This window comes from Heterodontus francisci, chromosome 9 (assembly GCF_036365525.1).
Source record: "Heterodontus francisci isolate sHetFra1 chromosome 9, sHetFra1.hap1, whole genome shotgun sequence".
Lineage (NCBI taxonomy): Eukaryota > Metazoa > Chordata > Chondrichthyes > Heterodontiformes > Heterodontidae > Heterodontus > Heterodontus francisci.
This window is the reverse complement of record NC_090379.1, coordinates 14,328,647-14,472,825: the sequence shown is the minus strand read 5'-3', so window position 1 is coordinate 14,472,825 and position 144,179 is coordinate 14,328,647. Positions and strand designations below refer to the sequence as shown.

Here is a 144,179-nt window from a genome sequence, read left to right as displayed (position 1 = left end):
TGGATACTGACTTGAAGAGAGGGGCAGGGAAAAAAAGCAAGAGTTACTTATGCAATGACTTATCTTTCACAAGTACCTACCTGCGACACTGCCTCCATTTGTTCATTGGTATAGCCTCTATATCGCCCCAGCATCCGATCAACATTTGTTAGGTCTCGACTGGTATCCTGAAATGCATTCAACTTCAATATTCAAAAAGTCCTGAACTCCTCAAACAGAAATGGAGCCAATACTAAGGTTGATTTTAATCGTTTAAAAAATTGACAAAACCTCAACTTAAAAATCACCATCTCTGTCGGTATATTGGAGAGTACTGCCTAAAACTGACAGAATTCCAATCTGTCACAGTGAATTCCTCACAATCCCAGTTGGGGTGTCTGAGACACTGAAATTGGTTAACTCAAATTCTTCACAAGATTTTAAACAAGGTAATCATGTAATAGTTGCTTATTACAGTGAAGTCGACAGTAAACAGAGACATTAAAAAGGAAATTATAAAACTATTAGCATAAATCAGTAATAGGATTCTTAATTACAGCCCAAGCTCTCAATAATACTGTGGAGGAGGAAAAAAGCTCTTGGGACAAATTTCACCACTCTCACCTTGCATTCAATTTCTCCCAGATCACTGATCAAAGGCTTTACTCTACAGACCTATTCGAACCATGTCGTGACATCGCTTAACATCCCTCCCCAGCAGTAACTCAATTTCTGAAACACAATCATCCTAATCAGTTTTTTTTTAAATTTCCATTAACTGTATTTAAATTAATATACACTCAATTTACATTTTTCACATTTTGAGAATCTCAGGCACAAAGGTCTTGCTGTAGTCACATTCGCCCGACCAGCTCATTGACTGATGCAGTAACATCTAAGGGTCATCATCACCGGACAGAGCTTTACATAACCATTTCCCTCATTTAATTTCATATAGCTAGATTTCCCCCCCCCACGAGTTCCTTTGCATTTTTAATTTTCTGGCAAGCATCGCAGAAAATATATGAAGTGCCAGGTATAATGAGTTGAGATAAAGAAATTTCTACATCTAACATGATACCTGTAAAGTGCTTGCTAATGTGTCGATTTTTTCAGTCACATCACCAGCATTGTGCATTCTGCTCCTTCCCTTAGTCGTTGCCTTCAGTGGTCCTCGCCGCCTGGGAAGATTGTGAAGGCACGTGTCTGAGTCACTCGATGAGTCCGCCATAAGTATGCTCCAGCCTGCAAAAGAAAATCTGAAGTTAGAAAATGGGTAACGTGACGTGTGAACTTTATCACCCTTTTGAACAAGGTACAAGAAAAGTTTGCATGCCCAGAAGAGGAAACTGTTGGAAAAAGTGGGGGAAAAAGGAAAATTTGAAAATCTGCTGTTACTATGTAGTAAGTTGGTGTATTTTGTTACGACCAAGACAGGAGGTGCACACTGTTCTTTCTAGTTCCACTTCTCCATAGGTCAGAACATATATTTGAATTTTTACCCAGTTACCGATGCAGTCAATCATAGACTGTTTTTATCCCAGAACAAAATACACCAACCAGGTTTCTTTAACAAACAACAAAACATAACCAGTAACGAAGCAAAGCATTAACACACAGATTAAAATATCAAAGTTCCCTTTTATCTTAGCCACACACACACCCCGAAAAAGAGAGAGAAAAAGAATACTTTGGCCAAATACTTGCTAATTCTTGAAGAAACAAAAAGATAGGGAAAGATGTCAGATGCCCCTTTTTTTTTTCCCCTGGCATCCGGGTATACAATGACGGATCACTGGGATCCTTTTCTGGAGCAATTCATTCAGGCAACGTCTAGGATTTATCTGGCAGGTCTTTCCAGCGTCTCAGGAGAAATGCAACAACAGGGGTTGCAAGCAGGCCTTTCAGGAGGAATGCAGCATTAATTTCTCTATTTCTTATACTCGCTTCTAAGAGCTTCTCAAAGAGATGGAACAGGCGGAGTTGGGGTTTTGTCCTTCAGGTTGATTTTTAAACTCTATATCCCAAATGACTGTCCAAAGCGAAACCAAAACAATATCTCAAGAGTCAAGCCTCCTGACCCCTATAAATCTTGGCCTCTCATTTCTCTGTAAACACCTTTCCAGGTCAACAAAGTCCCCACTGGACACTTATCTGAAGACAGGTGATTTCCAGTAAGGATTATTTACAAATCAAGTCCAAAAGATCTTCCGATGATCTCTTTTTAAAAAAAAACACAAAGTCCAGCATTTATAAAATCTTCACAATTTAAATACAAGCCCTCAAAAAAAAAACTTTAAAATATGGAAGCAGTGTCATAACAATTTTGACCTTTCATGGCGTCAAGGCCATGTGTGTCCTTTAGGTGAAGTGGAGATATAGACCAGGGGAGAATTAGGCTAGGGCATGAAGACATAATTCAGCCTCATCTTAAAGTCATACTTTCTCTCTTTGCTTTTGTATTTTTACTATAAATTTCCATATTCATGTTTATAATGCAAACTACCAATTCTGATATCCTGTAATTATACCCTCCCATCATCGATGGCATTGCAACATCTCCAATGGTGAAAGGATGTAATTATAGTATTTATGTAAACAGTTTCCATTATAAATAGCGACAGTTACTTAGAATGGGATAAGTAGGTAGGAAGTGCAGGAAGAAGCAAGGCTTTTGTATACTATAGATTAAAGAATTTAGTAGCTAATCTCCTGTTGCAATATTCATGAGCAGTCTGCGTCACAGTTGTAAAGTGCAACTGCTAACCTGACCCATACCCACAAGATGATGTAGTGTTCGCCATGCATGCTTTACCCATTTGCATCACACAGTGAGCAGTGAAAGCCTTCACTGGTCACCACTCATAAAAAGGACCAGAATTTTTAGGGAGAGTTTTTAAAGGAGCCAGGAGGAGCAAGAGCACTCCTAACTCCGCTAAAATTCTTGGGCCTGCATTTGAACACTACCCCACACCCCAATTCCTAGCCAGTTCAGCACAGAAGTATTTCTCACCCTCTCAAAACTAACAAGCGGCAGCAGCCCAACACTATTATTCTAAGAGACAAATTTCAAGATGCTGGGTGATCCTAGTCACTGCAACATATTTTAGGATATCTACAAGGTGTCATTTTGACCTGTACTTTACTAGTGCAGCAATTGAACTAATTACCGGTGAGCTGAGGTTACTACCATGAGTGCGCACAGTTGAAGACCCCCACTCCGCCCAAGACTGCAATTGGTAAATCATTGAGCTGCAAAAAACTTCCACTCTTACCCTAGAGCCTTGCGGTAAAAATCCTCGAAAAAGCTACACAATGTTCAATAAAATGCAACTGGGTTTTAATTATGTACCGAGTTCATAATTACCTTTAAACATCCTCACTGGCCCTGAAAGAGTAAACTAATTATTTTCAGTTCCTCATTCTTAAAAGTCCCTTGGTTCTCTAGTATTTCTGGGAGATTTTCTGTGTCTTCCTCCGTGAAGACAGACAGAGTAATTGTTAGTCTTTCCTGTCTCCATCATTTCCTCATTCTCCAACACAAACTCTCCTGCCCCACCTGCAATGGACCCACATTCGTCCTTGATAATCGCTTCCTTTCCATATACCTAAAGAAGCTTTTACAGTCCACCTTCATGTTTCTAGCTAGCTTACAGTTATAACCTCTTTTCCCTTTATCAGTTATTTGGTCCTCCTTTGTTGAACTCTAAATTGCTCCCAATTCTACTCACCACAGAATTCCCAGCCTCTCTGACCTGCTCTTGTAGCCACAGTATTTATGTGGTTGGTCCAGTTGAGTTTCTGGTCAGTGGTAACCCCCAGGATTTTGATAGTGGGAGATTCTGAATATATTATTTAAAACAAGTACTCTGATTTCAGAGTATAACATCAACACAGGGTTTAAATTCTTAAGATGGTTGTGGTTGTCTGAGGTCAATCATCTCAGCCCCAGGACATCACTGCAGGAGTCCATCAGGACAGTGTCCTCAACCCAACCATCTTCAGCTGCTAAATCAATGACCTTCTCTCCAACATAAGGCCAGAAGTCAGAATGATCATGAAAGGTCACTGACTTGAAACGTTAACTCCGTTTCTCCCTCCACAGATACTGTGTAACAAGGATTTTTTTTGTATTAAAACTTAGGATTATATGTTTTTAAAAACTGAAAGAGGATTTCAGTGGGCATTGAGCCACCTGCAAATAGTTGAACTTTACGAATGCTTTGAAAGGAAGTTCAACAAAAGCTGAACTGGTTGGTAAACAAGGACTGGAATGCAGGTAATTTCAAGGAAATCAGCAGGGGTCTGACCTCAGAGCTACCCTCTGTTATGAGGAGAGAGAATTTATGACTGGGCATGTGACTTCTTTATGGAAGGTTTTGGTTTCAGTTTTGAAATTTAAAACGTCAATGGTTTAGACAAAAAGCAGGCAATTTGAAATTTGATTTTGACCTGCCTGGAGATCAGAAGACAACCCAGAAAAAGTATTACCTCTCTGTAAAGAATCTTTGCATCAAGTGTTGTTCCTGTTGCTTCGTGGGTTTAAGAAATCCTGAATATTGGAAGAACCCTTTTACTGCTATACTGCTGCTCTGAGACCCAAGATCTGCACACCTGATGGAAGACCTTATGTGAAGCCTTCCACTGTTGAAGTTCTTTGAACACCTAGCCATCACAGACAGTTCATCAACTGCTCCTGGAAAGACTTAAAGTAGCATCCAACTATTCGAATTTAGGACACCTCACCAAACCAAAGAACTTCCTTCCAGATCATGACAGTTTAAGTTTTTTTTTATTCCTTTCATTCCTATGAAACAGTTGTAAACAGAAATCCTTCCCCACCCCCCCCCCCCCCCCCACCCAAGTTAACCAGTTTTTGGACGTATGTGCGTGTACATGGGGGCTAGGGAAAATAAGGAGCTTTAATATCTCAATTCATACATAGATTTACTTCAATATTGGTTAAGACTTGGTTTTATAATAAAGTTAATTTTTGTTGTTGATTAAAGAAACCTGGTTGGTCTGGGGACAAATAGTCTCTAATTGGCCGTTTCCATAAATGGGAAAATTTATTGATATGTTGTGACCTGTGAGAAGTGGGACTGAATTACCAGTGCACTCCTCCCACCTTGGTCATAACAACTGCCAGACCTGCTATGTGTTTCCATTACTTTCTGCTTTTGTACCACCAACTCCAAGTTCACCTCCAAGTCACACAAAACCCGAACTTGGAAACAGATCACTGTTCCTTCAGTGTCACTGGGTCAAAACCCTGCACCACCAACCTAAAAGGACTATGGGATTAGTTTCACCACACGGACTGTACCACCTTAACGGCAATTAGGGAAGGACAATAAATGCAGGTCTTACTAGTGACACCAACATCCCATGAAAGAATTTTTAAAATGTTTAAATCCTGACAAGATTAAATGTTTGTAGCCTTATGGTCATTTCCAACTATTACTCATGTATGCACACCCATCCAGACAGCAGTTCCAACTAATCCCATTTGGTTAACGCAATCCATTGCCATACAACTTGAACCATCCGATGCATCAGTAGCCTAACAGGAAGCAATATCTCTACTTCTAATTGCTGCAATTCTGAACACCACACTTTCAGGGGATGTCAAGGCCTTGAAAAGGCTGTATTTTTATTTTTTTTATCTATTTTTATTTTTTATTTTATAATCTCCTGTAGAGGAGATTTATTAGAATGGTACTAGGAATGAAGAACTTTAGTTACATGGAGAGATGAGAGAAGCTGGGATTGTTCTCCCAGAGTAGAGATGGTTGAAGGGAAATTTAATAGAGGTGTTCAAAATTATGAAATGTTTTGATAGCGTTAAAAGGGAGAAACTATTTCCATTGGCAGGAAGGTCAGTAACCAGAGGACATAGATTTAAGATAAGAACCAGAGGGAATGAAGAGAATTTTTCTATGCCATAAGTTATATTATAAGTCACAACCCTTCCATTTCATTCTTCATGCCATATACATTTTACAGCAAACGAAAATTTTCCCGATACAGTTCGAGGGGTTTTCCATGGATCCAGCCCCTCAGTTCAGCTTGGTGGGGGGACCTTACACAGCGGTCTTTCCCCATTGAGCCTTTGCTGCGGCTGCCCCAAGCTTTAGTGCGTCCCTCAGCACGTAGTCCTGGACCTTGGAATGTGCCAGTCTGCAACATTCGGTCGTGGACAACTCTTTGCGTTGGAAGACCAGCAAGTTTCAGGCAGACCAAAGGGCGTCTTTTACCGAATTGATAGTCCTCCAGCAGCAGTTGATGTTTATCTCGGTGGGCGTCCCTGGGAACAGCCCGTAGAGCACAGACTCCTGTGTTAGAGCTGCTTGGGATGAAACTCGACAAAAACCACTGCATCTCTTTCCACACCTGCTTTGCAAAGACACATTCCAGAAGGAGGTGGGGAACCGTCTCTTCCCCACCACAGCCACCACGAGGGCATTCTGCAGAGGGGGAAAGACTTCGGGTGTGCAGGAAGGATCTGACGGGGAGGGCTCTTCTCACCACCAGCCAAGCTACATCTTGGTGCTTGCTTGAAAGTTCTGGTGATGAGGCATTCCGCCAAATGACTTTGGCGGTCTGCTCTAGGAACCATCCGACAGGATCCACCATATCCTTTTCCCGTAGGGCCTGGAGGACATTCCGTGCAGACCACTGCCTGATGGATCGGTGGTCAAAGGTGTTTTTCCGCAGGAACTGTTCCACGAAGGATAGGTGGTATGGCACAGTCCAACTGGATGGAGCGTTCTGCAGCAATGTGACCAGGCCCATCCTCGCAACACCGGGGACAGATAGAACCTCAGCACATAGTGACACTTGGAGTTTGCATACTGGAAGTCTACACACAGCTTGATGCAGCCTCACACGAAGGTAGTCATCAGGACGAGGGCGATGTTGGGTACATTTCTCCCGCCCTTATCCAGAGGTTTGAACATCGTGTCCCTCCGGACCCGGTCCATTTTGGATCCCCAGATGAAGCGGAAAATGGCTCGGGTGACCGCCACAGCGCAGGAGTGGGGTATGGGCCAGACCTGCGCCACGTACAGCAACAATGTGAGCGCCTCGGACTGATGACCAGGTTCTTACCCATGGAGAGAGATCGCTGCTCCCACATGCTCAGCTTGTGTTGTACCTTGGCTACTCGCTCCTCCCAGGTTTTGGTGCATGCCCCAGCCCTTCCAAACCATATCCCCAGCACCTTAGGTAGTCTGACCTGACGGTGAAAGGATCGGTCAGCCCAGTTCCCAAAGAACATGGCCTCGCTTTTGCCGTAGTTAACTTTGGCTCGAGGCCAGTTCAAACTGGTCGCAGATGCTCAGTCTGCGTATAGACAGTGGGTCCGGGCAGAAGACGGCGACGTAATCCATGTATAGGGAGGTTTTAACCTTAGTACCTCCACTGCCTGGGATTGTCACCCCTCTAATATCATTTCTTTTATTCTACACCCTGAACTGCACATAATACTTCACAAATGAGAGCTGGTAAGTCATCAGGACTAACTAGTAAAACTACCTTTACCATTGTGGAGGTTTGCCATGCAGTGCTGCTACCTTCAGGGCTCACCACACACATGCTTCCTCTTCCCTCGTCACCACTCTTGAAAATGTTACAGACAAGAATATTTTATTTCCCAGTCCAACCTCAGATCAAGCCAAGCTTTGATCAAGGCTACAGCATATCCACTCCATGCTAATTAGCAACTGGTTGCCGATTTTGTTCTTAATGCTTTCTGCATTCACAAATAAGGCCTCAACTTTGACCCATTAACACTCCTCAGTAACCTTTATCCTTCATCATACTTCTTAAGCTCTTCCATCTCCCTTAAAGTACATCTCTTCATAAGCAGAGCTTTCCCCACTCCCGTCCTTTTTACAACTAATTTGTCCCAACAACTCCTTTACATATGCTCTACAAGTCTCTTCATCCGCCCTGACCTTATTAGTACATAAACTCAAACCCACAGCTCCACCTATTGTTAGTGCTAGGATATTCAGTCCAATTCCTTTCAGGTAACACCACATTCCATCCAACAACCCTTCATCAGTCCCACCAACGTTGTTAGTTCCCATATGGACTACAACCACTAACTGTTCACTCAATCCTCACAAAAGTCAAGCAGCATGTCTTACTCCCTAGTCCTAGAGAGAAACTAAGCACTGGATTTCAAGTTGTACCCAGGAAAATACCTGTCCATCCCTCTGTCGTCATCACTTATTTTCCCAGAGGCATCAGCCTCAGCTCAGTGGGTAGCACTCTGGCCTGAAGCAGAAGGCTGTGGAGCTTGAACACAAAATCTTGGTTGACATACCTAGTACATCACTGAGGGCGTTAAACCAAGGCCCCCATCTGCCCTCTCAGGTTGAAGAAAAGGAGAGTTCTCACCCATGTCCTAGTCAATATATGATCTGGAGATCATCACAGTGTTGTTTGTGGGAGCTTGCTATGAGCAAATTGACTGCTGGATTGCATTGCAAGTGACTGCACAAATAAAAGCGTTTCATTGGATGTAAAATAATTTCATACATCCTGAGGAGATGAAAGGCCTAATATAAAGGCAAATTCTTTCCATCCTTTTATTAAAGGTTTATTTAAATTTTATTTAGGAGCAGGTTTACAATAGCAGAGGTTCAAGGAGCACCCCCCCACACCGCCCAAGCGGGAACTGCTCAAGTTTAAAAAATGACTTGCATTTACATCGTGCTTTTGACAAGCACAGGATGTCTTCAAGTGTTTTACAGCCAATGAGGTACTTTTGGAAGTGTAGTCACTGTTTTCAGAATCACAGAATTGTTACAGTGTAGGCGGCCATTTGGCCCATCACGTCTATGCTGGATCTCTAAAAGAGCAATTCACCAACTGTCACTCCCCTTAGCAGTTGGCAGGAAAAAAGATAGAAGCGCAAGGGAGAACCAACTGTGTAAAAGCCCCAACAATCAATTTTATCTGCAGCACCTGTGGAAGAGTCTGTCACTCTAGAATTGACCTTTATAGCCACTCCAGGCGCTGCTTCACAAACCACTGACCACCTCCAGGCGCTTACCCATTGTCTCTCGAGACAAGGAGGCCAAAGAAGAAGAGGTACCCATAACTGGACAATACTCCAGTTGAAGCCGAACCAGTGCTCGATACAAGTTTAATCTAACTTCCTTGCTTTTGTACTCTACACCCCTATTAATGAAGCCCAGGATGCTGTATGCGCTACTAATCACTCTCTCAACCTGTCTTGCCATCTTCAATGATTTGTGCACATATACACCCAAGTTCCTCTGCTCCTGCACCCCCTTTATATTGTCTCTCCACCTTCTTCCTACTAAAATGCATCACTTCAAATTTCTCTGCTTTAAATGTCATCTGCCATTTGTCCACCTAAGTCCATTAACCTATGTCCTTTTGCTGTCCTACACTATCCTCCTCACAGTTCACAACGCTCCTATGTTTTGTATTATCTGGAAATTTTGAATTTATACCCTGCACACTAGGTCTTTAATATATATCAGGAGTACCGACCCTTGGGGAACTCTACAATAAACCTCCCTCCAATCCAGAAAACATCCACTAACCATTACCCGGTTTCCTGTCATTCAGCCAATTTCATATCCATATTGCTCCTGTCCCTTTTATTCCATGAGCTTTAACTTTGCTCACAAGTCTGTTATGCAGCACTTTATCAAATGCTTTTTGGAAGTCCATGTACACCACATCAGCTGCATTATCCTGATCAACCTTTGCTGTTACCTCATCAAAAAACTCCAGCAAGTTAGTCAAAATGGTTTGCCTTTCATAAATCCATGCTGGCTTTCCTTAACTAACCCGCATTTGCCAAATTGACTATTAATTTTGTCCTGAATTATCGTTCCCAGAAGCTTTCCCACCAATGAGGTTAAACTAAGGCCTTTAGTCTTTTTTGAAGAGTGTAACATTTGCCATTCTTCAGTCCTCTGGCACCACCCCTGAATCTAAGGAAGACTAGAAAATTATGGCCAGTGCCTCCACAATTTCCACTTCCCTCAGTATCCTTGGATGCATCTCATCCAGTCCTGGTGCCTTATCAACTTTAAGTAGAGCTAGCCTAATCCAATACCTCCTCCTCATCAATTTTAAACCCTTCAAGTGTCTGGATTACATCTTCTTTTACCATGTCCTGCACAGCAGCATCTTCCTTGGTAAAGACAGATGCAAAGTATTCATTTAATACCTCAGCCATGCCCCCACCTCCAGGTGCAAATCTCCTTTTTGGTCCCTAATCAACCCCACTCCTCCTTTTACCACACTTTTACTATTAATATGCCTATAGAAGACTTGTGGATTCCCTTTTATATTAGCTGCCAGTCTCTTTTCATATTCTCTCTATGCTTCTCTTATTTGCTTTTCACTTCCCCTCTGATCCTTCCAGATTATGCCTCGTTCTCACTTTTATTATCCATCTGACAACTGTCAGAAGCACACTTTTTCTTTTTCATCTTAATCTCTATCTCTTTCATCATCCAGGAAGTTCTGGAATTTTTTGTCCTACCTTTCCCCTTTGTGGGAATATACCTTGACCATGCCCAAACTATATCCTCTTTAAAGGCAGCCCATTGGTCAGTTACCATTTTGTCTGCCAATCTTTGATTCCAATTTATGTGGGTCAGATCCATTCTTACTCCATTGAAGTTGGCTTTCCCCCAGTTAGTTATTCTTACTCTGAATTGGTCCTTGTCCTTTTCCATCGCCAACCTAAACCTTACGACACAATGATCACTGTCCCCTAAACGTTCCCCTGTTAACACTTGATCCACTTGGCCCACCTCATTCCCAGGAACCAGGTCTAGCGGTGCCTCTTTTCTCATTGGACTGGAAACATACTGCTGTAGAAAATTCTCCTGAACACACTCTGGGAACTCTTTCCTCTCTCTGCCCTTTACGCTACTATCCCAGTCTATATTCAGATAATTAAAATGCCCATTATAACCCTGATGAAAGGTCACAGACCTAAAACATTAACTCTGCTTCTCGCTCCACAGATCCTGTCAGATCTGCTGAGTACCAGCACTTTCTGATTTTATTACTGGGGATAACTCCCCTGCTCTTCTTCAAAATTGTGCCATGGGATTTCTACATCCACTCAAGAGGCCTTGGTTTAATGTTTCATCCGAAAGACGGCACCTCGAGCAGTCCAGCAACCTGGATTTTTTGAGCTGAAGTCCTAGAGTGGAACGTGAACCCAGAGCTTTGTAACGCAGTGTTATTCACTGACTCATGGCTAAAAGAACCAGTGAATAGGTTAGAGCAGCACAGGTCAATTCCTAAACACATACATACATAGCGACCAGAGGCAGATGTGGTTTATTCCCTCTCTCCTTACTGCCCAGGCCTAACTCTGGCCTGACAAGGGATGGAGTGACTGAGAGCCACCCTTATATTAATATCTTCCTTAAATTAACTGTCGGCAGGGGTTAATTTGAGAAGCCATTACCTTTAACTCGCCGCAAAGAGCCATCCCGCTCGCACTCGCAGCCGCGGTCCGTCTTTAGCCATCAACAACTGCCCGCCGCCCTCAGACCGCAGGGACCGGGGAAGCAAGAAGAGCGTCTATGGCAACTTGAAATGTCCGCCTTAACCCGGCCTGGACCCGCCGCCGAGCCAGCTGGGAGATGTAGTCCTCGCGCTCTCTCCGCCAGCGCGTGGGAGCGAGGCAGGGACTACACATCCCAGAAGGCGCAGCGAGCCGTTTTGGAGCGCCGCCCTGTAGGTGTCCCACTTTAATGCCTGCTCGGAAATTGCGCCAAGCATCCCGCCTCCTCCCTGCCCCTCCCCCTCCCCACACAGAGAGGCGCCAGTGTGCAGCTCCAGAGCGCTAACTCTAACTCAACTGGCAACCTTCACACCTACCGAGATGTTTAGTTTGTTTTTCAATTAAACTTCCAGCCACATGTTTATTTTTATATATGCACGATATCCTAGTTTTAAACAACTTAAACTTTAAGCAATTAATTTAGTTTTTTTATATACAATGCACAAGTTTTAAACAACTTAAATTTTAAATGACGAATTTCGTTTTTTATGCACTATGCACATATTTAAACGAGTTAAACTTTGAGCAACAAATCTAGACTTTTATGTGCACAATGTTGAAATTTAATACAGAAAAGTGGGAAGTGATACATTTGGTAGGAAGAGCGAAGAGAGGCGATATAAACTAAAGTGTACAATTCTAAAGTGGGTGTAGGAACAGAGGGTCCTAGGGTATATGTGCACAAATCATTGAAGGTTGCAGAGCAGGTTGAGAAACTGGTTAATAAAGCATAGGGATTCCAGCCGTGAATGGTGGTGGACAATTAAACAACTAACAGGAGGAGGTGACTCCACAAATATGCCCACCCTCAACGACAGGGAAGCCCAGCACATCAGTGCAAAAGATAAGGCAACAATCTACAGTCAGAAGTGCCAAGTTGATGATCCATCTCGGCCTGTCCCCAGCATCACAGATGCCAGACTTCAGCCAATTTGATTCACTCCACGTGATATTAAGAAATGACTGAAGGAGCTGGATACTGCAAAAGCAATGAGCCCTGACAACATTACTGCAATAGTACTGAAGACCTGTGCTCCAGAACTTGCCGCGCCCCTAGCAAAGCTGTTCCAGTACAACTACAACACTGGCATCTACCCGGCAATGTGAAAAATTGCCCAGGTATGTCCTGTATACAAAAAGCAGTACAAGTCCAACCCGGCTAATTACTGACTCATCTGTCGACTCTCAATCATCAGTAAAGTGATGGAAGGTGTGTCGACAGTGCCATCAAGCGGCACTTGCTTAGCAATAACCTGCTCAGTGATGCTCAGTTTGGGTTCCGCCAGGGCCACTCAACTCCTGACCTCATTAAAGCCTTCGTTCAAACATGGACAAAAGAGCATCACAGATGCCAGTCTTCAGCCAATTCGATTTACTCCACATGATATCAAGAAACGACTGAAGGCACTGGATACTACAAAGGCTATGAGCCCTGACAACAAGAGATGAGGTGAGAGTGACTGCCCTTGCCATCAAGGTAGCATTTGACTGGGTATGGCATCAAGGAACCCTAGCAAAACTGGAGTCAATGGGAATCAAGGGGAATCTCTCTGCTGGTTGGAGTCGTACATAGCACACAGGTTGTGGTTGTTGGAGGTCAATCATCTCAGCTCCAAGACATCACTGCAGGAGTACCTCAGGGTAGTGTCCTAGGCCCAACTATCTTCAGCTTCTCCATCAATGACCTTCCTTCAATCATAAGGTCAGAAGTGGGGATGTTTGCTGATGATTGCACAATGTTCAGCACCATTTGCGACTCCTCAGATACTGAAACAGTCCATGTAGAAATGCACCAAGACCTGGACAATATCCAGGCTTGGGGTGATAAGTGGTAAGTAACATTCACATCACACAAGTGCCAAGCAATGACCATCTCCAACAAGAGAGAATCTAACCATCTCCCCTTGACATTCAATGGCATTATGATAGCTGAATCCCCCACTATCAACATCCTGGGGGGTTACCATTTCCATTGACCAGAAACTGAACTGGAGTAGCCATATAAAGCTCGTGGCTACAAGAGCGGGTCAGAGGCTAGGAATCCTGCGGTGAGTAACTCACCTCCTGACTCCCCAAAGCCTGTCCACCATCTACAAGGCACAAGCCAGGCGTGTGATGTAATATTCTCCACTTGCCTGGATGGGTGCAGCTCCAACAACACTCAAGAAGCTCAACAGCATCCAGGACAAAGCAGCCCACTTGATTGGCACCCTATCTACAAACATTCACTCCCTCCACCACCGACACACAGTGGCAGCAGTGTGTACCATCTACAAGATGCACTGCAGCAATGCACCGAGGCTCCTTAGACAGCACCTTCCGAACCCGCGACCTCTACCAACTGGAAGGCTATGGACAATAGTTGCATGGGAACACCACCACCTGCAAGTTCCCCTCCAAGCCACACATGATCCGGTCTTGGAACTATATTGCCGTTCCTTCACTGTTGCTGGGTTAAAATCCTGGAACTCCAATCCTAACAGCACTGTGGGTGTACCTACCTCATATGGACTGCAGCAGTTCAAGAAGGGCGGCACAGTGGCGCAGTGGTTAGCACCGCAGCCTCACAGCTCCAGGGACCCGGGTTCGATTCCGGGTACTGCCTGTGTGGAGTTTGCAAGTTCTCCCTGTGTCTGCATGGGTTTTCTCCGGGTGCTCCGGTTTCCTCCCACAAGCCAAAAGACTTGCAGGTTGATAGGTAAATTGGCCATTATAAATTGTCACTAGTATAGGTAGGTGGTAGGGAAATATAGGAACAGGTGGGGATGTTTGTTGGGAATATGGGATTAGCGTAGGATTAGTATAAAAAATGGGTGGTTGATGTTCGGCACAGACTCGGTGGGCCGAAGGGCCTGTTTCAGTGCTGTATATCTAATCTAATCTAAAGGCAGCTCACCACCACCTTCTCAAGGGCAATTAGGGATGGGCATTAAATGCTGGCCTAGCCAGCGACGCCCACGTCACATGAATGAATAAAAAATAGGGATTCTGTGACTAATAAATAGGGGAATAGAGTACAAGAACAAGGAAATTATGAAAATATGTAAAAAACACTGGTTCGGCTTCAACTGGAGTACTGTGTCCAGTTCTGGGCATCACTCTTTAGGAAGGATGTTAAGGGTACAGAAAAGATTCACGAGAATGGTTCGAGGGATGAGGAACTCCAGTTGCATTGCTAGGTTGGAGAAGCTGGGCCTGTTCCCGCTGGAGAAGAGAAGATTAAGAAGAGATTTAATAGAGGTGCTCAAAATCGTGAGGCCAGAGCAGAGAGAGAGAAACTGTTCCTATTGGCTGAGGGATCCAGAATCAGAGGGCACCGATTTCAGGTGATTCGCAAAAGAACCAGAGGTGACATGAGGAAAAACCTTTTTACACAGCGAGTGGTTAGGATCTGGAATGCACTGCTGGAGAGTGTGGTGGAGGCAGGTTCAATCATGGGCTTCAAAAGAGAATTGAGCAATTATATGGAGAAAAAAATTGCAGGCCTCTGGGGAAAAGGCCGGGGAGTGGGACTAGGTGAGTTACTCTTGCAGAGAGCTGACACAGACACTATGGGCTAAATGGCCTCCTTCTGTGCAGTAACCATTATGATCCTATTGCAGGTTTCAGAGGAGCATGGTGATCCAAAACACACAACAACAACTTACAGGAACATAGGAAGTAGGAGCAGGGGTAGGCCATTGGCCACTCGAGCCTGCTCCATCATTCTACTAGATCATGGCTGATTTTCTCCCTCAGTGCCATTTTCCCGCACTATCCCCGTATCCCTTGATATCTTTAATATCTAGAAATCTATCGATCTTTGTCGTGAACATACTTTTGACTGAGCCTCCACAGCCCTCTGGGGTAGAGAATTCCACAGATTCACCACCCTCAGAGTGAAGAAATTCCTCCTCATCTCAATCCTAAATGCCCTACCTCTTATTCTGAGGCTGTGTCCCCTGGTTCTAGACCCCCCCAGCCAGGGGAAACATCCTTCCTGCATCTACCCTTCGAGCCCCGTAAGAATTTTTTATGCTTCAATAAAATCACCTCTCATTCTTCTAAACTCAAGAGAATATAGGCCCAGTCTCTTCAATCTCTCCTTTGAGGAATATACTGCCATCCCAGGGATCAGTCTGCTGAACCTTCATCGCACTCCCTCTATGGCAAGTATATCCTTCCATAGGTAAGGAAACCAAAACTGTACACAATATTTATAGGTGCAGTCTCACCAAGATTCTATAGAATTGCAGCAAGACTTCTTTACTCCTGTATTCAAATCCTCTTGCAATAAAGGCCAACATACCATTTGCCTTCCTAATTGCTTGCTCACCTGCATATTAACTTTCAGTGACTTATGAACAAGGACACCCAGGTCCCTTTGGACATCAACATTTCCTAATCTCTCACCATTTAAGAAATACTCTGCATTTCTGTTTTTCCGACCAAAGTGGATAACTTCACATTTTTTCCACATTATATCCCATTTGCCATGTTGTTGCCCACTCACTTAGCCTGTCTAAATCCCGCTGAAGCCTCTTTGCATCCTCCTCATAACTTACATTCCCACCTAGTTTTGTGTCATCAGCAAACTTGGAAATATTACATTTGGTCCCCAAATCCAAATTATTGATATAGATTGCGAATAGCTGGAGCTCAACATTAATTCTTGTGGTACCCCACTAGTCACAGCCTGCCATCCTGAGAATGGCCCATTTATTCCTACTCTCTCTTTTCTGTCCGTTAACCAATTCTCAATCCATGCCAGTATATTTCCCCCAATTCCATGTGTTCTAATTTTGCTTATTAACTTCTGGTGTGGGACCTTATCGAAAGCCTTCTGACATTCCAAATGCACCACATCCACTGGTTCCCCCTTATCTATTCTGCTAAATACATCCTCAAAAACTTCAACAGCTTTGTCAAACATGATTTCCCTTTCATAAAGACATGTTGACTCCACCCAATCCTACCATTATTTTCTAAGTGTCCAGTTACAACATCCATTATAATATATCAGGCTAACAAATCTGTAGTTCCCCATTTTCTCTATTTATATAGTGTCTTTAATGTAATAAAATCAACATCCTGGGGGTTACAATTGACCAGAAACTGAACTGGACCAGCCACATAAATAACGTGGCTACAAGAGCAGGTCAGAGGCTGGAAATTCTGCGGCGGACAACTCACCTCCTGTCTCCTCAGTGCCTGTCCACCATCTACAAGGCACAAGTCAGGAGTCTGATGGAATACTCTGCACTTGCCTGGATGGGTGCAGCTCCAACAACACTCAAAAAACTCGACACCATCCAGGACAAAGCAGTCCGCTTCATTGTCACCCATGCACCATCTTCAACATTCACTCCCTTCACCACCAACGCCCAGTAGCAGCAGTGTGTCCCATCTACAAGATGCACTACAGTAACTCACCAAGGCTCCTTCGACAGCACCTTCCAAACCCACGGCCTCTACAACCTAGAAGGACAAGGTCAACAGATGTGTGAGAATACCACCACCTGCAAGTTCCGCTCCAAGCCACATCCCATCCTGATTTGGAACTACATTGCCGTTCCTTCACAGTTACTGGGTCAAAATCCTGGAACTCCCTTCTGAATAGAACTGTGAGTGTACCTATATCCCAAGGACTGCAGCAGTTCAAGAAGGCAGTTCACCACCACCTCCTCAAGGGCAATTAGGAATGGGCAATAAATGTTCCTAGACAGCAACGCCCACATCCCACGAACAAATAAAAATAATGTCCATGGCACTTCACAGGAGCATTATCAAACAAAATTTGACATGATGTGTCAGTGGGGGGGGGGCACTTTGGGACCAGTGACCATAACTCTATTAGCTTCAAGATAGTTATGGAAGAGGATAGGACTGGTCCTCAGATCGAAGTCCTAAATTGGGGGAAGGCTAATTTCGATGGCATCAGACAGGAACTCTCGAAAGTTGAATGGGAGAGGCTGTTTACAGGTAAAGGGAGGTCTGGTAAGTGGGAGGCTTTTAAAAGTGAGATAGGAAGAGTTCGGGGCTGGCATGTTCCTGTTAGATGGAAGGGCAAGGCTGGCAAGTTTAGGGAACCTTGGTTGACGAGGGATATTGAGGGTCTGGTCAGGACAAAGAAGGAGGCATATGTCAGGTATAGGGAGCTGGGATCGAGTGAGTCCCTCGAGGAGTATAGGGGATGCAGGACTACACTTAAGAAGGAAATTAGGAGGGCGAAAAGGAGCCATGAGATTTCCCTGGCAGATAAGATAAAGGAGAATCCTAAAAGATTCTATAAAGTATATTAAGAGTGAAAGGGTAGCAAGGGAGAGAGTAGGTCCCATAAAGGATCAGTGTGGCAATCTATGTGTGGAGCCACAGGAAATGGGCAAGGTCTTAAATGAATATTTCTCGTCCGTATTTACCATGGAGAAGGTCATGGAAACTAGTGAGTTCAAGGGAGGGAACACCGATATCCTGGAGCATATCAACATTACAAAGGAGGAGGTGTTGGAGGTTTTGAAGCGCATTAAGGTGGATAAATCCCCAGGGCCTGACCAGGTGTATCCTAGGATGCTCTGGGAAGCAAAGGAGGAGATTGCTGGGGCCCTGGCAGAGATTTTTGTATCATCGTTAGCCTCGGGTGAGGTACCGGAAGACTGGAGGATAGCTAATGTTGTGCCTTTATTTAAGAAGGGCAGCAGGGATAAACCAGGGAACTACAGGCCGGTGAGCCTTACATCAGTGGTGAGAAAGTTATTGGAAGGGATTCTGAGAGACAGGATATAAATGCATCTGGAAAGGCATAGTCTGATTCAGGATAGTCAGCATGGCTTTGTGCGTGGGAAATCATGTCTCACGAATTTGATTGAGTTTCTCGAGGAGGTGACCAAGAGGATTGACGAGGGCAGGGCGATGGATGTTGTCTACATGGACTTTAGCAAGGCCTTTGACAAGGTCCTGCATGGTAGGCTGGTCCAGAAGGTTTGAACACATGGGATCCAGGGTGAGCTAACAAATTGGATACAAAATTGGCTTGGTGATAAGAGGCAGAGGGTGGTAGTGAAGGGTTGTTTTTCAGATTGGAGGCTGGTGACCAGTGGTGTGCCGCAGGGATCGGTGCTGGGCCCTCTGTTGTTTGTCATATATATTAATGACTTAGATGTGAATGTAAGGGGCATGATTAGTAAGTTTGCAGATGACACCAAAATTGGTGATATAGTGGACAGTGAAGAAAGTTGTCTAAAGTTACAACAGGATATAGATCAACTAGGAAAGTGGGCAAGGGAGTGGCAAACGGAATTTAACGCAGACAAGTGTGACGTGATGCATTTTGGGAAATTAAACCAGGGCAGGACATATACAGTGAATGGCAGGGCCCTGGGGAGTGTTGTTGAGCAGAGAGACCTTGGGGTGCAAGTACATAGTTCCCTGAAAGTGGCAGCACAGGTAGACAGGGTGGTGAAGAAGGCATATGGCACGCTTGCCTTCATCGGCCGAGACATTGAGTACAAGAGTCAGGACGTCATGTTACAGTTGTACATAACGTTGGTTAGGCCGCATTTGGAGTACTGTGTGCAGTTCTGGTTGCCGCACTACAGGAAAGATGTGATTAAACTAGAGAGGGTGCAGAAAAGATTCACAAGCATGTTGCCTGGTTTGGAGGGCTTGAGTTATAAAGAGAGATTGGATAGGCTGGGTCTGTTTTCCCTGGAGCGAAGGAGGCTGAGGGGGGACATGATAGAGGTATATAAAATTATGAGAGGCATAGATAGGGTGGATAGCCAGAGTCTGTTTCCCATGGTAGGGGTGACTAAAACTAGAGGGCATAGATTTAAGGTGAGAGGGAGGAGGTTTAAAGGGGATCAAAGGGGTAAATTTTACACACAAAGAATAGTGGGTATCTGGAATGAGCTGCCAGAGGAGGTGGTGGAGGCAGGAACAGTAGCGACATTTAAGAGGCATCTGGACAGGTACTTGAATGAGCAAGGCATAGAGGGATATGGAATTAATGCAGGCAGATGGGATTAGTATAGATAGGCATTATGGTCGGCATGGGCGCAGTGGGCCAAAGGGCCTGTTTCTATGCTGTACGACTCTATGACTTTATATGTACATAAGAAGGTATTAGGCCAAATGAACAAAAGCTTAGTCAAAGAGGTAAGTTTTAAGGTGAGTCTTAAAGGAGGAAAGCGAGGTAGAGAGGTTTTATGGAGGGAATTCCAGAACTAGGGCGCCAACGGTGGAGTGATTAAAATTGAGGATGCTCAAAAGGCCAGAATTAGAGGAGCACAGATACCTTGGAGGGTTGTGGGGCTGGAAGAGATTACAGAGATAAGGAGGGGTGAGACCATGGAGGAACTTGAAAACAAGGATGGGAATTTTAAGATAGAGGCAAGGACACAGACAAAAGTACATTTTTGAATTAGTAAAAGTGTAAAACCAAAACAATAACACAGAAAACATGAACAAAGAAGTGTAATATAAATTTATAAATCTGCGTGAACCAGAACCAAATTCCACCATACTCTTCAAAATGGTTATCTATAATTTACCAATAATAACATTTGTAACGACTAAATATTGTTTTGGATCCTGCACAGTAATTACAATTATCTTCAGTCAATTTAATCAAATTGCTATGGAATTTGTTCTTTCATAAATTTATCTTAGGCAATGTAGGCCAGACCCTCCTGCAAAGATGGAACTGCACAGGGGAAGAGGGATAAATAGACAGGTTGCCCACTCTTCCCTGTTTTTTGACATGGGTTTTATTCCCTCCCTGCTATCAAAAATCGGAATTGCACGCTACTCCTGCCCAAATGGTCAGCATGAGGCTCCTCAACTGGGTCTGTATCAGTGTAATTATCCTAATCTGACCATCTCACCCCCAACCCAATTTTTTTATACATGCTGGGCACCCAAACTCCAATGCAATCCATTTTGCAATAGTCATCTAGTTTAAAATGTGAATCTAAGCGTCTTCTCTATAGCGTATCCTATTTACATGTGCGATATTATCTGGTTTTTACCCAAAACTCACTTTAATTTAGTGACTCATTTGTCACATAGTCTATCATTTTGAAGTCATAGAGGTGTTAAACTGGGTGATGGTGAAAATAAATCTTTGCAAGAAAACAGACATGACTTGCAGGGCAAACTTGCAATCAACACAGCAGGTGTAGGCAGTAAATTACCTCAAAGTTGCTTTTCAGTTTGAATTAGTCTTTGAAGAAAGCCGTTTATATCCTTTAAGAATACAAGCAATGACTAAATAAACTCAATCAACAGATTATTTAAGTATATGAAACCTTTCCAAAATAAGAACAGCACATCATGTTCGATGCTGGGCCTACATCCCTAATGTAATATAGTGGTGATTGAGCGCCATAACAAAGAGAGAGCTAAACTTGCACTGCCTGGGTTGCAGTTTCAGCTTCAGGGAAGGTACAGTAATCAAAGGAGGTTTACCAGGATGATACCAGGGATGAGGGACTTCAGTTATGAGAAGAGGTTAGAAAGGTTAGGACTGTTCTCCTTGGAACAGAGTAGTGGTGATTTAATAAAGGTTTGCAAGATGATGAGAAGTTTTGACAGAGAAGATGTTCCATCTAGCTAGTGGTTCAATAACTAGAGGTCTAAAGTTAAAATTATCACTTGGTAATATAGAGCTTGAATATTGCTGGAAAAAGAGACAAGATGTTGAAGCTTTTCGTCTTGCACTCATCAGGACAGATGCAAGAATGCTAAATTTCAAAGGAAGCAACAATTTATACTGCATAAGAAAAGAATGCTGATAGATTGGCAAGTTGACTAATAGGTCAAGGCATTGCCATGGAGAATGCACCAGGCAACTATTGTCCCCACGTTTTTGTCTAATTACAGTGGACAGGTTCCTGCGTATGAATATATGTAGCTTCTAGCAAGCGTAAGTGAGCCACATTGTGAGCCCGACTGATAATCTTAAATTGGTTGTTAGCATAATTCTTAGCACACTCGGGATTGTTCAGTAAGTGCTGTCCCATTGCGGAATCACACGTAAAGTTAGACATTGTGTTCTGAGTTTTGCAAGTACGGGCTGATTGACTACGGTCAGTACTCTGCCTATTGCGAATATCCGAATAAACATGCTGTTTAATATGATCCACCAGTCATTGGGACGTATGGCTAACGTACCTGGCATCGCACTGTCACTGGAATTCATATACCACATTACTCATATGTGTGTTAGGCAGAACACCTTTGCTACCCCAATCAGATCATTGCTTGTGTATTGTGCATACACACGAATGGGCCTAAGGCTGTCACCTTTGGACCTGAAAAGTGCCCAGTCTACCTCAAGTAACCCTGGAAGGGTAGGGTATCTCAAAAATTTGAGCATAGGTGAAGCTAGCCGTTTTACACTGCTACTATGCAGTAGCGACACAAGTGATATTTTCCACTAACAGAATGCTGCGCTACTCTTTCCCCATAACCCTGCAAATTAGTTCTCTTCAAATACATGCCAATTCTGTTTTAAAGGTTACTATGGAAACTGATTCCACCACTCTTTGAGATCCTGGATTCCAGATATTAACAACCCTATGTATAAAGAAATTTCTCCTTATTTACCCTCTCGTTCTTTTGCCAATTATTTTAAATCTATGACCTACTTCCCAGAGGAAACAGTTTCTCTCTACCTCTTCTATCAAACCCCTTCATTTTTTGAATGTCGCTGTTAGGTCTCCGTTATACCTTCTCTGTTCTAAAGAGAAGAATCCTAGGTGCTCCAATCTCTCCACATAACTAAAGTCCTTCATCCCTGGTATCATCATGGTAAACCTGCTCTGTACCCTCTCCAAGGCCTTGTGGTGGCCAGAATTGTACACAATACTCCAGATGAGGCCTACCCAGAGATATGTAATGGTTCAGCGTGACTTCCTTATTTTGTATTCAATGCCGCTATTTACAAAGCTAAATATCTCGTAAGCTTCCTTAATCACCTGTTATGACTGAGGCAGGAGGAGTGCACTGTATTTTCTAGTTCCACTTCTCCACAGGTCACAATATATATTTAAATGTTTATCCAGATACCGATGCAGTCAATCATATACTCTACTTTTTATCCCAGAATAAAACACACCAACCAGGTTTCTTTAATAAACAACAAAATTATCAGTTTATTATAAAACAAGACTTAACCAGTAACAAAGCAAAGCATTAACATACGGATTGAAATATGAAGCTCCCTTTTTACCATAGCACCCTCCCCATGCCCCTGCACCACGCCCCCACCTCCCCCCCCCACACACACACACACCAGTTAACTGAAAAATAAAGAGATTTTCTCTTTAGAGCTCTGTTACAAAAAAAAATGACAGGCCTTTCAGGAGAAATGCAGTGCCAATTTCTCTATTTCTTACACTAGCTTCTAAGAGGTTTTCAAAGAGATGGAAAAACGGGCAGGCTTTTCAAAGAGCTGGAAAAGGCTGAATTGGGGGTTTGTCCTTGACAGGTTGATTTTTTTAACTCCTTTTTAAAACACTGTCCGTACCCCAACTGACTGTCCAAAGCAAAACCAAAACAATATCCCAAGAGTCAAGCCTCCTGACCCCTATAAAACTTGACCCGTCACTTCTCCGTAAACATCTTTCCCAGGTCAAAGAATCCCCACTTATCTGAAGACAGGTGACTTCCAGTAAGGGTTGTTTACAAACTAAGTCCAAAAGATCTTCTGATGACCTCTTTTTAAAAAAAACACTAAGTCCAGCATTTATAAAATCTTCACAATTTAAATATAAGTCCTTAAAAATATAGAAGTGCCATCATAATACACCTCTGAACTTGCCCTGCCACTTTGAAAGATTCGTGAATGTGCGCCCAAGATCCCTCTGTTCTTGCACCCCCTCAAAATAATACCCTATAGATCACATTTCCTCACCATGCTTCTTCCAAAATGCAACACTTCACACTTATCTGCATTAAATTGCATCTGCTATGCGTCTGCCCATTTCACCAGTCTATCTATATCCTCCACGTCTGCTATGATCCTGCTCACTATTTACTACGTTGCCAAGTTTTGTAAGAAGCGATTCAGGATTTGGAATGGGAGAGAGGGACACAACGCATTCAATAAGACTTTGGGTTCGGTGCACGTCTGCCTCCTTTCTCCCACCCCACCCCATCTCAGCACCAATGAATATCCCCCTCTCCCCTGTGGTTCCACCTATGCCCATATATAAAATCAACGGCATTATCACAGTTTGAGCTTCAACTCAATGTCCTTCTCATGTTTACAGTTAAACTACAGCTTTCATAAGTGCTGAAGCGTCAGCCTAGATTAGGAGCTCAAGTTTTTTTTTATTTCCAAAATATACTTTATTCATAAAAATCTGTAAAAATTACATTGCCAAACAGTTTCCAAACAGCACCAAAAAATACAAACATTGCAAGGGAGATCAGTTTCCTTCAATACTGTCATGAGTTTCTTCACAACCCTTCCGTTTCACAATTGTCATGTCAATTACAGTTTTACATTTACAGCAATTGAGAATATTAACGATACAGTTCGAGGGGTTTCCCATGGATCCAGCCCCTCAGTCCAGCTTGGTGGGGGGACCTTACACTGTGGTCTTTCCCCATTGAGCCTTTGCTGCGGCTGCCCCAAGCTTTAGTGCGTCTCTCAGCACGTAGTCCTGGACCTTGGAATGTGCCAGTCTGCAACATTCGGCGGTGGACAACTCTTTGCGCTGGAAGACCAGCAAGTTTCGGGCAGACCAAAGGGCGTCTTTCACCGAATTGATAGTCCTCCAGCAGCAGTTGATGTTTGTCTCGGTGTGCGTCCCTGGGAACAGCCCGTAGAGGAGCTCAAGTCTGTCTCAAACTTAGAAAGGAGAGTCAGGGAGATGTATTGTGGAGGGGGGAACGGTAAACCCACATTTTACTTTTGATAGCAACAGTATGCTGATTTTTGTCACAGTATGTAATCGATCATATACTGATTATACCCACTTCCTATTTTTGGAAGCTAAGGGTACTGTCAATATCACTAAAAAGCAGATTATCTGATCATTATCACTTTGCTGTTTGTGGGATCATGTTATGCCATATTTACATGTTACAACAGTGACTATACTTCAAAAGTACTTCATTGGCTGTAAAGCACTTTGGGACGTCCTGAGGTTGTGAAAGGTGTTACATAAATGCAGTTCTATGTTTTTTCTTCTGCTGGGTCCAAGAGCACAGGAGGGCAAAACACTCAAGATCTGGGCATCTTCTGATAAAGCTTGTAAAGTTCTATGTCAGTTAATACAACAAGTGGCTATGTTTTCAGACTATAATATTACAGTGCTTCATTTTGAGATCAGAAATTACTGCTGACAATATTAGTGAACAAACATTTATTGCATTCATATAACATTGTCTGCAGCTTTAACTGAGGTGTTACCTGTTTAAAATAAATGTGTTCACACTGCTGGTAAAAGAGTGGATAGAGGAATGTAATACAATGTAATCTCAAACAGTAGCTACTAGGCTACAAAAAAGTAGGATGCATGAAACAAGTATATTATTTATTGATAGAGTACCACAATGTACATGCTTGTGTAAATAACATCCATTCTATAAATATTGCTTGGCATGTCAATGCAGGATTTGCCACAAACCTTTACATTTCATGAGTTATTTTCAAGTTTTATTAATAAAATGAAACTTTCTGAGTATCTTGTTGTTTGTGTGCCCTAGCAACCACTGCCATAACAACACAATAACAAACAAAGCCAAACGGGAGGTGGGTTCAGGAAGTAACTGTCACAAAGCTGGAGAGAAACAAAAAGCATTAATCCCATACTCAATATTGCAATCAAAAGCATAGCAACCAATGTTTCCCCAACCTGGGGAAATGCTTTATTCATTGGGTATATTTAGAGTGCGTAATGCATTAAAATAATTGGCCATCTTAAGGAATAGAGACAAAAATAAGAAATGCTGGATTCACTCAGCAGGTCTGGCAGCATCTGTGGAAAGAGAAGCAGAGTTAACGTTTCGGGTCAGTGACCCTTCTTCGGAACTGAGTTCCGAAGAAGGGTCACTGACCCGAAACGTTAACTCTGCTTCTCTTTCCACAGATGCTGCCAGACCTGCTGAGTGAATCCAGCATTTCTTGTTTTTGTTTCAGATTTCCAGCATCCGCAGTATTTTGCTTTTATTAAGGAATAGAGAGATGGATCTACTGGAAGAAGAGAGGTGGCTGATATTTGAAATGTTTATCTGTCTTTCTCTTTACAGTGTCTGTTTCTTACTGGGAACATTGCTTTTTTATATACTTCCATGTGGCTTGGAGGGGAACTTGCGGGTGGTGGTTTTCACATACAGCCAACAAAATCGGAACTCAGTGATGCCATTGATTCTCTGGCCAGCGGAAAAGCCCCTGGGAAGGACAGCATTACCCCTGAAATAATCAAGAGTGCCAAGCCTGCTATACTCTCAGCACTACATGAACTGCTATGCCTGTGCTGGGACGAGGGAGCAGTACCCCAGGACATGCGCGATGCCAATATCATCACCCTCTATAAAAACAAAGGTGACCGCGGTGACTGCAACAACTACCATGGAATCTCCCTGCTCAGCATAGTGGAGAAAGTCTTTGCTCGAGTCGCTCTAAACAAGCTCCAGATGCTGGCCGAGCGCATCTACCCTGAGGCACAGTGTGGCTTTCATGCAGAGAGATCGACCGTTGACATGCTGTTCTCCCTTCGTCAGATACAGGAGAAATGCCGTGAACAACAGATGCCCCTCTACATTGCTTTCATTGATCTCACCAAAGTCTTTGACCTCGTCAGCAGACGTGGTCTCTTCAGACTACTACAAAAGATTGGATGTCCACCAAAGCTACTAAGTATCATCACCTCATTCCATGACAATATGAAAGGCACAATTCAACATGGTGGCTCCTCATCAGACCCCTTTCCTATTCTGAGTGGCGTGAAACAGAGCTGTGTTCTCGCACCCACACTTTTTGGGATTTTCTTCTCCCTGCTGCTTTCACATGCGTTCAAGTCCTCTGAAGAAGGAATTTTCCTCCACACAAGATCAGGGGGCAGGTTGTTCGACCTTGCCCGTCTAAGAGCGAAGTCTAAAGTACGGAAAGTCCTCATCAGGGAACTCCTCTTTGCTGACGATGCTGCTCTAACATCTCACACTGAAGAGTGCCTGCAGAGTCTCATCGACAGGTTTGCGGCTGCCTGCAATGAATTTGGCCTAACCATCAGCCTCAAGAAAACAAACATCATGAGGCAGGACGTCAGAAATGCTCCAACCATCAATATTGGCGACCACGCTCTGGAAGTGGTTCAAGAGTTCACCTACCTAGGCTCAACTATCACCTGTCTCTAGATGCAGAAATCAACAAGCGCATGGGAAAGGCTTCCACTGCTATGTCCAGACTGGCCAAGAGAGTGTGGGAAAATGGCGCACTGACACGGAACACAAAAGTCCGAGTGTATCAAGCCTGTGTCCTCAGTACCTTGCTCTATTGCAGTGAGGCCTGGACAACGTATGTCAGCCAAGAGCGACGTCTCAATTCATTCCATCTTCACTGCCTCCGGAGAATACTTGACATCAGGTGGCAGGACCGTATCTCCAACACAGAAGTCCTCGAGGCGGCCAACACCCCCAGCTTATACACACTACTGAGTCAGCGGCGCTTGAGATGGCTTGGCCATGTGAGCCGCATGGAAGATGGCAGGATCCCCAAAGACACATTGTACAGCGAGCTCGCCACTGGTATCAGACCCACCGGCCGTCTATGTCTCCACTTTAAAGACGTCTGCAAACGCGACATGAAGTCCTGTGACATTTATCACAAGTCGTGGGAGTCAGTTGCCAGCGTTCGCCAGAGCTGGCGGGCAGCCATAAAGGCGGGGCTAAAGTGTGGCGAGTCGAAGAGACTTAGCAGTTGGCAGGAAAAAAGACAGAAGCGCAAGGGGAGAACCAACTGTGTAACAACCCCGACAAACAAATTTTTCTGCAGCACCTGTGGAAGAGCCTGTCACTCTAGAATTGGCCTTTATAGCCACTCCAGGCACTGCTTCACAAACCACTGACCACCTCCAGGCGCTTACCCATTGTCTCTCGAGATAAGGAGGCCAAAGAAAAAATGAAATGTTCTTTTAGGTGGTTGAGGTTACGGGTTTGGAAGGTGCTGTTGCAGGAGGCTTGGCGAGTTGCTGCAGTGCAACTTGTATATGGTATACACTGCTGCTGTTGTGTGTGGTGGGGGAGGAAGTGAATGTTTAAGTTGATGGATTGGGTGCTTTGTCCTGGATGGTGTTGAGCTTCTTGCGTGTTGTTCAAGCCAGACACATCGGGCTGGAGTTAGTGAGGCCGTTTAGAGCAGGAACAGAGGCGTGGCGGGGGTGGGGGGAGGGGGTGCTGGAGAATAGCGTCGGACGAGTCCGCCTGGAAATCCCAACATCTTGACGGGGTTCTGGATTTAGTCAGCGGCGGGAAAGAACCAAAGCGGTGGGAGTGTCATTTAAATTGCAGAACGGTAAGTTTTAATACATTTGCATGAAATTGTAAGTGATTCAATGGGGGGGGGGGGTTGAAATTAAGTGGATGACGGGCAGCCCTCACGTGGCTTTGGCTCCCCGGCCATTGAAAGCTGGTGGCACTGAGGCAAGGTCTCAGTGCTGCAACGGGTAGGCAACCATGATCAGCACTGGATAGAAGACGTCAGGGGAGCAGAAACCATTGTTGGACTGCAGTGCTGTACACTCTGCATGGGTTGACTGAGTCTTGGGTGCCACTACCTGGTGAGCAGGGTCTTAGGTGTTGTGCAAGGCGGTGCTGGGTGTCGGGTGGTCTGCAAGGGGGAGGTGGGGGTGTGCTTGGTTTTGGGTGACAGTACCTGGTGTCCGAAGTGTTGGGTGAGAGAGTCGGGTGCCCATACTGTTGGATGAGAGGGTCATTAGGGAGTCTGCCAGGAGAAGTAGCAAAGGGAAAGTTTCCAAGGCAAGTTTTTATCTGCAAAGACAGCAGTCTGGAGAACCACCTGGCATGGGTTTCATACATCCTCTCTTTGAGGACCCCCGTGGCATTAGGCAGCGCCTCCAATGCTCCAATGGAGGGAGGACCAGGAGGCAGCTTCACCTGCCCATGAAGCTCCACGACAAGAGCAGCAGCAGCTGGCCATGCCAAAAAGGGTCAAATTGTGACAGTGAATGTACTGGACTCGAGTCAACCACCTCTAAACGTCTGAGCAGCATTGTCAGCGAAGACTATGGCTCTCCAGGCAGGCTATCAGCAATTTATGCACCATGCTCACAGGATGAGTTATGACCTATGGGATCTGGTGGACAACCTATGCCCATGGCTTTGAAAATCACCACAGCCCTTAACTTTTACACATCTGCGTCATTCCAAGGATCCACCGGGAACATGTGTGGGGTCTCCCAGGCAGCAGCCAGTGCTGCATCAAGGAAGTGACCAATGCCCTGTTCAAGAGGGCTGGCAACCGTGTGTGCTACCAGACCGACCCTGACACTCAGGCCGAGAGGGCTATAAGATTCGAGGCCATCGCTGTATTCCCTCAGGTGCAAGGTGTAATAGATTGCACGCGTGTGGCTGTCAAGGCTCCAATGGATCAGCCAGCTACTTTCATCAACAGGAAAGGTTTCCATTCCGTCAACTTTCAACTGGTCTGTGACCACCAAAAGTGTTTCCTTCAGGCTTGTGCCCGCTTCCCAGGAAGCAGCCGTGACACCTACATACTTTGACAGTCCCAGGAGTCACAGCTTTTCAGGTTCCCCACTCACCTTCAGGGATGGATTCTCAGGCATAAAGGGCTACACACTGAAAACATGGCTACTCACAGCTGTGAGGAACCCTCACAATGCAGCGGAGGAGAGGTACAACACTTGCCACAGCTCCACCTGAGCGACCATCGAGCAGGCCATTGAAGATGAGATTCCGGTGCCTGGATCGATCCGGTGGAACCCTGCAGTATGCCCCAGTGAGGGTCTTGTGTATCATGGTGGTCTGCAGCACTCTGCACAATCTAGCACAGCAGAGGGGGGAGGCCTTGCATGACAAGGACATGATTGATCGTCACTCCTCCACTGACAAGGAGGACGTAGAGGAGGGCGATGATCGGGCAGCACTGAATGTTCAACTCCTTGCACTGGAGGCCAGGCACATTGACAGGCCAGAGAGACAAGAAATAATTTCATACTTACCCGCTTCCAGCCACCATGATGGCCTCTCAGAGTAAAATCAATAAAGACTCACCTCAATGCATGCAGTCTGTCGCCTCCTTTCTATTGGCCTTCCATGCCTAATACCCAGCAGAACCACACACTATGGCCCATGGGAAACGCTAATCAAATGACGTCTGTGCCTACTCTGGTCTCCACTAAGGGGGAAGGGTGAAACCAACTCATCATTAAGGCATAATAGAATACTCATTTTCCAGAAAGTAAGTTAATTTCAAAAACAAAGGAACTTTATAAGAGAAAACAAATGTCAAACACCAAATGTCTCCAGGTGGTTTTTTTTTAAATACATTTACGTGTGCTTCTACAAGGTGTAACCCCTGCGCTAGCAGCTATGCTGGAGGCAGGCTGCTGATCAGGTGGCCCCTTGGCGTGTGACGACTTCGATGGCTGTCCTCTGGCTGCCTGAGGCCTGGAAGGCCCCGGCTGCCTGAGGGTTTCCTGCACTGGTGCAGGACTCTCCTCAGGCATCACAGCTACTGGAGCTGGGCTCACTGGCAGAGTGCCCTGAGGGGAGCCTCCAGCTGTGGAGGCCAGCCTCTCCTCCTCCCTCTAAAGGCTGACTTGAACCTCCCTGCTGACCAGAGAAGGACGAGGACCTGAAGAAGACTCCAGGCGCCTTGGCCTTCTCTCGCCTTGCCACTGCTGCATTGAGCAAATCTGTAGGATCTGGCTCTCCATGAGGGTCAACAACATCTTGATGGAGGAAGCCATGTGTTCACCTGCCTGAAACATGGCAGCACTTGTGGCGTGGATGGACTCGTCTATCGTCCACTCATGGCTGTGCATTGCCTCTAGCATCTCTGACAGATGTTGCCTTACTTGTCCCTGCAACTCCAGCATGCCCTGTGCTGTCGACACCAGAGGCTTGTCATCAGCCTGGGGCTCAGCATGTCCGACTGTCAGTGCCTTGGGCTGTCTCAGCCGCAGCCAGATGCTTGGGCGCTTGTGGGGTGCTCTCACCAGCTTGTGACCCTGATTCTACAGCTGAGCGCAAACCCACCGAGGTGAAAGTACCTGCGCTGGTAGAAGGTGCAGGTGAGTCGTGGGATGGTGCATCCTCTGAGTGCTCCTCCTCCTCCAAGGTAGAATTATGTCCCCTTTCTACTGGAGTCTCCTGCAGACACCGGCCTGCATGAAAGAACACACATGTGTGGGTTAGGCAGTGCAAATCTCGTTTTGCCAAGGTGACTGCTGCATACCTCTCTTTTTTAGGGATTGCAGGAGGAAGTGGGATGTGGGGAGGGAGGCACCACAAAGGCACTGACAAAGGGGGTTAAGCATCACCTCATGCTGACAGATGCAAAGCTGCATCTTGGCCACAGGACACCTTCTTTCACAGCTCACCCCAATTAACTCTCCTGAGAGCTGACAGGAAGATGCGCTATATGTGATACCTCAGTAGGGACCAGGGCTGCCACTAGCACGACTGTCATGTTGATCTCTCTGTGAAGTGTGACTGTCTTCCTCTTTCCACTTGCAGGACAAGAGGGCCCATAACAGCATCTTATTAGGCAGCAGGGGCAGCAGAATGGGTCCTGGGGCAGCAGAGAACATTCAGGAAAGGCACTCTTTTGACTCAGGCTCGAGTGAATGCAGGGCTGGCAGGCCTTTAAATATGGCACAAGCACTTGCTCCAGAGTCATCTGACGCTGTATTAGGCTTCTAGGATCCCACCCTCTTCACATGCTTGGCTGGGCCCCACACCTCCATTATGATAATTGCCGTGTGTCACATGATTGCGGTCGCGTGACGAGCGGGGATGGTTTCCACTTCTGGATCCACCAACACGGGCTCACTAAATCCAGCCCATCCAGTGCAGTCCAGATCACAAAAAAAAATGTCCTCATGTCACATCTGGTCCTTTTGCCAATTATGTCTTTCAGTAACTGAAAAGAGGCTAATGTTTTGGATAAAGAATTTTTCCGTCAGAAGTGGCGCAGTGGTTAGCACCGCAGCCTCACAGCTCCAGGGACCCGGGTTCAATTCTGGGTACTGCCTGTGTGGAGTTTGCAAGTTCTCCCTGTGTCTGCGTGGGTTTCCTCCGGGTGCTCCGGTTTCCTCCCACAATCCAAAAGACTTGCAGGTTGGTAGGTAAATTGGCCATTATAAATTGCCCCTAGTATAGGAAGGTGGTAGGGAAATATAGGGACAGGTGGGGATGTGGTAGGAATATGGGATTAGCGTAGGATTAGTATAAATGGGTGGTTGATGGTCGGCACAGACTCGGTGGGCCGAAGGGCCTGTTTCAGTACTGTATCTCTAAACTAAACTAAAGTGATTCAAGTCATATCTGAAGCAACCCTTTGATTACGCTTTGACCATGTTTATTGCTAGGATTTACAGTTTTTCCTCCATCTAGAACTCTCTTCCATCTCTATGCTCTCTCTTCAATGCATCAAACTATTTTGAACTTCCTAACTATTAACTTGTGTCTATGGTAAAAATATTGCCTGGATCCACTTAGTCAATCCTCTTCATAATCTTGAACTACAAAGGAAAGTGACAATAACATCAATACCTTGCACCTTTAACATAGGAAAATTAATCCAAAGCTCCTCATGGCACTGCAATCAATGCAGAGAACTATTATGGGATAGATATTATGAGCTAGAAAAACTATAATTGTCACAGACGCAGTGGTTCAAGAAGGCAGCTCTCCAACAACTTTTCAGGAAAATTAGGGATGGCCAATTAATGCTGACTTTGGCATCTCATGGATACATTTTTAAAAAAGCGTTAAATGGCTTTGGTTTACGGCTGCTGCTCTCACAGCTTTAGTGTTCCCTTTGTCCTCACCTTCCAACCCAACAGCATTCACATTCAACAGATCATCCTCTGCCATTTCCGCCACCTCCAGCATGATGTCACCATCAAAATGTTACCCCTCCCCTCCCTTTTCATAATTCCGAAGGGTCTGTTCCCTCTGTAACACCCTGTTCCACTCCTCATTCATTCCCAACAATCCCACCCCTTCCCATAACATCTTCCTATACAATCGCAGGAGTGTAATACCTGCCCTTTCACCTTCTATTTCCTCACCGTCCAAGGTCCCAAACACTCCTTCCAGGTGAAGCAGTGATTTACTTGTACTTGTTTTCATTTAATATACTGTATTCGCTAAGTATGATGCACTCTTCTCTACATTGGGACGACCAAACGCAGATTGGGTAACTATTCTGTGGAACACCTTCGTTCAGTCAAGCGCGACCCCACGCTTCTGGTTGCCTGTCATTTTAATTCCCCTCTCCACCCGACTCTGACCTTTCTGTCCTTGGCCTCCTACGCTGTTCCAATGAAGCTCAGCATAAGCTCGAGGAACAGCATCTCAGCTTTCTTTCAATTAGGCACTTTACAGCCTTCCTCACTCAACATTGAGTTCAACAAATTTCAAAGTATAACCTCTGCTTCCTTATTTTGTCTTTTGTTGTGTTATTTTTGTTTTTGGATGGCAGCTTTTGATGATGGTTCTACCTTATCCATTTACACCTCCTCTAGACATCTTTTCTGTCCCATCACCATCCCCTTTTTTGCCTTGCATCATCATCCCTTTTGTCTTTTAATCTCTCCTGCCTTACACCCTATCACAGACCTTCCCTTTTAATCATTCTTCCCCTCCCTCTTTTTCCTGCCTCTATACTTGTTAAAAATCTATTACATCTCTATCGTTTCCCAGTTCTGATGAAAGATCATCAACCTGAAAAATTAGCTCTGTTTCTCTCTCCACAGATGCTGCCTGACTTGTTGAGTATTTCCAGCATTTTCTGTTTTGATTTCAGATTTCCAGCATCAGCAGTATTTTACTTTTGACCTAAAACAACCTGTTTGTGAGATCTTGCTGTGTGCAAATTGGCTGCTGTGTTTCCTACATTACGACAGTGAGTACACTTCAAAAGTAATTGATTGGCTGTAAAGTGCTTTTGGACCTCCTGAGGTTATGAAAGGCGCTATATAAATGCAAGTCTTTCTTTTCTTATAGAAACTCCTGATTACTCCTCAAGGAGCATATTTCCTGATTAATTATTAGATTATGATTAGATTAGATTAGAGATACAGCACTGAAACAGGCCCTTCGGCCCACCGAGTCTGTGCCGAACATCAACCACCCATTTATACTAATCCTACACTAATCCCATATTCCTACCAAACATCCCCACCTGTCCCTATTTCCCTACCACCTACCTATACTAGTGACAATTTATAATTGCCAATTTACCTATCAACCTGCAAGTCTTTTGGCTTGTGGGAGGAAACCGGAGCACCCGGAGAAAACCCACGCAGACACAGGGAGAACTTGCAAACTCCACACAGGCAGTACCCGGAATTAAACCCGGGTCCCTGGAGCTGTGAGGCTGCGGTGCTAACCACTGCGCCACTGTGCCGCCTATTAGTTTAGATGTGTTATTGAGTAAAAGAATATTCTGCAAAACCAAACAATTGCAAATGAAGTTAAAAATTTGTACAGTTTCAGTGGTCAGTGCTCGGCTGAGAAATAAACAGACCGATTTGAAACACATGTATCGCATCACATTCCACTTAAATTGCCCTGCGAAGGAATTTCTTGGAGTAAAACACTGATATGCCCCATTTCTTTGTTTATTGCTGAACATTACTGAATGGTGACAAAAAAGAGCTTCCTGTTGGGGTTAGCATGCATGGGAATGTAACTCGGTGAGGCATTTGTGGCAATAAAATAGCTTTGCAAATCAGACTCAAAACTTTTCCTAACAGCTGTTTTCAGTTCACTGAGACTGAGCAGCACAAGGTCCCAGCAGAATTGCTGAGTCCTTTTAGTTTGCATTCTCCTGCTAATCTTCTCAATGGTTAAGCTGCGTCTCATCAGCTTCGGTCTGAAACAGCTGCCAAAGCAATAGTTTGCCACAATATCCTGCAATAGGTTGCTGGAGATCTTGTTGTCAAAGGTAAGTAGATTGAAGCAAGGATAAGGTGGTTAGTGGATTATAGTGCAAAGGTCAGGTGTCAAGAAAAATGCCATATATCGTCATTTTGAAGACGTGCAGATGTCACAGAAGATGCAATTTGCACACCTCTGCAGTTAAGCTCTGGGGTTAACTTGCTGTAGAGAGACAGGATTTCAAGTACTGTGACCACCAGCAGTCTGCCCTCCGCATTATGTCTTCAGGTTGTACATCACCTTGGACATGAAAGTCAGGCAACAGACTGAGTTCAGTGCTTTAGACTGAGAGCAGGAGGAATGTTAACTCACTGATATACAGAGAACTATTGTACCAGCTATCCCCTATGTTCATGAATAGCCCACTCAATGGAATGAATGATGGATCATACTGTAAATATCCGTAAGGGTATTTGTTAATTGGTAGTAATTGTGCACTTTACTACTCCAGTAATGATATGGAGTTTAGTGCATTTACTGATACAAACTCTGCCACCAATGCAAAGTTAAGCTGTCCAATATTATATACAATAATGATTGGAAAACAGGAAAAAGGAACATAAGAAAGTATGGATTGCAAAAAAGCAATGCAGCTCATCAATCCCACCCCTTTCACAGCCATAACCTCTATCCTACCCATTTCATTTCTAAAGGGGAACATTCTGTCGATTTCCCCAATCCCCAAGCAGAACACCAGAATATCCATTAACTCCCACTTCTTCCTGTTTACAGATAACTGCTCTCCACAGCCAAAACTCTCCCCGCCCATCTACCCAGTCCAAATAGACAAATAATGACTGTCTTTATCTATACAACTACACGAGATACTCAACCTTTCTCATTAACTACTTTGTTTAGTATCCGCTGACGGACGAGCTCATTTTCAGAATTTAGGCATTTTGCTTTTCAATTAAAAACAAAGTTATGCTGAACCATTATAAATCACTGCTTCGACCTCTGCTAGAGTATTGTGCTCAGTTCTGGGCGCCACATTTCAGGAAGAATGTCAAGATTTTGGAGAGGGTGCAGAGGAGATTTACAGAATGGTACCAGAATTCAGTTATGAGTAGAGACTGGAGAGGCTGGATTGTCTTTTTTTAGAGCAGAGAAGGTTAAGGAAAGATTTAATTATGAAGGTTTTGATAGGGTAAATAAGGAGAAACTGTTTCCACTGGCAGGGGGGTCAGTCTCCAGAGGACACAGGTTTAAGATAATTGGCAAAAGAACCAGAGGATGAGGTAAATCAGGAGGTAGTATATAGGTGATGCTGATCTTGGGTTTTAAAAGTTTGTAGATTATTTAAGACTGACAGAGGTAAGGAGTTCCACAGCTTTGGGAGACTGAGAAAGAATGAGTTAGAGTCGGGGACTGTTTGATAGGTCTTGAATACAATACAGTGAGGATGCAGGGAGGAGAAAAATGTGCTGGGTGGTATCTTTGGAGCTACAAAGACAAGAACATAAAAAAGGAGCAGGAGTAGGCTATTCGGCCCCTCAGACCTGCTCCACCATTTAATAAGATCATAGCTGATCTAATCGTGGCCTTAACGCCATTTACCCGCCTGCCCCCCATAACCATTGTAAATCAAAAATCTGTCCAACTGAGCTTTGAATCTATTCAATGACCCAGCCTCCACTGCTCTCTGGGAAAGAGAATTCCAAAGATTAATGACCCTCTAAAAGAAGAAATTCCTCCTCATCTCTGTATTATTTTGAAACTGTGCCCCCTAATTCTAGATTTCCCCAGGAGGGAAAACATTTTCTCAGCATCTACCTTGCCAAGCCTCCTCAGAATCATATGTGTTTCAATAAGATCACCTCTCAGTCTTCTAAACTCCAATAAGTATAGGCCCAACCAGCTCAACCATTCCTCGTAAGACAACCACTTTATCCCAGGAATCAGCCTAGTGAACCTTCTCTGAACTGCTTCCAATGCCTTAAGTAAGGAAGCCAAAACTGTACGTGGTACTCCAGGCGCAGTCTCACCAATGCCCTGTACAGTTGTAGCAAGATTTCCCTACTTTTATCCTCCATCCCCCTTGCAATAAATGCCTACATTTCATTTGCTTCCTAATTACTTGCTGCACCTGCATGCTAACTTTTTGCGATTCATGTACAAGGACACCCAGATCCCTCTGTACCGCAGCATTCTGCAGACTCTCTCTATTTAAATAATATTCCACTTTTCTATTCTTCCTACAAAAGTGGACAATCTCGTATTTTCCCACAATATACTCCATCTGCCAAATTTTTGCCCACTCACTTTACCTACCTATATCTCTTTGCAGACCCTTAGGGCTAGATTTTACCAGAACCTTGACGTTTGGGGGCCGTGGTGGGGGAGCCCAGAAAATACCTCCAGGAGAGGCATGCCATGGGCCTCAACACCGGGCAGGGCCCACCCCATATTACTGGCAGAGGCGAGGCCTCATATCGGCCGCCCCCCCCACCCCCGCCGCTCGGCGACAGGGACCTAATTAAAATATATTAATCAAAGTAAATTAGATGAATAAACACTTACCTTTTCACGACGGCTATCCCACACCGATATTCCGGCTGGCCGCTGGAGATCCCGCACCTTTGGATCTCCGATCAGAGATCTGAGGCGGAACACTGCTGGGAGGGGGGAGGAGTGAAGTAATCAGGTCGGGGGGAGCGGGAGAAACTCTTCCTATTAGTTACGGGGATGGTGGGAAGGGGTTGAGGGTCAAAGGAAATAAAGTTTTTTTTCGAGACAGAGGACAATTTATATATAAATTATTCATTGGACGGGGTGGGAGAGGGGATTCTCAGTTCTATTAAAATTTTATTTTTATTTCCCGGAGACCGGGACCTTTAAAAATTTAAATCGAACTGGAGGGCTTGAAGCCCTTTAAAAATGATGCCGGCATCTGCGCCGTGACGCTGGACGCCACTGCCAGGGACGGAGTGCCCACCCCCTCTACATCACTAGGGCGGGTGGTCTGCCCCTCCATGTAAATGAGCTGCCACGCGAAGTATCACGGTGGCTCCACAGTGCACATCTCGCGCTTGCGCCGCACTGGTTTTGAAGCTCGCCGCCGATAATAATTCAGCCCTTAGTGTCCTCCTCACAACTTGCTTTCCTACCTATCTTTGTACTGTCCACAAAACTGGCTACAATATACTCGATCCCTTCATCCAAGTCATTAATATAGATTATAAATAGTTAAGATCCCAGGACATTTCCCTGTTACACACCACTAGTTACACTTTGCCAATCTGAAAATGGCCCATTTATCCCAACTCTCTGTTTCCTGTTAGTTAGCCAGTCCTCAACCCATGCCAAAATATTGCCCCCAACACCATGAGCTCTTATCTTTTATAATAACCTTTAATGTGACCCCTTATCGAATGCCTTTTGAAAATCTCAAAGAACTCTAATAAATTTATCAAACACGATTTCCCTTTCATAAAACCATGTTGCCTCTGCCTGATTGCATTACAATTTTCTAAATGTCTGCTACTACTTCCCTAATAATTTTCAAGCATTTTCCCAATGACAGATATTAGACTAACTGGCCTGCTTTCTATCATCCCACCCCCTGCCCTGGTCTTCCCCCTCCTTTCTTGAATAGAGGTGTTACTTTTGTAATTTTCCAATCCACTGGGACCTTTCCAGAAACTAGGGAATTTTAGAAGATTACAGCCAACGCATCCACTATCTCTGCAGCCACATCTTTTTACACTCTAGGATGCAGGCCATCAAGTCCAGGGCATTGTCAGCCTTTAGTTCCAATAGCTTTCCTAACACTTTTTCTCTAGTGATAGTGATTGTTTTAAGTTCCTCCCTCCCTTTTGCCTCTTGATTTTCTACTATTTTTGGGATGCTTTTTGTGCATTCTGCTATGAAGACATACGCAAAATACTTGTTCAAAGTTCTGCCGTTTTCTTGTTTCCCATTATTAATTCCCCAGTGTCATCTTCTACAGGATCAACACTTACTTTAGCTACTCTCTTCCTTTTTATATATTTGTAGAAGCTTTTACTGTCTTTTTCTTGCTAGTTTACTCTCATACTCTAATTTCTCCCTCTTTAGTACATTGTTGGTCATCCTCTGCTAGTTTCTAAAATTTTCCCAATCTTCTGGCTTACCACTAATCATTGCAGCATTGTACACCTTTTCTTTCAATTTGATACCATCCTTAACTTCCTTAGTTAGCCACGGATGGTGCATCCTTCTCAAAGAGTCTTTCTTTCTCAATGGAATAGATCCTTGTTGAGAATTATGAAATAGCTCCTTAAAAGTCTGCCACTGCTCCTGTACTTTCCTACCTTTTAGCTTAATTTCCCAGTCCACCTTAGCCAACTCTGTCTTTATGTCCTTGTAATTGCCTTTATTTAGGTTTAAGGCACTAGTTTCAGACCCAAAGCTCTCACCATCAAACTGAATGTGAATTTATATCATGTTATGATCACTCTTGCCTAGAGGTTCCTTTACTCTGAGGTAATTTATTAATCCTGTCTCATTATACATTACCAGGTCTAAAATAGCCTGCTCCCAGAACTTATTATAGAGTCATAGAGTTATACAGCACAGAAACAGCCCCTTCGGCCCATCGTGTCTGTGCCGGCCATACAGCACCCAACTATTCAAATCCCATATTCCTGCACTTGACCCGTAGCCCTGTATGCTATGGCGTTTCAAGTGGTCACCTAAATACTTCTTAAATGTTGTGAGGGTTCCTGCCTCCACCACCTCTTCAGGCAGTGCGTTCCAGATTCCAACCACCCTCTGGGTGAAAAAATGTTTCCTCAAATCTCCTCTAAACCACTTGCCCCTTACCCTAAATCTATGCCCCCTGGTTCTTGACCCCTCCGTTAAGGGAAAAAGTTTCCTCCTATCTAACCTATCAATGCCCCTCATAATCTTGTACACCTCAATCATGTCCCCCCTCAGCCTTCTCTGCTCTAAGGAAAACAACCCTAGCCTTTTCAGTCTCTCTTCATAACTGAAATGCTCCAGCCCAGGCAACATCCTGGTGAATCTCCTCTGCACCCTCTCCAGTACAATCACATCCTTCCTATAGTGTGGTGACCAGAACTGTACACAGTACTCCAGTTGTGGCCTAACTAGCGTTTTATACAGCTCCATCATAACCTCCCTGCTCTTATATTCTGTACCTTGGCTAATAAAGGCAAGTATCCCATATGCCTTTCTAACCACCTTATCTACCTGTGCTGCTGCCTTCAGTGATCTATGGACAAGGACACCGAGGTCCCTCTGACTTTCCATACTTCCTAGGGTCCTACCATCCATTGTGTATTCCCTTGCCTTGTTAGTCCTCCCAAAATGCATTACCTTACACTTTTCAGGATTAAATTCCATTTGCCACTGCTCTGCCCATCTTACCAGTCCATCCATATCTCCCTGTAATCTAAGGATTTCCTTCTTGCTATTTACAACACCACCAATTTTCGTGTCATCTGCGAACTTACTGATCATACCTCCTATATTCATGTCTAAATCATTAATGTACGCTACAAACAGCAAGGGTCCCAGCACCGATCCCTGTGGTAAACCACTGGTCACAGGCTTCCAATTGCAAAAGCAGCCCTTCACCATTGCCCTCTGCCTCCTGCCACAAAGCCAACTTTGGATCCAATTTGCCAAATTGCCCTGGATCCCATGGGCTCTTACCTTCTTAATCAATCTCCCATGCGGGACCTTATCAAAAGCCATACTGAAGTCCATGTAGACTACATCTACTGCTTTACCCTCATCTACACATTTAGTCACCTCCTCGAAAAATTCAATCAAGTTAGTTAGACATGATCTCCCCCTGACAAAGCCATGCTGACTCCCTGATTAATCCCTGCTTCTCCAAGTGGAGATTAATCCTGTCCCTCAGAATTTTTTCCAATATTTTCCCAACCACTGATGTTGGACTCACTGGCCTGTAATTACCTGGTTTATCCCTGCTGCCCTTCTTGAATAATGGTACCACATTCGCTGTCCTCCAGTCCTCTGGTACCTCCCCTGTGGCCAGAGAGGATTTGAAAATTTGTGTCAAAGCCCCTGCTATCTCCTCCCTTGCCTCACATAACAGTCTAGGATACATCTCATCTGGGCCTGAGGATTTATCCAATTTTAAGCCCGCTAAAACAGCTAATATTTCCTCCCTTTCAATGCTAATATGTTCAAGTATATCACAATCCCCCTCCCTGATCTCTACACCTACATCGTCCTTCTCCATAGTGAACACTGATGAAAAGTAATCATTTAAAATCTCTCCTATGTCCTCCGGCTCCACACAAAGATTGCCACGTTGGTCCCTAATGGGCCCTACCCTTTCCCTGGTTATCCTCGTTCCCTTAATATACTTATAAAACGCCTTGGGATTTTCCTTTATCTTGCCTGCCAGTGTTTTTTCATGCCCCCTCTTCACTCTCCAAATTACTTTTTTAAGTGCCACCCTACACTTTCTATACTCCTGTAGTGCCTCCTCTATTTTCAGCGCTTGGGATCTGATGTAAGCCTTCTTTTTTTTCTGATCCAATGCTCTATATCCCTTGTCATTCAGGGTTCTCTGGGCCTGTTAGTCCCACCCTACACCTTAACGAGTACATGTTGGCTCTGGACTCTCAATATCTCCTCTTTGAATGACTCCCACTGGTCTGATGGAGACCTTCCGACAAGTAGTTGCTCCCAGTCCACTTTGGCCAGATCCTGTTTTATCATATTGAAATCGGCCTTCCCCCAATTCAGTACCTTTATTTCTGGTCCATCTTTGTCCTTTTCCATAACTACCTTAAATCTTACAGAGTTATGGTCACTATCCCCGAAATGCTCCCCCACTGACACTTGTACCACTTGACCGACTTCATTCCCTAGGATTAGATCCAGTACTGCCCCTTCCCTTGTAGGACTTTCTATATACTGGCTCAAAAAGCTCTCCTATATGCATTTTAAGAATTCTGCCCCTTTTAAGCCTTTTACATTAAGACTATCCCAGTTAATATTGGGGAAGTTGAAATCCCCTACTATTATTACCCTATTATTTTCACACCTCTCAGAGATTTGCCTACATATCTGCTCCTCTATCTCTTCCTGACTGTTTGGAGGCCTGTAGTACACACCCAGCCAAGTGATTGCCCCCTTTTTGTTTTTAAGTTCTAAACAAATGGCCTCATTTGAGGAACCTTCGAAGATATCATCCCTCCTTACTGCAGTAATTGACTCCTTGATCAACAGTGCAATGCCACCTCCTCTTTTATCCCCTCCCCTGTCGTGCCTGAAGATTCTATACCCTGGAATATTGAGCTGCCAGTCCTGTCCCTCCCTCAACCATATCTCTGTGATAGCAATATTATCATATTCCCATGTGCTAATCAACTTCCTCACTTCATCTGCCTTACTAGTAAGACTCCTTGCATTGAAATAGATGCAATCTAACCTTGCATTTTTCCCTTGTGCCTCACCAGGCATACTCACTTTCTGTTCTTTATTACCCCCTACTGTACCTCCACTCTGTATCCCATCCCCCTGCCAAATTAATTTAAACCCCCACCCCAACAGAACTAGCAAATCTCCCAGCAAGGATGCTTGTCCCATTCCGGTTCAGGTGCAACCCGTCCAACTTGTACAGGTTCCACCTTTGCCAGAAACAGACCCGGTGATCCAGGAAACTAAAGCCCTCCCTCCTGCACCATCTCCTCAGCCATGTGTTCATCTGCTCTATCCTCCTATTCCTATACTCACCAGCATGTGGCACTGGTAGTAATCCAGAGATTACATCCTTAGAGGTCCTGCTTTTTAATCTGCTACCTAGCTCCCTAAATTCTTGTTGCAGGACCTCATTCCTTTTTGTACCAATGTGTACCATGACCTGTGGCTGCTCACCCTCCCCCTTCAGAATGTCCTGCAGCTGCTCCGTGACATCCTTGACCCTAGCACCAGGAAGGCAACATACCATCCTGGAGTCACGTTTGTGGCCACAGAAACGCCCATCTGTACCCCTTACGATAGAATTCCCTATCACTATAGCTCTCCCACTCCTTTTTCCCCCCTAAGAAACTGTTCCTAATACACTCTATGAGTTCATCCTCCAGGCTACCTTTGCCAATTTGATTAGTTCAATATATAGGAAGATTAAAATCGCCCACGATTATTGCATACTCGCTGCACTATTTCTTAATTTATAATCTGTCCTACAATGTAGCTACCATTAGAGGGTTCGAGAGAGGGAAGTTCAGAGAAGCTCTGCATTAGGGTGGTGAAGTCAATGGGGCTTGACTTGGCCTGATCCAGACAACCTCTGCTGGAAAGTGTACTTGTCTGGATAGGACGTCTGGTGAGGATGGGAATGGGTTTGGTTTTAAGCCCCTCAGTTTCACTTAGTCATTGTCGAGGGTCATATTTGACAACCTGGGTGAGGTGCAAAAGCGACAGTTGCCATCACCTGAGGGGATCCATTGACCTACGCAACTGGAGAAGGGAAAAAATTGCTGAGCAAAAAAAACTAGTCTTTGATTCGAACAAATTTTGCAAGACAATCTTCATTATACCTCACTGTTGTGCTAAAATTCTACTGCAGTACTGAAATATACTTCCAAGTTATTTTAGATCACACATGGTTCACAATCTGAAAAATACCCCCAAGAGGAACAGAATGAAATAAAAGTGACCAAGACTTTAATATTTCAGTAGCCATCATCCTGGCTCTAGAGAATTTATTGTGACAAAGTGCACCAAAAGAATTCTCGAGGAATTACAATACACGAATGGTGATGAGGAAACAATTTATTGGAGAGGAAAATAATAACCCCAGAGTAATATTCAATGCTTTCTTCAGAGTAATTAATAGCTAAGGGACTCACATGAACTGTGTTCATTGGTACAGTTTTACATTGAATATTAGCCTTGCTCTCAGCAGATTATTGAACGCTGCAGAAAAAGATCAAACTTGTGCAAGGAATGTTGGAATCAACCTGTTGTCTTACATCTCTGATCAAGTTAATTTTCTAGATCAGTTACCCCGATCAATGTATGTGTGTGGTGATAGGGCCAATGTTTATATCCCACAACCAGCATTGGTAAAATACAACGAATGGATTACTTATCTCATTGCTGTTTGTGGGAGCTTGCTGTGCGCAAATCAGCTGCCATGTATCTTACATTGCAATTGTGACCATGCTGCGACAGTATTTCATCGGCTGCAAAGAGCTTTGTGACGTCCTGACGTCATGAAAGGTGCTATAGAAATGCAAATCTGTCTTTCTTCTTTAAGGATAACAGGTAATGCAGTCTTCAAGAGGCAGCAGTTGAGAACTCCAGGATGTAACCCCCTGGCTAAGCTGATTTCAGCTCACACACTTTGACAATGACCAGTTCCAAAGCATTGGAGTTGTAATGCTATTAGATGTCAGGACGTTATAATACTGTAATATATGATGTAAAGAAAGAAGTTGCATTTACGTTATTAGAAGGACATGCTAATAGGATTAGATGAAGGCCAGAGGAGGCTCGTGTGTAGGAGAAATACTGGTATGGACTAATTGGGCTGAAGGCCTGTTCCTGTGCTGCAAATTCTATATAGTTTGTTACAATCAGGTGAGGAGGGGTCGAAGGGCTCCCCTCTTTTCCTTCTTCTTGCTTGACCACAACAAATTTATTTCCTTTTTAAGTGGATATATTGTCAATTCAGTGAGTGCTTACTTGTTTATATGCCATGGTCATAAAAGAGCCAATTGGACAGGCTTTCTTGAGTTTAACAAAGAAAGAGGTTAACTTTATTGTAGTAAAAACGATCTAAGTAAAAATAATAAAATACGCTCTAACTTTCTCACACGCACGCACACACATACATACACACACACACACAAATAGCATATAGAATGGGGGAGGGTAGATTGGTCGAATTAGAGTCCAGAGAAATAAAAGGGATATACAGTCTGTGAAGGTTGGTGACTCAGCTGGCTTCAGGCTGAATTTGGTGGTCCTGAGGCTTCTGGTTTGAAGATATGGATGCTGATTCAGTGGCTTTCCGGGACAGCAATGAGGCTGAGTACCTTTGAGAGAGATTTCTGTTCTTTCCAGAAAGTTTACTGCCCACTAGCTCCCCTCAGGCTTAAGTCATTAATCAACGTGAGTATCGATTGGTGAACAGACTAACACAATCAAACACAGATTAACTAAACCACTGAACACTACAGTCTGCAGCAGGGAATATGCCTCGATGTTTACGGTCAGCAGATGAGAGCTTGAAGCTTGCAAGGTTTGAGTGGTTTGTCTCCAGTATAATATTCAGGTTTCTAGCTGGTAGATTAAAAAAAAAATGTTGTGACAAGTTCCTTATATATCCTTAGGACATCCATAAATGCTTCTTTGGTAATGAATTACTTCTTGAAGCATAGCCAGTATTGTAATAAAGGGAAACACAGCAGACACTTTGCAATGTAGGATACTGCATTTGCCTGTAAACTGAATAAGTCCCAGCCTCTGTTGAATGGGCCCACCCCAAGCATTAACCTCCCTTTCTCTCACAGATCCTGACTGACCTGCTGTGCCTTTCCAGCACTTTCTGTTTGATTTTATTTACATACTGTGAAAATCTCTCGCATCCTGCTACCTCAGTACCTGTGCGGTATGGGTTTAACTAATCTCCGTACAATATCTGCTTTAGTTTAACCCATTGCAAGCTTATGGCACAACACCCTAGCAGAACTGGTTGTCAGATTTTTTGCAAGAAACAAAACTGTTTTAAATTTATTTCTGGGGTCTGAGTTAGCCTTTTCCAAGGAGGGCAGGGAGTTCTCCCCAGTGTCCTGGCCAATATTAATCCCTCAACCAACAAAGAAAAAAATTATCTGCTCAAAATCATAATGCTGTTTGTGGGAGCTTGCTGTGTGCAAATTGGCTGCCCGGTTTCTTATATTACAACAGCGACCACACTTCAGAAGTACTCCATGGGCTACAAAGCGCTTCGGGGCATCCTGAGGTAGTGAAAGGCGCTATATAAATGCAAGTTCTTCCTTTTTTCAAAAAAAGTGCTTGTTCATAAATTCAGTTCTGTGCTTTTTAAATGGTCAACAGACATTTTAAAAATTGCATTTTGAAAGTTGCCTTAATCCTCACCAATTGTAATTAGTTGAATGGTGCTGATGGGCACATTATCTGTCAATCAATCGCCAGCAGCTTGAAGGCTGTGGTGTCAGAGCTGACATGAGGAACTTTGTAAACCTGTATGAGGGCTCCTGGTGGCAAGAACGGGATAAAATCACATTCAATTCGATCGTCTGGGGAAATGGTTCGCAGCAATTTTGTTTGAAAAGGAGAAACATTAACGAACGAGAAGAAAAAGGAAGCAAGAGAAAAGATTGCATGTTTTTAAGTGGTTTGGTCAGGAAGGAGTGAATTGGAACCTGTTGGAAGATGATCCTGCTCATCTTGTATGTGCTGACATTGACAACTGTCTCCCTTGGATTGAGCCGGGTTGGAGTGGATCAGTGCCCGAGTGTGTGTGAGTGTTCAGAGTGGAACATCTTGCAGATAACCTGTAAATCCATCGATCACATCCCGATCTTCCCCCAGAGCACCGAGAAAATGTGAGTACCCCATACTGAACCCTCCCTGGAGGGGGGAAAGACAACATCTTCGCTTTGTCTTCAATCCGCACTGGGAAGTTGAGTCCTGTCAGGTTCCCTGTGTGTTCTGGCTCCCCCTTTAAACCAGTGCCACAAGTCCCAGCAAACACAAGCTACCTGCAGACTGACATTCACTCCCTGAGCCCGGGCAGAAACATGAGCGAGAAACCCTTTTTTTTTATTGTGTTTGCAATCTGGAATAGCGTTGGTGAAACTCATCGGATGCACTTGTATTGCAAACCCAGTTTTTAGAACGAAGCTTTTAACTCCATCTCTCACCCTGCATTAATATTTGTCTGAAACGGTTTCTGCACTGCTAACGTGAGAGTATAACTCCGGTTTGGTCCCCACCTGATCTCAGAGTGGAGGGATGAGGGACCCCTGGGGAAAGGCAGTTTCGCATTGTACGGGGTGGACACTGCAGGGGCGATAGGAACACCTGAGCAATTTATAACCGCTATTTTAACACCAATGTGTGCAGCTCCAGTATAATGCCAGCACCTGGGGGAAAGGATGGTGGAGATGGAGTGGTTGTAACATACTCAGGGATCCTTTACTTTTAACTAAGGACTAAGTTAAATGGACACTCTCGGCCATGCCCTCAAAACACTTAGAATTGCAATGCCTGGGAGTGGAGCTCGGTGTGTGTGTGGAGTGGAGCTGTGTGTGTGGAGTGGAGCTGTGTGTGTGTGTAATGTAGCTCAGGGTGTGGAGTGGAGCTCAGTGTGTGTGGAATGGAGCTCAGTGTGTGTGGAATGGAGCTCAGTGTGTGGAGTGGAGCTGTGTGTGTGTGGAATGGAGCTCTGTGTGTGTGGAATGCTGCTCTGGGTGTGTGGAATGGAGCTGTGTGTGTGGAGTGGAGCTCAGTGTGTGGAGTGGAACTCAGTGTGTGTGGAATGGAGCTCTGTGTGTGTGGAATGCTGCTCTGGGTGTGTGGAGTGGAGCTCTGTGTGTGTGGAATGCTGCTCTGGGTATGTGGAGTGGAGCTGTGTGTGTGTGGAGTGGAGCTCTGTGTGTGTGGAATGGAGCTCAGTGTGTGGAGTGGAGCTGTGTGTGTGTGGCATGGAGCTCAGTGTGTGTGTGGAGTGGAGCTCTGTGTGTGTGGAATGGAGCTCAGTGTGTGTGTGGAATGGAGCTCAGTGTGTGGAATGGAGCTCAGTGTGTGGAGTGGAGCTGTGTGTGTGTGGCATGGAGCTCAGTGTGTGTGTGGAGTGGAGCTCTGTGTGTGTGGAATGGAGCTCAGTGTGTGTGTGGAATGGAGCTCAGTGTGTGGAGTGGAGCTGTGTGTGTGTGGAATGGTGCTCAGTGTGTGGAGTGGAGCTCTGTGTGTGTGGAATGGTGCTGTGTGTGTATGGAATGGAGCTCAGTGTGTGTGTGGAGTGGAGCTGTGTGTGTGTGGAATGGAGCTCAGTGTGTGTGTGGAGTGGAGCTCAGTGTGTGTGGAATGCTGCTCTGGGTATGTGGAGTGGAGCTCTGTGTGTGTGTGGAGTGGAGCTCTGTGTGTGTGGAATGGAGCTCAGTGTGTGTGGAATGGAGCTCAGTGTGTGGAGTGGAGCTCAGTGTGTGTGGAATGGAGCTCAGTGTGTGGAGTGGAGCTCTGTGTGTGTGTGGAGTGGAGCTCAGTGTGTGTGGAATGGAGCTCAGTGTGTGGAGTGGAGCTCTGTGTGTGTGTGGAGTGGAGCTCTGTGTGTGTGTGGAGTGGAGCTCAGTTGTGTGGAATGGAGCTCAGTGTGTGTGGAATGGAGCTCAGTGTGTGTGGAATGGAGCTCAGTGTGTGGAGTGGAGCTCTGTGTGTGTGGAGTGGAGCTCAGTGTGTGGAGTGGAGCTCTGTGTGTGTGTGGAGTGGAGCTCAGTGTGTGGAATGGAGCTCAGTGTGTGGAGTGGAGCTCTGTGTGTGTGTGGAGTGGAGCTCAGTGTGTGGAGTGGAGCTCAGTGTGTGGATTGGAGCTCTGTGTGTGTGTGGAGTGGAGCTCAGTGTGTGGAGTGGAGCTGTGTCTGTGTGTGGAGTGGAGCTCAGTGTGTGGAATGGAGCTCTGTATGTGGAGTGGAGCTCTGTGTGTGTGTGGAGTGGAGCTCAGTGTGTGGAATGGAGCTCAGTGTGTGTGGAGTGGAGCTCAGTGTGTGGAGTGGAGCTCAGTGTGTGGATTGGAGCTCTGTGTGTGTGTGGAGTGGAGCTCAGTGTGTGGAGTGGAGCTGTGTGTGTGTGTGGAGTGGAGCTCAGTGTGTGGAATGGAGCTCAGTGTGTGGAGTGGAGCTCTGTGTGTGTGTGGAGTGGAGCTCAGTGTGTGGAATGGAGCTCAGTGTGTGTGGAATGGAGCTCAGTGTGTGGAGTGGAGCTCTGTGTGTGTGGAATGGTGCTCAGTGTGTGTGGAATGGAGCTCAGTGTGTGGAGTGGAGCTCTGTGTGTGTGGAATGGAGCTCAGTGTGTGGAGTGGAGCTGTGTGTGTGTGGAATGGAGCTCAGTGTGTGGAGTGGAGCTCTGTGTGTGTGGAATGGAGCTCAGTGTGTGGAGTGGAGCTCTGTGTGTGTGTGGAATGGTGCTCAGTGTGTGTGGAATGGAGCACTGTGTGTGTGTGGAGTGGAGCTCTGTGTGTGTGGAATGGAGCTCAGTGTGTGGTGTGGAGCACTGTGTGTGTGTGGAGTGGAGCTCAGTGTGTGTGGAATGGAGCTCAGTGTGTGGAGTGGAGCTCTGTGTGTGTGGAATGGAGCTCAGTGTGTGGAGTGGAGCTCTGTGTGTGTGGAATGGAGCTCAGTGTGTGGAGTGGAGCTGTGTGTGTGTGGAATGGAGCTCAGTGTGTGGAGTGGAGCACTGTGTGTGTGTGGAGTGGAGCTCTGTGTGTGTGGAATGGAGCTCAGTGTGTGGAGTGGAGCACTGTGTGTGTGTGGAGTGGAGCTCTGTGTGTGTGGAGTGGAGCTCTGTGTGTGTGGAATGGAGCTCAGTGTGTGGAGTGGAGCACTGTGTGTGTGTGGAGTGGAGCTCTGTGTGTGTGGAATGGTGCTCAGTGTGTGGAGTGGAGCTCAGTGTGTGTGGAATGGAGCTCAGTGTGTGGAGTGGAGCTGTGTGTGTGTGGAATGGAGCTCAGTGTGTGTGGAATGGAGCTCAGTGTGTGGGGTGGAGCTGTGTGTGTGTGGAATGGAGCTCAGTGTGTGGGGTGGAGCTCTGTGTGTGTGGAATGGAGCTCAGTGTGTGGAGTGGAGCTCAGTGTGTGTGGAATGGAGCTCAGTGTGTGGAGTGGAGCTGTGTGTGTGTGGAATGGAGCTCAGTGTGTGGAGTGGAGCTGTGTGTGTGGAATGGAGCTCAGGTTGTGGAGTGGAGCTGTGTGTGTGTGGAATGGAGCTCAGTGTGTGGGGTGGAGCTCTGTGTGTGTGGAATGGAGCTCAGTGTGTGTGGAATGGAGCTCAGTGTGTGGAGTGGAGCTCTGTGTGTGTGTGGAGTGGAGCTCAGTGTGTGGAGTGGAGCTCTGTGTGTGTGTGGAGTGGAGCTCAGTGTGTGGAGTGGAGCTCAGTGTGTGGAGTGGAGCTCTGTGTGTCTGTGGAGTGGAGCTCAGTGTGTGGAGTGGAGCTCAGTGTGTGGATTGGAGCTCTGTGTGTGTGTGGAGTGGAGCTCAGTGTGTGGAGTGGAGCTGTGTCTGTATGTGGAGTGGAGCTCAGTGTGTGGAATATAGCTCAGTGTGTGGAGTGGAGCTCTGTGTGTGTGTGGAGTGGAGCTCAGTGTGTGGAATGGAGCTCAGTGTGTGTGGAATGGGGCTCAGTGTGTGGAGTGGAGCTCTGTGTGTGTGGAATGGTGCTCAGTGTGTGTGGAGTGGAGCTCAGTGTGTGGAGTGGAGCTCTGTGTGTCTGTGGAGTGGAGCTCAGTGTGTGGAGTGGAGCTCAGTGTGTGGATTGGAGCTCTGTGTGTGTGTGGAGTGGAGCTCAGTGTGTGGAGTGGAGCTGTGTCTGTGTGTGGAGTGGAGCTCAGTGTGTGGAATATAGCTCAGTGTGTGGAGTGGAGCTCTGTGTGTGTGTGGAGTGGAGCTCAGTGTGTGGAATGGAGCTCAGTGTGTGTGGAATGGGGCTCAGTGTGTGGAGTGGAGCTCTGTGTGTGTGGAATGGTGCTCAGTGTGTGTGGAATGGAGCTCAGTGTGTGGAGTGGAGCTCTGTGTGTGTGGAATGGAGCTCAGTGTGTGGAGTGGAGCTGTGTGTGTGTGGAATGGAGCTCAGTGTGTGGAGTGGAGCTCTGTGTGTGTGGAATGGTGCTCAGTGTGTGTGGAATGGAGCTCAGTGTGTGGAGTGGAGCTCTGTGTGTGTGGAATGGAGCTCAGTGTGTGGAGTGGAGCTGTGTGTGTGTGGAATGGAGCTCAGTGTATGGAGTGGAGCACTGTGTGTGTATGGAGTGGAGCACTGTGTGTGTGTGGAGTGGAGCACTGTGTGTGTGTGGAGTGGAGCTCTGTGTGTGTGGAATGGAGCTCAGTGTGTGGGTGGTGGAGCTCTGTGTGTGTGGAGTGGAGCTCTGTGTGTGTGGAATGGAGCTCAGTGTGTGGAGTGGAGCACTGTGTGTGTGTGGAGTGGAGCTCTGTGTGTGTGGAATGGTGCTCAGTGTGTGGAGTGGAGCTCAGTGTGTGTGGAATGGAGCTCAGTGTGTGGAGTGGAGCTCTGTGTGTGTGGAATGGAGCTCAGTGTGTGGAGTGGAGCTGTGTGTGTGTGGAATGGAGCTCAGTGTGTGGGGAATGGAGCTCAGTGTGTGGGGTGGAGCTGTGTGTGTGTGGAATGGAGCTCAGTGTGTGGGGTGGAGCTCTGTGTGTGTGGAATGGAGCTCAGTGTGTGGAGTGGAGCTCAGTGTGTGTGGAATGGAGCTCAGTGTGTGGAGTGGAGCTCTGTGTCTGTGGAATGGAGCTCAGTGTGTGGAGTGGAGCTGTGTGTGTGTGGAATGGAGCTCAGTGTGTGGAGTGGAGCTCTGTGTGCGTGGAATGGAGCTCAGTGTGTGGGGTGGAGCTCTGTGTGTGGGGTGGAGCTCTGTGTGTGTGGAATGGAGCTCAGTGTGTGTGGAATGGAGCTCAGTGTGTGGGGTGGAGCTCTGTATGTGTGGAATGGAGCTCAGTGTGTGGGGTGGAGCTCTGTGTGTGTGGAATGGAGCTCAGTGTGTGTGGAATGGAGCTCAGTGTGTGGGGTGGAGTTCTGTGTGTGTGGAATGGAGCTCAGTGTGTGGAGTGGAGCTCAGTGTGTGTGGAATGGAGCTCAGTGTGTGGAGTGGAGCTCAGTGTGTGTGGGGTAGTGGAGCTGTGTGTAGAAGTGTAATCAGAGCAAGATAGGAGCCAGGGATGCACAAAGGCTGGACTTTGTAATGTAGCCATCATTCTCCGACCAGCAGCTTCAGGGTAAGTCCACTCAAACTATATTTAAAAGAAAGACTTGCATTTATATAGTGCTTTTCACAATGTCAAGATGTACCAAAGCAATGTACAGCCAATGAAGTACTTTTGAAGTCATAGAATCATTATGGCATAGAAGGAGGCCATTCGGCCATCGAGTCGATGCTAGCTCTCTGTAGAGCAATCCAGTCAATCCCATTCCCCTGCTCTATCCTTGTAGTCCTGGAAGTTTATTTCCCTCAAGTGGCCCTGCAATTTCATTTCAAAATCATTCATCATCTTCGCTTCTACCATCCTTGTAGGCAGCGAGTTCCAGGTCATTACGACTCACTGCATAAAAAAGTTCTTCAACACATCCCCACTGTATCTCTTGCCCAAAACCTTTGCTCTGAGTCCCCTAATTCTTGTACCATCAGCTAATGGGAACAGCTCTTCTTTGTCTACCCTATCCAAACCTGTCATAATTTTGTACACCTCTATGAAATCTCCCCTATCTCCCCTCAATCTCCTTTGCTCCAAGGACAACAACTCCAGTTTCTCTAACCTAACCTTGTAGCTAAATTCCCTCATCCCTGGGACCACTTAACAGTGTAAAGAGCATGCGATAGACAGAGCAAACCAATCCCATAACCAACGGATCAGATCTAAGCTCTGCAGTCCTGCCACACCCAGTCTTGAATAGTGGTGGACAATTAAACAACTAACTGGAGGAGGAGGCTCCACAAATATCCCCATCCTCAATGATGGGGGAGCCCAGCACATCAGTGCTAAGGATAAGGCTGAAGCGTTTGCAACAATCTTCAGCCAGAAGTGCCAAGTTGATGATCCATCTCTGCCTCCTCCTGAAGTCCCCAGCATCACAGATGCCAGTCTTCAGCCAATTCGATTCACTCCACATGATATCAAGAAATAACTGAAGGCACTGGATACTGCAAAGGCTATGGGCCCTGACAATATTCCGGCAATAATACTGAAGACCTGTGCTCCAGAACTAGCCGCACCCCTAGCCAAGCTGTTCCAGTACAGCTACAACACTGGCATCTACCAAGCAATGTGGAAAATTGCCCAGGTATGTACTATACACAAAAAGCAGGACAAATCCAACCCGGCCAATTACCGCCCCATCAGTCTACTCTCGATCATCAGTAAAGTGATGGATGGGGTTGTCGACAGTGCTATCAAGCGGCATTTGCTTAGCAATAACCTGCTCAGTGACATTCAGTTTGGGTGCTGCCAGGGCCACCCAGCTCCTGACCTCATTACAACCTTGGTTCAAACATGGACAAAAGAGCTGAACTCGAGGTGAGGTGAGAGTGACTGCCCTTGACATCAAGGCAGCATTTGACCGAGTCTGCCATCAAGGCGCCTGAGCAAAACTGAGGTCAATGGGAATCAGGGGGGAAAACTCTCCGCTGGTTGGAGTCGTACCTAGCACAAAGGAAGATGGTTTTGGTTGTTGAAGGTCAATCATCTCAGCTCCAGGACATCACTGCAGGAGTTCCTCAGGGTAGTGTCCTAGGCCCAACAATCTTCAGCTGCTTCATCAGTGATCTTCCCTCCATCATCAGGTCAGAAGTGGGGATGTTTGCTGATGATCGCACAATGTTCAGCACCATTTGTGACTCCTCAGATACTGAAGCAGTCCGTGTAGAAATGCAGCAAGACCTGGACAACATCCAGGCTTGGGGTGATAAGTGGCAAGTAACATTTGTGCCACCCAAGTGCCAGGCAATGACTATCCCAAACAAGAGAGAATCTAACCATCTCCCCGTGACATTCAACGGCATTAAAATCGCTGAATCCCCCACTATCAACATCCTAGGGGGGTTACCATTGACCAGAAACTGAACTGGAGTAGCCATACAGAACCATAGAACTATAGAAAAATTACAGCACAGAAGGAGGCCATCCATCCCATCGTGTCTGCGCAAGCCATAAAAACTTGCCGCCCAATCTAATTCCGCCTTCCAGCACCTGGTCCATAGCCTTGCAGGTTACAGAACTTCAGGTGCATGTCTAGGTACTTTTTAACTGAGTTGAGGGTCTCTGCCTCCATCGCCATTCCTGGCAGTGGATTCCAGACACCCACCACCCTCTGGGTGAAAAAGCTTTTCCTCATGTCCCCTCTAATCCTTCTACCAATCACCTTACATCTATGCCCCATGGTAATTGACCTCTCCGCTAGGGGAAACAGATCCTTCCTGTCTACTCTATCTAGGCTCCTCATAATTTTGTACACCTCAATTAAGTCACCCCTCAGCCTCCTCTGTTCTAAGGAAAACAACCCTAGCCGATCCAATCTTTCCTCATAACTGCAACTTTCAAGCCCTGGCAACATTCTTGTAAATCTCCTCTGTACTCTCTCCAGAGCAATTATGTCCTTCCTGTAATGTGGTGACCAGAGCTGTACGCAATACTCCAGCTGTGGCCTAACCAGCGTTTTATACAGTTCCAGTATCGCATCCCTGCTTTTGTATTCTATACCTCAGCTAATAAAGGAAAGCATTCCATATGCCTTCTTCACCACTCTATCAACCTGTCCTTCCACCTTCCGGGACCTGTGGACATGCACTCCAAGGTCTTTCACTTCTTCTATCCCTCTCAATATATTCCATTTATTGTATATTCCTTTGCTGTGTTTGCCCTCCCCAAATGCATTACCTCACACTTCTCTGGATTGAATTCCATTTGCCACTTTTCCACCAACTCAACCAAACCATTGATATCATTCTGGAGTCTATGTTTATCCTCTTCGCTATCAACTACACGGCCAATTTTTGTGTTATCAGCAAATTTCCAAATCATACCTCCCACATTTAAGTAATAGTTGTTAATATATACCACAACCAGCAAGGGACCCAACACTGAGCCCTGTGGAACGCCACTGGAAACCACTTTCCATTCGCAAAAACATCCATCGACTACTACCCTTTGTTCTGTCAGAGCCAATATTGGATCCAACCTGCCACATGGGCTTTCATTTTACTGACCAGTCTGTCATGTGGGACCCTGTCAAATACCTTACTAAAATCCATGTAAACCACATCCATTGCACTACCCTCATCAATCATCCTTGTTACTTCCTCAAAAAACTCAATCAAGTTAGTAAGAAATGACCTTCCTTTAATAATTCCATCCTGAGTAATCCATGCCTTTCTAACTGGCACTTTATCCTGTCTCTCAGAATTGATTCTAATAATTTACCCACCACCGAGGTCACCCTGACCAACCCAACATTATTTGGCCAATTTCTCGCACCCTTTTTAAACAATTGTATAATATGCTCAGACCTCCAATCCTCTGACACCTCGCCCGTATCCAGTGAGGATTTGAAGATGATCCTCAGAGCATCCGCTATTTCCTCCCTGGCGTCCTTTAACAACCTGGGATGCAATCCATCTGGCCCTGGCGGTTTATCCACTTTCAAGGTTGTCAGACCCTCTAGTACTTCCTCTCTCATTATGCTTATCGTATCTAATATTTCACACTCCTCCTCTTTAACTACAGTGTCTGCATTATCCCTCTCCTTTGTGAAGACAGAGACAAAAAACTCATTAAGAACCCTGCCCACATCTTCCTCATGCACACATAAGTTACCTTGTACATCTCTGATAGGCCCTACCCTTTCCTTAGTTATCCTCTTGCTCTTAATGTACTGATAAAATATTTTGGGGTTTTCCTTGATTTTACCTGCCAATAATTTTTCACATCCTCTCTTTGCTTTTCTAATTTCCTTTTTTACTTCATCCCTGCGCTTTCTATACTCCTCTAGGCTTTCTAAAGTATTAAGTTTTTTTGTGATTGTCATAAGCTTTCTTTTTATGCTTTAACTAACCCTGTAAGCTTCTAGATAGCCAGGGGGCTCTAGATTTGGCTGTACCACCCTTTATCTTTATGGGGACATGCCTACACTGTGCCTGTAGAATCTTGCTTTTGAATGCCTCCCACTGGTTTGCCATTGATTTTCCTTCAAGTAGCTGTATCCAGTCCACTTTCACCAGGTCACCTCTCAGGTTCATAAAATGTGCCTTCCCCAATTTAGAACTTTTACTCCTGGTTTATCTTTGTCCTTTTCCATGATTATGCTAAAACCAACTGCATTATGGTCACTATCTCCAAAATGGTCACTCACTGCTACTTCTTCCACTTGCCCAGCTTTATTATCGAAGTCTAAATCTAGAACTGTGCCCTGTCTTGTTGGGCTTGGTTATGTGCTGGCTAAAAACGTTCTCTTGAAAGCAGTTCAAGAATTTTGTGCCCTTCACACTGTATCCCAGTTAGAACATAGAACATAGAACATTACAGCGCAGTACAGGCCCTTCAGCCCTCGATGTTGCACTGACCTGTGAAACCATCTGACCTACACTATTCCATTTTCATCCATATGTCTATCCAATGACCACTTAAATGCCCTTAAAGTTGGCGAGTCTACTACTGTTGCAGGCAGGGCGTTCCACGCCCCTACTACTCTCTGAGTAAAGAAACTACCTCTGACATCTGTCCTATATCTATCACCCCTCAACTTAAAGCTATGTCCCCTCGTGTTTGCCATCACCATCCGAGGAAAAAGACTCTCACTATCCACCCTATCTAACCCTCTGATTATCTTATGTGTCTCTATTAAGTCACCTCTCCTCCTCCTTCTCTCTAACGAAAACAACCTCAAGTCCCTCAGCCTTTCCTCGTAAGACCTTCCCTCCATACCAGGCAACATCCTAGTAAATCTCCTCTGCACCCTTTCCAAAGCTTCCACATCCTTCCTATAATGCGGTGACCAGAACTGCACGCAATACTCCAGGTGCGGCCTCACCAGAGTTTTGTGCAGCTGCAGCATGACCTCGTGGCTCTGAAACTCGATCCCCCTACTAATAAAAGCTAACACACCATATGCCTTCTTAACAGCCCTATTAACCTGGGTGGCAACTTTCAGGGTTCTAAAAAGGGTAGTTGAAATCCCCAACCATTATTTCTCTATAGTTTTGGCTCTCAGATATTTGTCTACATATTTGTTCTTCGGTGTCCCTCTCACTATTTGGGGGTCTATAGTACACTCCTGGTAGTGTGGCTGCTACTTTTTTATTTCTGAGCTCCACCCATATGGCCTCATTTGATGATTCATTCAGCATATCATCCCTCCTCACAGCTGTTATTGATTCCTTAACCTATAATGCTATACCCCCTCCTTTTTTATCCCCTCTCTATCCCGCCTGAAAACTCTATATCCTGGGATGTTGAGCTGCCATTCTTGCCCCTCTTTAAGCCAAGTTTCCGTTATAGCTATGATATCATGTTGCCATGTATCTATCTGTGCCCTCAGCTCATTGACTTTATTTACTATACTTCTGGCATTTAAATAAATACCTTTTAACACTGCCAAATTCCTGTGCTGCACACTTTTTAATCTTTGCTTCTTCTGTCTTTCAGAGTCACTCGCTAATTTTCTGCTTCCCATTCCCTGCCCTGAAATTGTCCTATCTGAAACTGCCCTCAGGTTCCCATCCCCCTGCCAAACTAGTTTAAACCATCCCCAACAGCACTAGCAAACCTTCCTGCAAGGATGTTCATCCCAACCCTGTTCAGGTGCAGACCATCTGGCTTGTACAGGTCCCACCTTTTCCAGAACCGGTCCCAATGCCCCAGAAATCTGAAGCCCTCCCTCCTGCACCATTTCTCAAGCCATGCATTCATCTGGTGTATTCTCCTATTTCTATACTCACTAGCACATTGACTTGGGAGTAATCCGGAGATTACTACCTTTGAGGTCCTGCTTGTTAATCTCTTTCCTAACTCCCTAAACTCAGCCTGCAGGACCTCATCCCCATTTCTTCTTATATCGTTGATATCAATGTGGACCACGACCTCTGGCTGTGCACCCTTGCCCTCCAGAATGCTCTGTAGCTGCTCGGTGATCCTGGAATCATGTCTGTGATCACAGAAATGCCTATTTGTTCCCCTAACTATAGAATCCCCGACCACTATTGCTCTCTTGTCTTTTCTCCTCCTTCCCTGCACAGCTGAGCCACCCACAGTGCTCTGGTCATGACTCTCACTGCACTCTCCAGAGGAACCCTCTCTCCCAACGGTAATCAGAACTGAAGACCGGTTAGACAGTGGGATGCCCTCCAGGGACTCCTGCACTGCCTGCCTTGACCTTCTTGTCTGTCTGGCAGTCACCCAGTCCCTCTCTGCCTGTGCTCTCTTATGCTCCGGGGTGACTACCTCCTGAAATATGCTATCCACGTGGTTCTTTGCCTCGCGGATGCTCCACAGTGACTCCAGCCGCTGCTCGAGTTCCAAAACCCAGAGCTCAAGCTTCTGCAGCAGGTGACACTTCCTGCAGATGTGTTTGTCAAGGACACATGGTGCGTCCACAACTTCCCACATACCACAGGAGGCACATTCTACTTGGCCGAGCTGCCCTGCCATTACTTAGCTTTGCAAACTAATTATTGCTGGTGTAATAAGTAGAATAACTTCCCAGTTACTTGCCAATCGGCTTTTTCTCCTGTACCGTGGAGGCTGAAAAGGCAGAAAAGAAAAGAAAGACAGCAAAGTGCACCTCCTTCCCCAAGTCAGTGAAATCCCTCACACACCAACTCACAGTCTTATACTCTGTCCAAACAGCACTATTCTAATTGATAATTATGAAGAATTACACCAACTAAAATCTTAGTACTACCAACCGTACCACTTAGAAGGTAGCTTTTTGAGGGTTTTTAAAAAAAGAACTTTTTTTTTCTCTGATTTTTTAAGCTATTTACAGGCAATAACAGCTGTTACTTACAACCAATCAGCTTACGGATTTCCCGTAATGTCACTGTCAGTTTTTTTTCCACTTTTCAACCCAGCGCGCGGGGACACAGACACAGCCACAGCCTGCCACTCCAGTCCTGGTAGGTCAGCTGACTGCCACTCCAGTCCTGGTAGGTCAGCTGACTGCCACTCCGGTCTTCCAGGTAAATATAGGCCTTGAGACCTGCTCTTTATTTACATCTCCCACTCCGGTCCCAGGTCCTTCTAGGCCTGCCAGATATAAATACTGTGGCTACAAGAGCAGGTCAGAGGCTAGGAATCCTACGGCGAGTAACTCACCTCCTGACTCCCCAAAGCCTGTCCACCATCTACAAGGCACAAGTCAGGAGTGTGATGGAATACTCTCCACTTGCCTGGATGGGTGCAGCTCTAACAACACTCAAGAAGCTCGACACCATCCAGGACAAAGCAGCCAGCTTGATTGGCACCCCATCTACAAACATTCACTCCCTCCGCCACTGACGCACAGTGGCAGCAGTGTGTACCATCTACAAGATGCACTGCAGCAACACACCAAGGCTCCTTAGACAGCACCTTCCTAACCTGCGACCTCGACCACCTGGAAGTACAAGGGCAGCAGTTGCATGGGAACGCCATCACCTGCAAGTTCCCCTCCAAGCCACACACCATCCTGACTTGGAACTATATCGCCGTTCCTTCACTGTGACTGGGTCAAAATCCTGGAACTCCCTTCGAAACAGCACTGTGGGTATACCTACCTCACATGGACTGCAGTGGTTCAAGAAGGCAGCTCACCGCCACCTTCTCAAGGGCAATTAGGGATGGGCAATAAATACTGTCCTAGCCAGTGATGCCCACATCCCATGAATGAATAAATAAAGAAATAAATTCTGGTAAATCTCCTCTGCATCCTCTCAAGGACCCTCACATCCTTCCTAAAGTGTGGTGACCAGAACTGGACACAATACTCCAGTTGTGGCCTAACCAGAGCTTTATAAAGGTTCAGCATAACTTCCCTGCTTTTGTACTCAATGCCTCTATTTATGAAGTCCACGATCCCATATATTTTGCTAACCACTCTCTCAATATGTCCTGTGACCTTCAAAGATCGACGCACCTGAACTGCACCCCCCCGCCCGCCCCCCCCCCCCCACCCCCAGGTCCGTCTGTTCCTGTTGTTAATTGTATATCAATCGTGTTCAATTATATGCAGATGGAGGGCATTAATTAGGGTCTTACATATAAAGACACACTTACTGAGACTGTGTGGAGAGTGAGAGTTCGGAGCTATATCTTTGTAAGCTTTCACTCTAAATAAATGTAAGACTGAGTAAAGATTGGCTAGAGTATTGTCCTTCAATAACTGGCTTCTGGAGTTTAATATGGTAGAAGAGGATGGTTGCCTAAAGGTGAAGGTTGGAAACTGAAAACAAAATTCAGACAGAAGACTACAATCCTAGTAGTTATTGTGAGAAATGGCAGAAAGCAAGTGTAAATTGTTGGGTATGAAAGCCCTCTGATATTCTTGGAATCTGAACGATATGACCGGTGAAAGAATTAAGTGAATATGTGGACATGGGTTATTTCGCTACCAAAGAGGTTACAAGGTATGGCCTTGGTGTTGTCACTTCCAACCAGAAGTAAAATCAGATGTGAAGTATTGTGTGAGCTGGATGCTTGTCAGTTGGATGATGATGGAGTTCTTGGATGAAAGCTACAAGTAAGATGATCTATTAAATGATGATGAGGCATGGTCAGGCTTTGACAAATTTTGGAAAACGGATGATTATTCAATGGAGGAATATATCATGGACTTTCACAGACTGTATAAAAGATTGAGAAAATTTAATTTAGAGATCAGTGCTAGCATTTAAATTGCTGGATTGTACTAAGATGTAGCACATGAACAGGCTTCTGGTTCTAACTGAGGTTCGGTTCTCTGAGAGAGACACACTGTTGGATCAGATGTCTGCTGCCTTAAAAAAATTTCTGGGGAAGCAGTCATTTCCTGCAACCTTGGCGGAACAAATGGGATATTCCGCAGTGACACAAAGGATAGAGGACTCAATGATTGCCAGATTTTGAAATGGTCCAGATACTGGACTCAGGCACCAGTACAATGGAAGAGGTACAGACAGGTGTAATGAGGATGAAAACACCTTTAGCAGAGCTGGCAATTACAGCAGAAGACAGAATTGGAACAGTGAATGAATCCCAGGAATACCCAAAGAGCAGTTAATAGGTGTTTCAGGTGTGATGTACCTTTATGCAATGAACTGTCCAAAATGGAGAGACAGGGTCCTCGAAATGACACAGAACGCAGAGAATTCTGAGGCAGAAGAGGAAAATACTGATGAATCTGAATGAATTGTACTAGTCACAAGGAGTTTTAGTCCTGTGATGAATGTGTTAGTTGCGAACTCGTTCAACTGTGCTATGCTAGCTGCTCTTGTACATCGACAGCATGTGAAACAGATTGGTTAAAATGTTATCTGGAATCACTCAGTAGTGAGGATTGATGCAAGATTAAGCATTAGCTTTGGTGATGACAACACATTGCAGTCACTAAAGAATGTTATAATTCCATGTAAAATAGCTGGAGTAAGCCACTTTTTCAGTACTGATGTAGTCTCTGGTGAGATACTTTTACTGTTAAGTAAACCTATGAAAGGCACAAATGAAACTTGACATGGAGCATGATAAGGCAATTTGTTTTGCAAAGTGGATTTCTAGTTTACCCAGTCAGGGTATTATTGTATCCCCTTAACAAAATCTGATGTTTCTAGTCAGAATGTTAGAGAAGTATTAATGGCATCAGGTGATAACAATAAGATAGGGGGAAAAAAGCAAATTTGTCTTAAAGTTACACAGACAATTTGCTCACCCTTCTTGTCAAAGTGTAAAAACTTTGCTAAAGAATGCAGGTGTGGTTGATGAAGAGTATATGAGACTAATAGAAGAGATTAGTGAGAAGCGTGAAATATATAAACAGTATTGGAGGACACCGTCACGTCCAATTGTAAGCCTTCCATTGACATGTGACTTTAATGAGGTAGTTGCCATGGATCTAAATGTATGGCACAAAGACAAATATTTTCATTCTACATTTTATAGATCTGACAACCAGATTTAGCCTTTCTACAATAATACATAGCAAGGACAAAAGGATGATTATAGACAAAATCATGGAGAAATGAATAGGGATTGGACGTGGGGCACCAGCTAAGTTTCTGACTGATAATGGAGGGGAATTTGCCAATGACTAATTCAGCGACATGTATGAAAACATGAACATTATGGTCATGAATGCCGCAGCTGCAAGTCCTTTCAGCAATGGGCTCTGTGAAAGGAATCATGCAGCGATTGATGAAATGCTGCATAAAATCTTAGCTGACCAATCAAGCTGCAAGTTGACATCTGCCCTGCATGGGCAGTTCTTGCAAAGAAGTCACTTCAGATGGTTGGAGGGTATAGTCTCTATCAATTGATCTATGGGTGGAATCCCAAATTGCCTTTTGTGCTGTGTGATAGTCCTCCTGCTCTCGAAGGTATTGCAATTAGTGTTAATCTGTTAATTGTGTATCAATTATTTAATTATATACTAGAACACTTACAAGCAGACACTTATTGAGACTGGTGGAGGTTTTTGAGTGAGGAGCTACATGTTTGTAATCCTTTTACTCTGTACAATAAATGTGAAACTGAGTAAAGATAGGCTCCAGCATCATCCTTCCACAATAAGCTTTCTAGAATTTAACAATTAGTTCAATTTTTTTGGAACATTTGAATGCTTTACATGCAGGGAGATGGGCTTTCATCAAGGCTGAGGTCTCGGAGAAAATTCGGAGAGCTCTGAGGCATTGTATAAGATTATCTGAGATAGAATTTAATTCAGGAGATTTGGTGTATTATAAAAGAGAGGGTCATAGGGAATGGAAAGGAGATAGGTCTTGATGGTAAGACAGTAGTTGTCAAACATGGCAATCAAACTGTCATTCCTCACAATTTATTGGGATTAATTGCAAAATCGCAGAATCTGAGTAGCTGATAGAAGGAAACCAGGCACCTTGTACGTCAAATGCTCATGTGTTTTGTGATGAAGGTCCTGAGAAACAGAAGATGGTTGGATAGTGGTAATGTGTGATCACAATATGCAGGACACGGCTATCACATCCAAAGGCCGATTGCCCAGAGTGGGTACTCGGGTGATATATATTCCAGAGGGGTCTAATGAATGGAGAGATGCAACAATTGTGGAACGTGCAGGAAAATCTACTGGCAAGTTTAAATATTGGCTGAATGTTCAGGATGATAGCCAAGAAGCAAGGTCCATGGACTGGCAGAATGGGGTGAGAGAGTGGAGGGTAAGAAAGTGCGGTGCAAGTTCTAATATTGGGTCTGGAAGTGACTCTTGTGTCAGGAAATGATCACGTTCTGGAGAAAGAGCCTCTGATAGAGTGAGAGGGAGATCTTACAGTAGTAGTCCCAAAAGACATCAAAGTGCTAGTAGAGGCCGTAGCTCGAACACATTAGACAATGAAATAAATGCCACAGAACAGTGTCATTACAGAACTAGAAGCAGAAGCCCTCATGACCATGATATTTTGGTGGCTTGAGGATAAACTAATAAAAGTGGCAAAACAAAAGGAATTGATAGCTGGTCAGAGTTTGGTATTTATTCTGAGGTGCCAGATAAGGGGGAGCCAGCTTTGAACCATTGATGGATTTTTACTGAAAGTCCTTGCAGATGGGACTTACAAAACTAAAGAGAGGCTAGTTGTGAGGGGTTTTGAAGAGTGACTGGGTGATACAGATGTTAGAGTGGACTCTCCCACAACTGGAAAAGTAATCTTAAAAATCTTCTTAGCTGTTTTGGCCTCATATTCATGGGACTGTAGATCAATCGACATAAAAGCCACATTTCTGCAGGTTGATACTTTTCAAAGAGAAGTGTTTGTGGAACCAGCGAATGAGGCAGCAGATGCAGAAGAAAACTATGGAAACTGAACAAATGTGTCTATAGTCTGAATAATGCTTCCAGTTGTTGTATTTTTTGATGAGATCTGTTTTGCTGAAAAAAGGTTGTGTTCAACTAAAGGCAGATCCTACCTACAATGTTGTGTTGCTGTCATAAAGAAAAACTTTCAAGCATCTTCATGATGCACTTTGATGATTTCTTCTGGTGTGGTGTGGTACTGTGCAATTTGAGGAATGGGTTATTAATAAGATTAGAATAGAATTTAAGATTGGGAGTCAGAATTGTGGGGCTTATAAATATATTGGTTTAAATATTAAGCAGTGTAGGTCTGGAATAACTTTAAATCAACAATCCTATTTAGAGAGTGTTAAAAGTCCTCTTTAGAGAGTGTTCCCGTTAATAATACTCAGCCATCATGGAAAAGTAATGTTATATCTAAAGCAAAGACAGAGCAATTGCAAAGCTTGATTGGTCAATTGAACTGGTTGAGACTGGACCAGATGCTAAATTTGATGTGTTGGAGTTATGTACTACAATGAAACACCCAAAAGTTGAGAATGTTTTAAAGAGAAATAAAACATTTAAAAAATTAAATATGGAGAAATGCATACTTCAGTTCCCATCCTTAGCTGCTCCAAAAGTTATAAAACTAGTCATTTTTAGTGGTTATTCACATGCTAATCTACCTGATGGATATTCAAATTCATAATATTTCTGATGGATGAAAATTGGAACTGTTGTCCTGTAGCATGGGAAGTTAAGAAAATAAAAAGGGCTGTTCAAAGTACTTTAGCTGCAGAAACACTGGTTCTTGTGGCAGTAGTGGATATGAGGTTCTATTTGTCACGTATTTTAGGTGAGATTTTGTACAAGGGGTATACTGAAGATAGAATACTCATTGAATCTTATGTAGATAATAGTTCCTTGTGGGATAATGTACACTCTACAAAATGTGTGTGTGAGAAAAGATTACAGAGTGACCTTGCTGGTTTGAAACAGAGAGAAAGAAAACATCCAAAATTAAATGGGTAGACGCAAGTCATCAACTCTCTGATTGTTTTGCAAAAACAAATGATTGTACATAGAAATTGTTAGGAGTCCTAGAGGAGGGGCATCTCGCGATGTAATGCTTTGTACAGAATGTGGAATTTATTTTGTCATGTTATTTGTGTATATTAAACTCTAAGTTTTATTTAAAGAGAAAAAAGGGTATCAGTTAATTGTATATCAATTGTGTTTAATTATATGCTGATGGAGGGCATTAATTGGGATCTTATTTGAGCACATATAAGGAGACACTTACTGAGAGTGAGTGTGGACCTTATATGTTTGTAATCTTTCACTCTGTAAATAAATGTAAGACTGAGTAAAGATTGGCTCCAGTATCATCCTTCAACAACTGGCTTTCCAGAAAAAAATACCTGCACACTCTTGAGAACTGCGCCATGAAGCATTTATTGCCTCTCTCCTTCCTGCTGAAATGCATCACCCCACACTTATCTGTATTAAATTCCATCTGCCACTTGTCTTTCCATTCCGCTAGCCCATCTATGTCCTGTTGCAATCGATTGGTATCGTCCTCATTCTTTGCCACACCTCCAAGTTTGGTATCATTGGCAAATTTTGAAATTTTACTCTGTATTCCAATATTCAAGTTATTTATATACATCAGAAAAAGCTGTCTACCATCCTCCAGTCTGAAAAAAATCCATTTACCACGATTGGCTGTTTTCAGTCTTTACGCCAAGTTTAACCCAATCTGACACTGACCCTCCTATTCCATGAGCCTCAGTTTTGTTAACCAGCTTTTTATGTTGTACTTTGTCAGACAATTTCTTAATGTATAGACAACATCCATTGCATCCCCTTCAACAAACCTTCTCTGTTACTTCATCAAAAACCTTTATAAAGCTCTGGCTAGGCCACAACTAGAATATCCAGTTCTGGTCACCACACTTTAGGAAGGATGTGAGGGTCCTTGAGAGGGTACAGAGGAGATTTACCAGAATGGTTCCAGGGATGATTTTGGCTACAAGGTTAGGAACATAGGAACATAGGAGGATAGGAACAGGAGTAGGCCATTCAGCCCCTCGAGCCTGTGGCGCCATTCAATGAGATCATAGGTGATCTGCGGCCTAACTTCATATACCTTTATATCTTTGCTTAACAAAAATGGGTGGTTGATGGTCGGCACAGACTCGGTGGGCCGAAGGGCCTGTTTCAGTGCTGTATCTCTAAATAAATAAAAAATAAATAAAAATCTATCTATCTCAGATTTAAAATTAACAACTGTTCTAGCTTCAACTGCTGTTTGTGGGAGAGAGTTCTAAACCTCTACCACCCTTTGCGTGAAAAGGTGCTTCCTAACATCTCTCCTGAACGGTCTGGTCCTAATTTTTAGACTATGCCCCCTAGTTTTAGAATCTCCAACCAGTGGAAATAATTTATCTTTATTTAGCCTGTCTTTTCCTGTTAATATCTTGAAGACTTCAATCAAATCACCCTTTAACCTTCTAAATTCTAGCGAAAACAGGTCTAATTTGTGTAATCTCTCCTCGTAACTTAACCCCTGTAGTCCAGGTATCATTCTTGTAAACCTACATTACACTCCCTCCAAGGCCAATATATCCTTCCTAAGGTGTGGTGCCCAGAACTGCTCACAGTACTCCAAGTGGGATCTAACCAGGGTTTTGTACAGCTGCAGCATAACCTCTGTGTCTTTATACTCCAATCGTCTAGATATAAAGGCTAGCATTCCATTAGCCTTTTTGATTATTTTCTGCACTTGCTCGTGGCATTTTAAAGATCTATGCACCTGAACCCCCAATTCTCTTTGGACATCCACTGTACTTAACCTCTTCCCATTTACAAAATACCCTGCTCTATCCTTTTTTGGTCCAAAATGGATAATCTCACACTTGCCCACATTGAAATCCATCTGCCACAGTTTTGCCCACTCATCTAGTCTGTCAATATCTCTTTGCAATTTTATGCTACCATCCAGACTGTATACAACGCCGCCTAACTTTGTATCATCAGCAAATTTGGATATATGACTTACTGTGCCATCATCCAAGTCGTTAATGAATAATGTGAATAATTGAGGCCCCAACACAGATCCCTGTGGGACACCACTAGTTACATCCTGCCAATCGGAGTACTTACCCATTATCCCCACTCTCTGTCACCTACCACTCAACCAACTTTCTAACCATGTCAATAATTTGCCCTCAACTCCATGGGCTTCTACCTTAGTTAACAGTCTCTTATGTGAGACCTTATCAAATGCCTTCTGGAAGTCCATATAAATAACATTTGTTAGGTTGGAGAAGCTGAGGTTGTTTTCCTTGGAGCAAAGGAGATTGACGGGAAATTTGATGGAGGTGTACAAGATTATGACAGATTTGGATAGGGAAAACAAAGTAAAGCTGTTCCCATTAGCTGATGATACAAGGACTCGGGAACATAAATTGAAGATTTTGGGCAAGTGATATGGGGGGAAGTGAGGAAGAACTTTTTTACGCAGCGAGTGGTAATGAGCTGGAACTCGCTGCCAACAAGGGATGATGGAAGTGGAGATAATGGATGATTTCAAAAGAAATCAGGTGGGAATTTGAGGGAAATAAACTTACTGGGCTATGGGGATACAGCTAGGGAATGGGACTGATTGGATTGCTCTACAGAGAGCTGGCATGGACTCTATGGGCTTCCTTGCTCTTCTCCATTAGTAATATAAACCTTATGATATGGTGATCACTTGCCCAAGTCTCTCCCACAGGCACTTGGTCCCCTTGGCCCACTTCATTACCCAGCACCAGATCCAGCAATGCTTCCTTCTGTGCAGTTATGACTTTGACTAAAAATTTCAATTAGATTAGTCAAACATGATCTGCCTTTTAGAAATCTGCACTCTCTCCTTAATTAACTCAAACTTCTCCAAGTGCCTGTTAATTTTTTTTCTTGATTATTGTTTCTAAAACTTTACCCACCACTGAGGTTAAACTGACAGGCCTGTAGTTACTAGGACTGTCCTTATACCCGTTCTTGAATATGGGTGTCACATTTGCCTTTCTAATCCTCTGGGATCTCCCCAGTATCTAAGGAAGATAGGAAATATATGGCAAGCCGTTCCACTATCTCCATTCCCATTTCCCTTAGCAACCTGGGATGCAAGCCATCCAGACCAGGCGACTTATCCACTCTAAGCAAAGCCAATCCATCCTGTCTCTCAATTTTCACCCCATCCATTACCTCTACCATCTCCACTTCTAGCAATATTTCGTCAGCACCCTATTTCTTAGTAAACACCAATATAGAGTACTCATTAAGTATCCTAGCCTTGCCCTGCGCCTCTAAGCATATCATCCTCTTTGTCCCTAATAGGCCCCACTCCACCTCTTACTACCCGCTTACTATTTACATGCTGGTAGAAGATTTTTGGATTCCCTTTTATGCTAACTGTCATTCTATTCTCCTATTCTTTCGTTGCCAGTCTTATTTTCCTCTTCGCTTCTCCTCTCAACTTATTGTATTGTCCTTGTTCTCGCTTGAAGAATTTGCCTGATGTACACCCTCTTTTTTCTTTCATCATATTTTCCATCTCCTCATCATCCAAGAAGCCCTGGCTTTGAATCCCCTGACTTTTCCTTTTGTTGGAATGCACCTAGCCTGAATCTGAAGCATCTCTTCCTTAAAGGTCACCTATTATTCCGTTACCATTTTTCCTGTCAATCTTTGGTTCCATTTTATCCTGGCTAGATCCCCTCTCATCCCATTGAAGTTAGCCCTCTTCCAATTTAGAAGTTCTAATTTATATTGTTCCTTACTCTTCTCCATTAGTAATATAAACCTTGGTCCACTTGGCACTTCATTTCCCAGCACCGGATCCAGCAATGCCTCCTTCCTAGTTGAACAGAGAAAATACTGATCAAGGAAGTTATCCTGAACGCATTTCAGAAATTCCTCCTCCTCCTTATCCTTTACTCCAACATTACCCAATTGATATAAAGTCCCCCAAAATCACCATTCTATTGTTCTTGCACATCTCAGTGATTCCCTTGCAGATTTGCTCTTCTATCTCTCTCTGTCTATTTGGAGGCCAATAGAATACCCCCAGTAGTGTGATCATATCCTTTTTGTTCTCAACTCTAACCAAATGGATTCTGCCTTTACCCCTTCAAGGACATCCTCTCTTTCCAACACTACAATGTCTTCCCTAATCAGTACTGCCACCCCACCTCCCATTTCTCTTTCCCTATCCTTTCTGAACACTTTGTATCCATGAATATTAAGTGCCCAGTCCTCATCATTTTTAAGCCATGTTTCTGTTATTGCCATTATGTATTATTCCCACAAGGCTATTTGTGCTTGTAGCTCACCGATCTTATTCAACACACTCTGTGCATTTATACACATACATTCTAAATCCGTCTTTGTATTCCTTCTAGTCTTTCTTAGTCTGCTCCTATCTAATATGCTACCACTTTCTTCTCTAGTACTATCCAACACTCTTACCATTTTATGCATCTCATTCCTTTTTTCTACTTCTATATGCTGGAGGACACCACCCTGCCAATTTAGTTTAAACCCTCCCCAACCACACTAGTGAACCTCCCCATGAGAACATTAGTCCCAGTCCTGTTGAGGTGCAACCCGTCTCTTTTGAATAGGTGCCTCCTGCTCCAGAACTGATCCTAATGTCCCAAGAATATGAAGCCCTCCCTTCTGCACCATGTCTCAAGCAATGCATTGATCCTCCCTATCTTCCTATTTCTATTATCACTGGTGTGTGGCACTGGGAGTAATCCAGAGATTACTACCTTCGAGGTGCTTCTTTTTAACTTCCTTCCTAGATCCTGAAAATCTGACCATGTAGTCACTGTTATCTAGGAAGCATGGCAGCCAATTTGTGCACAGCAAGCTCCCACAAATAAAAATCTGATCATGACCAGATCATCTGTTTTAGTAACATTGGTTGAAGGCTAAATATTGGCCAGGACACCAGGGACATTTTACGACCGTCTGAAAGGGCTTATCTGAAAAATTACACTCCTGACAGTGCGGCACTCCTTTAGTACTGCACTGGAGCGTCAGCCTAGATTATGTACTTGTTTCTCTGGAATGGGAGTAAGAATCCACAACCATCTGAGCCACAACTGGCACCTTAACATAATGTTGTATCAGTTATGGCGAGCTGGTCAGTCAAATAAGAACATTTATTCATCACTCTGTTTTATCTGTACTGGTGCTCCCTTAGACAGAGCATCCACTAGTTAAGCTGCCTCTGCAAATACTGGGGGATGATCACTGGGGGGTGCCACTGACCCATGTTTCAAGGGAAGATTTATGATACTTGCACTTAGCAACAATTTTTTAACATCCCAAAGCACTTTAGAGCCCAAAGAATTATTTTTGAAGTGTAGTCACTGTTGTAATTTAAGCAAACAAGGCAGCCAATTTTCGATCAGTAAGGTCCCCAAACAATGGATCAATGACCAGATCATTTGTCTGATGTTTATATCCCAAAGAGGGAATCTAAAGCCATTACATTCAACTCACTCACTCACCTTAGCTGCTGTTATACCTCAACCACATATCAGCAAATCAACACTTAAAACACATGCCAAAGTGGAAAATGCAATTTGAATCAATTCTGGAAAAAAAGCACTTTTCAGCCAATGAAGGACTTTTGAAGTGTAGTAGCTGTAATTGTAATATTACTTGTTCCTTTGGTGTGTGAACTTCTGTAAGACTCACAGGACTCCAAGTAATATCCAAAGAAAATGTGGATTTTTATTATAACTCAACTAGAAAACAGTTACTGCAGGAGCCACACCAATACGCATCTCATTCTGTCAGGCTACATCCACAACTCCCTGGTCATGTGTGATGTCACATCACTTCCTCTGGTGATCTTCATTTACAGCTTCTTAAGGTAGTCCTCTTAAGGCCATCCCACAACATCTCCCTTTTTCCAACGATAAAAACATATATGCAATAAACAATGATGTTGTGGTTCAGACTAACTATACATGATAAAAACAAAACGTTATTTACAAGTAAGAAAATTAAGAGGAGGTTTGCTTATTCATCCCAATCTTGTTATCGTGAACATCTTCCCAGAGCTGAGCTCATCTTGATGACTTCTCTGAGACTTTGGTGACTCAGGACGCTGGTTAGCATGTTCTTCCTCTGTGCTCGTAGCCCCTGTACGTTTGTCTTCAGACTTTGTCTTTGAACGTGTCCGCTATGCCACAGGGCTGTCACATGTAGTGTTGTTAGATAGCTCTCTGAGTTGACTTTGGTTACATCTGAGAATCGTACCACTGGGTGTCTGGACCTCGTACGATCAGGGCTGGTTGCAAATCTTCGCAACCTCTGCAGGATACCAAGTTCCCGATGCATGAATAAGGACTCTGATCTTCCGTCCTACTCACAATTGATCTAATTCTGGTTCTGCTTGCCTGTCATATGATGCCTTCATCTTCCCTTGTTTAAAAAGCTTTGAAAAATGATAACTGGTGTTATGAAAGTTCTTCTAGTTTTTAATATTTTTTGAGGACTCATGTTTTAGAATTGCGAAGATGGATTCATTGGAGGACTGATGCTATTCCGTAGAAGCTAGACTTTTTTTTTAAATGGTCAGTGCAAGGACTCGGTTTAAAAACATTTATTGGATGTCACATGTCTTCAGCTAAGTAAACAACAGGTGCCTTCTGACTAGAGGAGTTGTTTGCAAGAGAAGTAACATATCAAGATTTATGGCACTCAAGAGTGGGTTTCATTTTTGAATAGGGTTTTGAGTCAGTTGGGTTTGTATCCTGCTGAATGAAACACCCAGCTCATTTTTTCTCCACCTCTCTGAGAAACCCTGCAAAAAAATCCAGTGTGTGAAAGCTGTAACGCCTGATGCCACATTTCTCCTGAGAAGCTTCTGGAAGATTTCCTCTCGACATCTCCTGAACGAGAGTGACCCGTCTATGTGTACTCAGACACCAGACTGTATGCCATCTGAAACATAATATATCTAATCCTTTTTCTTCAAGAATTAACAAGTACTTTGGTCAAAGCATTTTTCCTTCAACTGGTATGTGTGTGTGTGTGTTTTGGGTACTTAGAAGGGTATATATTTTTATATATATATTTTATGTATATATATATAGATATATATGTGTGTGTTTATTGTCGTATTTCAAACTGTGTGTTAAAGCTTTGCAGCTTTATTGACCAAGTCTTGTTTTATAATAAATTAATACTTTTGTTGTTTATTAAAGAAATCTGGTTGCTGGATTTTATTCTGAAACTAAAATAGATAGAGTATGCCGCATTGGTAACCGCATTTAAATATATGTTGTGACCTGTGGAAAAGTAGAACTAGAGAAAGACAGTGCACTCCTTCCACCTTGGTCGTAACACTGGCAACGTCACCAATCACTGGCAATCCCTCTGCTGTCCGGGTACTTGCTGCAATGAACTGAAGCCCAAAGAGAGACTCCCAGTCTTATCGCTTCTTCATGTCAAGATTTCCAGCCTTTGTGTCGTCCTTTACATGGACTGACCCGATACTCTTGACCTGGATATTTTCTACCATCTCCGATGTGTTACTGACCTCATATATTGTGACAATGCATGGACCTTGGCATACTAGAAGTCCTGCGACAGATGGTCCAGATGTGTGTACAAAATAAAACATCTGTGGTAGCTATTCATAACTCACATAGCTGCACTGCAAGGTTATCGTTCCAATGCACTTGAATGGAGAATCATTGTAGGCAATCAGCCTAGCTGTGTTGGGTTGTACCATAGATTTCCATTTCTTTAAGTACATGTCCTTCAGTATACAGATAGGCAAGATACTTGCACCGGTGTCGAATTTTACTGTGAGCTATGCTTGTCACTCTTCTGGGGAAGTACATTCCCGACCATGGTGAATGTCTCAGATTGTGTAATAACTGACACGTTGATGCAAGTTGACTATGTGAAATGCTTTGTCGCTGTTCTCACGAGTGCATTCTTCATCCGTGTCCTCCTGACAATCTGTCTCTCTGCTGACCTGATGTACCTGCTTGGGCTTTTGTTGTGTGTTGGCATACCTCTTGTTGCGTTTGTATTCCTGTCTTGCAGACGTTCTCTCTGCATGTGATCTGTGACCATTCCTGTGTGCAGTATTTGAGCTCAGCCTTCTGCACTGTCTTGCCCAATGCCCTCGCATGCCACAAGCTTTGCAATCATCCTGGTACGCCGTAAAATTTGGAATTAGGTGAGTCAGGCCACATTTGCCACAAGGCTTAGCAGACTACTGAGCCTTGGTTACCATACCAATTGTTGTTGCCGCCCCCAACACTTGTAACTGTTGATACCCAGCCATAATGGCTTCAAATTTCCTTCCATCATTGAGTAGCGCATCTATGGTGTGCCCTTTCTTCTTTTCTAGCAGGTCTTTTTTGAAAGGCCTCTATTGGGGTAATCACGATTACTGGTCCTGTAACCCGTTCCGACAATTCAATATGTGCAAAGTCGCATTCTTGAACTTTGTCTTGGCACCTTGCAACAGACCAGTCAATGGACTCAGCTTTGGACTGTTCATTGCAGGGAGACGGTGGCATAGTGGTACTGTCACTGGACTAGTAATCCAGTGGCCCAGGCTACTGCCCTGGGAACACATGTTTGAATCCCACCACGGCAGCTGATAGAATTCAATTAATTAATTTTAAAAATCTGAAATTGAAAGCTAGTCTACAGTAATAGTGCCATGAAACTATTATTGATTATTGTAAAAACCCATCTGGTCCACTAATGCCCTTCAGGGAAGGAAATCTGCTGTCCTTACCTGGTCTGGCCTACATGTGACTCCAGACCCACAGCAATGTGGTTGACTCTTAACTGCCCTCTGAAATGGCCTAGCAAGCCACACAGTTCAAGGGCAATTCGGGATGGGCAAGAAATGCTGGCCTGGCCAGCGACACCCACATCCCATGAAAGAATATTTTTAAAAATCTTGCCTTTGCCGGTAGGTCATAAACTGAAGCCTATGTACTGGGAAATTGACCTTCACCCTGAGTTGCTCTTCCAGGAATGTTCAGATCTTGCTGGGAACCTTCTGACAATCAGTTGACGATCTTGATGCGTTGATCGGTTGCAGGCCCTTGTTGCCCAGTGCGATCTTGATTTTGATGCTTGTTTCTCTGGTTTGCTCACTTCTTGATCTAGGAAACAGTTCCATCCATTGTCGAAACAATTTAAATTCAGACCCTATGTCCAACACCTCCCAGCACATAACTCAATACCTGAAAGCCAATTTCTGGATGATCCTACTGTTTTATAAATATAGGACTTTTTACAGGCGCAGCTTTCTGTTTCCTTTTTTTAGCCAGGTTGGTTTTTGCAGGCCTGCCCCTTTTAAGAGTGAGCCAACAGCAGCTTCTGTTTACACAGCTTGTTTATTTTAAACCAAGAGAACAGTTTTCCTTGTTTACACAGTTCAGTTTTTTAAACTGAGAGCAGTTTTATTTTACACTGACTCATGACAACACAAAGCACGCGCAGAGCAATCGCGACGTCATCAGTGTGTGCGATCATTTGCCAGCTTGCCTGTATGAATGTGCGCACGCACGCGCTGACGTCACCAGGCAATGGCGTCCTCACCCCTCAATATCCACGATCGCTGCCTCCATTCCCCTGAACAGTACCCCGCTCCCCTCCGCCATCCTCGCTTCAATCGCCGCTTTCAGTTTCCCAATGCCTTCCCTCAGCCACTCACTCCCGCCTTCACCGCTGCCTTCCCTCATCCACTCGCTCCCACCCTCGCCGCCTCTCCCCCTCGGCCGATCGCTCCCGGCCTCACCGCTGCCTTCCCTCAACCGCTCACTTCCCATCCTCGCCGCTTCACCCCTCGGCCAATCGCTCCCTGCCGGGGGGAGTTGGGGCAGGGAATGATCCGCCAAAGCGATAAGGTGGGGAGCAAGTAGCCGAGAGGGGGGGACGCGACAAGGGCTGGAAGGAGCAACTGGTGGGGGTGGGGAGCAAGAGGCTGAAGCAGCAAGGCAGGGAGCAAGCGGCCGAGGTGGGGAAGCGACGAGGGCGGGAGCGAGTGGCTGAGGGGAGCCAGCAGTGAGGCGAAGAGCACGTGGCAAGCAGACAGGCACATGAGGGAGCAGCGAAGAGAAACGCCATGGCAAGAAGGAGCAGGGTACTGTTGGGGATGGGATGGAGGCAGCAATTACAGCAATTGAGGGGATTTGGGTTTAATTTTTTTGTGATGAATTGAGCAGCGCCATCCTTATTACTGGCAGCTGCCTGAGACATCGCAGACAGTAACGTTTCAGTGGATGAGGCTACATTTGCACATGTGGCAGTACTGCACCACCTGGTGGTTGCATTGTCAGCAAACGTAGCCATGTTTTTAAGAGGGCTGTAGCTTGCAATACTGGCAGCTGCCACTACAAGCCTTTTATTTTTATGCTGGGCCTCCAGTGACACTGTTGAGCTCTTTCTGCTCGTTTTGGCTGAGGCCCCACCCACAAAACAAAAAATTGAAAGACTAAAACAGTTATGGTTGTACTATTTCTTTACATATTTTTGACCCACTGCCAGATTGGTTGAAAACTCCTTCTTCTTTGGCCTCCTTGTCGCGAGAGACAATGGGTATGCGCCTAGAGGTGGTCAGTGGTTTGTGGAGCAGCGCCTGGAGTGGCTATAAAGGCCAATTCTAGAGTGACAAACTCTTCTACAGGAGCTGCAGATAAAACTGGTTGTCGGGGCTGTTACACAGTTGGCTCTCTCCTTGCACTTCTGTCTTTTTTCCTGCTATGTCTCTTCGACTTGCCACTCTTTAGCCCCACCTTTATGGCTGTCCGCCAGCTCTGGTGATCACTGGCAACTGACTCCCACGACTTGTGGTCAATGTCACAGGACTTCATGTCGCATTTGCAGACATCTTTAAAGCGGAGACATGGACGGCCGGTGGGTCTGATACCAGTGACGAGCTCGCTGTACAATGCATCCTTGGGGATCCTGCCATCTTCCATGCGGCTCACATGGCCAAGCCATCTCAAGCGCTGCTGGTTCAGTAGGGTGTATATGCTGAGGATGTCGGCCGTCTCAAGGACTTCTGCGTTGGAGATACCGTCCTGCCACCTGATGCCAAGGATTCTCCGGAAGCAGCGAAGAGGGAATAAGTTGAGACGTCGCTCTTGGCTAACATACGTTGTCCAGGCCTTGCTGCCGTAGAGCAAGGTACTGAGGACACAGGCTTAATGCACTCGGACTTTTGTTTTCCGTGTCAGTGCGCCATTTTCCCACACTCTCTTGGCCAGTCTGGACATAGCAGCAGACACCTTTCCCATGCACTTGTTGATTTCTGCATCGAGAGACAGATTACTGGTGATAGTTGAGCCTAGGTGAACTCTTGAACCACTTCCAGAGTGTGGTCACCAATATTGATGAATGGAGCATTTCTGACGTCCTGTCCCATGATGTTCGTTTTCTTGAGGCTGATGGTTAGGCCAAATTTGTTGCAGGCAGCCACAATCCTGTCAATGAGTCTCTGCAGACACTCTTCTGTGTGAGATGTTAATGCAGCATCGTCAGCAAAGAGGTGTTCCCTGATGAAGACTTTCCGTACTTTGGTCTTCGCTCTAAATCGGGCAAGGTTGAACAACCTGCCATCTGATCTTGTGTGGAAGAAAATTCCTTCTTCTGAAGGCTTGAACGCATGTGAGAGCAGCAGGGAGAAGATCCCAAACATTGTAGGCGCGAGAAGACAGCCCTGTTTCACGCCACTCAGGATAGGAAAGGGATCTGATGAGGCACCGCTATGCTAAATTGTGCCTTTCATATAGTCATGGAATGAGGTGATGATACTTAGTAGCTTTGGTGGACATCCGATCTTTGCTAGTAGTCTGAAGAGACCACGTCTGCTGACGAGGTCAAATGCTTTGGTGAAAGTTCCAATCTCCTGCAAATTGCCTAATGTACTAGCAGAGTTTTAACACCTCCCCGGGTCCTGTCTGCAGTCCTAGCTCGCTGCTCTGTTGTGGGGTCTGCTGGCAACTACTCTCTGCCTGAATCCTCAGCTACTCTAGGTAGGTTGTTCTTTGTTTTGCTCTTGGCATATTACACAGGGAAGCTGCTTAGAACTTACTGGTAGGTGTGCTCACTTTTTGTCCCTTTTCTCCTATGCCCACTCCCCCCTTCCCAACCAAAATCCTCATATGAGACCTTTCAAGTGTTTGTACAAGTGCATAGTGGCCCTCCTGCTTTACAAGTCACAGATGAAAAGTATTTATTAAAACCTCAGCGATGCCCCCTGCCTCCATGTGTAAATCCCTTTTTTGGACCCTAATTCGCCACACTCCTCCTTTCACCACACTTTTACTATTAATATGCCAAAAGAAGACTTTTGGATTCCCTTTTATATTAGCTGCCAGTCTCTTTTCATAGTCTCTCTTTGCTTCCCTTATTTGCGTTTTCACGTCCACACTGAACCTTCTATATTCCGCCTGGTTCTCAGTTGTATTATCAATTATTATCTATTTATATATTATCTACTAGAATAGGTGGTAAAGGGTTTCACTTGCACTACAGGGAGGAGGGTGACATGATTTTAATAACAATGAGATCGTGGGAGGTTTCACTGTAATTTGGAAGTCAATCTTCAAATCACTTGGATTCTGTCATCAGCAGCAAAGGTAATTGTGTCGGAACTGATGCTACACGTGTTCAAGATTCCAATTTGGGTCTGGGCTCAGTTTCCTGAACTCACGCAGGGAAGCATAGCAATGACAGCCGCAGCCTTCCTGGGCTAAGATATACAAAAGGATTTCCTGTGCTGTTTGATTGCTGTTCCTGGCACCCGCCTTGCTGGAAAGCCTGAACTGGGCTGTGACCTTCCCCACATGGAGTATCTGTTCTTATCAGTTTAATATTTGATACGTCCCTTATCTGGGGACCATATATTAAATTGATTTTTGGAGCAGGGAGATGGAATAGGGGCTTGCTTCGTCCACTCCACGCATCGACCTGGTATTGCAGTATCTCTGGGAACGGTGCACCTCCCTTTCAGGGAATAAAAAAAAAATAATAATATGGTGAGACAGCCTGACCACCCGGACGCAAGTATGAAGAAGCCACCTTCAAGGCAGCTGCAACTATCCCTCAGAAAGAGTCAGCACGCTTGGAAGAGAAAGAAAGAACAAAATGGTGGACAAAAGAAAACAAAGTGGAAAAGGATTCTTTTTGGTAAAGCGTTCTTTAATAAACATCCCATTAATGATCTCAGATGTGTGGAATTCACAGTGCCCCGCCAGTTGATAACTAGGTGCAGCTTTTACACACACGTTGCAGGTGCCTAAATAACAGTTTATAATCACGCGCTAATTGGCCAGGGAGAAACTAGAATTCCCGCTGGTGTACATTTTCTTTTTAACCTTTGAATTCCGACGAACAATTATGCCATCAGATTTGCAGCTACCTATAAGGGTGTTCTTTATTGCAATGTTTTTGTAGCTTGTACTTCACTGCTGACTCTACTTTATCATTGACATATTCCAAACAAACTGTTCTCTCATTTGTGTTAGCAACAAAATAAAGTAAGTTGAGGGGAATTTCTTTTTACCGTGAGTTGTTTTGATCTGGAATGCACTGCCTGAAAGGGCGGTAGATGTAGATTCAATAGTAACTTACAAAAGGGAACTGGATAAATAATTGAAAAGGAAAAAAAATTACAAGCAGAGGAGTAGGACTAATTGGATAGCTCTTTCAAAGAGCTAGCACAGGCATGATAGACCGAATGGCCACTTTCTGTGCTGTATCATTCTATGACTGAGCATTTAAAAGAATTATAGCTGCTGGTCCTGGTCCAATTATCCCCTGCCCTTTAACCCCACTTCACCTGAAGGCAACACTTGGTTTTCATTTCCCATGGGTTAAGCCAAGGAAGAGCGATCAATGCTTCCTTTTTTAAATTGCTGTGTCCACATTTGCAATGAAAACTTGCTATGTAAACTTGTCACACCTTCCCACCAGAGTTGGCACAGCAGCTGAGGAAATCACATTCTCAGAAATTGTACATTTCCAATTCGTGCTCCTGGGTTGCTAATTATACAGAAAAGCATTTTCATGTTTTCCCATTAAAAGGGGATTTTTCTACATGCAGATTGAGGACGTCAAGTGACTTGTGACAGCGCAGCTTCCTGTGTTACAAACCGTTGTTTGTTTAAAAGGTGCTGGTAGCAGATGCTAGTTTTTTTTTTATTTCCAAAATATACTTTATTCATAAAAATCTGTAAAAATTACATTGCCAAACAGTTTCCAAACAGCACCAAAAAATACAAACATTGCAAGGGAGATCAGTTTCCTTCAATACTGTCATGAGTTTCTTCCCAACCCTTCCATTTCACAATTGTCATGTCAATTACAGTTTTACATTTACAGCAATTGAGAATATTAACGATACAGTTCGAGGGGTTTCCTATGGATCCAGCCCCTCAGTCCAGCTTGGTGGGGGAACCTTACACTGTGGTCTTTCCCCATTGAGCCTTTGCTGCGGCTGCCCCAAGCTTTAGTGCGTCCCTCAGCACGTAGTCCTGGACCTTGGAATGTGCCAGTCTGCAACATTCGGCGGTGGACAACTCTTTGCGCTGGAAGACCAGCAGGTTTCGGGCAGACCAAAGGGCGTCTTTCACCGAATTGATAGTCCTCCAGCAGCAGTTGATGTTTGTCTCGGTGTGCGTCCCTGGGAACAGCCCGTAGAGCACAGACTCCTGTGTTACAGAGCTGCTTGGGATGAACCTTGACAAAAACCACTGCATTTCTTTCCACACCTGCTTTGCAAAGGCACATTCCAGGAGGAGGTGGGCGACCGTTTCTTCCCCACCACAGCCAACGCGGGGGCACTGTGCGGAGACGGCGAGACTTCGGGTGTGCATGAAGGATCTGACGGGGAGGGCCCTTCTCATCACCAGCCAAGCTACGTCTTGGTGCTTGTTTGAAAGTTCTGGTGATGAGGCATTCCGCCAAATGACTTTGACGGTCTGCTCGGGGAACCATCCGACAGGATCCACTGTTTCCTTTTCCCGTAGGGCCTTGAGGATATTCCGTGCAGACCACTGCCTGATGGACCGGTGGTCAAAGGTGTTTTCCCGCAGAAACTGCTCCACGAAGGATAGGTGGTACGGCACTGCCCAACTGCATGGAGCGTTCCGCGGCAATGTGACCAGGCCCATCCTTCGCAACACCGGGGACAGATAGAACCTCAGCACGAAGTGACACTTGGAGTTTGCGTACTGGGGATCTACACACAGCTTGATGCAGCCGCACACGAAGGTGGTCATCAGGATGAGGGCCACGTTGGGTACATTTTTCCCGCCCTTGTCCAGAGATTTGAACATTGTGTCCCTCCGGACACGGTCCATTTTAGATCCCCAGACGAAGCGGAAAATGGCTCGGGTGACTGCCACGGCGCAGGAGTGGGGTATGGGCCAGACCTGCGCCACGTAGAGCAACAACGTGAGCGCCTCGCACCTGATGACCAGGTTCTTACCCACAATGGAGAGAGATCGCTGCCCCCACATGCCCAACTTTTGTCGTACCTTGGCTACTCGCTCCTCCCATGTTTTGGTGCATGCTCCGGCCCTTCCGAACCATATCCCCAGCACCTTCAGGTAATCTGACCTGACGGTAAAGGGGACAAAGGATCGGTCAGCCCAGTTGCCAAAGAACATGGCCTCGCTCTTGCCGTGGTTAACTTTGGCTCCCGAGGCCAGTTCGAACTGGTCGCAGATGCTCATCAGTCTGCGCACGGACAGCGGATCCGAGCAGAAAACGGCGACGTCATCCATGTACAGGGAGGTTTTGACCTGAGTGCCTCCGCTGCCTGGGATTGTCACCCCTCTTATGCTCGCATCCTTCCTAATAGACTCAGCAAAGGGTTCAATACAGCAAACAAACAAGACCGGGGACAGAGGACAGCCCTGTCTGACTCCAGATTTGATCGGGAAACTTTCCGATTCCCACCCGTTGATTGACACTGCGCTACTGATGTTTGTGTAGAGCAGTTGGATCCAATTGCAGATTCCCTCCCCAAACCCCATTTTGGAAAGCACATCCATCATGTAGGTGTGCGATATCCTGTCAAAAGCCTTCTCCTGGTCCAGGCTGATGAGGCAGGTGTCCACCCTCCTGTCCCGTACGTAGGCGAATGTATCCCTGAGTAGCGCGAGACTATCAGAGATCTTCCTGCCGGGTACAGTACAGGTCTGATCAGGGTGGATCACTGACTCCAGTACAGACTTGACTCGACTGGCTATGACTTTGGACAGAATCTTGTAATCAACATTAAGCAGTGAGATGGGCCGCCAATTTCTGATTTCTGCCCTCTCCCCCTTCTGCTTGTAAATGAGGGTGATGATGCCTTTTCTCATGGATTCTGACATGCTGCCGGCCAGGAGCATACTCTCGTATACTTCCAGCACGTCCGGGTTGACCCAGTCCCACAGGGCCGAGTACAACTCGACCGGTAAGCCGTCGCTTCCGGGAGTTTTACTCGTCTCGAAAGACTCGACGGCCTTTGTCAGCTCGTCCAGAGTTAGCGGCTTGTCCAGTCTCTCCCTCCTGCTGTCATCTAAGACCTCTGTGATAGATGACAGGAAGGACTGGGAGGCTCTGCTGTCTGTGGGCTTCGCGTCATACAGCCCAGCATAAAAGGATTTGCTGATCCTTAGTATGTCGGACTGCGAAGACGTTACCGAGCCATCTTCTTCCTTCAGGCTGCTGATAACAGAGCTCTCTCTGTGTACCTTTTGGAAGAAGTAACGCGAGCACGTCTCATCCTGCTCGATGGAGCGGACTCTGGACCGGAAGATGATCTTGGAGGCCTCCTTGGCAAAGAGCGAGGCCTGCTGGCTCTTCACCTCTTGGAGGTCCTCCCTGACCTCGACCCCCATTGACTGCAACCGGAGTAGATTTTGCATACTTTTCTGGAGTCGGGACATTTCCCTCTGTCTCTCTCTCGCCTTCTGAACACCTTTGTGGATGAAGAACCTCTTGATGTTCTCCTTAATCGCTTCCCACCAGTGAACTGGAGACTCAAAGAGGGGTTTCACGGTCCTCCAACCTTTGTAATCCCTTTTGAGTTCCTCAACGTTCTCTGGGGTCAGCAGTGTCGCATTGAGTGTCCACGTCCCTCTGCCAACCCGCTGGTCGTCCTGTAAGTGACAGTCGGCCAGTAAGAGGCAGTGGTCGGAGAAGAACACCGGCTTGACGTCGGTGGATCCGACCGTGACAGCAGGGGACACAAACAGGAAGTCAATCCTGGAACGGGCAGACCCGTCCGATCTTGACCATGTGTATCTGCGCTGCGCTCCGTCTGCAGGTTTGCTGAAGACGTCGTGCAGTTTGGCATCCTTAACTGTTTCTATTAGGAATCTGGATGTAGCGTCCAGTTTGCTGTTGTCACTGCCGGATCGTCCAGCCGCATCGATGATGCAGTTGAAGTCACCGCCTAGGATGACCGGCCTGGACGTCGCCAGCAGCAGTGGGAGCTGCTGGAAGACGGTCAGCCGCTCGCTGCGTTGTACCGGGGCGTACACGTTGATCAACCGGAGCGGAGCGTTGTTGTACATCACGTCTGCTACGAGGAGGCGGCCGCCCACCACCTCCTTAACTTCGGAGATGGTGAAGTTACCTACCCGCAGCAGAATACCCAGGCCGGAGGAACGGCAATCATTACCCCCCGACCAGATCGATGGCCCGTGGGACCACCATCGCGACCACTGCCTGTAGGTGCTGAGGTGTGGTATTCCACACTCCTGCAGAAACAGTAGGTCAGCTTTGACCTTGGCAAGGTAATCCAAGGTTGAAACACATCGCGTAGTAGATTTAATGCTACGCACATTAATGGAAGCAATTCTTACACCCATTTTTTACTAAAAATTAGTTGTTGCTTCCCATACCATTTGTCCTCGCTAGTCCCAGTCCTTCGGGATGTTCCTGCATACCCATCGTGTGCGCAAGCAGTTTCACATTGGTTGGGCTCAGAAACCCCTCCTGATTTTTCATGCAGGGTTTGTTCCGCTCGGGTGACATCAGGGGGGTCTTGTAGGCAGAGGGGATTGGGTTGTCCTCAGCTGCTTCCATCTGTTCCTCCTTGAAAACATCACAGCTCCCGGTCTCCCGGAGCCCAGGTGCGCCAGACGTGTCTTTGCTCCCGGTGTCCCGGAGCTGAGATGCGTTGGCCACGTCGTTACGTGTGGGGCATTGGGGTTGGGGCACGCCGGGCCCATCACAGCTTCCAGTGCCCGGGGGCTGGGATGCTTTATCATCCATCTCGGAGTTCTGCCGCCTCTTTTGAAGGGGCTGTCGTTCCAGCATTTCCCCGTCCAGCGAAGAGGAGTTGTTGCAGTCTGATTCAGAAGAGAGCCTCCTCTTGCCACTGGTTTGGGTGGTGGCTTTGGGATGTTTTTTCTTTGTGGTTTTCCTCTGGACCACTTGCCACTGACCTGTTTGTCCATCTGCTGCCTCCTCCTCCATTGATTCTGTCTGTGGAGGAGGGGTTTCCGGGCGCTGGGTAGGTGCTGGGTCGTTGGCTTCAGCCGCCTCCCCTTCCTTCTCAGGTTGAAGTTCCTCACTGCGGAGAAGGTTGCTGGTCTCCTTTCGAACAGCGGACGCCTTCGTCGAACCTTCTCCCGGCCTTTCCTTGGACCTTGCCGCTTGAGCATAGCTGAGGCAACGTTTGGGGCAGGTCTTATAGAGATGGCCTGCCGCACCGCACAAGTTGCAACACTTAGTCTGCTTACAGTCCTTGGTCTGATGGCCTTCCTCCTTGCAGTTCTTGCAAACAACCGTGCTGCAGTTGGCTGCCATGTGACCAGATTTGCCACAGGTGCAGCAAACTCTGGGCTGCCCAGCGTAGACCAAGAAGCCTCGACTTCCCCCGATAGTGAAGCTGGAGGGAGGGTGGATGATGGCTCCACTGGGATCTACCTTCAAGGTTACCTTGACCTGCCGCTTGCTGGTCCAGATCCCAAAGGGGTCCTTGACATCAGTGCTGCTGCCGGCCACCTCGACGTACCTGGCGAGAAAGGTGAGTACATCCACCACCGGAACATGGGGGTTGTAGAGGTGAATCGTCACCACCCGGTCCCGTTGTGACGGAAGCGTGAAGAGCGGCTCCGCTGTGAGGATCGACAGTGGCGCCCGGTCCCCTTTCTCCTTGAACGCCTTCAGGAACTTGATGCATCCCGCCACGTTCCGGAACGTCACGTCGAAGTAACCACTGCTGGGGAAATCCTGCAGGCAGAAGATGTCCGTCGCTTGAAATCCGCAGCAATCGAAGAGAATTTTCTTGATGAAGAAGGTGCGATCGACCTGTGCATCTCCTTCCTTGTCCTTCACGACCACCCGAACGGTGTTGCGCACTCCCTGGCCCGAAGCTCGAAAATTGGTTATAGCCATTTTACTCAAAGCTTCCCCAGGATCAAAAGGCAATGATCATGGTCTCTTCTCAATCAAATAAGCACTGATAAGAACAGATACTACACTTGATCTTAGCCAAAAGGCCAAGAAGCGATAGTTGGAGAGCGAGGACACCATCAGTCTGCTCAACACCAACCACCCACACTCTCAGTATGAACCGTTGCACACCCAGCGTGAATCACTGCACACTCAGTGTGACCTCAGTGTGAACTGTTAAACACTCAGCGCACACCATCTATACACTGAGCGTGGGCCATCCTCACGCTTGTCATGAAACGCCAACATGCTTAGCATCAGGGACAGAGTGGGTACAGCGAGCAGGAACGTGGAGCAAAGCTGAGATGAAAAGCTCAGGTGGACAGCGAACAGGAGCAGGATGGGAGATGGACACAGTGAGACCCATCCTGAGGGAAACTGGACCGTGCAACACCACTTCCAGCAGTTTTTATTCAGCGACAATTTATTCACCCAAACATGGGTGGGCATGGAGGCAGGAACTTTACACTGAGCATACTCCTCCTTACCTTGATTATCTGTACACCATCCCTCCACCCCAAGTCCTGCCTTTTAAGTTTAATTATTTTGATTGCTTCAGTTCTTTTCAAAGAATCCTCAGTAAGAGAGAGAGTTCATATCAAAGATCCCAGCCCTAGGTGAAGAAAGACTGTGTGCCAATGTACATTCTGACCAGCTCACATGGAACTCCCAGGAATTTCTCCAGCCCAACTGCCCCATTCTCTCAGGGCTTGGTTAGTATTACACTCAGCCAGTAGGCAGATGTTTGATGAATCTTGACCATTCTGCAGTGCTCTCCGTGTTTTCCAGAGACTGACAGATGCACAAGCCTGCGACATTTGAGAGCAGTCAGCAACTCTCTGGCTGATAGGTTCCATTGTAACATTGTCAAAAACCCAACACTGGACTTGTCGCTTGACAACCAAATCAGTTAACCCTGCCCGTGGAGTCAGCTCTGTAACCCAAAGGCACTTCTTAGAGAAATTCTCATCAAAAACCAGGAGAAACATTGTGTAGACACATGTCGACTCTGCTGCACCTAGTTCCAACATCATTTCCTGGGCACCTCAGATTGCGTGAAGTGAGCAGCTAACAGTGTCAGCTATAGCTTAGTGGGTAGGGGTTTTTTTGACTCACCATCAGAAAGTTACAGGTTCAAATCCCAATCCAGAGACTTGAGTGTACAATCTAGGTTGACACTCCAGCACAGTCCTGAGGGAGTGCTGACTGTCACAGGTGCTGTCTTTCAGATGAGACATACATCTGCCCTCTCAGGTTGCCTTAAAAGATCCCGTGGCACCAATCTAAGAAGAGCAGGGGGCGTTCTCCTAGTGTCCTGGCCAATATTTGTCCCTCAACCAATATCACAGAAAAAGGATTGTCTGGTCATTATCACCTTACTGTTGGTGGGAGCTTGCTGCATGAAAATTGGCATTTTCTACATTACAACAGTGAGTACACTTCAAAAGTACTTCATTGGCGACAAAGTGCCTTGGATGTAAAAATTGCTGCTAAACATAATTATCACAAATTTTACCTTGAAACAAGTTCCTAATTGGCTGTAAAACACTTTGGGACATTCTATGGTCATGAAAGGATCTGCATTCGAATCATAGAATGATACAAAACAGAAAGAGGCCATTCAGTCCACCTGTGCTGGCTCTTTGAAAGAGCTATCCAATTAACCCCATTTTCCTTTCTTTTAATTGCACCTCACCTCACTTATTTTGTGAACCTTTCTTAAGCTTCAGGTAAATTTGGCATCTACAGGATGCAGCCACGATGATGGGAGCACAGATTAGAGATTAGACAATGGAACAGTGGCTCTAATTCCCTGACCTGTGCTCACATCAAGTTTGGCTCCCCTCTGGGAATGAGGGATCACCGAAGTTACCCTTTTGTCCGTAAACATAAAAACAACAACTTACATTTATATAGCACATTTAAGATAGTGAAATGTCCCAAGACACTTCACAGGAGTGATTACACCAAACCGCATAGTGAAATATTAGAATGATGATCAAAACCTTGGCCAAAGTAGTAAGTTTTAAGGAGCTCCCTAAAGAAAGAGGGAGAGGTGGAGAGGCACAGGGAGATAATTCCAAAGCTTAGGGCCTCAGGAACTGAAAGCACAACCACCAATGGTGAGGCAAGGGAAATCGGGATGCTCGAGAGGCCAGAATTAGAGGAGCGCATATAACTCCGAGGGTTGTAGGGCTGGAGGAGATTAGAGACAGGGAGGGGCAAGAACGTGGAGGGTGAAAATGTTAAAATTGAGGACTGGGAGCCTCAAGTCAGTGAGCACAATGGGTGATGTGTGAATGGGATTTGGTTGGCGTTGGGATGTAGGCAGCAAAATTTTGGATGAGTTCAAGTTTATGGAGGGTGGAGGTCGTCCAGGAGAGCGTTGGAATAGGATTTGTTTTTTGTTTCCAGAGAGAGAAGAGCCAGAAATACAGACCAAAGGGAGAATTTTCCATGTGCTGCCACGCCTGGTCAGTCATCCACTACACTGAATATTCCATGACGTGGTTGAATGGAGCATAGTTTCTGCACAATCCTCTGCACACGTAAAGCACACCTTTTAACTAGCAGCTTATAGCTAGAGAGTTTGAAGTTCAATCAAGTATAAAAACCCACAGTGTGGAAAACAGCCGCAAATTGTTGGTCTTTGAAATTGATTGGGCCCCAGGTGGAGGACAGTGTCCTATTCTGTCATTTTACGACACTGAGGGGCAGCAGAGGAAAGCAATAATCTGGAGACGAGGGAGGGACGGGAGGTGAGTCATAATCTGAAGATGGTGGGAGAGGACAGCGAAGCAGTAACTTCTTCCCACTGAGCTCCAGGTAACTTTGCAATCAGTGCTCTTGTGGGTCGTGTATAGAAGAACATAGGTGTGGTTTTACATTTTTTCAATACAGAACAAAGTCAGAACAGTTTATGTAACATTTAAACGACATGAGTAAGTCAGAATTGGTCTGATCTGTGCCCTGGAGGATTATATTTTTTTAATCACAGTGACACCCCAAGAAAGCACATGGTTGCTAAAGGATGAAATCTTAGACAGCTAAGGAGGATATTGACTGGGATATTATCCAGGACATGAGGCCTTTTTTCATTGTATGTTCAATAACCTAAGGAACATAGGAACAGGACGTGGCCATTTAACACCCCACCCCCCACCACCACCCCACCCAGCCTGTTCCACCATTCAGTGAGATCATGGCTAATCTGTGACCTAACCCTGTATAGCCAGCTTTGCCTCATATCCCTTAATACCTTTCTATAACAAAAATCTATCAACCTCAGATTTAAAATTAACAATTGATCTAGCGTCAATTGGTGTTTGCTGAAGACAGTTGCAAACTTCTACCACCCTTAATTTCACTCCTGAAAGATCGTAGAGTCATTTACGGCACAAAAGGAGGCCATTTGGCCCATCGAGTCCATGCCAGCTCTCCTCGGAGCTATCCAGTCAGTCTCACGCCCCCGTTCGATCCCTGTAACCCTGCAAGTTTATTTTCTTCAACTGCCCATCCAATTTCCTTTTGAAGTCATTGATTGTCTCCGCTTCCACCACCCTCGTGGGCAGCAAGTTCCAGGTCATTACCGCCCACTGCATGAAAACGTTTTTCCTCATATTCCTCCTGCATCTCTTGCCCAAAACCTTCAATCTGTGTCCCCCTAATCCTTGTACCATCAGTTAATGGGAACAGGTTTTCCTTAATTTAAAAAGTTAACCTCAGCAAGAATTAGACAATGAAAGCTTGTTTTTAAAATAGTACAAAGAATAGATCGGGAGAAAAATTCATTTGGAACTTTAGATACCACCAAGGAGAGTGACTGTGGATGGCTTAGGATAAGCATTGCTTCCCAAGGAGTTCATTATACGTGAGTTTCTAGACTTAGGCTTGCTTATACTGTCCTGTAGTAGCACTAAAATTATTGTTTTGGAACAATAATAAAGTTAATTGTTCGACATATTAAATCCTCTGATAGTTCTGGCAAGCTGTGCATTAAACTCTAGTATTATCCCTGTGTATACTTGGAGCCCCAACACCTCAGCTCCTCCAGCCTGTTGCTGAGCTGTCTGGATTGGGCTAAGTCCATTCGGTCCCTTTGGAGAGAGTGTGTGTTCTGTACCGAGCAAACAGAAACCCCATTTGTTCGGTACAGAATTTTCAATTGCCTGAATAGAGGCCCCTCAAAATGGTGATGGGTTTCTGTGTGTGTGTTTGTATGTGTGCATGTGCGTGAGCATGTGTGTACATGGGCATCCAGGTACCCAGCTTAAAGGCCTGCTCAAGTCACCAAAAAAAAACCCGACCCGAACCCAACGGAACCACACGGGACCCAAGCCCGACCCAGCCTGAGACCCTCCATTTTCCCCTCAAGCCCAATCCGACCCCAGCCTGACCTGCCCTGACCCGACCCGATCCGAGCCCGACCACCGGATTGTTCCCTTCACTTACCTTCCGACTCCCAATCTGCCGGAAGCTGCAGCATGAGCGTGATGACATCATAGAGATGCTCACTGCGCAGACTCAGTTTCCCTGCTGAATGTCCCGGACTCCCAGCTCAGGTAAAGTATTTAACTTTTAACACTTACCTTGCTGTGTGTGTCCGACCCGAGCCCGAAAGCCGGACACGGAAGAGCGGCCCGGCCCAACCCGAACCTGACACATGTCGTCGGGTCCCGTCGGGTTTGGGTCGGGTAGCAGGCCTTTAACCCAGCTAACCAAAATTCATCTTGGTTGTACCACACTTGGTTGTACTGTGAACAGTTCTGATCTCCATATTGTGAAAGGGATGTAAAGGCACTGGAGAAGGTGCAAAAAAAGATTTACAAGGAAGATACCAGAATTGAGACATTATACCCATCAGGAAAGGCTGGGGTTCTTTCAGAAGAAGAGAGAAGACTGAGGGGTGACCTGATAGCGGTCCTTCAGATTATGAAAGGGTTTGATATGGTAGACACATAGAAGATGTTTCCACTTAAGGACAAGAACAGATCATGGGCCATCAATATAAGATAATCACTAATAAATCCAATAGGGAATTCAGGAGAAATTTCTATACCCAGAAAATGGTGAGAATGTGGAGGTGAATAGTATAGATGCATTTAAGGAGAAGCTAGATAAACACATGGAGGAGAAAGAAATGGAAGGATATATGTTGATGGGGTTAGATGGAGAGGAGTGGGAAGTAGCTCGTACGGAGCAGAAACATCAGCATGGACTTGTTTCTGTGTTGTGAATACTTTGTAAAAATGTAGTCTTTGAGGCTCCAAGATCCTCAGCTAAACTGCCCCCAAAGACACTGAGCTTGGCTATTCCCATAGTCAACTTTCCAGTGGCATGGGCAAGGTAATTTGTCTATCTAATGTCACATTCCTCATTGAGATGTACAATATGCCTTATGACTTCTTACATAATTTGTGCGCTCCTCTGTGAATCCGAGAACACTAGTCATGGATATCCATCATAGCTTATTTATTTCTGCATTTTCTGTCTTATTCTCCCGAAACATTTTCTCTGCTGTTTTTTTAAAAAAAAACTTCCCATTTTGCCCCAAACGTCTGGTTTGTTTGATTGAGTGGCTCGTATAACACCTTGAAATGCAAGGGGCATAGGCATAAATGTGTAAATCATTTCATGTGATACAAAATAGGAAATCATTCAATGATTGTTCGAGAATTGTTTTATGACTTGACAGTCGGATCTGGGAATGTTCCATTAATAAAGTCTTATTAATTATATTGTTTCAATTGTTCAATTGTTCAAAATCATGAAGGGTTTCGATAGAGTAAATGAGGAGAAACTGTTTCACTGACTAGAGTGATGATAACGAGAGGACCCAGATGTAAGATAATTGGTAAAAGAACCTGGGGGAGATGAGAAGTTTTTACACAGCCAGTTATGATGTTCTAGAATGCACTGCCTGAAAGGGTGATGGAAGCATTCAATAGTGACTTTCAAAGGGAGTTGGATAAATACTTGAAGGGGAAATTTACAGGGTTATGGGGGAGTGGGACTAATTGGATAGCTCTTTCAAAGAGCTGGCACAGTCATGATGGGCCGATTTTTAAATTTTATTCATTCATGGAATGTGGGCATCGCTGGCTAAGCCAGCATTTGTTGCCCATACCTAATTCCCCTTAAGAAGGTGGTGGTGAGTTGCCTTCTTAAACCGTTGCAGTCCTTGGGGTGTAGGTACACTCACAGTGCTATTAGGAAGGGAGTTCCAGGATTTTGACCCAGCAACAGTGAAGGAACAGTGATATAGTTCCAAGTCAGGATGGTGTGTGACTTGGAGGGGAACTTGCAGGTGGTGGTGTTCCCATGCATCTGCTTCCCATGTCCTTCTAGGTGGTAGAGGTCGTGGGTTTGGAAGGTGCTGTTTAAGGAGGTGTGGTGAGTTGCTGCAGTGCATCTTGTAGATGGTACACACTGTGAGTCGGTGGTGAAGGGAGTGAATGTTGAAGGTGGTGGATGGGATGCTTTATCCTGGATGGTGTCAAGCTTCTTGAGTGTCATTGGGGCTGCAGTCATCCAGGCAAGTGGAGAGTATTCCGTCACACTCCTGACTTGTGCCCTGTAGATGGTGGACAGGCTTTGGGAAGTCAGGAGGTGAGTTACTCACCACAAGATTCCCAGCCTCTGACCAGTTATTGTCACCACAGTATTTATGTGACTGGTCCAGTTCAGTTTCTGGTCAATGGGAACTCCCAGGATGTTGATAGTGGGATATTCAGTGACGTTAATAGCATTGAACATCAAGGAGGGATGGTTAGATTCTCTCTTGTTGGAGATGGTCATTGCCTGGCACTTGTGTGGCACGAATGTTACTTGCCACTTTATCAGCCCAAGCCTGGATATTGTCCAGGTCTTGCTGCATCTGGACACGGGCTGCTTCAGTATCAGAGGAGTTGCGAATGGTGCTGAACATTGTGCAATCATCAGCAAACATCCCCTCTTCTGACCTTATGATAGAGGGAAGCTCTTTGATGAAGCAGCTGAAGATGGTTGGGCCTACGTCGGGTAGCAGGCCTTTACTTGGGCCTAGCGCACTACCCTGAGGAACTCCTGCTGTGATGTCCTGGGACTGAGATGATTGACCTCCAACAACCACAACCATCTTCCTTTGCACTAGGTATGACTCCAATCAGCAGAGAGTTTTCCCCCCGATTCCCATTGAATCAGTTTTGTTAGGGCTCCTTGATGCCACACTCAGTCAAATGCTGCCTTGATGTCAAGAGCAGTCACTCTAACCTCACCTCTGACGTTCAGCTCTTTTGTCCATGTTTGAACCAAGGCTATAATGAGATCAGGAGCTGAGTGGCCCTGGCAGACTGAGCGTCACTGAGCAGGTTATTGCTGAGCAAGTGCCGCTTGAAAGCATTGTCAACAGTCCCTTCCATCACTTTGCTAATGATTGAGAGTAGACTGATAGGTAATTGGCCAGGTTGGTTTTGTCCTGCATTTTGTGTACAGGACATACCTGGGCAATTTTCCACATTGCAGGGTAGATGCCAGTGTTGTAGCTGTACTGGAACAGCTTGGTTAGGGGTGCGGCTAGTTCTGGAGCGCAGGTCTTCAGTACTATTGCTGGAATGTTGTCCGGGCCCATAACCTTTGCAGTGTCCAGTGCCTTCAGTCATTTCTTGATATCACATGGAGTGAATTGGATTGGCTGAAGACTGGCATCTGTGATGTTGGGGACCTCAGAAGGAGGCCATGTTGGATCATCCACTCAGCACTTCCGGCTGAAGATGGATGTAAATTCTTCAGATTTTGCACTGATATGCTGGGCTCCCCCATCATTGAGGATGGGGATATTTGTGGAGCCTCCTCCTCCTGTTAGTTGTTTAATTGTCCACCACCACTCACGACTGGATGTGGCAGGACTGCAGAGCTTAGATCTGATCCGTTGGTTATGAGATCACTTAGCCCTGTCTATTGCACGCTGCTTCCAATGTTTGGCGTGCAAGTAGTTCTGTGTTGTAGCTTCACCAGGCTGACACCTCATTTTTAGGTATGCCTGGTGCTGCTCCTGGCTTGTCCTCCTGCACTTTTCATTGAAAAGGGTTGATTCCCCCGGCTTGATGTTAATGGTAGTGGGGGATATGCCGGGCCATGAGGTTATAGATTGTGGTTGAATACAATTGTGCTGCTGATGATGGCCCACAGCGCCTCATGGATGCCCAGTTTTGAGTTGCTAAATCTGTTCGAAATCTATCCCATTTAGCATGGTGGTAGTGCCATGCAACACGATGGTGGGTATCCTCAATGTGAAGATGGACTGTACGGTGGTCACTCCTACCAATACTGTCATGAACAGATGCCTCTGCAACAGGTAGATTGGTGAGGACAAGGTCAAGTAGGTTTTTCCCTTCTTGTTGGTTCCTTCACCACCTGCTGCAGACTCAGTTTAGCAGCTATATCCTTTAGGACTCGGCCAGTACTGGTGCTACCGAGCCACTCTTGGTGATGGACATTGAAGTCCCCCCTACCCAGAGTATATTCTGTGCTCTTGCTGCCCTCATTAGGGCATCAGCCAAGGGATTTCGGTAGGTGGTAATCAGCAGGAGGTTTCCTTGCCCATGTTTGGCCTGATGCCATGAACTTCATGGGGTCCGGAATTATTGTTGAGGACTCCCAGGGCAACTCCGTCCTGACTTTACCACTGTGCCGCCACCTCTGGTTGATCAGGATGGTGATGGTGCTGTCAGGGACATTGTAAGATATGATTCAGCGAGTATGACTATGCCAGGCTGTTGCTTGTCTATTCTGTGGGACAGCTCTCCCAATTTCGGCACAAGCCCCCAGATGTTTGTAAGGAGGACTTTGCAGGGTCGACAGGGCTGGGTTTTCCTTTTGTTGTTTCCAGTGCCGAGTTCGATGCCGGGTAGTCTGTCTGGTTTTATTCCTTTTCTTACACTTTGTAGCGGTTTGATACAACTGAGTAGCTTGCAAGGCCATTTAAGTGTCAACCACATTGCTGTGGGTCTGGAGTCACATGTAGGCCAGACCAGGTAAGGACAGCAGATTTCCTTCCCTAAAGGACATTAGTGAACCAGATGGGTTTTTACAACAATCGACAATGGTTTCATGGTCACCATTAGACTAGCTTATAATGAAATTCCAGGTTTATTAATTGAGTTCAAATTTCACCATCTGCATTAGCCTAGTCCAGTGAGATTACCAGTATGCCACTGCCTCCCCTTGGCCTCCTTTTATGTTAGGCAGGAAAGTGGAGCTGAGGTAGCAGATCTGCCATGATTTTGTTGACTGGTGGACCAGGCACAAAAGGCCAAATGGCCTACCTCTTATGTTGTTATGTATGTATGATTCTATGATTGAGGATCCAAATATTTAATTTTAAATAAAAACTAAAACAACACACTTCGAGCTGTCTGTAACTGGTTCACCTGTCCTTTCTGGAGATCATAGTGGCCACTATTGAAAGGGTGGGAGAAAGAGTCCACGATTGTTGTCTTTGCTTTGAGGGGAGGCCATTCTCTCAGGCTAAAATACAACTGATTACAGAAGGTGGTAACTCCAGACAGATGGGTGTGGGGGGTGTTTGGGATGGAGGAGAACAGGGTGGTTCAGACAAGGAAGCTAGTGTACAGTACTCACTTAGAACAGACTAGCACTGTTCAATGACTCATTAGTTAAAAGGCTCGAAACAGTCTGGCAATTCATGAAAGTGCTTGTGTTTTACTAAGATCAGTCAGGGTGGGGTTGGGAGAAGAGCTTCTCACAGATCGTGTCTGATTGGCATGACTGAGTTTCGGTTAAGGTGCTATATTTACACTTTCTTTTAAAGTAGCCTCCGCCCCCTGGAATTTTATTACCAATTATTTCTATTCGATACGAATCTGTTCAGAACAAAATGCATGTGAGTGACTGTAGACCATAATGACTGGGTGGATAGAACCTGCATTTACATAGCAACCTCAGAAAGCCCAGCTGCCATTTTCCCTTTGGAGCTAATTTCTCTGTACCTGGTGGCATCTCAGTATACTTGGAAATGCTGACCCTTCCATTACCTTATCTGGTAAGTTATTCCAAATGTCTATTGTCCTTGAACAAATAGGATTTTCTCGATAGCTGTTCTGAGTTTATTTTCATTCATCACCAAAAGTTGCGACACAGCTTAATAAGGCCATAAAAAAAAGCAAACCAAGCACTAGGGTTTATTTCTAGAGGGATAGAATTGAAAAGTAGACAGTTACGCTAAACTTGAATCAAACATTGGTTACACTACACTTAAAGTACTGTGTGCTGTCCTGCTCGCCATATTATAAAAAGGATATCGAGGCACTGGAGAAGCTGCAAAGATTTACAATGATGATACTAAGAACTGTCAGGCTGTCCACAGGCTGGGTCTCCTCTCTCGAAATGAGAAGGCTGAAGGGTGACCTAATAGAGGCCTTTAAAATTATGAAAGGCTTTGTTAGAGTAGACACAGAGAGATTGTTTCCACTTGTGGCAAAGAGCAAAACTCGAGGCCATCAATGTAAGATAGTCACCACGAAACCAGTATAAAATTCAGAGAAACTTCATTCCCCAGTGACTGATGAGAATTTGAAACTCAATACCACAAGGAATAGTTGAGGCGAGTAATATAGATACATTTAAGGGGAAGCTAGATAATCATATGAGGGAGAAAGGAATAGAGGGTTATACTGATCTAGTAAGATGGGGAAGGATGAGAGGAGGTATAAATACCAACATGGACTGTTTGGGCTAAATGATCTGTTTCCATGCAGTATATTCTACGTAATTCTTTCACATTACACTTTGTTGGCTTATTATTAAGTAATAATTTCTATTAGATTATATAATTCGACAAGGTCTCCCCTTTAACCATTTCTTTCTATACTTGGAAATGTAAGCGACTCGAACTTTTCCACTCTGATCATCCTCTTCACAACGACAATTTGCATTTACGTACAAAGAACAAAGAACAGTACAACACAGGAACAGGCCATTCGGCCCTCCAAGCCTGCGCCGATCATGATGCATGCCGAAACTAACACCTTCTGCACTTCCGGGGCCCATATCCCTCTATTCCCTTCCTATTCATATATTTGTCAAGATGTCTCTTAAACGTCGCTATCGTATTTGCTTCCACCACCTCCCCTGGCAACAAGTTCCAGGCACTCACCACCCTCTGTGTAAAACACTTGCCTCGCACATCCCCTCTAAACTTTGCCCCTCGCACCTTAAACCTATGTCCCCTAGTAACTGACTCTACGACCCTGGGAAAAAGCTTCTGACTATCCACTCTGTCCATGCCGCTCATAACTTTGTAAACCTCTATCATGTCGCCCCTCCACCTCCGTCGTTCCAGTGAAAACAATCCGAGTTTTTCCAACCTCTCCTCATAGCTAATGCCCTCCAGACCAGGCAACATCCTGGTAAACCTCCTCTGTACCCTCTCCAAAGCCTCCACGTCCTTCTGGTAGTGTGGCGACCAGAATTGCACGCAATATTCTAAGTGTGGCCTAACTAAGGTTCTGTACAGCTGCAACATGACTTGCCAATTTGTATACTCTATGCCCCGACCAATGAAGGCAAGCATGCCGTATGCCTTCTTGACTACCTTATCCACCTGCGTTGCCACTTTCAGTGACCTGTGGACCTGTACGCCCAGATCTCTCTGCCTGTCAATACTCCGAAGGGTTCTGCCATTTACTGTATACTTCCCACCTGTATTAGACCTTCCAAAATGCATTACCTCACATTTTAGTTTAGTTTAGTTTAGAGATACAGCACTGAAACAGGCCCTTCGGGCCCACTGAGTCTGTGCCAACCATCAACCACCCATTTATACTAATCCTACACTAATTCCATATTCCAATCACATCCCCACCTGTCCCTATATTTCCCTACCGCCTACTTATACTAGGGGCAATTTATAATGGTCAATTAACCTATCAACCTGAAAGTCTTTGGCATGTGGGAGGAAACCGGAGCACCCGGATTAAACTCCATCTGCCATTTCTCCGCCCAAGCCTCCAACCGATCTATATCCTGCTGTATCCTCTGACAATCCTCATCATTATCCGTAACTCCACCAACCTTTGTGTCGTCCGCAAACTTACTAATCAGACCAGCTACATTTTCCTCCAAATCATTTATATATACTACAAACAGCAAAGGTCCCAGCACTGATCCCTGCAGAACACCACTAGTCACATCCCTCCATTCAGAAAAACACCCATCCACTGTTACCCTCTGTCTTCTGTGACCGAGCCAGTTCTGTATCCATCTTGCCAGCTCACCTCTGATCCCGTGTGACTTCACCTTTTGTACCAGTCTGCCATGCGGGACCTTGTCAAAGGCTTTACTAAAGTCCATATAGATAACATCTACCGCCCTTCCCTCATCAATCATCTTCGTCACTTCCTCAAAAAACTCAATCAAATTAGTAAGACACGACCTCCCCTTCACAAAACCATGCTGTCTCTCGCTAATATGTTCGTTTGTTTCCAAATGGGAGTAAATCCTGTCCCGAAGAATCCTCTCTAATAGTTTCCCTACTACTAACGCAAGGCTCACCGGCCTATAATTTCCTGGATTATCCTTGCCACCCTTCTTAAACAAAGGAACAACATTGGCTATTCTCCAGTCCTCTCGGACCTCACCTGGAGCCAATGAGGATGCAAAGATTTCTGTCAAGGCCCCAGCAATTTCTTCCCTTGCCTCCCTCAGTATTCTAGGGTAGATCCCATCAGGCCCTGGGGACTTATCTACCTTAATGCTTTGTAAGACACCCAACACCTCCTCCTTTTTGATAATGAGATGACTGAGACTATCTGCACTTCCCTCGGCTCATCATCCACCAAGTCCTTCTCTTTGGTGAATACTGATGCAAAGTACTCATTTAGCACCTCGTCCATTTCCTCTGGCTCCACGCATAGATTTCCATCTCTGTCCTTGAGTGGGCCAACCCTTTCCCTGGTTACCCTCTTGCTCTTTATATATGTATAAAAAGCCTTGGGATTTTCCTTAATCCTGTTTGCCAATGACTTTTCATGACCCCTTTTAGCCCTCCTAACTCCTTGCTTAAGTTCCTTCCTACTGTCTTTATATTCCTCAAGTGCTTCATCTGTTCCTAGTCTTCCAGCCCTTACAAATGCTTCCTTTTTCTTTTTGACTAGGCTCACAATATCCCGTGTTATCCAAGCTTCCCGAAACTTGCCAAACTTGTCTTTCTTCCTCACAGGAACATGCCGGTCCTGGATTCTAATCAGCTGACGTTTGAAAGACTCCCACATGTCAGATGTTGATTTACCCTCAAACAGCCGCCCCCAATCTAAATTCTTCAGTTCCTGCCTAATATTGTTATAATTAGCCTTCCCCCAATTTAGCACCTTCACCCAAGGACTACTCTTATCCTTATCCACAAGTACCTTAAAACTTATGGAATTATGGTCACTGCTCCCGAAATGCTCCCCCACTGAAACTTCGACCACCTGGCCGGGCTCATTCCCCAATACCAGGTCCAGTACGGCCCCATCCCTAGTTGGACTATCTACATACTGTTTCAAGAGTTCCTCCTGGATGCTCCTCACAAATTCTGCCCCATCCAAGCCCCTAGCACTAAGTGAGTCCCAGTCAATATTGGGGAAGTTAAAATCACCCACCACTACAATCCTGTTACCTTTACATCTTTCCAAAATCTGTCTACATATCTGCTCCTCTACCTCCCACTGGCTGTTGGGAGGCCTGTAGAAAACCCCCAACATCGTGACTGCACCCTTCCTATTCCTGAGCTCCACCCATATTGCCTCGCTGCATGACCCCTCTGAAGTGTCCTCCCGCAGTACAGCTGTGATATTCTCCTTAACCAGTAATGCAACTCCCCCACCCCTTTTACATCCCCCTCTATCCCGCCTGAAGCTTCTAAATCCTGGAACATTTAGCTGCCAATCCTGCCCTTCCCTCAACCAAGTCTCTGTAATAGCAACAACACCATATTTCCAAGTACTAATCCAAGCTGTAAGTTCATCTGCCTTACCTGTTATACTTCTCACATTGAAACAAATGCACTTCAGACCACCAGTCCCGCTGTGCTCAGCAACATCTCCCTGCCTGCTCTTCCTCTTAGTCCTACTGGCCTTATTTACTATGTCCTCCTCATTTACTTCACCAGCTGTCCTACTGCTCTGGTTCCCACCCCCCTGCCACACTAGTTTAAACCCTCCCGAGTGACGCTAGCAAACCTTGCAGCCAGGATATTAGTGCCCTTCCAGTTTAGATGCAACCCATCCTTCTTGTACAGGTCCCATCTGTCCCTGAAGAGAGCCCAATGGTCCAGATATCTGAAACCCTCCCTTCTACACCAGCTGCTCAGCCACGTGTTTAGCTGCACTATTTTCCTATTTCTAGCCTCACTGGCACGTGGCACAGGGAGTAATCCAGAGATTACAACCCTAGAGGTCCTGTTTTTTAACTTACTACCTAACTCCCTAAACTCCCCCTGCAGGACCTCATCACTCTTCCTGCCTATGTCATTGGTACCGATGTGTACCACAACCTCTGGCTGTTCACCCTCCCCCTTCAGAATGGCCTCTGTCCGTTCAGAGACATCCTTGACCCTGGCACCAGGGAGGCAACATACCTTCCTGGAGTCTCTTTCACGTCCACAGAAGCGCCTATCTGTGCCCCTGACTATAGAGTCCCCTATAACTATTGCTCTTCTGCGCTTTGTCCCTCCCTGCTGAACAACAGTGCCAGCCATGGTGCCACTGCTCTGGCTGCTGCTGTTTTCCCCTGATAGGCCATCCCCCCCCAACAGTATCCAAAACAGTATACTTGTTAGAGAGGGGGATAGCCACAGGGGATTCCTGCACTGACTGCCTGCCCCTTCTAGCGGTCACCCATCTATCTGCCTGCACTTTGGGTGTAACCACTTCTCTAAAACTCCTGTCTATGACGCTCTCTGCCACCTGCATGCTCCTAAGTGCATCCAGTTGCTGCTCCAACCGATGCATGCGGTCTGTGAGGAACTGCAACTGGGTACACTTCCTGCAGATGCAGTCGCCCCGAACGCTGGAAGCGTCACGGACTTCCCACAGCTCACAGGTGAAGCACTTCACCCCTCTAACTGAAATTTTTATCACTAATTAATAGTGCCATTAATGTAGTAAAATGTCCCAAGGTACTTCACTGGAGCATAATCAAACAAAGTTTGACACCAAGCCACATAAGGAGATATTAGGACAAGTGACCAAAAGCTTGGTCAAAGAGGTTGGTTTTAAAGAGAGTGTTAAATGGATTCCACATTCTACAGCTAAGGTAGGCTTTAAGGAGCATCTTAAAGGAGGAAAGAGAGGTAGAGAGGTGGAGAGGTTTAGGGAGCGAATTCCATAGCTTAAAGCCTAGACAACTGAAGACATGGCCACCAGTGGTGGAACGATGATATCGGGGATACACAAGCCACATTTAGAATATTATGTTCATGCCTGGTCACCATGACCCAGATGATACACTTGTTAAAGTTACAGGAATAGCACCAAGACTGTATCCAAGTATAATCCTAAACCTCGATCACTCACATCCTTGTTTTCAAATCCTCCACGGCCTCGCCTCTCCCTATCTCCGTAACCTCCATCAGCCCTACAACCCTCTCAGATCTCTGTGCTGCTCCGATTCTGGTCTTTTGCATATTCCTGATAGTCATCACTCTACCATTGGTGTCATGCCTTCAACTGTCTGGGCCTTAAGCTCTGGAATTCCCTCACTAAACTTCTCTGCCTCTCTACCTCTCTTTCCTCCTTTAAGACGCACTTTAAAACCCACCTCTTTGACCAAGCTTTTGGTCACCTCTCCTAATATCTCCCTCTGTGGCTCGATGTCAAGCTTTGCTCAATAACGCTCCCGTGAAGTGCCTTGGGACATTGTATTACTTTAAAGGCGCTATATAAATGCAAATTGTTGTTGTGTCTTCAGCTGGTTGAAGAAATAAGCTGAGAATAAAAATGATTCGTACAGATAAAATGCGTGCGGCTAAAACTTGGCTGTGAACAGATTTCACTGGCTGTTGGGTCATGGGTCTGCCAAAGTATATTTTTATTAATTCCCCCTGTGACTTGCAGGAAGTGCTTGATATAATTAATATCAAAGTGCCTTTACTATACTCTACCAAGGTCTTTAACTGTTCTGACAGCAGTGATAGAGGTTAGCCTCCAGTTACATGGCCAGTCTCCAAGCATGGTTCCTCTAGGGTTTTTATAATAACTTCACAGCTGATACTGCCACGAGTATAGCTGAAGAAATTGCCCCAAGCAACAAGTTTTTATCAGAACAGGACAGTCAAGATTTTCTAGACCCAGCAGCCAGTTAACTCTCTTGGGGGCCCTCTGGCTAGCATGTGGCTTGGCTATGGCAGCCTGGGCATGTTGGTGCTGGGCCATTAACCAGTGATTGTGAATTCAAATACCACATTGTAAAATTGACTTCAATAAAATTTGGTCAGTGGTGGACATTTACTGGACTGTTGTACAAACCCAACTGGTTTCCTAGTGTAATTCAGGGAAGGGAAACTGCCACTCTTCCAGGTGACTGCAGTCCTGCAATATGATCTTGACCCTTAATCCTGGCTACTCAAAATATGTCAAAGAATCTGAAACCAGCTTCTCTTTTCCAGAAAGAGTATTTAAGGAATAAGAATTGCCAATGTCTAATTCAGTGTCAGCTGCAGCTCAGAATGTAATGATACCTGCCTCTAAATCACAAGGGTGTGGGTTCAAGTCCTACTCCAGGACTTGAGCACAAAAATCAAGGCTAACATAGTAGAGTATCACTGAAAATAGAGACATGTTGTCAAAGCTTTTCGTCTTGCACTCATCAGGACAATCGCAAGAATAACCAATGTAAGGGAAAACAACAACTTATACTGCATGAGAAGAGAGTGCTGATTGGTTGGCAAGTGAACTCTGATTGGTAGAGGCGTTGCCACGGCGAATGCACCAGTTTACGGGAACTGACAGTTAACTGCCAAGCTTTGTTCAAAATTTAAACCAGGCAGCTTGATTGATTGGTCAAGGCATTGCCCTGAGGAATGAACCAGCGAATGGCTGTCACTTATTTTGTTCAGCAGTAACAGGTGCAATGTTTGCACATATTCTTTCACGGGAGTTGGCCCTGGTGTCTTGGCCAACATTTAGCCCTCAATCTCTACATCATAAAAACAGATTATCTGGTTATTTCCACATTGCTGCTTCTGGGAACTTGCTGTGTTCAAGTTGGCTGCTGCGTTTACTACATTACAGTAGTGACTACACTTTGATAGTACTTCATGGGCTGTAAGGTGCTTTGAGACGTCCTGAAGTTGTGAAAGGCGCTATATAAATGCAAGGCTTTCTTTTCACTGCAGCTAGTCTGAGCAGATCTCCTTTGACGAATAACCTCACCCCCAGAATCAACTGTCTTATCTACTATCTGTAACACATTCTGATTACCGCTGAGCCTTGCTCCTTTGGAGTTACCCATCTTCATGAGCACCACTGTATTCTTTTATCTCTTTTCATCTATTTCCATCGAGCAGCTGGTGGATGTGTAACCCTTGTTGGGTGTTAAATATGACAATGTGAAGAGCCTAGTGCCTGGTTAGAAGGGGCCACTAAACAAAGAAATAGAATTTGCTTGTTCCTATTCAAAGAAACGGCATGACACTGAAGACTATCTGATCCAGTTATACTATTTGCCTTGAGTCCTCATCGGCACAGCATGGAACGGCTGTATTGGTCGCTAATATGTAGCTGCCTTAATAATGTATACCTGCCTTTTTTTTATTTTTCATGGGATGTGGGTGTCGCTGGCTAGGACAGCATTTATTGCCCATCCCTAATTGCCCTTGAGAAGGTGGTGGTGAGCTGCCTTCTTGAACCGCTGCAGCCCATGTGGTGTAGGTACACCCACAGTGCTGTTAGGAAGGGAGTTCCAGGATTTTGACCCAGTGACAGTGAAGGAACGGCGATATAGTTCCAAGTCAGGATAGTGTGTGACTTGGAGGGAAACTTGCAGGTGGTGTTCCCATGCATCTGCTGTCCTTGTCCTTCTAGGTGATAGAGGTCACAGGTTTGGAAGGTGCTGTCGAAGGAGCCTTGGTGCATTGCTGCAGTGCATCTTGTAGATGGTACACACTGCTGCCACTGTGCGTTGGTGGTAAAGGGAATGAATGTTGAAGGTGGTGGATGGGGTGCCGATCACGCGGGCTGCTTTGTCCTGGATGGTGTCGAGCTTCCTGAGTGTTGTCGGAGCCGCACTCATCCAGGCAAGTGGAGAGTATTCCATCACACTCCTGACTTGTGCCTTGTAGATGGTGGACAGGCTTTGGGGAGTCAGGAGGTGAGTTACTCGCCGCAGAATTCCCAGCCTCTGACCTGCTCTTGTAGTCACAGTATTTATATTGCTGCTTCAATTCAGTTTCTGGTCAATGGATTATCCCCAAGATGTTGATTGTGGGGGATTCAGTGATGGTAATGTCATTGAATGCCAAGGGGAGATGGTTAGATTCTCTCTTATTGGAGATCATCATTGCCTGATACTTGTGTAGCGCAAATGATATCTGCCACTTATCAGCCCAAGTCTTGTTCATCTATCTTCAGTGGATGAGGTGTTAAACTGAGGCTCTGCCTGCTCACTAAAGTGGACATAAAAGATCCCATGGTATATTTCGAAGAAGAGGAGAGGAGTTATCCCCGGTGTCCTGGACAATATTTATACCGCATCCAACATTACTAAAAAAGAAAATCATATTATCTGGTCATTATCACATTGATGCTTGTGGGAGCTTGACTACTGTGTTTCCTACATTATAACAGTGACTGCACTTGAAAAGTACTTCATTCGCTGTAAAGCGCTTTGGGATGTCCTGTGGTCATGAAAGGCGCTATATAAATGCATGTTTCTCTTTCTAATATTTTAACAAAAACCTGAAACCACTTCACCGTGGGAGTGCTAATGACAGAGAATGGGCTCTCAGCTCAGCCATGGTTTTATTGAGGTTAAACGTCTCTGTAAAATAAAAAAAAATACAGCAACCTTCTGTTCAATTGGAGTCAGATCTAAAACCATTCTTACCTCCAATTTAACGACTTTGCTAAAGCTCAGTTCAGCATCAACTTTTCATTAAAACAAAATAGTCCACTCCTGAGGCCCAGATCACTTACACTGACACTCCCACGTTTAGATAGGCCTGGAGGTGCACAGCTCCAGGCTCAGTTTTAAAGAAAGTTCCTCTTCTTCCCCACAGCCTCCCCCCAGCCTATCACTCACCACCACCCCCCCACACCCCACCCCATCCAACTCATGCAACTTTGATCCTAGTTGTCCCCTCTTCTGAAGGCATTGTCTCCTGCAAGGCCATAGCTCCATGTGGTATCTCACTCACTACAACTGAGCCAAGACAGCGAGTCTTTCAATCAGAGAGTGAGTCACAGACGTGTCCAATCCTATTGTCCATACTTGGATGCCCTCCACTTTGGGACACTGAAAGATGATCAACGGCAGGATTATGATGGAATACTCTCCACTTGCCTGGATGGGTGCAGCTCCAACAACACTCAAGAAGCTCGACACCATCCAGGACAAAGCAACCCGCTTGATTGGCACCCCATCTACAAACATTCACTCCCTCCACCACCGACGCACAGTGGCAGCAGTGTGTACCATCTACAAGATGCACTGCAGCAATGCACCAAGGCTCCTTAGACAGCACCTTCCAAACCTGCGACCTCTACCAACTAGAAGAACAAGGGCAGCAAATGCATGGGAACTCCACCACCTGCAAGTTCCCCTCCAAGTCACACACCATCCTGACTTGGAACTATATCGCCGTTCCTTCACTGTCGCTAGGTCAAAATCCTGGAACTCCCTTCCTAACAGCACTGTGGGTGTATCAACCCAAAATGGACTGCAGTGGTTCAAGAAGGCAGCTCACCACCACCTTCTCAAGGGCAATTAGGGATGGGCAATAAATGCTGGCCTGGCAAGTGACGCCCACATCCCATGAAAAATAAAAAAAAAGATCCTCTCTAAGACACTCCTTAAAACCTACCTCTTTGACTAAGCTTTTAGTCACCTGTAAAATATTTATGTCACTGAGTGTCAATTTTTTGTTAATGTTCCTGTGAAACGCCTAGAGATGTTTCACTACATTAAAGGTGCTATATAAATGCAAGTTGTTGTTGGTTTAATTCAGTATATCTGCTGGCTAATGGGGAGCTGAGCCACGCAAAGCAGGAAGATCCCAGGTGTACCCCCGACCCCCCGCAGTTCCTGCTGATCCCAGCCGGGTTGACGATGAATCTTGCTGTTGATGGACTCAGAGATGTCTCAAGTCCAAACAGCTTCTCAGCAGGCTAGCAAGTGTCAGTCAAATTAACAAAGTGAGAAAATAAGATGAGCAAAACATTCGTTTTTACTGTTATCAGTGTTGCATTCACTTTCAGTGACACTTAAAATTAAACATGATTTTTGTTTTACAGCCGTTTCATGGAGACTCAACTCAGGACAATTCCCACTGAAGCTTTTACAAAGCTCCCAAACATTTCAAGGATGTAAGTATTTGTCATTCCTATCAGACCATTTAACACTCTCTTTAGCCTAGACTAGACCTGCCACTTAAGTGAAATTCCCTGACTGAACAAATATGCATGGTTGACCTTTTGCTTAATGGTTTTTGTTTCCCTATTTTTCCTCCTTGTCTCCTGAAGTGCTGGGGCAATTAAAGGAAAAGCTTGCATTTCTATAGTGCTTTTCACATCCTCCGCACATCACAGCCAATGATCTACTTTTGAAGTGTTGTCACTGATGTAACGTAAGGAAACATGGCAGCCAATTTGTGCACAGCAAGCTCCCGCAAGCAGCAATGAGATACACAATCAGTTAACCTGCTTTTGTGATGTTGGATGAGGGTTAAGTTTTGGTCAGGACACTGGGAAGAACCCATATGCTCTTCTTTAAATAGGGATCTATTACATCTCATCCAAGAGGGCAAACAGGGCCTTGATTCATCTCAAAGACAGCACCTCCAACAGTGCAGCACTCCCTCAGTACTGCACTAGGAGTGTCAGCCTGGATTATGTGCTTAAGTCTCTGGAATGAGGCTCGAACACATGAGCTTCTGACTCAGAGGTCGGAGTGCAAATCCATGGCTGACACCTGGCATTATTTCACCAGCACTGGCTGCATGCCAGAACTGAACCCAAATAGCCTTGCTTCATGTGTGAGCCTGGAGACAAGGGACAATTTTCAGGTCTGTTCATGGATCCAGCGGGGTTCGCATCCACCCGAGCTGGGAATCTGTAGGATCAGCTGAATTGTATCCTGTCCCAGCATGAAGAGACCTGGGATTGGGTTATTGGTGCTTAGGAGGTGCCAATATATCCGGTGCTGTGGCTGGATCTGATATCCTGTAAAGTACCCTAAAAATTATTTAACCTCAAAGTGTAGTCTGTCCATTCCAACAGTGCTTTAATGTTTGACTCACTGTAGCATCTTTGCTCCCTTTCTCTCCCGCTGTCTGCAGGTCTTCATTACTCCACTTGGAAAGGCACTTTTAATCCATATGTCTGCTAGATCACTTTCCTCAAACTGTTGCAATATGGAGCTGGGAACAGAAAACGCAGAGAGATGTATAACAGGAGACTGATCTGATATCACCTGTTCTACACTATTTTCCAGAGTCAAAAACAACCCCCCAGTGAATCCTGGTTTCAACACATCAATATAAGTTAGTCCCCAATATTTAGGAGAAACTTCAGGAGAATGGTGAGAATGTGGAACTCGCTACCACAAGGAGTATTTGAGGCAAATAACATAGGTTCATTTTATCTAGATAAGTATATGAGGGAGAAAGGGATAGAAGGTTATGCTGATAGACTTAGGTGAAGAGGGGTAGAAGCAGGCTCAAACAGCACAGGCCAATTGGGCCGAATGGCCTGGTTTTGTACTTGGGGACTTGATATAACTGGGAGGGGGAAAGAATCCATGCAGCATCAATGGCCACTGATTTTCTTCCAATTTGTAAGTCAATTGGCCTAAGATGTAGCCACATTTGTGCAGTTTAGGAACAAGAGAGTAAAGTTCCAGGGGATACTAGTTGTAACAATACTGATGCAATGAAGAGAGAGAGAGAAAGAAAGGCTGCAACATAGAGCATTTGAAACCTTGATGTATGATAAAACCAGCATCGTTCACTTTGGAAATTTGAACTTGTTAGAGATAACAGGTCACAGCTAGCCTTGTGACTTGATGAATGGAAAAACCAGCCGTAACTTGTGACTGTTATTCACAAGGAAGCTGGAGGTATGAGCCATTACTGTGATTGGTCATGATGTGTCCATTACCATTGTGCACAGAACAGGCCTTCACTTTAACCCAGTTTGTGACAGCAAACTTGCAGCCTCATTTATCCCCAATGTCTGGGGCTTCAACCTTTAGCTTAATCAACAAGGGAGGATTTCCTCTGGTCAGTGAAATTTATCTGAAAGACTGTACCTCAGGCAGTGCAGCACTCCCTCATTACTGCACTGAGAGCATCAGCCTAGATTACATTCTCAAAGTCTCTGAAGTGGGACTTGAACTCACAACCATTACTGACAAATAGGTGAGAGCAATACCCATTGAGCCATGGCTGACACATGAAGTATGAAGCATTACTTTTTGAGATCACTTGCTTGGTTTGATGCATCAGCCAGTGAGGGGAACTTGCAGGTGGTGGTGTTCCCATGCATCTGCTGCCCTTGTCCTTCTAGTTGGTAGCGGTCATGGGTTTAGAAAATCTGTCTAAGGAGCTTTGGTGCATTGCTGCAGTGCATCTTGTAGATGGTACACACTATTGCCACTGTGTGTCAGTGGTGGAGGAAGTGAATGTTGAAGGTGGTGAATGGGGTGGTAATCAAGTGGGCCGCTTTGTCCTGGATGGTGTCGAGCTTCTTGAGTTTTGTTGGAGCTGCACCCATCCAGGCAAGTGGAGTGTATTCCGTCACACTCCTGACTTGTGTCTTGTAGATGGTGGACAGGCACTGGGGAGTCAAGAGGTGAGTTAATTGCCACAGAATTCCCAGCCTCTGACCTGCTCTTGCAGCCGCAACATTTATGGGCTGTTGGGAATTTGACCCAGCAATGATGAAGGAACGATCGATATATTTCCGGTCAGGATGGTGTGTAATGTGGAGAGGAATCTGGAGGGTGACGGTGCCTCCATGTGCCTGCTGCCATTCTGGGTGCCATAGGTCACCAGTCTGTGTGAGTTGCTCAATCTCAGCCTGGGCAGCAATTTGGGCACTAGAATTGGCCTCAATTACCCACCACCCCCACCCCCCGCCTTGGGCCAGTGGGGGAGGACGGGGGAGAGTGAAATGCCAGCCAAGGCCCTGATCGCATTCACCTGCTGGGAAATACCCCTGTTCAGACAGAATCAGCCTCAGCTGTGCTGCCATCCATGGTCAAATAGCTTGATGAAACTCATTGTCTAAACTCAAGTATGAATCTCGACCACTTTGAGAAAATACTTGTGATTTACCTGCATGGTGTAAATCAGGACCGTCAACAACAATAACTTGCATTTATACAGCACCTTTTATGTAATAAAATGCCTCAAGGTTCTTCACTGGAGCAATTATCAAGCAGAATTTGACAGCGAGCCACATAAGGGGATATTAGGACAGGGGACAGTGACAGGTTTTAAGGAGCATCTTAAAGGAGGAGAGAGAGAGGTGGAGAGGCGGAGAGGCGGAGAGGTTTAGGGAGGGAATTCCAGAGCTTAGTGCTCAGGCAACTGAAGGCACAATCACTGATGGTGGAGTGACGAAAATCAGAGATTCTCAAGAGACTTGAATTGGAGAAGGTTCCAGAGATAGGGAGGGGCTTCAGCTATACAAAGCCCTGGTTAGACCACACCTGGAACACTGTGAGCAGTTCTAGGCACCACACCTTAGGAAGGATATATTGGCCTTGGAGGGAGTGCAGTGGAGATTTACTAGAATGATTCCTAGACTCCAATTCCGAGGAGGGATTACTCAAACTAGGGTTGTGTTCTTGGAATTTCGAAGGTTGAGGGGTTGTTTCATTGATATTAAAGTGAACCGAGAGGATAGATAGAGAGAAACTATTTCTACTAGTTGAGGAGTCTAGGACTTGGGGTAGAGTCTGACAATGAAAGCCAAACCTTTCACACGTGAAATTAGGAAACACTTCTGCACACATATGGTGGTAGAAGTTTGGAACCCTCTTCCACAAATGGCAATTGATGCTGGATCAATTGTTAATTTTAAATCTGAGATCGGTAGATATTTTTTAAGCAAACATTGCAAAGTGGGTGTATGGAGTTAGGTCACAGACCAGCCATGATCTCCTTGATTGGCGGAACAGGTTCGAGGGGCTGAATGGCCTCCTCCTGTTCCTACATTCCTCAACCATGGAAGGATTTGAAAATGAGGATGAGAATTTTAGGAGAGGACGGATAAGGAGATGAAGAAATAAATCTAGTAAAAAGGTGATGTGTGAAATTACAGTAACAGGATTAAACAAATTAGTATTTGTCTAAATGTGACAATTGAGAAAAAAAGGATACCTCTCCTGTTTAAAATGTTTCAACCCATTTCTCACCACAGCCTTTTTCCATTTCTCTTGCAGATACATTTCCATCGATGCAACGCTTCAGACAGTGGATGCACATGCATTCTTCAATCTGGATAAAGTCACGCACATGTGAGTATTTGTTCACTAAGCCTGCACGTCCCAAAGGCCTGGAGATTGAAGTTACAAAGTGGGGGCTTGGAAATCTAGAACTCTCAGCTCCAAAAAGCTGCTGAGGCTTGGGGGAGGAGGCAACTGAAAATTTCAAAAAAGGGTTTTAAGGATTGCGGTCGATGGGGTTGAGATACAGTTCAGCCATAGTCTACTTGAATGATGGATCAGGGCTCCAGAGGCTGAATTGTCTCCTTCTGGTCTTATGCTTTCATATTGAGTAGAAGCTGTCATACTCAGCACCACCTTCTCAAGGGCAACTAGGAATGGTCAATGAATGTTCGCCTTTCAGCAACACCTACATACTTAGAACCTACACCAGAGTTTGAGAGGCAGTTGCAGGATTTCATCAGCTGTCTGATCTCCTTGGCTATCTTGGTGTTGGGAGAGGGAGGGAGTTGTATATACTGTATATATTCTAGATATTTCGTTCTCTTGGAGTCTAGAGGTGGCTTCCCATCCAGGCTTCTCACACTGTTTCAGTCAAAAATTGGAAAATAAGTAGAAAGACTTGTAAATAACACATCCCATGAAAGTATATCTTTTAAAAATGTTGCACTTGATCACATTGCTCAGAATCATTGCTAAGTGCTTCACACTATGTGTTACTTTTACATTGCAATGTCTGTGCTCAACAAGATCCCACACACAGCAATGAGATGAATGACTAGTTAATCCGTTTTACTGGTGGATGTTGATTGAGGAACGAAGCTGTGACCAGGACACCAGGAAGAAATTCCTGCTTTTGATCTGATGGGATCCTCAACATCCAACTCAAACACTGGAACAGGAGGGCAGGAACTCAATTTAACATCTATTCTCTGAAGGATGGTACCTCTGACACTGCAGCACTCCCTCAGCAATGCACTGAAGAGTCAGCCAAGATTATGTGCTCATGTTCCGGAGTGAGGTTTGAACCCACGAATGGCTAATTTGGAGGTGTGAGAGGAATTATCTGAGCCAAGATGATAATCAGAATCAACTTCACCTTTGGCGGCTGTGCCTTCAGCTACTTGGGTCCTAAGCTCTGGAATTCCCTCCCTAAACATCTCCGCCTCTCTAACTCTCTCTGCTCCTTTAAGACCCTTCTTAAAACCTTAAAACCTTTCTGGCCAAGCTAGTGATTACCTGCCCTAATATCTCCTGAAATAAAAACAAGAAATGCTGGAACCACTCAGCAGGTCTGGCAGCATCTGTGGAAAGAGAAGCAGAGTTAACGTTTCGGGTCAGTGACCCTTCATCGGAACCTAATATCTCCTTATGTGGCTCGGTGTTAATTTTCTTCTGATAACGCTCCTGTGAAGTGCATTGGGATGTTTAAGTATGTTAAAGGTGCTATCTAAATGCAAGTTACTGTTGATTAAGCAGACCATAGATCACAACAGAAACTGGAAGGATCACATGCTCTGGTTTTAACCAATTTAGTCAAAACCAATTTAGTCAAAAACAGCATGTGGTTATGAATTCTAATGTAAGCTGCACTTGGAACATGGAATGAGTTTGCTTGGAGACCTGATCTGAGATAATTGTACCTCACTTGCATTAGACTGCGATATGGTGAAGGCATACACGATACTGGAGAGGGGGACAACACAGTTCTGCTCTGCTCATTGGAAAATCCTTCAGAGCTTCTTCCTGACTTTGTCATTCATTATTTATAAGAGTGCGGTCCTGGAACAAACTGCATGGAACCATGTTGCCCATTGTGTGTGTGTGTAGTTCTAATCAACTCCAGGCAATCATTGTCAGTATTGCAGGGAGAGCAGACAGAACTGGGGAAGATCTTCAATGGACTGGTTTAATAGCTGGATCAAAGTGTAATCAATCATTTAAGGAAGTTCAAATTACAATTAAATGGAGGAAAATCCTACTTCTATTATGTCTGGTCTTTGGCCGATTGAACCAGTTTCTCTGACCTTCTCTGAAGATGGGCAGACAAGCCTAAAACCTTTCACATTTCTAATATCTGCTGGTTCTGAAGAAGGGTCACAGACCTGAAACGTTAACTCTGCTTCTCTCTCCACAGATGCTGCCAGACCTGCTGAGTATTTCCAGCATTTCTTGTTTTTACTCCTATCTGTTAAGCTGCTTGCTCAGCTTTAAGCAGAGGCTGGGAATTCTGAGGCGAGTAACTCACCTCCTGACTCCCCAAAGCCTGTCCACCATCTACAAGGCACAAGTCAGGAGTGTGATGGAATACTCTCCACTAGCCTGGATGGGTGCAGCTCCAACAACACTCAAGAAGCTTGACACCATCCAGGACAAAGCAGCCCGCTTGATCGGCATCCCATCCAGTACCTTCAACATTCACTCCCTCCACACAGTGGCAGCAGTGTGTACCATCTACAAGGTGCACTGCAGCAACTCACCAAGGCTCCTTCGACAGCACTTTCCAAACCCATGACCCCTACCACCTAGAAGGACAAGGACAGCAGATGCATGGGAACACCACCACCTGCAAGTTCCCCTGCAAGTCACACACTATGCTGACTTGGAACTATATCGCCGTTCCTTCACTGTCACTAGGTCAAAATCCTGGAACTCCCTTCCCTAACAGCACAGTGGATGTACCTGCACCACAAGGACTGCAGCGGTTCAAGAAGGCAGCTCACCACCACCTTCCTAAGGGCAATTAGGGATGGGCAATAAATACTGGTCTTGCCAGCGACGCTCACATCCCATGAAAGAATAAAAGAAGTGTTCCTTGTATGTTTTATGAGATTCTTTTGATTTAAGGTGAATTTTTAAGAGGAGGAAATGGCCATTTTAGGGTCCCATCCCTTTCCAATTGATCTCAAAACCTGACATCTTGTATTCTTCAATCGTTGTCTTTTTCCAGAAACGCCTCTGGGCTAGGCAGCGAATAAAGGAAAAATGAATCATGGTTCCCTGCTCCTGATCACTATCTGGTGATTCCTGCTGGAATGTCTATTTGTATGGAGATAATAAGGGCAGGATTGGACTTAGCTGTGATGCTGTTCATAGCCTGCTAACAATCACAGTCCAGGCTAACATCTGGTCATTTGGTTGAGGTATTAGAGAATGAATTGTATCTTTCACTGCCTCATAGAGTGCAGAACCATACTGTGATCAGGCAAACTCAAGGATTTGACCCTGAATCTGTTCTGTCTCTTCAGGAGGGGAAGAAACTAAGGGGGGAGAAGCTACAATAACAAAATACACCAATAACATTTTTTTTTTAAACAGAGAAATACGGAATGCAAAGAGTTTGAGTCACATTGATCCAGATGCTTTCAAGAATCTCCCAATTCTAAAATACCTGTGAGTATAGCAACCCAGAACTGAACGCCTTTGGTGGTTTTGTGTAATGGATTATTGTTCTGGGGTAAGGGAAGTCCTTGAAGATTGGTGCAATAGTTGCTATCCCTTGCAACTTTACTTTTTCTCTAAAGGCACAGTGTTTTTGTCTTGCTGGCCCCTTCACTGTACTTGTCTGGAGGGCAGTTGGTGTTGGTCCCTGTATCACTGATCTACATTCAGTTCTAGTCCTAGCTTCAATAAAGATAGAGATAAATAATCTGGCTATTTCAGCACAATGTGGACATTTTATAGATGAGACTAACGGAAAAATGTCCTGCTAGTTGTGAACATATCCCAGTTAGGTGCATATAAACAGAACCCTACTATCCAGAACCCCCTCCCCACCCACCTCCATCTTCAACCCACCAGGGTTGGAATTCTGTGCTTTATAAATAAAGATACAGAGTACAAAAGCCAGGAAGTTATGCTAAACTTTTATAAAACACTGGCTTAGCCCCAGCTGGAGTATTGTGTCCAATTCTGGGCACCACACTTTAGGAAGGATATGAAGGCTTTGGCGAGGGTACAGAAGAGATTTACGAGATGGTTCCCGGGATGAGGGATTACAGTTATGTGGATAGACTGGAGAAGCTGGGGTTATTCTCCTTAGAGCAGTGAAGGCTACAGGAGATTTGCCGGAGGTGTTTAAAATCATAAAGGGTTTAGATAGACTAAATAACGAGAAACTGTTTCCAATGACTGAAGGGTTGATAACCAGATGGCACAGATTTAAGATGACTGGCAAAAGAACCAGAGGTGACATGAAAAAAACTTTTTTTTGCTCAACAAATGATTAGGATTTGGGATATATTACCTGATAGGATGGTGGATACAAATTCAATCGTAGTTTTCAGAAGAGAATTGGGTGAGTACTTGAAGGAGAATAAAATTGCAGGGATATAGGGAAAGAGCGGGGGAGCGGGACTAACTTGATTGCTCTCACAGACTCGATGGGCCGAGTGACCTCCTTCTTGCCATATTATTCTATTATTCTAGGTGGGGCTGATATGATTGCCCTCAGTTCCCTGGGCAACGGTTCCTGCTCCCAATAGCGTGCTGCCAGAGAACCTTGCTGGAAATGGTACGAGGACAGCACATGAGAATAAGATCAGGGTCGTACAACAACAATTAGACTTTAAAGTACTTCATTGGCCGTGAAGCACTTTGGGACATCCTGAGGCAGTGAGAGGTGCTATAGAAATGCAAGCTTTATCCTTTCTCCATGGTTGGCTGGGATGTGTGCAATGTTGGGTAGCCTACGGCTACTAATTGTCCAGGTTCACACAAGAGCAATGGCCGCTTGGAGAGGAAAATGTAAACATGTCTAGTTTTTCTCCTCCCATTACCTGGCAAATATATATCACCGATAAAATCCAGTGTTAGTGCAGTATCACTGGTGAAATTGTTGGAATGAGTAAACAGGTAGCTCCCGCTTTATAACAACATCAGAGAGCGCAGTTAACTCATTTCCCACTCATCGAAAGATAGATTAGGATGATGTACTTTTGAAGTGGAGTAACTGTTCTAAATGTAGGAGATGCAGCAGCCAATTTGTGGACAAGCAGGCATGATGGGTAACTCTCTCGTCTCTGAGTGGGTTCAAATCCCACTCCAGAGACTTGAGCACATAACATTGAGACTCCAATTCAGCACTGAGGGAGTGCTGCACTGTTGGAGATGCCGTCTTGCGGATGGGACGTTAAACCAAGAATCCCTGTGCCCTCTCGGGTGAATGATCCCGTAGCACTATTCAAAGAAGAGCAGGGGAGTTCTCCCCAGTGTCATGACTAATATTTATCCCTCAATCAACACCTAAAAATGGATGATCTGGGCATTATCACATTGCTGTTTGTGGGAGCTTGCTGTGCGCAAACTGGCTGCCGCATTTCCTACACTACAACAGTAACTATACCTCAGAGGAGCTTCAATGGCTGTAAAGCACATTGGGATGCCCTGAGGTTATGAAAGGCGCTATATAAATGCAAGTTCTTTCTTCCCTGCTCCATGTATTTGCCACAGAGGGGTGCCAGGGGTTGTTGGGGGGGGGGGGGGTGGAGCTGGTTGTGGGGGGTGGCACTTGTAATCAGGATTACCAAAATGTGTTTGCAGATAGGAAATACACTTCAAAACCTTTTAACAGAGCCTAGTTCTAATGTTAAACCTCTCTGCTCCAATTTCAGCGGGATTTTCAACACTGGGTTAAAGATATTTCCTGACCTGACGAAAATCCAATCCACTGATGTGAACTTCCTGCTGTGAGTAATTCAAAAGATATCCATTCTCACATGGATAGTCGCAGATACTAAACTAACCAACACGGCTCTAGACTGAGGGATTTCAGACGCGTCTGGCTTTCAGAAACATTGTGAACGAGTCAGCCACTCCCCGGATCATGTTATGCCTGTGTTTGAGCATTCTTATATTACCTGGGGACAGACTCTGAAGTACGAAGCCCTTTTACTTTACTCCATTGTCGATGGTTTTCAATGGATGGAACGCTCACAAATGTAATGGTGGGGGCTGAGGTGTGGAGAGCTAACTTTAACCTAACCTGCCCAGTGGAAACTCAACAGGTTCTGGCCTTCGATGGGAATTAAAACCAGGGCTAGTTTTTATTTTCCATTGACTTGGAAAATATTGCCAAGATTTTTATTTTCAAGCCAAGTAAAAATCACAGTGAGATTAGGAAATGAGTCTCCAAAAAAGAGTTTGAACTCTCACCCTGGGAACTTCAGCAGAAAGAAGATCAGCTGCCGATTTGCTATGAGCCTGTTTCGCACTGCTGGCATAAACCAACTTCAGGTTGGGCGTGTTTGGTTGAAATTAGCCCCTAAGTGTTTTGGCCTCTGCATTACGGGTGGAGTCCCATTATTTTGGTGGTCTCCCAATTTGTTGGAACAATGTCCTTATTACAGATCATCCATGATCTAATTGTATAGTGCAGCAGGCATGAGGGGCTGAATGGCCTACTTCTGTCCCATCTTATGTTCACGTGGAAATATTAAATGGGGGGGCAAGCTAGTTCAGCATATCGGTGGTCTGCGTTGTGATGAAAAGTTTCGGCACAAAATAAGCACACCAACATGCGTGATTAACTCTGTCAGAATCCCAGGTGGGCCTGTGTGGGTAATGGCAAACACACATATGTGCAAAACAGAAAATGAAACATGCCAGGAACCATGTGTGCACAGTACAGCAGTCAGCCATGCATGCTGGTACCACCGAAAGTTTAAAGACAAGATAGTGGCACAAGTGGGTCAAATAAAGGTTGCTCCCACAGCACTCAGACAAAGTTTAAAGACCCTGTAGATCACTCAGAGGCAACTGTGGCAAAGGTGGCTACATGGAGTTAGGTCGCAGATCAGCCTTGATCTCATTGAGTTGCGGAACAGGCTTGAGGGGCTGAAGGGCCTCCTGCTGTTCCTATGCTCCTCTGGGTGAAATTCAGTCCATACTGTAAGTTAATGAAATACTGAAGGGCTCACTCCAAGTTCAGAACTAAAAGGTAGATAACACTGCAATAGAATTTCCATGGGAGTTCTCCCAATCTCCTGTTGGCAGAAACCTTGGGGAACTGATGTAAAGGCCTGTTTCTGTCAATCTTGTTCCAAAGTTATACCAGGAGATTAGGAGATCCCCACCCTGTGGAAATTTTATCCCACAATAACAATTCTAAAATTGTCATTTTAGAAATATCCCAGGTTACTTTTCTTTAGTCTTCTTCACAGAGTGAAAGAAGGAAAAGTGGACACTCCAAATTCTCCAGAAGTAATTTTATATATTCTATATATATTTCAAATTTTCTATATCATAAAAACTTCTAAGTGTGCATACTTCAGTCCAGACACTGTCTGATGCCAAGTTTTGTGTTGCACTTGGGAAGAGTACAAAGAAATAAAGACAGTGATTTGGAATGGAAAATGCCACAGCCACAATGTCTGTAACCTTTTAACTGAACTTAGTCGCCTTAGCACACCTTTAGCAAAAGAATTTCCACTCAGGTGAATTCAGAAATAGTGTGGGACGTGATTGGTGCCCATGCAGTATGAGACGGGCTAACCCTGCCTAGGTTCAAAGGTCAGTATAATTTGAATATTAAAGATCAGTTGCAAGCATGAATATCGTCACCCATTGGCCATTGGGGATGCTGATGCAGGATTTAAAGGTCAATTCTGGCATAAAAGGGCATCCATCCAACATGAAAGCTTGGGAGCTAAGGATCAAGGCAGCTTTATTAAAGATATCTGATGGCGGAAATCAGGTTCTGTGAGGCAGCAATGGAAGTGATGTGAAATCAAGTCTGGCAGAGGAATGAGGCCCTGTTTGAGGGAGTGTAGGAAAAGGCCCCCTCAAAGAGAGCTAAATGGCACAGTGGAAGGAGACGGTCAGGTCAGTCAGTGCCAACTTCAATAAGCAATGTGTGGTTACTCAATGCTGGAAGAAATTTAATGGCCTCACCAGGTCAGGCAAGATAAGAGATGCTAGCTTCGCTTTCCAAGATGGCACAGTAATAAAAACACATACCTGCCACTTCCATTCACCTCCCTTCACATGGTGTTGAAGTGTTTAAATTGGTCACAATTGATGTTCAGGAGGCAGCGTGATGCCCTTTACATCTCCACCCCTCACCTACAAGTGTTCCTCCACTTGCAACCTTATATGTATATTCAACCCACTGAATGTTTGATGTGGAATCTAAGTGTGAGTGTTTCCCTGAGCCCATATTCCTCCATATGGGTGAGAAAAATCACAGGCCGGAAGCATGCGGAATTTCTCAATTGCAGGAGTGGTAACAGTGGAATTGCATTGTATGGGTTTCATGCATGGGTGCCACTGCAATACCTTAGCAACCTGAGGTAAGTGCCATTATTAATAATTGTCCATTAAGGCAGGCAGTCCATAACAGCAGAGAGTGAACAGCAATGTGTGAGAGCCCCTTCTAATTTCCTCATTTCACCCCTTACAAGAAGGATGCTGTGCAGATAAGAACACAAAAACATATGAAAAAAGGAGCAGGAGTAGGCCATTCGGCCCCTTGAGTCTGCTCTGCCATTCAATAAGATCATGGCTGATCTAATTGTGGCCTTAACTCCATTTTCCTGCCTGCCCCCCATAACCCTTGACTCCTTTGTAGATCAAAAACCTAACACAGCCTTGAATCTATTCAATGACCCAGCCTCCACTGCTCTCTGGGGAAGAGAATTCCAAAGATTAACGACCCTCAGAGAAGAAATTCTTCCTCATCTTTGTCGTAAGTGGGAAACCCCTTATTCTGAAACTGTGCCCCCTAGTTCTAGATTCCCCCACGAGGGGAAACATCATCTCAGCATCTACCCTGTCAAGCCCCCTCAGAATCTTATATGTTTCAATAAGATCACCTCTCATTATTCTAAACTCCAATGAGTATAGGCCCAACCTATAGGGGCGGCCCAGTGGTTAGCACCGCAGTCTCACAGTTCCAGCGACCCGGGTTCAGTTCTGGGTACTGCCTGTGCAGAGTTTGCAAGTTCTCCCTGTGACCGTGTGGGTTTCTGCCGGGTGCTCTGGTTTCCTCCCACAGCCAAAGACTTGCAGGTTGATAGGTAAATTAACCATTGTAAATTGCCCCTAATGTAGGTAGGTCGTAGGGGAATTGAGGGAAGGTGGGGATGTGATAGGGGACATGGGATTAATGTAGGATTAGTATAAATGGATGGTTGATGGTCAGCACAGACTCAGTGGTCCGAAGGACCTGTTTCAGTGCTGCATCACTCTATAACCTGCTCAAGGTTTCCTTCTGAAGGTGAGAGGAAAGAGTGGATATCACAGATGGGAGCACGGGTTGGTGATGGCATTCTGCTCCTCTTATTTCTTACTCTGCTGTGCCCTGCATTGCCTGTCAGCAAAACATGCTGACAGAAGGGCTTTTCACACCCTGAGGACATTCCGAAGTGTCTCACAGCCAATTAAGTACTATTGAAATGTAGGAAAGACAGTAACCAATTTGCAAGCAGCAAACTCCCACAAACACCAATGTAATAATGACCATATAGGCCATTTTAGTGACATTGATTGAGGGATGAATATTGGCCAGGACAGCAGGGAGGACTCCCTGCCGTGGGATATTTCTACATCCATCTTAGAGGACAGGCAAGAGCTCATTTTCATGTCTCATTCCCTGTGTGCTACATTGAAGTGTCAGCCCAGATTTAGTGCCTGAACAAAGGTGACAGCTGCCCACTGAGCCACAGCTGACAACTAACAGCCACTTTTATCCATTGTCATCTTTGTGATCAGCACACGGTAATATAGTAATCAAACATTTTGAAGTATGTATTGATAGATTTAATTACAGTTCAGTCCTTATTTAGCTCATTGCCAAGACTCTTGTTTCTAGGATTAGGATCACATTGATTTCTACTGACTAATGATAAAATTGGATAATTTCCAAATTTCTTGGACCTCAGGCCAATTATTCATTTATTCAGCCGGTCAGTGTCAGTGAAAAATAAACTAAAACATTGAATAGAACAAAGATATAGCTTGTCCAGAAGCAATCAGAGTGCTAAATCTGGCAGTGGGTTTAACTATATTTAGTTAGCAAAACATTAAAAAAAGGATCGTTGAAAGAGATCGAAACCTCAGCTTAAAATAGTATTGTCTATTTAAATGTTATGCTTGGATCGGGATTCCTATACAATAGGAGTGAAAGGAAGTGGTTGGCTCTCTTGGAATTCTATGCTGAGTATAGAATAATAGTTGGATGGAGTCCGTGTTTATCCAGCTCCATAATTTCATTCAAAATTCCTTACTATCCAAATAGGGTGAAAATCAAGCAAATCAACTCGATGTGAATATCACTGTGTTACACATTCCTCATAATACACTGGTTGGTGGGTGAGCACACAAGCAGCTGTCAAAGTGCTGGTGTAATGCTCTCTCGAAACCAAAATATCTCCCTCCATCGTTGAAAATTTGAGAACTTCAGAATCTCATCTCTTTATAAAAGGAGCGATCTAACAGATCTTTAAAATTATGAAAAATGTTGATAGAGTAGACACAGAGAGAATGTTTCCACTTGAAGAGCAAAAGCAGCGGTCATCAGTTTAAAATAGTCACCAATTTCACCCGGAGAGTGGTGAGAATTTGGAACTCGGTGAGTGGGTTGAGGTGACTGGCATAGATGCATGGGGTGGAACTAACTGGATATTTCTTTGAAAGGGCCGGCACAGACACAATGGGCTGAATGGCCTCCTCCGCTGCTGTATTGTTTAATGATTCTCTAACTCTGTGAAATACAACAGGAGCATAGGGGCTGTGAGAATCTCTAGCTCAAGTATTCTGTGTTCCCTGCTTGAGGAAAGGGTTTGGAAGTGGGATTCAGAAGAGAGTAAACGTGAATCTTCCAAACTTTCAGGTAACAACAAAACCAGAGTGCTAGCACACTGCTAGAATATTTCTTTGGTTTCTGAATTTAAAACAAAAGGATCAGCCTCGATCTGTTTGCTGACAATGAGTAAAACATACTTTAAATGATACAGCGTGTACTTATTGAATTATACAGTGCAGAAGCAGACCATTCAGCCCATTGCACCTGTCCCAGCTCTTTGGAAGAGTTACCCAATTAGTCCCACCCCATGTTCTTTCCCCTGCAAATCTTTCTTTACAAATATATACCCAATGCCTTCTGTTATTGTTTTTTTCCGAATGTATCATTCCTTTTCCCATGTGTTCTCGCTGAGGTTGAGAGCTCAGGATCGGCAAATCACTCTTAGTCTTTCCCAGTCACTGCCTTTGGACAGCTGTAGGGAGGTAACTGGGATAGCGGTGGGTTTGGGATGAGGAATCCCAAACATGTATCCGATAGGAACATAGGAATAGGAACAGGCCATTCAGCCCCTCAAGCCTGTTAGATCATGGCCGATCTTTATCTTAACTCCATTTAGCCTTCTTAGTTCTATATCCCTTACTAGCCTTACCCTACAGAAATCTTGCAATTTCAGTTTTGAAATTTTCACTGGATGCCCAGCTTTTTGGGGAGGAGTTCCATACTTCCACTACCCTTTGTGTGAAGAAGTATTTCTTCACATCACTCCTCAACAGCCCAGCTCTAACTTTTAAGGTTATGCCCCCTTGTTTTGGACACCCTGCACTAGGAAAAATAGCTTCTATCATTGCAGACTCAATGGGCCAAATGGCCTCCCTCTGGTCTATATTATACCCTATCAAATCCTTCAATCATCTTAAACACCCCAATTTGATCATCCCTTAATCATCTATACCAGAATCCCAGTCTCCTTCTGTTTCACCAAGAAATCCAATAGGGAATTCAGGAGGATCTTCGTTACCCAAAGACTGGTGAGAATGTGGAACTCGCTACCACAGGGAGTGGTTGAGGCGAAATAGCATAGATGTATTTCAGGGGAAGCTGGATAATCGCATGAAGGAGAAAGGAATAGAAGGATATGTTAGTGGGCTGAGATGAAGAGGGGTGGGAGGAGGCTCATGTGGAACATAAACACCAGCACAGACGTGATGGGCCAAATGGCCTGTTTTTGGGCTGCACATTGAACGTAAAACTAAGTAATGTTTTCATCACCGAACCTATGCAGCCTCTGAGTCTTTCTGAAGCACACTGTGAATTATCAGCTAATTCCAAACTCATATTTTCTGCAGTTATGGAATTAAATTCGATCTGGTCACTTGTTTGTTTTAGAATGGCTCTGGGCAGCTTGATGTGAATGCTGTTTGCATTATTCTCTTTTACAGTGAAATCGCTGACAATCCTTTCATTTCAACCATCCCTGCAAATGCCTTTGGTGGGTTGTCCAATGAATCGCTGACACTGTAAGTACAGCACCAGATGGTTGAAGGGTCACTTTAGTGTTCGCCAGGAGGGAGTGCTGGGATGACGGGGAGACAAAGCCAAGGCAGATAGTTCACTAACATCGCTCCCTCACTAATGGGGTGGGTCTGTACTCTTAGACTAGGGCTGTCTGTTTAGCACAGACTGTACTGGTTGTGCAGGTTAGGTGAAATTCTGCGAAATCAGGGGAGAACTCTCTCGGGGTCATTGTGGGTGATAGCAGAAAACCCTCAATATCACATGGGCAGTGTGTTGTACACCTCTCCTGTAATGAAGCTCAGAAATATAACAGGCGGCCCTTCCAATATGCCAAAATGTAGGAACAGGAGAAGGCCAGCTGATCATCAACCCTAGCCCCCACCACAATGGCTGTACCATCAGATCACAGAATCAGAAGGAGACCATTCGGCCCATCGTGTCCTCACTGGCTCTCTGAAAGAGCAATTCACTCAGTTCCATTCCCCTGCCTTCTCCCCATAACCCTGCACATTCTTCCTTTTCATATAACTGTCTAATTCCCTTTTGAATACTTCAGTTGAACCTGCCTCCACCACACTCTCAGGCAGCTCATTCCAGACCTGAACCACTCGCTGCATGAATAAGTTTTTCTTCATGTCACTTTTGCTTCTCTTACCAAATACTTTAAATCTGTGCCCTCTCGTTCTCAATCCTTTCACGAGTGGGAACAGTTTCTCTCTATCTACTCCCTCCAGACCTCTCATGATTTTGAATACCTCTATCAAATCACCTCTCAGCCTTCTCTTCAAGGAAAACAGTCCTAACTTCTCCAATCTATCTTCATAACTGAAGTTCCTCATCCCTGGAACCATTCTCGTGAAGCTTTTCTGTACTCTCTCCAATGTCCTCATGTCTTTCCTAAAGTGCGGCGCCCAGAACTGGACACAATACTCCAGCTGAGGCCGAACTAGTGTCTTATACAAGTTCAACATAACTTCCTTGCTCTTGTACTCTATGTCCCTATTAATAAAGCCCAGGAGACTGTATGCTTTATTAACCGTGCTCTCAACCTGTCCTGCCACCTTCAATGACTTATGCATTTATACACCCGGGTCCCTCTGCTCCTGCACCCCCTTTAGAATTGTAACCTTTATTCTATATTGTCTCTCCATGTTCTTCCTACCAAAATGAATCACTTCACATTTCTCTGCATTGAACTTCATCTGCCACCTGTTTGCCCATTCCACCAACTTGTCTATGTTGGTATAAACACTCTCCACTGACACCCACCCCCAAAGCCACACAACTTCCTGGGTTTTACACAAGTGTCTAAAGTGAAAGTTACACCCTCTGAAATTTATCAAACTCCAGGAAATAATTGAAGAATTTCATGGGGTTCCTGTTATTTTAAAGACTTCATGCAACTATTACAGCCCATAATAAACGTTAGCCCTACTCGTGAATGCTGCAGATACAAGGTGAAGGGATGGCGATAACTAAGGAATTACTAGTAAAGGGAGAATGATAACTAGGGAATAACTACTTCAATCAATATGGTAAAGGAGCTCCCACAGTGCAGTTAGGCAGGGAGTACCAGGATTGCGACCCAGCGATGATGAAGGACAGGCTGATATATTTCTAAGTTGATGCCTGACTGGGAGATGACCGTGTTCCCAGGCAGACATGAATGCAAATTCCTCATAGTAATTTGCTACTTAATGGGAGGGTGCGGAGATATTTATGAGGGGTTTCTAGACTTCGAAGAACAATTAGTGTGTCTGTAAATCATATCCCTGTTTACATCTCATTGGGTCTGAATATAATAATAATACAAATTAATGGACAATTTACATGTGCTGGCACAGTCAATAACAACAACTTGCATTTATATAGCACCTTTTACTTAGTAAAGCATCCCTAGGATCTTCACAGGAATGTTACCAGATCAAAATTAACACTGAGCACATAAGGAGATATTAGGACACATGACTAAAAGCTTGGTCAAAGAGAAACGTTTAAACTAGAGTCTTAAAGGAGAGAGGCAGAACGCTTTAGGGAGGGAATTCCAGAGCTTAAGGCTTAGGCAACTGAAAGCACGGCCGCCAGTGGTGGAGTGAAGGAAGTTGGGGATGGGCAAGAGGCCAGAATTGGAGGAGCGCAGAAATCTCGGAGAGGAGACGAGGGTCAAGGGGATGGGGGGGAGTGGGACTGAACTGGATTTCTTTGTGGAGAGCTGGCATGGACTCGATGAGCTGAATGGCCTCCTTCTATGCCGTAAATGACTGTATGACACTATGATTGTGTATTTAAAATGGTGAACATATATTTGAGGAAAGGATGAGCCAGTCCGTCTGTCTCAGTGGATTGTTTCAGTCTGGTCCTACCTTAGCTGAATTCAGTTCACCAAGCTCGCATCCAGCTGCAAACCACTAAAAGAACTGCTCGGCCAAAGTCAGCATGTCAGCTTCCAAACCTGACTGGGCACTCAACTGCTTATTAAACAGAGAAACCTGCCCTTTTTCCAAGAAATCCAATCCAGGTTTGTTGAAGCTCACTCGCAGCTTTGCCAAGTTATTCTCTGTTCCTTCTCTGTGCTTAACCTGATAAAATAATCTGAGTATGTTGTACCACTCCTGTCAGGACAGGGGCATGAGGTGCACTTGGTGATGGAGCATGTGAAATTGACATCATTTGCCAAGTTCAAAGGTAGACAAGGTCAGGAAAAGGCAGTATAGGGTCAGGAAAGGGGTCAGGATCGGGTCAGGATAGGGGGTCGTTCAGTGGACGGTCAGGATAGGGGTCAATGCATGAAAGATATAGGGTCAGGATGGGGTTAGGATAGGGGTCAACACAGGGTCAGGATTGGGTTAGGATAGGGGTCAGTGCAGGGGCAGCAAAGGTCAGGAATAGGGGTCAGTGTAGGGCCAGAATGAGGTCAGGATAGTGGTCAGTGCAGGGTCAGGGTGAGGTGGCAGGGCAGGGTGGGATGGGGTCAGTGCAGGGTCAGGCTGAGGGGTCAGTGCAGGGTCAGGGTGAGGGGTAAGTGCAGGGGTGGGATGGGGTCAGTGCAGGGTTAAGGTGAGGGGTCAGTGCAGGGTCAGGGTGAGGGGCCAGTGCAGGGTCAGGCTGAGGGGTCAGGGTGAGGGGCCAGTGTAGGGTTAGTTGTCAGTTTATGAAATGGAATCTGGGTTTCCCTACTAGTGACAGCTTGGCTGCTAGTGAAAAAAATAATTAAAACTTTCAATAAAACCTCCCCAACATGAAGGACGCACTGGGTGCAGTAATTGCAAACTAAAATAGAGAGGTCCAGTCCAGCACCTTTCATTGATTGAATAATATTTTTCCCTGCATCTGCTGTCTCTATTATCCTGTTTTATTCTCCGTTGGTCTGTCTCCGCTTCCCAATTCTCTTTATCTCAGTCTGCTCTACATTGCTCATTCCTTCCCATAGCATTGCGTTTTTATTCATCTTTACTCATCATAACATCCTACTCCGCAGTAATTCAAGCCACACCCTGAAGCACTCAGAGCTTATATATTGTGAAATAGGATTTCATGTATTTTTATAATTTTTCAAAAAAGTCTCTTGTATTCTCCTCCCTACAGAAAACTCTACAACAATGGGTTCACAAAGGCCCAGGCTTATGCTTTTAATGGAACTAAACTAGATGCTGTGTAGGTATTACATTTATTGGACAGCTTTTCAAATGTTTTATAGCACAATGCTGCAAAATACTGGGGGCTAAAGGCTTAAAGAAGCTTTTCAAAATCTGGCAGATTCAGTTATTAATTTACCTTTGATAATTTGATTGACATTACTTTCCCTCAACAGGCTCCTGTTTGCCATGAATTTGCAATTTAAAAATATTTACTGTTATTTCTGTTTTCAACTCATCTTCCACTGCATCTTGATGGTTTCAAAACGTTGGGTTTGTGGGAAGAGAGAGGATATTTCCAATTATTATAACCTGCCTGTCTGATAACAGAGATGGACTCCTATGGACTAAGAGGTCTATGGGTTAGTGAGCAGATGGGTATTGGTTGAAAAGTTGGAATGTCTCTCCAATCTCCTCGCCACCACAGGTATGGGCGTTGTCATTTGTGTGTGTGTGTGTGAGGGTCAAATTTTGTCATTTCCGTCCTTTCCCTGCTCTACACTGCAATGCTGATGATGTGAAGAGAGGTGAGGGAGAGAGTATCACTGTCACTCTGGAGGTAAATGAGCGAGACCCAGTTTTAACATGGAAGACTTGCATTTCTATAGCACCTTTCCCAGCCTCAGGATGTCCCAAAGCTCTTTGCAGCCAATGAAGTAGTTTTTTGTAGTGTAGTCCCTGCTGTAATAAAGAAATGAGATGGCAGTCAAATTATACACAGCAAAGTTCTAATAGTAACAATGTGATTCTTTTACAGCCACCAGAGAGCACAGACAGGGCTTTGGTTTAACGTCTCATCCAAAAGTTAGCACCTCCAAGAGTGCAGCACTCCCTCACTACCTCAGCTTAGGTTACATGCTCAATTCTATGCAGAGGGACTGTAAAAACACAACCCTCTGACTTTAAGGTAAGAGACACAGCTGAGGTTACCCCTTCCTCTCTGTGGTCCTAACCATCTCCACAATAGCAACAGCAATTTAACATAGGAAGGCCCATGAATGTAACCTCCCCACAACCCCTCTGAGATCTCTGAACTCTTCCAATTCTGGCTTCTCGAGCATCCCTGATTTTAATTGCTCCACCATTAGCAACATGCCTTCAGCTGTCTACACCCAGCTCTAGAATTCCCTGCCTTGGCCTTTCCACCTTTCTCTCCTCCTTTAAGACACTCTTTGAAACATATTGCTTGGACCAAGTTATTGGTCACCTGTCCTAATAGCTCCTCGTGTGTCGAATCTGGTTTGATAACGCTTCTGTGAACATCCTTATGATGTTTTACTATGATAAAGGCACTATATAAATTTACATTGTTGGCAGTGCAACCTCTTGCACCATCTTCTCTAACTTTCTGCATTTCTGCTGCCTACACTGGGCCCGATTGTCAATTGATTAATTCCCAAGAAAGTCGTGGACAGTCAGTGACTTGTTTGTGAGCAAATGTTCTGGAGAGAACCCTGGAACAGGTTTGTGGTTGTTGATCTGCCAGTGGGACTTGGAAGGAGTGGGAAGTGAAAGGGGGAGACATCCTTCTTGTGAGGAGGAAGGTTAGATTGGTCAGTACCTGGGGAATGAATTAGAATGATAGAATGAATGACAGAAGGAGGCCTGTGCCAGCTCCGGTAGAGCTATCTAATTAATCTCACTCCCCTGCTCTTTCCTGTAGCCCTGTAATTCTTTTGAATGTTACTATTGAATCTGCTTCCACCACCCTGTCGAATAGTGCATTCCAGATCACAACAGTTGTTTTAGTAGATGGGGAGTTGATAATCCAAGCGATGCAGCAATGAGCACTGTGGTGAGCACAATGGACAAGATCGGGGTGAAGTTGAGGACGACAATGAAGAGAATCAAACCCTAGAACGGCAGCAGGACAACAGCTTATTTGGGGAGCAGGATTGGATGTAGTGGCACCCATGAATGACATATTGTTAAAATTTATGTTAACATGTTTAAAACATACAAAATATATATGTTAATACTGTGTGTCAGCTGTGGCCCACTGGGTAGCTCTGAGTCACAGGGTTGTGGGTTCCAGGACTTGATCACAAAAATCAAAGTTGAGATTCTAGTGCAGTACTGAAAGAGTGCTGCACTGTCAGAGGTGCCATCTTTCGGATGAGATGTTAAACCGAGGTCCCAACTGCCCTCTCAGGTGGCGTAAGAGATCCATGGCACCATCATGAAGAAGAGCAGGGCAGTTCTCCCCCGTGTCCTGGCCAATATTTATCCCTCAATGAACATTGCTAAAAACACACTATCTGATAATTTATCACATTGCTGTTTGTGGGAGCTTGCTGTGTGCAATTTGGCTGCTGCATTTCCGACATCACACTTCAAAAACTACTTCACAAAGTGGGTTTGGGAGTTCCTGAAATTGTGAAAGGTGCGACATAAATGCAAGTCCATTCTCGAACATGGCATTCCTACCCCAGCAGGAAGAAAGGCCGCACGACGCAGCATAAAATGGAATCTGGCTGTTTATATTCCGGCCAATACTGAAGCAATAGTGGTAGATCCAGTAAGACCAGGAATGAAACAAATATCCCAGGAACTGGTAAAGCCTTCACAGTAGCAACAGACAGCAGTGGAAACCTGCTAAATTTAAGAAGGAACTGCGGGTGAAGGCGCGGTTTATTTACCCTGGCACTGCCTCATCGCGACTCAATTTCCAGTAGCGTCCAAGTTGCTCGGAACCTGAACCGTGTTCAAACAGACGGTCACGCAGCATTCTGAGACTGTAGTCATGTGGAGCTGAAGTTTGAAATCAGATAACCCTGACTTTAATCCTAGTGTTTAGCAAAATTGCATGTACTGTTCCCTTTATATACGCCTGAAAGATGTTGTTGGCCTGTTCATTGTGCACAAGAATCGGAATGTGTCTGTGTCAACTGATGAATCACCACCCGCACTTTCCCGGAATGGAGCTGCTCACAGGGAGTCCGAAGATGAGGTGGTTTTAATAAAGGACACACATTATATCACAGGCAGAAAATCTGTGGCCCCTTCTGTCACTGTGTCTGGGGTGGAACCCAGCACATCAGTCTGACAATCAGTGCAAGTGGGTCTCAGGCCTGAATCATGGCCTCGACCCTCATGGAAATGAACTGTCATTAAACGTGTGTGTGTGCTGCCCTCTTACAAAAGGACCTGCAGGGAGCCAGGGCAATGTTCTTGGTGGGAGGATGGTTGGTGGGTGAGCGGGGGTGGTGGTGGGGGTGTGAAGGGGACCAAATAGACACTCCCCCAGTAAATGCCATTGACAGTTACAGGTGCCCGAACTAAGAGGCTGGAAGATTGCCATTCGTGCTCAAACCGTATCTATAAATTTGAGTGGGAGCGACCCTCAGTTAAATTCTGGGTGGTCGGGGGTTGGGTAGGGGTTAGGCTAACAGGGTGGGGGGTGGGGGAAGGAGCCTTAGGGTTGTTTTCCTTAGAGCAGAGAAGGCTGAGGGGGGAATATGATTGAGGTATACAAAATTATGAGGGGCATTGATAGGTTAGATAGGAAGAAACTTTTTCCCTTGGCGGAGGGGTCAATAACCAGGGGGCATAGATTTAAGGTAAGGAGCAGGAGATTTAGAGGGGATTTGAGGAAAATGTTTTCACTCAGATGTTGGTTGGAATCTGGAACACACTGCCTGAAGAGGTGGTGGAGGCAGGAACCCTCACAACATTTAAGAAGTATTTAGATGAGTACTTGAAACGCCATAGCATACAAGGCTACGGGCCAAGTGCTGTAAAATGGGATTAGAATAGTTAGGTGCTTGATGGCTGGCACAGACACAATGGGCCGAAGGGCCTGTTTCTGTGCAGTATAACTCTATGACTCTATGAGCCAATAGCCAGGACTGTGAGTCAGGGTGAAACACTCCTGCTCCTCCTCATTCCTCAGAAAGGTGATTTTTATTTTATTTTAGTTGCTTGGAGGGGTTTGATCAGAAGGAAGAGGGAGGATTGATCAGGGAGGAAGGGGTCATTCTGTGGGGAGTGGGGTCGAACGGGTGGGCTGTCGATCCTGGAAATTAGGTCAGGGGATTGAGGGGGTGGGAAGGTCGGACAACTCAGGGTGAGGGGGTGAGCACAGGGATTGAAAGCCTGAGGGGAGGATCACATTTTGGTGGATTGGAGGCTTCGTGTTGGTGGTGGATTGAGGCCTAGTGGGGAGATCGAGGCCTGGTGGGGAAATGGAGCCTAGTGGGGAGATCGAGGCCTGGAGGTGCTGGGTGGAAATCGAGGCCTGGTGGTGCGGGGAGGAGATCGAGGCCTAGAGGGGCGATTGAGGCCTATTGTTGTTGGGGGATTGGGGTCCGCATTGTAGGATCGGAGGCCTCAGGAGAAGATCATTCTGCGGGGTGGGGGGTGGGGGGGCGGGGGTGCCCGATTGTGGAGGTTTCTCAGGCAGGCACCTGGATCCAGGAGGTAAGTGTGAAGGCACTTACACCCTGACTCCACCAAGTTCTCACCTCGATGGAGCTGCTGGCTTTCCTGATGCTGAGAAAACCCAGCTGACAGTAGTTAAATTTGAAAGCTGAATGACAATCCATTTTGTAGCCTCAAGTTCCAACATGTCTCCTTAGATCAGTTAAAGCCGGAAATGGGTTTAAAAGTTAGAGGTGGGTTTGGGTTGGGAAACAGATTTTCAGACTTTTAACACCCTCCCAACCTAAATTAACCCCGCCCCTTTTTAGGCCCAATTGGATTAATCTTGATTAATCATGAAACAGTTTCCAATAATTTTATAACTAATAAATGAAAGTATTTTAAGAAAATGGAAAAGAAAACACAATTTTTAATGGTCCCCTATGACTTTTCTCCTGGGTTTGGTCACAGCAGTGCCCTGGAAATTAATGTTCAATTCCTGGAGATTCCAGAACAATCCGGGACGAATCGAGAATCCCAAATGTCACAAAGGCTCTAACTCATTTTGCAGACAAGGCTTGGAGCTAAACTGTGTTTGCAACAGAGTCTCAAATTAGAACAGCAGCGGAATAAAGAGATGCTTAATTGATCCCTGTTGTTTTTAACAGTTACCTGCACAAGAATAAACTCTTGTCATCCTTCAGTGAAGATGTTTTCTCAGGCGTCTTGAGTGGGCCCACTCTACTGTAAGTAATTTCCAGTCAGTGTTTCCACAAGAACCTATTAAAAGTGACGTTTAAGATTGATTTAGTCTTGGGAGAGTTTCTTGAAGACAAAAGCAGAATTTTTAATGTACAAACAACGGGCCAAACATTTCCAGGTTTCGTGCCTAGGTTGGGTTGGCGGTGGGGGGAGACCCTGTGTGGACTCCGTGGTGTTGTTATCTGGGTTGATTGGCTTACCAGCAGATTATTTGTGTTTCTGTCAACGCCCTCCCATTAAAAACTTCTGTACAGTGATTAGCAGCATCTTTGCTTGAGAATTTGACACCGTCTTTGATTGCTATGGAGATTAAAATCGGGAGAGCGGTCTATCAAGAGCAGTTGAATCAATATCATTCATTTTACACTGTGAGCCCAAAATCAAAATGACTCCCATTCGGTGTGTGAAACTGGCGGGCTGGTTAATTTCGGCGAGTAATTGTGATTTTTTGGGGGGATATTTGAGGCACAGTAGTAGCAGGCGGTGGTGGGAATTGGGGCAGTACCTCGTTACGTTGAGTTTCCGACGCATTGAAGATAACCTGGGGTGTCCCTGGCGAACTGGGGTAGTGGTGGGGTGGAAGGGACAGGATGGGCAGTGCCAGTGTCCACCTGCTTTGCCACTGGCATCACAGAAGGAGGCAGGGCTGACGGGATGACATCACCCTCTGGAATTCCCACTAGCCCCATACTCCTTAAAGAAGCAGGCAGGAAGACCTTCAAAAAGCCGGGATTGGACCGGACCCCACCCGATGCCAGTGCTGCAATTTACACCCCTTCCCTGTCCCGTCCCATCCCGTTCCCCCTTCAACCCCCTATTGGGCAGTCCCAGCTGTGCCCGAAAAGTGCGAACATCCCATACACTTTATGGAAATGTCCTGACTCCAGGAACACGGATGTGGTTGGGGGTGAGGGGAGGGTATTTATATAAAGTCGGGGGCGGGGGGGGGGGGGGGGGGGGGGTGCGGTGGGGGCAGGGTCAGCAAACACAAGTTATGCATTTCCATTGTTAGCAGGATCAATAGCTGACCCCTTTATTTCATCTTGAGAGTGGCCACTCAATACAGAATTAATCTCAATATTGGTGACTTCCTCCCACAGTGATGTGTCCCAGTCCAGTGTCCACTCCCTTCCCAGCAAAGGGCTGGAACCACTGAAAGAATTAATGGCGAAGAACACGTGGACACTGAAGAAGCTCCCTCCTCCAAAAACCTTCCTGCACCTGACGAGTGCTGATCTCACCTACGCAAGTCACTGTTGTGCTTTTAAGAACTGGAAGAAAAGCAAGGGGTGAGTTAGAGTGCATGAAGAAAGACACGTTAAATTGGGTGAAGTTCTTTCCCTGGGACCGTGGACTCCTGGTACTGAAATCCACCAATTTTTTTTTAATATATAAAAAAACTTTGTGTTGCAGCTGCTAAATCAAAATTTCCTAGTGGGGAAGCCAGCTGTCCTTAGGGAGTGAGGGATGAATGAATGAGACTGGGACTGTTAGCAACTGTTCCCCTGTAGCTCAGTGTCATGCCGGACATGGTACCGAGTCATACAACAACTGAGAGTTAACACAGTAAAACACCTCTTGGTCAAAGAGGTAGGGTTTAAGGAACCACTGACCACCTCCAGGTGCTTACCCATTGTCTCTCGAGACAAGGAGGCCAAAGAAGAAAAAAAAAGGAAGAGAGAGGTGGAGAAACGGTAAGGTTTTTTTTTGGGGGGGGGTGGAAATTCCAGAGCTTAGGGCCCAGACAACTGAAGGCATGGTTGCCATGGTGGAGCAATTAAAACAGGGATACACAAAAGGACAGAATTGGAGGAGCGCAGAGATCTCAGAGGATTGTAAGGTTGGAGGAGGTTACAGAGGTAGGGAGGCAATATTAAAATCGAGACATGTAGCATAAAAGCCTATAGACTGCAGGCAGAAAGGAAGAGTGAGGAAAGTAAGGAGGGAGTTCCAGTTTTGACACATTAAGAGTTATAATAGGCTATGGTGTGCTGAATTCCAAATACAGCACAGTGATGATGAAACACTCATCTGATTTATTTCAATAAATATTATCCCCAATGTTTTGCATTCTATAATTTATCTTTTTGGTCTTCAGTTTGCCCTACAGGCTTTTAGAGTCAATAATGTGCAACCAAACCACTAGTCATGGTCTAAGGCAGAAGAGATCCTTCAGTTTATACAATGGGCCTTTTTACCGTGACTACACTGAGGATAACAACGCAGAACACACCTCTGACCAAGGTTCAAAGCTCAGAGATTTCCATAGCAACTCCCACTATTATGTATTCTTTGAAGAACAAGGAGATGGAGATGTTGGCTTTGGCCAAGAGCTGAAGAACCCTCAAGAAGATCATGTGCAAGCTTTCGACAATCATTATGATTACATGGTGTGTGGCGGCAACGAGGAGATGGTATGCAAACCAGAGCCTGATGAATTCAACCCTTGCGAGGACATTATGGGTTACGACTCTTTGAGAATTATTGTGTGGTTTGTTAACCTACTGGCTATTGTGGGCAATATTTTTGTGCTGCTGATTCTACTGACCAGTCACTATAAGCTCACGGTCCCTCGCTTTCTGATGTGCAATCTGGCCATGGCGGACTTCTGTATGGGCATTTACTTACTGCTGATTGCCTCAGTGGACCTCTACACCCGATCCGAGTATTACAATTATGCCATAGACTGGCAGACGGGTCCAGGGTGTAACACCGCGGGATTCTTCACTGTGTTTGCCAGCGAGTTCTCGGTCTACACGCTTACCGTGATCACCCTGGAGCGGTGGTACGCCATCAACTTCGCCATGCGGTTGGACAGGAAGATACGGCTACGGCATGCCGCCATGGTCATGGTCGGAGGCTGGGTGCTGTGCTTCACCTTAGCACTTCTGCCTATTGTAGGAGTGAGCAGTTACATTAAGGTTAGCATCTGCCTGCCAATGGATACTGAGTCCCTGCTGGCTCAGAGCTACATTGTTTTGCTCTTGTTGGCCAACATCTTGGCCTTCGTCATAATCTGTGCTTGCTATGTCAAGATCTATGTCACTGTAAAGAACCCCCATTACAAACCTGGCAGCAAAGACACCAAAATCGCCAAAAGGATGGCCGTGCTGATCTTCACCGACTTCACCTGCATGGCTCCCATCTCTTTCTATGCCCTGTCTGCCATCTTGAACAAGCCTCTGATAACCGTGACCAACTCCAAGATATTGCTGGTCCTCTTCTACCCGCTCAATTCCTGTGCCAACCCTTTCCTCTACGTCATCTTCACCAAGGCATTCCGCCGTGATGTCTTCATCTTGCTGAGCAAGGTGGGCCTCTGCCAACACCGTGCCCAGCTCTATCGGGGGCAGACTGTCTCCGGCAAAAACAGCAACGGTTGCTCCGGAAACCGGGGTGGCAGAGGGGCAGCGCACAACCTCACCAGCGTGAACCACTTCTCTTGTGGCCCTCGCCAACACCACAGTAACTACCAGCCAACAATGGCAGCTACTAGAGGTTGTAGAGTGAGTGAACTGTAACCATGGAGCAGAGCAGAGGAGGGACTTGAAAGTTAACTAGTGACTGAAAGGGCTGTAGTAGTTAGCAAGGAAAAAAAATTATATCTATTTGTATTATTACCAAATGGTTCATTTTTCTTAATGTGGTGGTCAGTTCAAATAGGCCATTGAAATGCCTTTGTTAATGTTAACTATAGGGAGAGGTGGATGGGGATTCTACTTCAAGTGAGTTTGAGTGATCCCAATCCAGTTCCCAAGCTTTGTGGGCCCACAGCATAACACTGCTTGCAAATGGGATGATATAGCACAGAAGGAGGCCATTTGGCCCATCGTGGCAGTGCTGGCTCATTGGCTGGTGTGAGACACGGAAAAAAATGTTTAATTAGAGGTCGGGATTGAGGTGTGTTGCTTCAGCAATGAACCTTCACACAAAGATTCTCACAGTTTAGTTAGAACAGCCCACACCAATTACAACATCCACATTTCAAATAGGCAGTCACTTATCATAGAAGCACAGCAATTTAATGTACAGAGTGAGGCTATTCAACCCATCATGTCCATGCCAGCTGAAATACAGCTATCCAGCCTAGCCCACTTTCCAGTTCTTGGTTTGTAGCCCTGTCGGTTGGGGCACTTCAAGTGCAAATCCAAGCACTTGTTAAATGCGATGAGAGTTTCTGCCTCTACCACCCTTTCTAACAGAGAGTTCCAGACCCTCACCACCCTCTGGGTGAAAAAAATCCTCCTCAACTCCCCTCTAATCCTTCCATCAATTACTTTAAATCTAAGCTCCCTGGTTATTGATCTTTCTGCCAAGGGAAATAGGTGCTTCCTACCCATTCTATCTAGGCTCTCATAATTTTATATCAGGCAAAAAGCAATAAGCATTACCCATTTATAGTAAAAGCAAAATACTGCAAATGCTGGAAATCTGAAACACAAACAAGAAATGCTGGAAATACTCAGCAGGTCTGGCAGCATCTGTGGAGAGAGAAGCAGAGTTAACGTTTCAGGTCAGTGACCCTTCATCAGAACAGACCCATTTATAGTACATCAGTTATAGAGTCTGTGCTCCATTTAGCACAGGCAGAGACAGACTGTGTTCACTCACTAGTTCCCACCTCGTCAAGGTGCACTGAATGCAAGAACAAACATGAGTGATGGCCAATTAACTTTTGCGGACTTGAAGCCTTCTAATCCCCTCAATGTGGTGTGAGATTACAGTTTGTATGAAACACTGACGGCAGTTTAAATAAAACTAATCACATTGCACGGACTCTTGACCTACAACACTCTTGCTATACAGTAGAGTGCTGTAACAGCTCTATCACATTAAACTCTGAAGCTCCCTTTGAAGCAGGGCAGCGTTAACATGGACGACTGGGATGGAGGCTTGCTACCAATCATTCAATACGGCGACAACTTGTCCACCAAGCTGCATCATGCTTTGAGTCCAAAAGCTTTAATGATGGCGGCAGAGACGGAAAGAAAAGGAAGCAAATCCTGCACTCCGGATCCCACTGCCTTGTGGGATGTTCTGCCCCATGTGCCCAAAGATCTGCAGGTCCAGAATCGGCCTGTTCAGTCACAGGAAGACCTGTGGCAGAAACTTGTGACTTTGAGTAGACGTCATCCTCGAATCAAGGGACAGCCAACGACCACATTACGCCAGCGGAGCGGGCAATCCATGTTGGCATGAACGCGCCTGCTTTAGGTGGTGGTGTCTGTAAAATTACACGCAATTTCATTCCAATTACTAAAATAGAATATAGGGAACTACCCTCTACATAGGGCCATACTGTAACTAGCCTGGAGTGTGCGTGGTGACAACACTGGAGAAGGTCTCACTCCCCAGCACTGATATCCTTCACTTTGATGAATAAACAAACAGATTGACTTAAGAATCTCCAGTTAAAATGTTCCCATGAAGTGTGGATATATATGCAGAATCCATGAGAATAGAATAATCAATATTTGTGAATGATGCCATTGAGTTTAAGAACTGAACTGATGGTGATCTGATACTTTACAGTTGCTAAACTCATATGTTATTTTACTTGGTAAAGAATAGAAAGATTTGTAGATAAATATATAGAGATTAACTGCTTAATTTATACACTGATTTATAGTATTGCTTGCATATAGACTGCTGGTTGTCCCTTGGGTTCTGAGCTGGTTTGTTTTCACGTTAACGTGAAGAGGTTTTACATCAGAATCTTTTTTTAAAGTGAAACGAAATGTGGAGATCCTATTTGTAAAATCAGCATTTGTCCTAAAGGCTCAGTGTGTAAATGCACCTGGGCAGTGCCCTGCCCTACAGACCAGGTACGTTCCAGGTGTGCTCCCTGCCCAGGCCGCACTGAGTAATCTTACCTGAAGCAGTGTTGGATACTTCCATTGTTTCCAGTCTAATAGTCTAAGGAGGAAGAGGACAAACTCCAGGATTCCTGCTTCTGATCAGCAAGCCCCAGTTAAAGCATGCCTGTGTATGGAATATGAGTGAAGACAGAATTACATGATGCCTCACATGGTCAAACAGCACTCGTTAGTTATGGCCTCCTTATCACGACTGACAAATGAAGAATAGGCAATTTGAAGCATAGAATCACAGAATGATACAACACAGAACGAGGCCATTTGGCCCATCGTGCCTGTGCTAGCTCTTTGTAGAGCTATCCAATTAGTCCCACTCCCCCAGCTCTTTCCCCTTAGCTCTGTAAATTTCTTTCCGTTCAAGTATTTATCCAATCCGCTTTATAAAGTTACACTTGCACCAGGTACTGGAGCTGCTGGCCCAGGCCTCATTGTGTAGTGATCCAGTTTGGGAAAAGAGTTGGTTCACTAGTGTCCTTCAGGGAAGGAAGCCTAGCCTAGCCTGTCTGGCCTACAGGTGACTCCAGTGCCACACTACATAGTCTTAATGCCTGCTGGAGTGGTCTAGCAGGCCCTTCAGTTGTCAGAACAATCACGACTCGACCTACAACAGCAACTGCTGGAATTTATACAGTGCTTTGCAGTAGTGTTATCGGACAAACCCTGACTCAGGCGGGTGAACAAAAGGTCTGGTCAAAGAGGTAGGTTTTAAGAAGTGTCCTTCAGCCTGAGTACACAGAAGAATGAGTTTGTTATCCCAGCTTCAGGCCAGCTAACTCAACACAGGGCAAGAGATCAAACCCATCTCACTTCCTGGCTGCAAGGTCAGAGGGACACATTCATGCTGTAGGCTGTGGGGGAAATCATTTCAAAATGTTATTTTATCTCACTCAGTTGACATTTGTTGCAATGCAAAATCAAAAAAAAGTTCATGAGAAAGCCTTCCTTATAAAAGGTCACTGTCATTTCAAATGGAGTCTCAATGTATTAAAAAAAATATGATACAGAAGTTCTCGGCTCTGGTTTGTAGCTTTTATTGATACAATCCACAAAGCAGATTGTCAAGATTCTGCTTAGGTTTTGCAGGCTGGAATGATTCATCATTAGAATACTTAGCCTCGAGCAACATCTGTGGGCCATCTTGTCAGGTAGAGTGGTTATAGTATGGGATACGTCTGGAGCTGGAAGTTACTAAAGTGCCTGGTTTATTCCCCACCACCCACTTCTGACACATGCAATCCACTCAGCTCTCCCCCCTTAACATGCAACACTGATGCTCAAATATTAACTTGCTCCAATCACACCTGTGCACTCCTCCAATTCTGGCCTCTTGCTCATCCCCAGTTTTTATCTGCCTCGGTGTCAAACTTTGTTCAATTATCATTCCTGTGAAACACCTTTGGGAAGTTTTACTACACTGAAGGTGCTATAAAAATGCAACTTATTGTTACTACCAACAAACAACACCTGTGTAATGCTACCAAATGTACCTCTGAGGGCTATATAACCTCACAAGCACCACTGTCCATTATATTTCCAACTCATTAAGAAAAAAACACATACTGAGGGAGTGCTGCACTGTTAGAGATATGGTGTATCAGATGAGATGTTAAACTGAGACCCCAACTGTTCCCTCAGGTGTACATAAAAGATTCTATGGCACTATTTTGATGAATAGTGGGGGAGTTTTCCCCAGTGTCCTGGTCAATATGTATCCCTCCAATCAACATCACTAAAAGTTGATTATCTGTTCATTATCATAATGCTGTTTGTGGGAGCTTGCTGTGCAGAAATTGGTTCTGGCATTTGCCTTCATTATAACAGTGACTGCACTTTGTAGGCGTTTTATTGTAAAGTGATTTGGGGCACCTTAAGGATGTGAAAGGCCCTATAGAAATCCAAGTCTGTGCTTCTTTAGTAAATACTGCTTTCCAAAAGATTAATTTCTGAAAGAAATCTAGCTAATGTTGAATCGATTCTAACTGCTCCTACCTTTTCCCTACTTTTAAATATGTGCCTCTTTACCTGCAGCCCATGTCCTCTGGTTCTGCTGTTCTAGTCAAGCTTGTCATGGTCTATATATCATTTTGTGCCCCCCTCCCCTCCCGGCCATTCCCTCTTTTACTATTTTAAAAATTTTATTTTATTCCGTTTTCCCTGCCTAATCAATTTTTTCTCCTGTTAAGGAAGAAAAGTTCAAAATCTTTGATGTAGTTTCTTACTTCTGTCGGAGCTGGAAGCAAACTTAGAAAAAACAAGGGTTTTCATTGGCTGAATACCAGTTTTAACAGGCCTCTCTCAGCCCAGATGTTAATGTGAAGAGGTGACAGGTGTAGACAGGTCGCTTTTGCGTGTAAAACTAGGAAGAGAATTCCTGGGCGAGTGTAATTAGCCTCTTCTCTCCCCACCATGAAAAAACTCAACAGCAACACTCGAGCGAGTTTGGTTTTACCTGTGGATTTAAAAAAAAAATTTATTTTCTGGTTCTTCCTTCCTGGTTTTATATAAACTATGTATAGACACCTTCTCAATCACACTTGCCATTTTAGTGTCCAAGATTCCCAAAGGGATCCCTGTCACAGCCAAGCAGCTGACAATAAGGTGGAGATGAATGGGACCTCTCCAAGACTCAGGTCTCCCAGTCAGTTGTGTCTGGACTCCTGTTTAGTAATTAAGGGTGCCGGCAATAATAGGGTAACTTTTACAGGTTAGTGCTTCCAGGGTATGGTAGCCTTGTGGTTATGATACTGGGTAAGTAATCCACAGGTCAGAACTTCAAATCCCAACAACTCACAAAGCCGTGTACATAAACCTGGTCATTTTTGGGCTCACACCAGGAGAAACGACCATTAAAGAGGCCTTGGTTGTTAAAATATTAAACTCACAGGTTGACGAATGTCCTTCAGAGAAGGGAAACTGCCACAACTGGGGTTGGATTTTGTGCAGGAGGCAGGGCTCCAGACACGGGCTAAAGTCGGGGGGAACTCCATCTCTGCACTTTTGCAGCGCCCCCCTGGAGTGATCCTCCAGTCTTTTGGGGTCACAGTTAAGGAGGCAGGATCCCAGTCCCTTTAAAGTCTTTATTGAGACAGAGATCCCACCTCCAAGAGCTGTATCCAATCATAAGACGGACAGCTCAGCAGTATCGGCAGCTCCACTGGGAGCGGTGGCCACTGCCAGTACTGCAGAGGCCTCAGACCCAGGCCCAGCACTAGAACATCAGAGAAGTGATAGGTGAAGCGGGGTCACCGGGGCCAGTCCAGAAGGCCCCAATGAGGGGAAGTGGGAGGGTGGGCATTCGTTCCACAGGAGGGGGGTCCCGGAGGGCACAGTGGTTCCCGGTGGGGGTCCTCCGTGGGCCGCAAATTGCCCAGGAAAGAGGGACCCCACCCAAATCCCGCAGGGAGAGCACCTCGTTTTCCAAGGCGCCCTCCCCATGCGGAGGAGGCCACCCCTCCCCCTGCTGCTGGTAAGCTCCCAGCAATGACGGGAAGAGGCCCTCATTTGGCCTCTGGGCAAAAAGGTCGTGGTCGGCCTATCCCACCCCCGGGAGAATCAGAATCAGGATTCCCGGTGTCAGACACGTGGCAGGCGATTCTGCCCTGATTCTCTGCACCCACCCCCCCCCCCCCCCCCCCCTCTCACCATGAAACACGCATCAGGATAAGAACAAAATCTGGCCCCTTATACTAAACAGGAGCAAAATACTGCAGATGCTGGAAATCTGAAATAGAAGCAGAAAATGCTGGAAATACTCAGCAGATCTGGCAGCGTCTGTGGGGAGAGAAGCAGAGTTAATGTTTCAGGTTGGTGACTTCCTCCCTGAACCATGATAGGGTTCCCCTTGACCTCACTTGCTACCCCGCCAGCCTCCGCATTCAATGGATCATCCTCCACCATTTCCACCACCTGCAGCGTGACACCACCGCCAAACACATCTTCTTCTCCCTTCCTCTTTCAGCATTCCAAAAAGACTATTGCCTGCACGGAACCCTGGTCCACCCCACAATCACTCCCAACACCCACGCCCCTTCCTACAACACGTTCGCGTGCAAGCTCAGCAGATGCAACACCTGCCCTTTTACCTTCTCTCTCCTCACTGTCCAGCCCTAAACACTCCTTCCAGGTGAAACAGTGATTTACTTGTACTTCTTTAAATTTAGTTTACTCTATTTGCTGCTGTCAATGCAAGAACGCAAGAAATAGGAGCAGGAGTAGATCATATGGCCCATTGAGTCTGCTCCGCCATTCAATACGATCATGGCTGATCTTAGGATTCAATTCCACTTTCCTGCCCGCTCCCCATATCCCTTGATTCCCTGAGGGACCAAAAATCTCTCTATCCCAGCCTTAAATGTATTCAATGATGGAGCATCCACAACCCTCTGTGGTAGAGAATTCCGAAGATTCACAACCCTTTGAGTGAAGTAATTTCTCCTCATCTCAGAATGATCGGCCCCTTATCCTGAGACTGTGTCCCCGTGTTCTAGATTCCCTGACCAGTGGAAACAATCTCTTCGTGTTTACCCGATCCAGCGCCTTCAGAATCTTGTATATTTCAATGAGATTGCTTCTCATTCTTCTAAACTCCAGAGAATATAGGCCCAATTTACTCAGCCTCTCATCATAGGACAAACCCCTCATCCCAGGGTCCAATTTAGTAAATCTTCGCTGCACTGCCTCCAGTGCAAGTATATCATTTCTTAAATGTGGAGATCAAAACTGCACACAGTATTCCAGATGCAGTCTCACCAAAACCCTTCACAATTGTAGCAATACTTCCTTATTCCTGCACTCCTATCCCCTTGCAATAAAACCCAACCTGCCATTTGCCTTCCTAACTGCTTGCTGTACCTGCATGCTAACTTTGTGCGTTCCTTGTACAAGCAAACCTGCAAACCTAAGTCGCTTTGAACATCAACGTTTACAAGTTTCACACCTTTTAAAAAATATTCTGTTTTTCTATTCTTACAACTGAAGAGAATATCTTCCCTACAATATACTCCATCTGCCATCTTGTTGCCCATTCACTTGGCCTGTCTATATCTCCTTGCAGCGCCTCTGTGTCCTCCCCACAGCTTACCTTTCCACCTACCTTTGTATCATTAGCAAACTTAGATACATTACTCTCTGTCTCTTCATCTAAGTCATTAATAAAGATAGTAAATAGCTGAGGCCCCAGTACTGATACTTGCGGCACTCCACTATTTACTTCCTGCCAACTTGAAAATGTCCTGTTTATGCCCACTCTATGCTTCCTGTCCATTAACCAATTCTCTATCCAAGCTAATATATTAGCCCCAGCTACATGAGCCCTTATCTTGCCTATTAACCTTATCCAATGCCTTTTGAAAATCCAGGTATACTACATCTACTGGTTCCCCTTTATCTACCCTACCTGTTACATCCTCAAAAAACTAATAAATTTGTCAAACAGGATCTCCCTTTAGTAAAACAATGTTGGCTTGTTCTAATCATACTCTGCTTTTCTAATTGTATTGTTAAGACTTCCTTAATAATAGATTCTAGCATATTCCAATGATTGATGTTAGGCTAACTGGCCTGCAGTTCCCTAATTTCTCTCTCCCTCCTTTCTTGAAAAGCATTGTAACATTTGCCGTCTTGAAATCTGATGGGACCAATCCCAAATCTAAGGAAGTTTGGAAAATCATAGCTAGCGCATCCATTATATCTGCAGCTATTTTTTTTAGAACCCTGATGTGTAGGCCATCAGGTCCTGGAAATCTGTCATATTTTAGTCCCTTAAGTTTCTCCAATACTTCTTCTCTGGTGATATTAATTTCCTTAATTTCCTCACTCTTTTTAGCCCCTAGGTTACCGTCTATTTCTGGTCATAGAGTCATAGAGTTATACAGCACAGAAACAGGCCCTTCGGCCCACCGTGTCCACGCCGGCCATCGAGCCTATCTATTCTAATCCCATTTTCCAGCACTTGGCCCGTAGCCTTGTATGCTATGGTGTTTCAAGTGCTCATCTAAATACTTCTTAAATGTTGTGAGGGTTCCTGCCTCTACCGCTCCTTCAGGCAGTGTGTTCCAGATTCCAACCACCCTCTGGATGAAAACCTTTTTCCTCAAATCCCCTCTAAACCTCCTGCCCCTTACCTTAAATCTATGCCCTCTGGTTCTTAACCCCTCCGCTAAGGGAAAAAGTTTATTCCTATCTACCCTATCTATGCCCCTCATAATTTTGTACACCTCAATCATGTCCCCCTCAGCCTTCCCTGCTCTAAGGAAAATAACCCTAGCCTCTCCTGTCTCTCTTCATAGCTGAAATGCTCCAGCCCAGGCAACATCCTGGTGAATCTCCTCTGCACCCTCTCCAGTGCAATCACATCCTTCCTATAGTGTGGTGCCCAGAACTGTATACAGTTCTCCAGTTGTGACCTAACTAGTGTTTTATACAGCTCCATCATAACCTCCCTGTTCTTACATGCTGTGCCTCGGCTAATAAAGGGAAGTATCCCATATAAAATAAAAACAAGAAATGCTGGAACCACTCAGCAGGTCTGGCAGCATCTGTGGAAAGAGAAGCAGAGTTAACGTTTCGAGTCAGTGACCCTTCACCGGGACTCTTTTATTTCAGATTTCCAGCATCCGAAGTATCCCATATGCCTTCCTAACCACCTTATCTACCTGTGCTGCTGCCTTCAGTGATTTATGGACAAGCACACCAAGGTCCCTCTGACCCTCTGTACTTTCTAGGATCCTACCATCCATTGTATATTCCCTTGCCTTGTTAGTCCTCCCAAAATGCATCACCTCATACTTCTCAGGATTAAATTCCATTTGCCACTGCTTTGTCCATCTTACCAGCCCATCTATATCGTCCTGTAATCTAAGGCTTTCCACCTCACTATTGTGATGTGAAACCTGTCTCTTCTACTGTGAAGACAGACACAAACTGGAATCACATTTCGGTCTGACTGGGTAAGGAGGGCAGGTTCTCTTTCCTCAAGGACAGTTCTGAACCAATTTAAGACAATCTGACAGCTTCACGGTCACTTTTACTGATACCAGCTTTTTATATCCAGAATTCTTTGAACTGAATTCAAATTCTCAAATTGCTGGGATTTAAACTCATGCTTTTTTTGGATTATGATTCAATCTTCTAGATAGCTAGAGCAGTAATGTACCTACTTCACTACTGTATCCATTAATTTAAGCTAAAAATAACCAATTTGAGTACAAACTTCCTAAAACTTTATCCTGGTCTCATCAAATTGAGGAGGAACACAAACCTTTTCTAACGTGGTTCAAGATTGACTTTGTATTTTCAAAAACACTTTTGGCCTTCGGTGATGGTGGACATCTCAGGAGTCATCTGAAAAAAACAGGCAAAATTCAGTTAGGGATGGGCAATAATTGCTGGCCTGGCCAGTGACACCCACATCCCATGAATGAATTTTTTAAAAAATCAGGTGAGAGGCTCATTGCAAGTCTAAGAGAACCGCATCATTTTGAGTTGAGTCTTTGTACAATGAAATCACCTCAGAGTAGCACTAGGAAAACTTAACCTGTCTTTTTCATCTATTTTTTTAAACTTGTTTATTCGTCATTTTTTCTGCTCATCAAGGGGACAAACTGCTAAGGATGAAGTTGACACTGGGGGCGGGGTGTGGTTGGGGATGGCGGTCATTGTAGACTTGACACACAGTGGGGGTGAAATTGGTTTTTGCCAGTGGCATGAAATGGGCCCGTAGGCCACTTATTTTCTGATTTTCTTTTCTACTGACATTAATGGAGAAGAATAGCCGATGTGTGTAAAATGCAGTGTGTCAGCTGTGGCTCAGTGAGTCAGAGGCTGTGGGTTCAAGTCCCACTCCAAAGACTTGAGCACAAAATCTAGGCTGGCAATCCCAGTGCAGTACTGAAGGAGTGTTGCACTGCCGGAGGTGCCGTCTTGCAGATGAGACTTTAAACTGAGTCCCTGTCTGCCCGTTCAGGAGGACATAAACGATCCTATTTCAAAGAAGAGCACGGGAGTTCTTCCCAGTGCCCTGGCCAATATTTATCCTTCAACCAACATCACTAAAACATATTATCCAGTCATTATCACAGTGCTGTTTGTGGGAGCTTGCTGTGTGCAAATTGGGTGTCAGTGGTTCTGCCAAGTGCAGTTGCATGATCCACTGGCTAGCTTATCGTGAAGAAGGAGCCAAGTGCACAACTTTCTCCTGCCAGTATACAGCCTCTGCATTACCAAGACCCCCTGTAGTGCCTTCTCGCAGTGACACATGGTAACTCGGCACCCTACAGCCCTAGGCTGAATTGTAGGGGATTTCAGAGGAACCTAGGCTCCAGAGATGCGTTATACAGGCCAACCAGCATGTAGACACGCCATAGCGTAAATCGACCAGGTCCCAGCTATGGGTCAAATAGTGGGTCTGGCTTGGGAGAGTCAAAGGCACTGGAGTGGAGTCCTATAGGCAGCTGGTGATCCCTTTAAGCAAACACCTTCCGGCAACTCCTGCAACCGAGTGGACTCCAGACGTAGGGGCTCCCGCCCTTCCACTGGATTCAGTCTATAAGGAAGGTCGAGAGGGAGATGCAGGTGCTGGGCAAGGCTGTGACTGCAAATCCTGCCCAGGCAATGCAGCCAAAATATAAATGAAGAAGACACTTCACCTTTTAAAAAAAAATACATATGGAGAGGACACTTCATCCTTACTCTTACCAGTAAAGGAACCAACACAGGAGGTAACAGTTTGCAGCTTATAAG

At 45.2% G+C, this 144,179-nt stretch overlaps 2 protein-coding genes, 1 non-coding gene and 1 pseudogene across 9 annotated transcripts in view; 2 read left to right on the top strand and 2 right to left on the bottom strand.

Moving 5' to 3' along the window:
* The window catches only part of LOC137373594 (centrosomal protein of 128 kDa-like), a 442,182-nt gene extending 430,612 nt beyond the window's left edge, over positions 1-11,570 (bottom strand). For 6 of the 7 annotated variants that reach the window (XM_068038587.1, XM_068038590.1, XM_068038589.1 and 3 more), the window contains exons 1-3: positions 11,459-11,570; positions 1,061-1,224; positions 81-167 (exon numbers count right to left, since the gene is read on the bottom strand). In XM_068038587.1, the coding sequence (XP_067894688.1) occupies positions 81-167; positions 1,061-1,210 (237 nt within the window). In that variant the 5' untranslated portion in view covers positions 1,211-1,224; positions 11,459-11,570. Of the gene's footprint in view, positions 1-80; positions 168-603; positions 712-1,060; positions 1,225-11,458 lie in introns of those variants that run through there. The other variant, XM_068038592.1, reaches the window with a different exon arrangement.
* A 34,517-nt stretch (positions 11,571-46,087) lies between these two features.
* tshr (thyroid stimulating hormone receptor) lies at positions 46,088-133,085 on the top strand. Its single transcript, XM_068038133.1, has 10 exons — positions 46,088-46,260; positions 104,397-104,468; positions 108,550-108,624; positions 111,871-111,945; positions 114,165-114,239; positions 120,733-120,810; positions 124,394-124,462; positions 129,471-129,548; positions 130,665-130,853; positions 131,663-133,085. The coding sequence occupies exons 1-10, from the start codon at positions 46,088-46,090 to the stop codon at positions 133,083-133,085; spliced, it is 2,307 nt and encodes a 768-aa protein (XP_067894234.1).
* LOC137374053 (U2 spliceosomal RNA) lies at positions 77,256-77,455 on the top strand. The gene has a single exon (XR_010975756.1). It is a non-coding gene; the product is annotated as a U2 spliceosomal RNA (small nuclear RNA).
* LOC137374060 (U2 spliceosomal RNA) lies at positions 83,858-83,966 on the bottom strand (annotated as a pseudogene).
* Positions 133,086-144,179: the final 11,094 nt, after the last annotated feature.

Coding starts and splice junctions, on each gene's coding strand:
- tshr (XM_068038133.1), top strand. CDS start 46,088: ATGATCCTGCTCATCTTGTATGTGCTGACATTGACAACTGTCTCCCTT. Junction 46,261..104,396: donor CCCCAGAGCACCGAGAAAAT/GTGAGTACCCCA, acceptor TTTGTTTTACAG/CCGTTTCATGGAGACTCAAC. Junction 120,811..124,393: donor TCCAATGAATCGCTGACACT/GTAAGTACAGCA, acceptor TCCTCCCTACAG/AAAACTCTACAACAATGGGT.